The following is a 144,179-nucleotide window of genomic DNA, read 5'->3' on the forward strand; positions in this document are numbered from 1 at the left end:
AAATGTAACTAAAACCATGCAAAAGGGCGTATGATAATTTCATATGACAGTCGCTAGACAGGGGCGTCAGTGGGACAGGAGGGCAACCGCCTCCATCTCCACCCTGAATTTCAGATTCTGGGGATGCTGATTCAGTTTTAGAAATCTTTTTATAAGAAAAGTCCAACAGAACAAGTTTGAGGTCCTTACACCGAATAAATACGGAGAACATACAGATCATTAAAATTGGAAAGTTGCTTAGGTCCAATTTCCAGAATTTTAAGCAGATCCGAAACTCGAAAGTAGAGCCACCTTTGGAATCTTTGGGCCAAGAAATATACAAGAGAGCAATATAGGCCTATAGCTTTTTACGGCCAATGGAAATGAATTATAACTGGTCAAAATACGTATTTATTTGGTGTAAGGACTCCAATTTTTTTGTGTTGGACTTTGCTCAGCAAAAGGTTTTTAAATCTGCATTACTGCCCCCAAAATCTGAAATTCAGGGTAGGGGGCGGATGACGCCTAAGCGAACACCCCTCTCTAGTGGCAATAATATAAAATTCTAGATTGCATCTTGTCATGTAGTTTTTCTTCCTTCCATCTCGGATTCGTGGTTGTGAAAATATGACGTTTTCCGTCGGTGTATTCTTTTGGACACACCCTGTATTTATTTAACGTAATTATGCATCATTGATTATGACACTCGAAGCTTGACTTGTTAATCAATTCCACGCTGCAGCGTAAGTAATATGATGTTAATATCTTAAATTTATGAGCAAAGAGGAGGAAATTAGCCCTCCTCCCCCATTCATCAATGCCCTTGTCTAGCGGTTGACCTATGAAACTTTAGTTCACAGCTTTTCACGTGGTTTATGTTTTATTTATTTCGTTTTATGTTTTATTTATTTATTTATTAGCTACGAAGATACTATGTTTACTGAGCAAAAGTGAACCTTTCTGAAAATGGATTTGGATCCCTTGTGCTCTGAACGCCCCATATCTAAAAATATCTTATAAAAACTGGTTGGGGCCAAATTTATCCCGTAACCGAAGTTTGTTCGAAATGCATAAAATTAGTTTGTTTAGTTTGATTGGTTACAAGTCTTGCATAAATAGCACGGCTATATGAGAAAGGGCTTTTGGTTTAGAATGGGATCTAAACCACTAATTTTGAAATTTTACGCCGGATCGCAGTCGAAGTCTATACAGCAAATTCCGACGTCTCATGCCCTACTCTCAAAATTTAATGTCAAAAGACCGAAAATTGCGCCATGTAGCGTGGTGCATACATACAGATAGACGAACAAATTGAGATCAAATGGTCCCAGACACTGACGTTCGGCACTGATGTTACAATAAGTATCACGGTTTAATGGATAGTTACGCGGGCGACTGCCGTACATTGCGCTTTCTGGCCTGACCCCTTGATGTGTGTGTGTGGCATTTTTAAGCACTTCATTGTGGGATGCTAAAATTATAACTAGGAACAGATCATGCCAAGGTGTGAAGCTTTTAAGAAAATTTAAAACTGAGGTGGGGAAGAGGGACAAAATAAAATTTTCACAATATAATGAAAAAGATATTGTTGATAAAAAAAAAAAATTAATCTTACCTGAAGTTTCCAATTGCATCTTAACCACATCACTGACGTTAGAGTCATCAGAAGCAATTTTCGAATCAACACTTTTACCATTTGTTTGGGTTTCCAGTTTTTTCACAGCATTGCATTTTTCATAATGATTCTTCATTCTTTGAACTAAACCAACCATTTCTTCCTTACACGTTTTACAAAGAGTTACTTTTAAAAAGATTGCTCCAAATGATGTCCTTCTTCCCGTAAAAGTGATGTTAAACGATTCCAAGTTGTACGGAGACTGAGAACCAACATATATTGTATCAACGAATGCCTGCGATATTTTAATTTCAGAACCGCAATTTAGCAAATAACCTTTTGTTTGTTTTCTGAATACCACATAAAAATTTGTTTGCATAATCATTATTTTATTTATTTTTTAATATCAGTTCTACAAGTAGCCCAACCTTCGAGTACGACACTTTCTCGCAAGTTAACTGAGAAGCATTTAAACCAGGGATGCAAACAACCACTCGCCCGGGCGAGTGGTTCATGGGTGCGGGCGAGTATTTAATATCATACCGAAGGTAAATAAATAATTTATATTATGGAATGTGGGCTAGTACCTTTTTTCTTGTATTAGTAAAATTTTGTTGCTTATTTGCATCCCTGATTTAAACAATACAATATACATTAAAAATAAGGAGAAAAAGAGGCAAAATAAATTGTAGATCACCATATTGACTTGCTGTAGCCACGAGAAATCAAAACATTGACATGGAAAGAAAATTGTCTTCTGAATGGGAAGCACCTTTTGATAATTTTCTTTATCTGGTAGATTTTTTACAAAAATAAAATAAAATAAAAATATAAATATGTTGAAAACAATTCTTAAAAAATATACGTGTTTTAAACAAAATCAATTGTTTAAAACAAGTTTTAATCATTTGTTTTAAACATTTTGTTTTAAACAAAACAACCTTGTTTCCTGCTAGTATTCTTCAAATCAAACGTTTACATTAGGTGTTAGTAAGCACTTTAAGAACATTTTTGTAACTAATCCATTCAGTCTTATTTTATTAGAAATCAATGAGATTACCTCGTTCATCTCCATGGTCATTATTATTTGGTCGTGTATTTATATATCCAATTCCTCGACACTGACACAAAGAGCACAGAATTCCTGCTTTCCGACAACCGCACATACGATCACAGCCATTTTTTACAGTTATAGAATATTAAATGCACGGAGCGTGTTCCTTGGTCATTCTTGCTGATACAAGAATACCTCCTCATGTTTTCCATCCATATGCAGTCGCTCGCTTATAATTTTTATGCCACAATAGAACCTGATGATACGCTCTCAAGATATGATGTTTCGCAGCATCATTGGTGGGTGGCAATGATGTTTCGCAGCATCACTGGTGGGTGGTAATGTTGCTAATTGTATTTCATTTTGAATGGGGCAGAAACTTACTACATGGATGTATGAATTATACCGGAATTCATCCAATGAAGTTAATGTTGTAGGACAATCGTAGAGTGTTGGACAATAGTGAAATAACCGCCTCGTGTAAATAGCTAGAACTCATGAGGACATATTTCATCCGTCAACTACTGCATTTCTTGTATATGCAAACATAGAAGGCGATTAGGGGGGCAAAGGGGGGCAGTTGCCCCTCCAGTTTTCTGAAATGGCATATAGTTTCAACCAGGAAAATTTGTATATTAACATTGATATACAAATATTCAGATCATGTCTTTCCCCCCCCCCCACACACACACACTTTTAAAGTCCAATCGCCGCCACTGATGTGCATATTTGGCATACAAAAGATACCCGGCTGCATGGAAGTATGGTAACATTTCTCGTATGCAGTGAAGATGAAGATTCAGTCTCCAGTTCTTTCGGCACGAATGAAAAGACGCATAATTTCTACAAGCTGAAAGTACAGGGCAAATGACTTAAGGTACGGCTTTTTTCTGCAGCAGCGTCCATAATAACTTCAGATCATTTGCAATCTTGACTATATTTGAGTGTTGAACAACTACATCAGCATCGATATCTTCAGTCATTAGAGGAGTATAAACCTCTCGCAATTGACGAACAAACTCCTCAGTGGCGTCTAATTTATTATATATATGCACGAGCATCATCTGTGGAATAGAGTTACTAGCATACACACAAGACCAAAGTTATTCAATGCCACTACCTTTCATTATATATTCAACTGCTCCCATAACTGACATTAATCTGTGGAAAACCCCAAGTCTAACAACCATCAACGGTAATTCGCCAGAATTTCTACATGCTGCTACAATGTTACATGCTTTAGCTTACAAAGGTTGATCGAAGGTGACTAAACACGTTTTTTGGCTTGTTTCCTGCATATTCTTTGCTGGCAAATATAAGCGCCGAGTATATAGCATCCATGCTTGTTGACTGAAGATTGATGAGAGGTAGAATCACTACTTGAGATGTTTGGTAGTTACTGTTGCTGCTTGTGATCAGCTGCTTGAATTCATTTCAATTCGGGCAAGTTAGTGCATTCAACCATTTGAGTATCATCCGTACAGAAGGTGGGTTTGAGTATCTTCAATGATTAAATCTGAAAGGCCATTACCTTTGCGTGTGCATGTTAAAAGTGGTATCTTCCATTCATTCTTTGACAGGGTACGTTCTTTGAGTCGAGGTATTGTTCAATGATACGTGAGCGACTGAATGTGGATGGAAAACATTAGGAGGTATTCTTGTACCAGCAAGAATGACCAAGGTACACGCTCCGTCTAATGTCTTGCATTTAATATCCTATAACTGTAAAAATGGCTGTGATCGTATGTGCGGTTGTCAGAAAGCAGGAATTCTGTGCTCTAGTTTATATTAGTATCGAGGAATTGGATGTATGAATGCACAACCAAATGATGAAGACCATGAAGATGAACGAGATAACAATGATAATCTCATTGATTTCTAATACAATAAGACTGAATGGACTAGTTACAAAAATCTTCTACAAAAGTGCATACTAACGTCTAATGTAAACGTTTGACTTGAAGAATACTAATAGGAAAATTGCCTTCTAGTTATAAACAAGACATTTGAAAACAAAATTACATTCTAGTAACTATTGCAGTTGAGAGTGATTTTAAGTGTGTGAATTACGGTTTCCCCATGCAAAGGAGACTACCAATTTCTGCTACTTTCTAATACTGTTAATAAATTATTTTGGTGCTATATTTATGTGGTGTAAAACTATGTGTCATAAAAGCTTACTCCATTGGGAAAAATGTACGCAATTTTTAAAGTAAATTAATAATTATGATAGTGAAAACGATAGTGGAGTATTCTTAACATACGATAATTGTCAGTGTTGAAAATTTTAAACAATTTATATGAAAATCACGTTTTGTCCCGAAATTTTGGGTTTTGCGCTTGTTCCACAGATTGGGCTTGATTATTATAAGTGTTACCTCGTTCGAATTTACGTTTCTTAAGATTTCTAATTATAATAATTCTTGGTCCTATGTAATAAAAGAAGGTGACTAGAGCCATGAAGGAGAACATCATCTTATGAACTTTTGTACAGAGATATCAGAAAGTAATATTAGTTTTCTTTTTCTTCTCAGTTTTTATATCACCGATTTGTGTCATTGTTGGCTATATTTGAGATAAGTATCAAGGACATCTGTTGATGTTGTTTTGTTGATGTGCAATAACCGTCATTGCTGCAAACTTCTCATGATTTCTGAAAATATCCGTTTTAAAATAAAAAGCTGTTTTCTCCTTTCTTTTCTTCTAGAAATTTAACACAATTGGCATATTTGTTATTTATTTAGATTTCATGTCTTTCATGATTCATGGCTTTGTGATAATTAGAACGGTGACTACAGGAATAAATGTAGAGTGACGATTTCCATAAATTCCTTGTCGTCATCTAAGAAAGGCAGACATTTTTCAAAATTGCGGGAAAAGCTACAGATGGATTTTTAGGGGACTTTTAGTACGTTATTCCTGACACATACCTCTACTTCCATTCCAATTTTCAGCTTGTTACTAATTTTGTTCCTTTCTTGGCAGAAAAAATGTGCTATCTTTACTGGACTATCTTCGTTGGACTAACAGAGTATTAAATCGGTCCGACAAATTTTGTACAGAAGATATGGAGTAATTGCTGTGTTGAAACGAAGTCTATAATATAAGATGATTTTTGATCGTGGTCAAGTACGAAGTTCATTCCAGGTAGTAGATTTTGGTGACTTAATTTGTCAATAGTATGCTTCTGGTCCAGTTCTGTTTTTGTGTTTCCAAAGGGCAGTGCGCTTCGTGATAGTTTTCAATGTCAAGGGAAAACTTGAGAGGTGATAGTTTTATATTGGCTGAAAGACCAGTGTCATGATATTCTTTTGATAATTCGTCTACAAATTTGTTCGGTTTTATGCTAACATAACTAAGGACGTAGATAAAATCTATGATATGACCTATTTCAACTAATTTTCGATAATGGGATTTAATGTTTAATAAAGTCCAAATAGTTTTAATTGTCCAATGAGTAGAAGTGAGTGCTTGTAACACACTGTAGGAATCCGTGCATATACATACACGTCGCATATTGTTACGTTGAATGAGTAATAAGGCTTGTCGTATTTCAAAGGCTTCACTTTTAAATACTGTAATGGCAACTGGAAGTTTCAGTTATTGGATAAGTTGAGGTACAAAGATTGCTACTCCAACTAAGGTGTGTGCTGCCTGCATATTTGCGGATCCCAAACGTTTCAGCATATCCTCTGATCTGATTGGTCGATACAGATGCGATATCACAAGACATGATCTACATATAGCACAAAATAAACCGAAGTTGTTGTCAGCTCTGGTAGCCGAGTGGTCTAGCGTAACATGCTAGTAACAAAAATGTTTTTGGCGAGGGTTCGAATCCTGCCTACGGACAGTTTTTTTTACTACTTTTAAAAATGTTTATGACACTTCTTTCGTTAAAATAAGATTAAAAATAATAGTCAAAAAGTGATTTAACGATCATTGTTTTAAAATTTTCATTAAACTTCTTTCATTAAAATAAGTTTGCCCTTGTACTGTATAGATCCACAGCAAATGTAGTAGTAGTAGTAGTACGTTTGCCCTTGTACTATATAGATCCACAGCTAATGTAGTAGTAGTAGTAGGAACGGGTTAGAAGCCCCGCAGGGGTTGTTTGGATTATGTTCTCAACATTAAATTGGCAAGAATGCTGAAACGTTTGGGATCGGCAAAAATGCGTGCTGCCTTTCACAAATGTAAAACCTAACTACTATGATTGATTGTTTACTCACATAACAGTTTATTTTATAGCAATTCCTTTCCAAGTATATGCCTCATTTATATAACACTTTTTGCCCTATTTGTGACTATCTTTAACTATTTTACGAACAACAACATATGATTTCATTAATAAGTAATTTCACAGATTTAGTAAAAGATTATGCCCAGAAAAACGTATAGATCAATTCAAGGAAAAGGAAAATAACATTACCATATATATTTCGTGTTTGTGTATATTGCCCCGGCCAGATCGCTAATGTAAATTTCCTTCTGATAGACGCGATTCACACATGACGAGAGGTAGCGGATGTGATTTACACATGAAAACCCAGATGCGATGCTCAACTGATACCAGATCTGTATCGTGTCACGTAACACACAGTGTGCTGCTAGACGAAGCCTGACATGATGGGTTGGACGCCGTTATTGGTCATTACGAAATTACTGTGTAATCCCGTATCATATTTATCTGAAATCTTTAGTAACATCAAAACGAGAGACCTACGCCATTAGTATGCTCTTATAAAGTAGTAAGTTTTGTTACTGTCTTTTGTATCGGTACCAAACAAGCAAATAAAAGTTCAGCCTTTCGTTAGAAGCATCAAATTAAAGACTAATTCAGCGAAAATTATGTTGAAAAATCATCTACCGGCAACCCTTCAAAATCATCGCCAAACTATCTACGATATGTTTTCTCCTATATGTGTACCAGAAGTGACCGCTCTTCGCAAGGGAAGAATAATGTACAGTAAAGCCTCAATTATCCGGAATTAGTTTATTGATTGATTTTCAGTTTCGCGTTCCTTTCATCAGCGTGGCTATATGAGACATAGACCTACAGCTTAACGTGGAATCCGAATCACATGAGCTTCCGCCGGGAATCGAACCCTGGTCTCCCACGCCAAAGGCGCGTACGCTAACCGCTTAGCCACGAAGGAGCTCTATCCACGATATTGGGTGACAAGGGCATTACAGAGTTTTGATGATACACTGAATTAGATTTCTTACAGTAGAATGGTTGCCGATTCCGTAACGCATTCATTTTAACATTGAAGTTTAATAATTGTAAACACTCACTACATTTCAGAAGGGCATTTACAATTTTATACAAAAATAAATGAACTGTTATTTCTCTCCTTAATTCTAATGTATCACAAGTAAATTCACTAACTAAATTATTATTAGAAATATTTTCTTTATATGAAGGTATTTGATATTTCCTGTAATACATATGTCGCAAAAATTTAATTTGTATTCTTTCACTTTTCTTAATATAACAGTGATTTAAAAAAAAAAAAAGGATTCCATATCACGCTTGCGTACTCTAATCTTCTTCTTACATTGCTATTAAATAGCTTGAATGCAGTTTGAATATTATTTATATCTTTAGCATTTCGTAGCACAAAACCAAGTACTTTATAAGATTCATTAACTATTTTTTCAATGTGTAATTCGTATGTAAGTTTATTGTTTAGCCATACACCCAGATCTTTAGTAAAATTTACTCTGGTTAATGTTTCACAATTCATAACATATTCATGAGTGTATGGAATACATTGCCTTGAAAATGTACAGCCTAAGTATTTCTTTATATTAAAATTAAGTTTATTTTGCAGCGACCATATGTAACAACTATCTATATCTTGTTCTAGCTCAATGCAATCGAGTTGGTTAGTTATCTTCTTATAAATTTTAAGGTCGTCAGCAAATAAAAGACATGTTGAGAAGTTAATAACACGTGGTAAGTCATTTATAAATAATAGAAGAAACAATGGTCCCAAATTGGATCCCTGTGGTACACCTGAATTCACATTGAACATAAAAGAGTGTAATTGCATATATACTACAAACTGTTTCCGGTTGCTTTAGTAAGAAGAAATTAATTTTAGTAATACATAAGAAAAACCAAAATTAGACAACTTTTGAAGCAAAATGGCATGATCAATTTATCAAATGCTTTAGCAATATCAGTGTATATTGCGTCCACTGAGTAACCATGAGTAAATGTGACCAAGTTTGTAAGTACATCTTTTCAGATAAAAGCCATGTTAATAAGTTGATATATAAAATTTAACATGCTCAATAATTTTCTGGAATAAAATTTACTCAAATCTTTTCGAAGGAACAAATATAAGTGAAATCAGACGATAATTTTGTACTTCACATGGATTGCCCGACTTGAAAAAAGATACAATTTTACTAATTTTCCAAATATCTGGAAATATTTGAGATTCCAAGATGCTATTGTATATATATAAAACAGGAACACGAAGAACTTCCCCACATGCTTTAAATATATAAGTAGGTATTTCATCATAACCACTCACTTTACTTGATTTTTTTTTTTTTTTTTTTTTTTTTTTTTTACAGAGATCTCTTAATCTTTTACAGTGATAATAGAAATATTTAAACAATGTGTTGTTTCATGATAAGTCGGTTTAGAAATTGCATAAGAAGAGCAATCCGAAGAATAAACACTCTTAAAATAATCTGCAAAAGAATCCACAATTCACAAGTCATCTCCTTCTGTTTCCTGTTATCCCTCTTTTTATTATTTATGAAATTCCAAAATGTTTTTGGATTCTCAATTATATTATTCTCTGCCTTACTAATGTATAATTTGTAAGATCTACTTATCATACCTTTCAACTTTTTGCGTAATTCAACAAATTTGAAGAAATTAAAGCTGGAATAATTCCTTTTTCTTCTAAAATATTCTTTCTGTTTTGTAAGATTTATTATGTCGACTGTAAACCAACATGGATAAGATCTTCTTTTGTTTATTTTTCTTTGGGAACATTCTTATTAATTACAGCATCAAGTTTCTTATAAAAGTAATTTAGTGAATCATTCGGATTATCATATTAATATATCTGACCCCAATCCATTTTATGTAGATCCTTATACAAATTGTAAAAGTCAGCTTTACAATAGTTAAAGATAATAGTTGGACTAAACCTTGTTTGTAAATATTTAGATGTAATAGAGAATCCAATTAATAAAGGAAAATGGTGTAAGTCCTCAGTTACTAAAGGACAATTATTCCTAACAATATCAATATCTTTTAAGTTTGTTAATAATAAATCTAATGTTCTTCCATTATTATTCCTTATATTATTGTATGATTGAAGATTAAACAAAGACAAAAAGTTTGCAAGCGCCGCTTTTTACACTGGATAAAGCGGCACTCTATGGTTTAACCCGCCTCTTGATCATATCCTGGATCCGCCTTGTGTGTATATATATATTAGGGTGTCGCTTATTTTAGGTAATTTCGTATTGCGATACGCACACCACCCAAATGTATCCTATGTGACTGTAAACACGCATTAGTGAAATAGCAGCTCTCTATGAAAACGTTAACCCGTGTCGACTTGACAACAAAGTCATGAAATGACGTTTCTGCTTTATAATATAATTTAGAATTTCAAAGCATGATAACGGAGAAACTGAAAGAGACAGAGAAACGAAACTTTGCACGAAGAAACAAGAGAAAGAACGACATCTGCTCATGTACGGACGAACATCATTGGATGAACAGTGTTGCCAACCCAAGAGATTCATTTTTTTCATTTTCATGATTTTTCTATCTAAATAGCTTTATTATAGTATATTCTATAGTTAGATAAGAATTCCATGACCTAAATACCATATTTCGCTCTGAAATTCACCATCAAGATGGATGGAGCATATGTTTTACGAATTAAAGCTAACATGAAGAATGTAGTATTTGAGGGCAATTTTAGAGGTTATTTAACTTTATTTTAACTTTTGAGTTATCGACATCTTTTTTCTTCTCTAGATCATTTTAGTTTGTCACCCGTGTTTCATTTTTAAGAGCTTAGTACTCTATCTTCTAGCGCCAAAGTTAAACTTGCCCGTTTTTCTATTTATCCGTCAAAGCGTACGTTTTTCAATATATCCGTCAAACCGTACTTCCAAATTTCTGTTATACTGTAGTTGTGAAGTGATTTAGCAATAATTTTCCGGACACCACCTTGAATACCAATTTATACAAATAATCAAAAGCGGATTTAGAAAAGTACTTTAGGAGAAGTTTTTCTGATTGTTTTGTTTTCTAAAAAACTCCTAATTTTATTTGGGAGGTGCTTGAAGTTTATGAGTACAGGCATAACTAATATTTCGTTTCGTTTATATGTTTAGCAATAATCTTCCGGATACAACCTTAAAGATCATTTTATACTGAGAATCAGTGGCGGGTTTAGAAAAGTATTTTGGGAAGGGTTTTTCTTACTAATGTTTAGTTTTTCTAAACATTTGTAATTTTTATTTGACGGTAGCTTAAAGTTTATGAGTAAAGGCATAACTAATAGATATTTCGTTTGTTGCAGACATTCCGTAATTTTGGGGAACAGGCTTCAGTCCGAAAGACCGCCCCCCTAACCTTCGTAAAACTGTCACTGCTGGTAATTAGTAATAATAACGATTTAAAAACAATAAGAAAGGAAGTCGGCCAACTCACAGTATACGCACTATTTCTACTTCACAGATGGTATGAAGAAAAGCTTTGTGAGAATGGTCGAATGCTGGATTGAATCCCGGACTTTCCGATAGAAGCGCAAAAGCTAATCACTCACTCATGTTTGTTGTGCAGTTGTATTTAGCTTAACTTAAATATATTCCGTAGTCCTTTTTTTTTTGGTAAGGGGGGGGGAGTTCCGTAATGATATGTTGAATTCCTCTTGTTAAAAATTCAGAAAACCTGAGGATTGGGTAAACCATGATGGTGGTTATGTAAAGCAACTGTAGAATTTCAAGAATATACAGAACCAAAAGCTCTAGATGTGCTTAAGTGTATCATATAAATCTAAGTATTTCTCTTATGTTTTATTTTAATTTTATTTTGTTTCAAAAAGAGGGTATGGAATATTTTGAAGTAAAAATACTACATACAATTTTGCTAGTTATTTGTGTATTTTTCAAAAAGAAGTGTTTACTTTTAGGGTTGGCTGGTTTACCCCAACTTTTTTTTCTTTAATAACTGGTTTAAACCAAAAAATTAAAAAGAACGAAAAATGCGAATCGTGTGAACTTCATGGTAACGTTTCCAGATATCAAACCACCTGCAATAGTTTTATTTTCCTTTCACCTTTTAATCAAGGTGTCCCATGTTCAATTCTCGGTCGAACCACAATTCTTCTTTCATGCGTAAACCAAGTAGCGGTTCAGATGTCAGTTTAAGCGAGAGTCTTCTCCTTGATAACCTCAATATTTCGTAAGGATGTTAATCCTAAACATACGAAACGAAACCAAATTGTATATTCCTGCGTGCCTAAATGCCTGTTGTTTTATAAAAAAGCCAAGATTGCTTAAATATATTGATAGAAATTGGCAAAATTTATCGATTGCCTACGAAGCTTCCAACATTAGCTTGGATTGGACTTTCAATGATATCTACGCACTAAATTTGATACCTCAGTTTTAGCGTACTGATGATACGTTGACCTTTAAATTTTATATGCAAAGCAATAACAGGATTTTTCCGTTATTGTCTTATATTTCAAGTAATGACGGGATTTTCCCGATGGTTAGGGCGGGAGCTTCTCAATTTAAGAAATTTACTGACCGGACTTCTTTAAGCTTATGGGAGTTCTTCCGGCATAACCCCGCTGTTGCATAAAAACACCAAGGCGAAACAAACTTATTTCTGTTAATATGTAATACAAATACATAAAGCAAAGAATCTAAATTTTAAAAAAAACCTGGTTTAAACCAAAAAAGCCTGGTTTAAACATCCCTCCCAAAACGGGTTTTTGGCATTTTCAAAACAAACCATGGTTCATGCCAACTCTGCTTACTTTTGTATATAAGAGGTTAAAATATCCATTTTATATACATTGGTTAATCCTTTGGAATTCATAATGTAAATATATTGATGAAAAATCGTTTAAAATATCTTTTCGAAATTCATAGTTTATTTTCGAGGTTTTATATTATTATCAGCATCAACCACTAATTAAATGACTTTTTGTATTATAGAGAAGCGAAACAAAGTCTACTTTATCAATTTAAAGCAGAAATTTGAAAAAAGCCCAAAATTTCCCAAGCAAAAAAGCGAAGCAGAAAAAACTGAGGTTTTTTCCAAAAAAGCCGGGTTTTTTCCGAGCCCTTGCATCTCTCTATATATATAATGCATAAAGAATAAAAAAACTGTACATTATTAACAATATTATATAAATAAATATATATTACATACATAAAAATGAATGGAAGTTTCTATCTGATCGCATCAGGCAATAACCACTGAAAAAATTGAAATTAAACTTGGCACCATTATCAACCTTAGGTATCACAATGATCTTACTATATTAAGTTGGAAGCACTGTGGTTCAGTGGTAGAGTCCTTACCTCTAGTACGTGGATACCCTAGTTCGATCCCGGCCAAGTAAGTTTGTGGTGGATTATCGTGTCCGCAGGCTTTCTTGCGTTTCCTCGCACATCCTCATTCCTCCAATTCATCATAATTCACTTTCTTTAAGCATTTCTCTCCCTTAGTCTAATGGGCATAATCATAGTACCTTAAACTGAAGGATTTATTTTTACTTTAATTTTAATTTTATTAAATAGAATAAAATGCTTATCCTAAGGGGAGAGTGGCGGTCATTATTTATGTGAAAAATTTTGTGGATGTTAGGTCCAATCCTAAGCTGTCAGGTTCGCTGAGATTAATAGTGACAATTCCGATGTCCCTTAAGTTCAAATTCAGCCCCCATCGGAATGGGAGGAGTTAGGGAAAATGCGAGGGGCACGCGTAAAAAATAATCGAGAATAACCTATATTAATGTTCAATGCATTGTTTTCGGGGTAGCTGAAATTAATAGTGACACGCCCAATGCCATTCAAGTCCAAATTCTTAATCTATCGGTATAGAGGATAAAGAGTGGTGGTGTAAAGAGGGAGACATTACGGATTTTTATCATTACATTTTCATCATAATGCGTATTCCAAGGAAGAAAATAGAGTTTAAATGCATTCCAGCTAAATATTCTCCCCGTTTGAGGGTTTCAGCTAGTAAAAGTATATAGGACCTAGACTATTTGTAATTCTGGGTTATATCTCATTAATCACACTGTGCTTTGCCGTCTTGTAAGTGGCATAATGAAAAGCTTGATTAGGATATGTAGTGTCAGGTTTCATGTTAATAGGTGGCTGGGTCCTCGAATATTAGTTTTTAGATTTACAAACAAAAACTTGTTTTCCTCGATTTTCTCGAAACTTACGCATAACGGTTTATAGTAATTCTTATCATATTGTTCAGCTCAGTATGATCTATCAATTGGTAAATGTCACATCTTTCGACATTCCATTTTGTTATATGTTGGTAACAGGGACACATTCACGGAGAGTCCACCAGATCCAGACCCCCCAAAACTATATTTGCACTAGGGTTACCATATTTCAAAAATGCAAATCCGGAACGCTACTAAATTACGAGAAGCTTTGAAATGATTAAAATGAAAAGAAGAACGCCAAGTGTGAATACTAGTTTACTTTCTTCCATTACATAGAGTTGTTCAAGTATTACATCACATTTTTAGTCATTTCATTAGACCTTATCCCTAGTTTAGCAAACGTAAACACATGATTTACTCTCTCCCCCTCGTAAGCACGTTTCCTTAGAATTTGTTATGTTTCGTAGTTATCAGAGTTTGTTTCAGCTCATTCAAGGTATGATGTTTCCTTTCACACCTTATATATATAACGGTTAATTCATTGGAAACATGTTCTGGCGGCGTTTGTTATGTTATATTCTCTTGTAAGCAAACTAAAATATTCCCTTCTTTTCTTCTTCGCTGAAATCCGGGATATTTAATACTAACGAGAAATATTTTCGGGACGCCAGGACGCAGACCTCGATTCCGTGATGATACTGGATTTTCCGGGACGAATGGCAATACTAATTTGTACACTTTGCTAATAAAATTATACTTGTTTAACAGAGAAAATCATTGATGTAGTGTAGCAAGAAAATTTTATCTTACACTCCACCTGCACTCTTTCTCTTATAAAAACAATCTAGCTCTATCATTTTTTTAAAGTATTTTACAATTACTTATCGTTTCTTCGGATACAGAATAATCCCCTTCAATACTACATAGACGTAGTGGCTCCTACTATTGCATCTCCCCCAAAAGCTTAGACCCCTCCCAACAAAAACTTCTGTATTCGCGCCTGTGTAGAAACACTTTAGAATTCGACAATTTTCCTGAATATTATAATTTGCAACCTAACTTTCATGGTAGTGTGAAATTTCTAAATCTGGGAGTCAGGATCCCTAAAGGGGTCATGAGAGAAACATATAGTGGTGCCGAAAGGAAATGGAGCAGAATAATATAAAGATTATTTTGTATTGCTTACATTGATAGGCATATATTGTTACTATACTTATTGTCAAATAGATCTTAATACAAACGTTTACATAATAATCAAGAAAACTAGCTTATTTAATCAAAAATCATATCACAAATATAGTAACTGCATGTATATACGCCAGTGTAGCTAAACACGCCAAGTGTTAAGTGCTGGGACGTTTCCAGTGAAATCCACTAAAAATCCGCCTCCAATATGTGCCACGGTCTTGGACAAATCCGATTTGACGAATATTCCGGGAGACACCGCTGAAATCGCTACGCCGTGCAGTGTTGTTTGCTTCGGGAAGTTTCCTTGTAAGAACGTGCCGATTGTTTACAGTGTACGCTTTATTTGATGTCCGTCTAGGAACACTTTATTTTAGTGTAATTTCAGTATTTGTGATTTCATGGTTACTAAATCAATACCAAGCATGGCAGTGAAATACGCCAGGGCTTGTGCAGGACTGACTGCAAAAGACAAAGATGTTTTCATTTGTCCTACATGTTCCATGTAACATCGATGTAGTTTTTTAAGTCAAAGCAAAATGACACTGTTTGTTTATCTTCTTATGGCCTAAAACTTATCAGTTTAGAACTTCATTTCAACTTTGAAGATTATCGTTTTTACATTTGTTTTAATCTTGCACTTTGGTTATCTTCATCTTGCACTTTGGAGTTCGTGTAATACAGACAATGTAAGCAGTTGCAAGACTTATTACAGGTTTCCAGTAGTATCCTAAACTTGGCGTAATTACCTGCACGTGTTGGTAAATACGCCCCTTTGTAACACTTTTCTTTTACTGGGTACAAAGTAGAAGTGAGTCGCATCACTGCCACATTTTTCCTATACGCGGAAAAGGCTACTCTAGAATACAACGTATATGTCTTGTTCTTTGTGTTTCATGAAAAGTATGGTCATAAAAAATACAAAATCCTTAACATGGCGTATTTACCTGCATCTACCTTAGTGGTGGATCTAGAAGGTAAAGTTTGGGTGGGGCGAGTCAGAACCAAGATTATGGTAGGTATATCATGAGTTTACTATAAACTTTCAAAAATATTTTTATATAATGGCTAAAATTATTTTTGTCAGTCAAACAACTGTGGATCCCAGGTCGCCCGGCCTCAGGCTAGATCCACCAGTGATCACAAACCAAAAATTACTTACGAAAATCGCTAACAAGAGGATCTGATAAAAGGGGATCGTCATATGACATCCGATGAGAAAGCCTAAGTGTACTGAGTTTAATTTTTGGTTAGAAAAATAGAAAAATGCTCATTTACTTATAATTCTCATGTTGCAAAATTTATGTACTACACGACGCTCCCAGCTCTTCGACCTGTCGACTGCAAAATTGTTATAAGGGAAATGTTGTGCACGTATTATAGGGAAAAAGCGGGTAATGACACGCGGTTTTTTTTTAATTGCTCAGAACAGCAATGAGAAAGCACTATGGAATTTAATGAATAGTGCTGTACATACCTACATATGTTTACTATGAAGTAACTCGGAACTATTGCGGAATTACTCTCCGTTATAAGATAGGATACGGAAATTTGAAACCTTACGCTGCGTGCAATTACCCTGAAGTTGAGGATAATAGCGCGCAACAGTCGAGTTTTTAGTTAAATTCTTTCTTAAACTTCCATATGATGATATTCCCTAAACGTATTTGCTTTCTTTATGTTGCAGAAGAACCTTACGACACATTGCTGTTAGAATTTCTGAGTTTTGGTGCTTTCCCTTCTGCTTCACTGATGAAGGTTTTTGCCTAGGAATTGGAGAAATTGCTGTTAATGGGACTATTGCGGAGAAGTTTTCGGAATTGGTGACTTCCCTTGATGGTCCAGCGACTGACAGTTCAGAAACGTCACTAAATTTTTGTTTCGTCGAGTCCATTGCATCATGAGAAAGGCCTGCTTCCATATTCTCCTCAGTCTGACTACATCACTGGTCACTTGCAGCAAAATCAGCATCTTTAAACATTTCTGGTTTCATGGGGAACGTACCACACTTTTCAAAGCCTGATGAGGCATTTTTAATCATACGCACTCTTGTGTTCATGCGTGCTATTACCCCAAATCAGGCCATTTTGATTTTTTTGTTCTTGACTGGCATGCGTAAATATTATAACAAAATACAAACCCTATATTTATTCTAAATTGATTATTCATACATATTGACTACAAAAATAACGTACCCCAGAAGTAAGTTTGAACTTAACCACTAAAGAAAACTGGTGAAATTTTTGTAGAAAAGCAAAGATTTTTAATATATGGTCATAGTCCGCAAGTCTCTACGTTCTCTGCAGTAGAGACCTGCATGGGCCGGGCTTGGGCGGGCCGACTCCGTTATTTCTTTGGGCCGGGCTGGACTTGGGCGGGCCGACACTGATTTCTCTTCAGGTCGGGCCGGGCTGGGGCCGATTAATTGCAATTCTTTAATAATTATTGACTTTCGTTAAACGATAATTAGAATAAAGGCAAACGTTGAAGTGTGTCCGTGAAAAATGTTACAAAATGAAACTTTTAAAATTTATCGGGCCCGGGCCGGGCTTGGGCCAAGAATTTTAAAAATCTTATCGGGCCAAGCCGGGCTCGGGCCGAAAATCTCCAAAATTTTTCGGGCCCGGGCTGGATTGGGCTCGGGCCGAAAAATTCGGCCCGCGCAGGTCTCTACTCTGCAGCGCTTTCGCACTCAAGTGAGGTTCGTCGGGCACGTTGTTGGTAGGGTTGAGCACCATTCAGGCCTTCTTCTTTTTTTTTTTTTTTTTTTTTGTAAACAGGGGTACGTGCAATTATACAGAGCGTGCCATTACCCCGTTTTTCCCTACGTCAAGAATCCCCAAAATTAAAACGAAAAATGAAATGAAATCTTTCAGTTTAACGTCCTGTGATTACGCCCTTCAGGCTAAGGGAGATGGTGCTTAAGGCAAATGAATAATGATGTAAGAATTGGTGAAAGGAGAAAGTAGAAACAAACGGCAATACCCTGAGAAAACCCATGGACACAATGTTGTCTACCACAAACTTACGTGGTCGGGGATCGATCCAGGGACCCGATGCACAAGAAATAAGCGCTCTACCACTGAACCATTGTGCCCCCTAAATTAATATGAGTTATTACATCCAAGATAATCTTTGTTTTTTGTATTTCTACGTGCGACTTCTGTGTATAACTTCGCGGGATGATATTATAGATACCATTTCATAGAAATATTTTCTTGTACTGTAAATCCTCTCACAGTTAATATATGGAAATATACGAGTACACGATCAACTTATTACAGATTTCAGAACTTGAGGAAGCACTGTACTTTTGTTTTTAGTGTATTAAGTACGCCGCTTTCATGCTCATCATAATGTTCTTTGTTCTTCACTATTCGAGACTTTCCATGAATTCTTTTGTGCTTTTTGTTGCGTGTTGTTAACAAAATCTTGTAAATAGCACACGTGCACTCTTTGGTTACTTTTTTGTATCTGCTACATTTTTTCACGCACTTTAAGGATAATTTTTCCCACTTCCCAGAAATATTTTTATCAACTCTTTTCGGCTGAAACTACGACAAAAAATTTATTATTCAAGGTTAAAACATTCATACTAATCAAAACTTCTTAGTACATGCTCCTTTTTACTTATTGTTCGTCATACAGATGTAAATAAGTAATCTTTCAAATGCAAAAGCTATTGAAAAAGTTTTGCACAATGGGTTATAACTTTTTAAATAGTTGCACTTCTAAAAGAGTTGGTTTGATTTTCAGTTCAGCGTCCGTTTTCAGCAGCAACGCTGTATGAGACGTGGACCTACACCTTGCCGTGGAACCCCAATCACATGAGCATCCACCGGGAATCGAACCCGGGCCTCCCACGGCAAAGGCGCGTACGCTAACCGCTTAGCCACGAAGCTCAAGAGTCGCACTAGGATCATGACATTTATTGTGCGTGCACTTGTGTCCATTATCCTGAAGTTATGTAGCTAATTTTCTTCCTCTATTTACAGACACGCTCACAGAAGAAGGAAATATGCAACTAAACCCGTCAACGGCTGACCATTTAAATCCTGTACAAGTTCTATAATTACTCAGCCACTTCAATTCGGCACAAGTTGCTTCGTGTATATAGGGATGAGACATTGGACCAGGATTGCCAACTTTTCTTAAGAAAAAATCAAGACGGAACAATCGGTGTTGGAGCCCCCCCCCCCCTTTCAAACCGGGGCGACTACATGCACGGCGAGTCGTTGAAACAAATGTAAATAATCAGCTGGATAACATGAACCTGAATGAATGCTGCACCTTATTTTTTAAGTTCCCACCCAGTTTGTCGTGGGTCAATGAAAACTTGACCCACGACCCACTGACCCACCACTACCGTGACCCACCACCCACCGTTACCCACTGTGACCCACCACCCACCGTGACCCACCACCCATCATGAACCCTCTCATCCACTTTGACCTACTCTGACTCACCAAAATCCATCGTCATCAACTCTGAACACGATCCACGGCCTCTTCTGAACTGACTAAAGAATTTACACTTGTAATAAAACAAGACTGTAAAATCGTCACTAATCGGAGTTTGAATTTCTAGTCAATCGCTCAAGCACCACTCTGTTACAATAACAGTGGATCTGACCTTTACGACATAAAATGGTAAAGTGTTTGTCAGTGAGGAAATTGAAACAGTTCGAGGAGGGGGGAAATTAGTGTGTGCCTAAAATATACTTGTACTAAGAGAGTATTCTTGCAAGTGTTAATTTCTGAACACATTCCAAAAGAAACTTCTATTCGCAGGAAAATATCCCTGTACAACATGGAAAAGATTATGGTTTCTCAGTTCACAGTATTTTTCTCACAAAAAACTTGAAAAATCAGTTTTTTATAGTTTATAAAGGTGCTCGGGTACCCTACGTGAGAGCATCTCCATAAAGTATGCTCATAATTGTAATTTGTGTAATCACTAAAATACCACGTTAAATTTGTTACAAATATGCACAATTGCAATTATTATGAATATTTATTCAAAGTAGTTTACCTAAAGCAAAGAAGAGACTTACTAAAAAATAGGTACGAAGTTGAATAACACAAATAAGCCATTACTAATACAAGTGTACATTTTCTATAACTCGTAATTTTCCACCTTAAAACAAATCTGAAATCGGGTTTATTTCTTGTTGGTAACTTTTTCGTGGTAAATCATCCGCAGCGGAATGATGTCCATCCTTCAGCCAAGAAATAACTAGCTCGTCTACTTTGAGCTTGTCTAGCGGTGGGCCATTAACATTGATGAACAACAAGTTAGACAATGTTTGAGCACTTAGCCTATTTCTAATATCAGTCATCTGTAAATTCATAAGGGGAAATCCCCGTTCGCACTCTGTCGTGGAAATTGATAATACTTCTACCCGATTTCTGCAACTCCTCATCGACAATCTGCTTCTTAGACTTAAGTCTGATAACGATTTTTCTTAGTCAGTTTTGAAATACTCAGCAAGAAGTATAATCTCTCTATCACCATACAACATCTTTTCCATATCGACCATGTCAGTTGGCAATGTCGACTCATGGAGAACAGAAACTTCATCTACCACGCCCTCGATAGGGAATCTTGTGAATAAATTATCAATTAAAGCCTGATAAACTGATGATTTCTTATTTGTTTATAAATTTAATTTTTGTAATTACACATGAAGATTTGATGCCATTACCAAGTTCCCTCCCCCGTCTAGAAAGCGAAAGGGAACGAGGTTCCTGGAGTGTTCAGAGGTGAATGGGAATTTCCCTCCTTCTTCCCCTTCAATAACCGCACTGCTGTTTGCCATGTGCCAAATTACGATGAATTTCAATTAAATTATCATAATATAATTATTTCCTTGTTGAATTATCAATAATTTTCAATGGAAAAAAGGATGAAATTTGAAAGTTCCAAATCGAGGTAAGTAGACCAACGTAAAGACCTTTGTGTCAACCAATGTGTAAAATTTTCCATATAATTATGCGTACAATCCAAACTTAAAATTTCCGTGTAATTAAGCTTACAGTACAAATTTTATGCCTATTTTAGTCACAAGTTTTCGGGTTGATTGCCCTGTGCTGTAAGCGCTCCATATAATAAACATAAGCTTCAGCAATTATTATAGTAGAAAGCAATAGATATATGAAGCCAAGCACTGTATTTTTTTGTTTCTGATTTTTTTTCTTAAATAACATCGATCGTTTTCGATAATTTTTACAAACCAACTCAATACCAATTTTCCATATATAGGAAGTGTACCCTCCCTCCACACACACACATAAAGGAGAATTTAAAAAAATGCTAGGACACATTCTGTTTAGTTTTAGTAAAGAGTTAATACACTGAATTTCAGCTCCGTAAGTTTAACGGTTTGCGAGATATTCATTTTTTTTTCCGCAAAAATTCGGATCCTCTCTATCTCCTTAGGATATTATGCATTATAATAAAAGCAATATAACATCCCAGTTTGGATTAAGGCCTATCTATATACCAAAAATAATTTCATTTGACTTTGCAATTTGACCGTGATTATCAGGCATACATAGTTACATTCAATTTTTTATATAATAATTTATATATTACAGTGATTCAAAAATGTATTTTTTCCAGTAGTTAGCTCCTCTAAAAACTCACAGATCTCGAAAGCCAAGTAGTAGTAGAAGTCCTATTGCTATTATTAGAATTAAAAATATCAATATCCAAAAGTCCTGAAGTTCTTTTTTCACTTGGTTAGATATACTCACCTCAGGTAAGTAGACAGAAACAAGTGGAAAAGGAAGGGAAATGAAGGTCTTGAAAGTAAAACGAAGACAAATTTACCAGTCTTCAGAAGATACTCTCTACAATGCAGTGAGCAGAGAGGGTCGGTAGATCATACTGAGTCGGTGGGTCGCAGTGGGTCATGGTTTGTGGTGGTTCGCAGTGGGTCATGGTGGGTGGTGGTTCGCAGTGGGTCATGGTGGGCGGTGGGTCACAGTGGGTCATGGTGGGTGGTGGGTCGCAGTGGGTCACGGTGGGTGGTGGATCACAGTGGGTCACATGCTGTTAACCCACGACCCACTGACCCACTCAGAAAACTTGACCCACTTGACCCACTGACCCACCGACCCACTGACCCACTCCATCTCTGCACTAGGTATAAGCAATATATGCAACAAATTGAAACAGAAATAACTGCAGTTTATTTAATATAAACAAATTTTAAAGAGAAAATTATGTAGAGTTTGTTTTTTTAATCACAAATGAGGCCATAATATTTTTAAGGAATTACTGACAAAAAGTATTACTAGAATCGTCTTATTCTTTGGCTATCATCATACAACAAATTCAAACTGAAACAATTGTAATTTATTTAAAATAAACAACGTTTAAAAAGAAAACTATATACAATGTTTGTTTTTTATCACAAACAAATGGAATATACTATCATCATAATCGGCTGTATAATCAACTCAAAATAATTAAGAAATAACTATAAATTAAAGAGAGCTGCTAACTATTTTTCATAAGTTAAATTAGAACACAGATTTGTTAAATTGATTCTATACATAAAACTGTGCATTAAAAGAATAAGTTATTCCTTTGTAAAAAAAAAAATAATAAAAAAAAGCCCAGTAAAATGTTAACTTTCAAAATCAATAAATCGGGACAATATGCGTCCCGACGAGTGTTCAGTCGGGACACGGGACAAAAAAGTCAGAAATCGGTACAGTCCCGACAGAATCGGGACGGTTAGCAACAGGCCCGTAGCCAGCCCAAAAAAGTAGAGGGGGCCCGGTAGAAGTTAGGGGGGGGGCCGAGCCAACCATATTATAGTTCATCAAATAGTAACATCAGCGATTCCTCATATCTGCTCTTGAGTGTTTAAGTATTTTGCTTCTACTTAATTCTACTATCCCCTCTACACACACATACACATTAAGTTAACATTCTGTAATCTACATGAAAAAAACTGAATTTTATTAAATGGGTATTACTAACTACACGAATTAGAATTAAAATATAAATGTTTTAATAGTCCCACATGTAATACTAACATTAAGATCAAGAACGAAAGGTGATCTACTGTGAAATAAGGAAATTCAACTTTACTTAGGCAGTTGTTGAAGTTTAACTTGCGAAGTTGCCCTTCCGTTTTTATCAACAATTTGAAAATTTACCTAAAAGAATTTGATAATTTGATTGCTTGTGTGCTTGATAACATGTACGTAAAGCGTAATTTATGTGTAATACCTTTTGATAAGCGGTTATAAAGACGGGACTAATTCACAAGCAGAGGGAACTACTTGTCTCTAGGTTCAGGACGGTTGGATTGTAGATAATTTTCGAGTAAACATGCCTGTAAGTGTACAGGGTCTTTGCGCTGGATGTGAATTGACAGTACTAACATTTGTAAAACATGATGTTATCCGGGCAATCGGAGCCTCCCAGGCCCAGCAGCTTCATATATTTTTTCGAATTTCTCAATAACCATAAATATTTCGATGACATGAAATTCTGGATTCTTCTATCTTTAGACGAAGTTAAAGCCATGAACATATCGAATTGGTAAGGCTAATAGAGTTGGTAAGGCCCCAGTTGCCCGTCTACGTTACAAAAATATCTTGGCCTGACAAGAGTTAATCTTTTGAATATTCATGGCTTAATGAATGAAAAAACAAAGACCACCAACAATCGTTCACAAGTTTCTGCTTGAGATAGGAGAGCTCTGCAAACCTAAGTACATACTAAGGTAAGTGCGAAGTAGACATAACCTAACCTAAATAACCTAGTAGTGCGTTATCCCACCTTACTTCGGCTTCTCCCTTCGCTCGTTCTTCCCTCTCAACTCCGCACTTTCCATTAAGTACCCACAACCGTGCTCCTCGCGGCCCACCAGTCTCCCCTTTAGGTTAACAATGGATTTCCATATGTAATTGTGGTTCCTTCCCCGTACTCACACCCCCGAGGTAACGTAACAGAACAAAAAATGAGTAAAGTTTAAGTAGAAATTGATTATTGTAGATTTTATTATGGCTTTTGCTGAAAATTAGGTGGATGAGTAACTTTGAAGTAATTCCCTTGTTTACAATTACAGTTGTATTTTTTTTTTTTTTTTTTTAATATTTATACTAAGTTCTTGTTTAAAATCTTAAATTAAACTCGTTTTATATAAATGAACCACCGTTACATACTTTCCGTATGAAACAATATAGGCGGTCAGGATCTCACATACAAATGGACGTATGTAACATATAGCTGACGAAGGTAACATACATATATGTATGTACTGTTAGACATCAAACATCCTGCAACGACATGATGTAACACCTAAGGGCAGTGTCCATGTAGCATACGGATAACGTATGCTCCGTTCTGATTTTTGTAGTAAGCAAGAGGATTCCGTATATTTGTAGGATATACCAATGTCTGGAGAACGGATTTTTCTCAATGTAAGTAAAACGTTACACCCATCTAGTATCGAGTAAAGGCATCACTGCTTCTTTCATGTTAAATTACAACATTATTACGCGTACGCGACTATAAAATAGTTCCAATTTACAACGTTTTTATATGAAAACTAGCTACTTCCACGGGATCCCCCACCCCAAGTACAATACAAAACAATTTGCTACATAATTTCTCCTCTAAATCTTGCAAATTTTTACTAGTCCTGGCTCCACAACCCGGAGTTTAATCCTTAAACGTTAAATATGTTCACTTGCTCAGTTACTAATCTAATTAAGATAAAAATTTGAGCTTAACTTTATTCTTCTACGAGAACAAACATATGAAAGTCTTTGCAACCACTACTTTTTTGGTGAATGTTCCACCACAGTTCTTGTTTTACGTATCACACCACAATAATTTGGACCCTACTAGAATCAATCACCTTTAACGGGGCTCGGAGTAGGGATGTTCGATAAGGCTGAGGACCTATCGAACTTCGGGAGTGAAAATTTATCGAGTTGTCATCGGTTACTCGAAACTATTCGAGTATTTGAAATTATCGAAGTTTCGGGTATTATCGAAGTTTCGGGTATTATCGACATTTCGAGTATTATCGAAATTTCGGGTATTATCGATATTTCGAGTATTATCGAAGTTTCGGGTATTATCAAAAGTAGTGATGGACAGTTCTGTTCCTTCACCTCTCCAATGATTCCTTCTTGCAGCCAAACTAGTCAAACAACTTTTTTCATCTGATAAGTTATTGCAAAGTTGTATTTGTCGAAATCATATGTAAAATTATTTTTCTACCTGTTATTGACGCAATCGGCAAAATGACTATTAGTAGACTATTGGTGTCTTGGATTCCAATTCCATTCGGGTGATGCATGTTTTCTCTTCCTCTCTTCTATCTTCTGACAGACTGCTTAAACCTTGTACAGATCTGTGGGGAAAAAACTTTTCCTTCACTTCATTGCTAAGGAGAGAAGTTTTAAAATGAACACCCTGCATGTATGTAATACATATTATATACAACTGTGATAACCTCGAATACATTGTTTCTTCCAAACACTCCGATAATCCCGAACTTTTCAAAATATTCAAGCGACTCGACAAATGCGATCATATTGATATATTTCTGTATTTGCTGCTTTCAAACAATTCGAGACGCTCGAAGTTCTCTAATGTTTCTTACATTTCGAGTGCCTCGAACACTTCGAGTCTCTCGAACACTTCCAGAGCCCCGAACATTTCGGGAGTCTCGATCATTTCGGGAGTCTCGATCATTTCGAGAGTCTCGAACATTTCGAGAGTCTCAAACATTGTCGATAGTCTCGAAAGTTCGATAATTCGATAAAATTAAAATTCTTTATCGATGAAACGGTTTTGAAATTTTATCGAATTGTTATCGATTACTCGATTATCGGAACAGCCCTAGCTCGGAGCTCTTTATTCAATTCACAACTACTTGTTCCACAGTTAATCTGAGGTTTGCTGTTAACGAGGATTTTGCAATGCATGTATGTACTACAACTACACAATAGAATAACAATAACCTACCGCCGTTACTGCAATCGACAAAAGATAATTGATTTGTTCCTGCTCCTGTTTTTATGATTTGGCTTACAGCAAGCACTTCACACTTCGTCTCCTACCTTCCAGATCGTTATTACAACTGTGGCATGAAGTGTTATGAACATATTCCTTCTTTTAAAGGAGTTAATCAAATAGCTAAAATGGAAAAATTCTTGGAATAATCTCTTTTATATTGCATTTTATTCTTAGTGTTTACACATAGAATTAATCGAGTTTTTTTTGCAAGCCTTCCATGAAAATTTTAGGGGGGGGGCAAGAAAAATTTAGGGGGCCGGCCCCCTCTTTCCCCTTCCACCCCGTGGATACGGGCCTGGTTAGCAATCCTGCATTGGACCGCAGTAATATCCAGTAATGATTACCAAGGTTCCACAGTGGTGATTTCAGTCTGCCGAACGAACTCAGTACGGCGGAGGGGCCGCGGTGGCTCAGTGGTAGAGCGTTCACCTCTGGTGCTTGGGGTCTTGGGTTCAAACCCTGCTCCTGCCAAGTGAACTTTGTGGTGGACAAACACCGTGTGCGTGGGTTTTCTCGGTGTTCTCCCGTTTCCTCCCACTTTCTTCATTCCACCATTTCATTCATCTCTCATCATCACCGTCTCCTTTAGCCTAACCGGCATATCCGTGGGACGTAAAACTCAAAGATTTCATTTCATTTTTTCAGTACGGCAGACCATCAACTGCAGTGAACAGTTGCAAATGTATAACACACACATTGACAAATGTATAACCACACGACAACTTGTTGAAGCGACTGGATTATCTGTGAGAAGTATTCTAACATTAATAGTCTTTAGGTTACAGAAAACTTCGTGTCCGTTGGGAGCCATATCTGCTCACAAACGAATAAAAACAAATCCGCTTTGCCAATCACACACAGCAGAAAATCAGACGTATGAGAGGGGAAGTAATTCTTCAGCTCCCTTATAGTTCGAACCTGGCCCCATCCAGTTTCTTTCTGTTTGGACGTCTGAAGACCCACCTTCATAGTAGGCATTTTGCCAGTGACGAAGAACTCATTATGTGTGTGCAACAGCGGTGTTATAGGCGGCGTTCCAGGTTTTACCAAAGTGCATTCACGGCGTCGAAAGAACAATAAGCTAAATGTGTCACAGCGGATGAAAGATACATTGAGTAACATGTGTATTTACATAAAAGACACAAGTACAAGCACACAAAATTTCACCATCTAGTGCAAGTATTAACACTCGTTCTGCGAAGATACTACAGAAATAACGCTAATGTAGAAATAACGCTTTCGACGAAGATAGGGTCATTTTTGACCCATAAACCATTTTAATTGTTTTTTAAGGAAAACAATATTATTATTCCTAGATTTCCAATTAATTTAAAGCTTTAAGCTTACTATAAACTTTCAAAAATATTAATATCTTGAATTACTTTTTGTTACTTAAAACACTGCGGGTCTAGGCTCATCAGCTCAGCCTAGATCCGCCACTGTTGGTCTCCGTTTATTTATCAAAATATATATTACTACCCCCAGTTTGATATTTACCCTGACAGGCAGTTAAAATATCCTTCACGTAAACAGCAAAGACCGGGTTATTCAAGACCCAGACAAAGAATTGTTCATTTATGGTTAACAAATAAAGAATGTTAGGGTAATAGAAATGCTATTGCATGATACGTAGGTTAAAAGAAGCATTCCTTGGCCGATGACCGGAAAAAGGAAGAAGAAATAGGAAAAAATTTTAAATAAAACATTTATGGACCAAAAATGACCCTATCTCCGTTGGGCGAGTGTTAAAAAAATTTAGACCCATTGTGCAAAACTTTTTGAACGCCCTTTGTACATTGCAGATTACAACGAATTTAACTATTGCTTTCGTGATACTATATTCAGTTAACTTTAGTTTTTAATTTTTGAAGAGTTCTGTTCATCGAAACTCCTTCATATATTTAGACTGCCTGTCCGTGTGTTCGTGTCGAGCTTATTGAGAGGGATAATCCGTAGATTTCGACGGCAGGTGGTTCTTCTGGCGTTGCTCAAGCCACGGTAAGAGAACTGCAAATCCTACAAAACCCGTGTTAATGCAGATTTTCTGGACTGTGAAGTGTCCGTACACTAGATCAGGGCGGTAAAAGCAAGGACGAATGCCGTTCCCTCACTTCCAGAAAATATCAGATGATGTCCTTCCACTTATTAAAAAATTACAATGGGCAAAGATAGGCACGGGATACAGCGTGACGTCATGCGTCTCCCTTCCTTTTCACATCCACTTTTAGTCTTGAACCAGATAAAGTAGGTCTATATCAAAGTACATAACCAAGATTTTCTATATCCTGCACGTGCCGATGGAGGACACACATGATTTCCGCCCATTTGCATCTGTACGATTGGTCGTGGCTAAGCAACCAAACTGTACGTAGCCTGGTACAGAAACAAAAATCTGGTGTGATAAGAATCCTGCTAAATTACGCCTCTCGCGGAATTTTATAGACTAAAAGCCACCTTTCTTGTGTTCCAGTGTGTGAAACGAAAAGCTCAAGAACTACACAGAAAAATTCGTTATTCGGTCAGCGGTATATTGTACAAATATACTGAATCCATGTGTTTACTACGGAAATCTGTACATAGCATACTATATCCATATGATATATACGTAGTGCCCTTTCCCGCTTCGATGTTACATGATGCCGCTGCAAGACATCTGACGTCTAATATAGTTTTCCGTATATTATATACGTATACGCATGTTACATATACGTCAGCTATATGTTATATACGTCCATCTGTATGTGACATCATGACCGCCTATATACAGTTCTTTCTTTTATACGGAAAAGTGCGTTTATTCGGTAAACTTATACGGAAAGTGCGTATAAAAGATACGTTTTCAGTTATACGTTAGCTGCAAAATGTTACAGAGGGTTGTACTCTAAGTGCAAAAACTACAGGATTTACGCATGAAATCAACATTTTTCCTACGTCACATACGTTTTATTTTCTCAATATAAGTGATGAATCACTATCGATTTTGGTTTGTATATAGAAGGTCAAAACATTCGATTCGAATCAGTTTTTTAAGTAATATTCAAACCGGAAGTGGTAGAAATCAACCATTTCCTGTTTTTACGTTGATCACTATAGAGTACAATAGTAATTCGTAGCCAGAAGTAGTTTGCTTTAATCGGTTAGACATCCCAAGATACATCTCATATTCATACATAACTCTCTACTAAAACCAAAAGTAATAGAAATCTATAACTTCCGGTTGCGATATTAATCTACATAAAGAGAAAGCGACAAGACAGGCGATATTTGGAATTGAATTCAGTGTTCCAGGAATAGGAACCATATTTTCTCTTAATTCTATAATCAAATCGGAAGTATGGCCGCACTGGCTCAGTGGTATAGCGTTGGGGCCCTTGGTTCGATCCCAGCTCGTGCCAAGCGAGTTTTGTGGTAGACAAACACTATGTGTGTGGGTTTCCTCGAGGTTCTCCCGTTTCCTCCCACTTTCTTTATTTCACCATTTCACTCATCTTTCATCACAGTCTCATTTAGCCTAGTCAGCATAAACGTAGGACGTAAAACTTAAACATTTCATTTCTAACCGGAAGTGGTGTAAATCAATCACTTCTTGTTTTAACGTTGATCATTACAGAGTAAAAATGGTAAGAGATATTGAGAATTGGTTTTATGTAATCAATTAAGAGTTAACAAGACTATATTCAATGTCCTATCTCTATTCAAACCAGAAAGGGCTGAAAACTATTAGCATTCCCGGTTTCAATATCAATTGAGAAAATATTACTCCATAGAAAACAAACTCCTTTACGTGATGTACACGTGACGCTGCTACTTTATAAGAGAAGTAAGAGCGCACCTACGGAGGGTTCCACCGTGTCTGGACTCCCCCCCCAAAAAAAAATCCTAACAACATATACAGGTAATATACTCTAAAGTTAAATAAGATTCCATGACCTAAATGCCATATTTCGCTCTGAAATTCACCATCATGATGGATGGAGCACATGGTTTATGAATTGAAGTAAACAAAGTACGTAGTGTTTGAGGACAATTTTAGAACCTATTTAACTTTACTTTAACTTCTGAATTATCGACATTTTTTCTTCTCTGGATAATTTTTTCTTAGTCATCCGCGTTTCACTTCTTAGAGCTTAGTACTCTAGCTTCTTGCACATAATTAAACTTATGTTTTTCAATATATCTGTCAGAGCGTACTTCATTTCCGTTATACTGAAGCTGTGCAATGATTTAACAATAATCTTCCGGACGCAACCGTGAATACCATTTGATAGAAATAATCAGTATCGGATTTAGAAAAATATTTGGGAGGGGTTTTTCTGAATAATGTTTGTTTTTTCTAAAAATTCCTAATTTTTATTTAAGAGGAGCTTACGTTTATGAGTACAGACATAATAAATATTTCGTTTCGTTTGTATATTCATCTATAATCTTCCAGATACAACCTTGAAGACCATTTTATACTGATAATCAGTGGCGGATTTAGAAAAGTATTTTGGGATTGGCTTTTCTTATTAATGCTTAATTTTTCTAAAAATTCCTAATATTTTTATTTGAGGACAGTTTGAACTTTATGAGTAAAGGGAAAACTAATATTTAGTTTGTTTAGAAATTCCGTAATTTCGGGGTAGAGGCTTCAATCCGAAAAACATCTCCACCCTAACTCTCTTCGCAAATCCATCACTGCTGGTAATTAATAATAACAAAGATTTAAAAACGATTAGAAAGTAAGTCGGCCAGGACTCACAGTACACGCACTATCTCTACATTCACAGATGGAATTAAGAAAAACTTTTGTCAAAATGGTCGAATGCGGGGTTGAATCCCGGACTTCACGATAGAAGCGCGAAAGCTAACCACTCGCTCAAGTTTGTTGTGCAGTTGTGCTTAATTTAAATGTATTCTTTCTCTCTCTCTCTCTCTCGCTCTCTCTCTCTCTCTCTCTCTCTCTCTCTCTCTCTCGCTCTCTCTCTCTTTCTCTATGGCCACAAAAGTTATCCATTGGCTTTTGTCCTTATCCAATTCAATCCAGTTTCTACTCTGTATTCCTATCTCTGCTAGATCCATCTTAATATTGGCCTCCCATCTGGGCCTAGGTTCTTCTGATCGACGTTTCCCGATTGGATTTCCAGTTAAAACTTTCAAAGCATTTCTACTTTCTTCCATTCTGGCTACATGACCTGTCCACCTGAGCCTCCTAGACTTGATGACTCTAATGATGTTTGGTAAACCGTATAAATTATGTAGTTCCTCGTTATGAAGTTTCCGCCATTCCTCTTAAATCCAAATGTTATGTCTCAGAATTTTATTCTCAAATAATTTCAGTCTGCGTTCTTTCCTTAGTGTAAGCGACCATGTTTCACAACCATAAAGCATAACAGGCATGATTATCATTTTATATATTTTAAGCTTGAAATTCCTCGACAGAATTCGCGACGACAAAATATTTTGAACTGAATAATAACAAGAATTTCCTGATTTCAGTCGACATTTAATTTCTTTGTGGGTATGATTTTGGTCTGGTAATACTGATCCAGGATATTTGAAAGTATCCACTGTGTCGAAAGAAGTGATTGATATTTTAACGCATTCATAATTTGCCGTATTACGATCCTTGTGAACTTCCTTGTATTTAGATTTCTCTGCATTTACTCATGTCTCTGCAAGCGTTTAATGAGGCCTCTGCATTTAGTTCGATTGTTCTCCTATCAGATTTACATCGTCAGCATACACCATAACCTGGTGAATAACTTCAACTCTAGGCTCTGGTTCCTATCTTTGATTTTTCTTATAGCGTACTCCGGAACAAAGCTGAATAATAACGGCAATAACGCATATCCTTGTTTCAGGCCAATCTCGACGTGGAAGCTCGCATTTTTCTACTCGGACTTTACTCTGAGATTCATTTAAACACTTAATAAATCTAGCTTTTTCGGTATTCCAAATTCTGTAAGAATGTTGTACAATGTTTCCCTCCTAACCGAGTTGTAAGCCTTTCTAAAATCAATAAACAGTTGATGTACTGGGTAATATATTCCCATTTCTTTTCGAGTATTTGTCGAATGGTAAATATCTGGTCGATTTCGACTAAATCCACACTGATAACCTCCAATAACTTCATCTGCGTATGGGATCAATCTTATTAATAGAATGTTAAGAGAAATGCTTCGATAATTATTACAATCAATTTTGTCGTCTTTCTTGTGAATTGGAACAGTGACTGATTCTTCCACTCTTTTTGAATGTATTCCATAGTTTTCCTTTTTTGTATTAAAAAAATCGTAACGATATTTGAATTTTCTTGTTAAAAATTCAGAACCTTCAAGACTGGATAAACCATGATGGTGGTTATATATTCTACAGCCTAGGAAGTCATACGCTCAAATGAACCATCTATTACATATATGATCCATGAACAGAAAATTCGATACTTTCCCGATTCTGAACAAGCTTAAGGAACAGTCAGTGCATTACTGCATTTGGAGCTTTACCGATTTTACAGATCCGAAGCACCTGATAGGTGGTAACAGATTATTACGTATGTAATCAATCAGTGAAAAATTTGTTCGAAATATTCATACAATGTATATGAAAGTGAAAACTTAACTGAAAATTTTCAAGAATGAACAGAACCACCCGAAACGAAGCTCTTGATGTGCAGATTTCTATCATGTTTCTCTTTATTTTGCTTCAAAAAGAGGGTGTGTGATATTTTTAAGTAAAAATACTACATACAATTTTGCTAGTTATTTATGTATCATTTTTTTAAAGTACTTATTGTATATAAGAGGTTAAAATATTACTACTTATATTGGTTAATCCTTTGGAATTCATAATGTAAATGTTAAGAATTTAAAAAAAAAAATCTTTTTGAAATTCATCTGCATCAACCAGTAATTAAATGAGTTTTTTGTTGTAGAGAAGCGAAACAAAGTCTGCTTTATCAGTGTAAAGCAAAATTTTCAAAAAAGCCCCAAAATTTCCCAAGCAAAAAGCGAAGCAGAAAAAACCGAGTTTTTTTTAAAGCCGTTTTTTTCCGAGCCCTTGCATCTCTAGTTGCCAGACGTCCCGGTTTTCCAGGACAACCCGGTTTGCAATGAAAGAATTAACTGTCCCGAAAAATATTTTCGGAACTCCTGTTTGTTCCGGTTTCCGTTCTTCAAATTGAAAATAAAACTCATATACGTGCATTTGTTACAATATATATAAAGAGAGAATGCGTGAAACTGAAAAAGTCAAAATATTGGCCTAAGGGTGGATGATTTTAGCTACTCTAAACGTATTGTTTTAAGCTTCCATTCTGTTACATCAGACATTTCTTGTAAGACGTATCTGAAAGAGGTGTCGACTTGTAGTTTTAAATTTCCACTTTTGTTATTATTATTATTATTTTCAAGCAGGGCTTATAGTGACAAAATACATTGTTAGCTTCAGTATTTTTGATTTGGAAATCATACTAAATGTGCCTGTATATACATTACGACCTAGCGAAAAAGAGCTCAAAAGCTTCGCGAACATTACCTTAGGAAAGGGAAGGGAATTTAGAACACCTTAATATATAATAAAACCATAATTTTTGCCAGCAGAAATTTACACCAGTGTAAAAATATTGTGTAATAGCAAAACCCGTGTACTTGCGAAGGGGCATTTAAAGCTTTTGCTCACTATATTACTTTCGAAAATTAATCTAAAAGTCCGAAATATCTCTTACGTGTTTTATACATTTGATGTAAAGCATTTGCTTATTGTAAGAATTAACATGGGAGGTTACCTGAGTGCCTGTCACATTTAGATCCATGGTCTTTCATGTAAGTCTCATTTGAAATCCCACTTCAAGAATTAGAGAACTGAGTTGTCTGTGAGTAAGTGTGTCTAAAGATGGTATGCACGTATTCAATAATTTTGGATTTATATATTTTTCTTTTCTGATAAAATTTTCAGTAATTTTGAGATTAAATTCCGTAACAACTCACTCTATCACAAGATGTGTCACTTAAACACATAAAGGTATGTTGTGTCTTGTTTAATTTTGTTGCTGGATTTTTTTTTTCAAACTTTTGGAGACCCTGCGTAAATGTTTAACGACATTTATTTTTTGTTTGTCGTTCTAAATTTAGCGTAAATGTACCATTTTTCTTGTTAAATGCAAAATTTGTATTACTTTAAGATAATGTTTCCGATTCAAGTAACGTCGCAACAAGAAAAAAAAAAAAAGTATCTCTTCAATTATAAATGAGATTATGTTCTAATATGCACAATATTTAGAACTTGTTAAACATCACAAATCGGATGCCAGGCAGCTCTTCTTATGTTACCTTTTTCACATTCTTTGTGAATCTCTTGTGGTTCTTCATTTGTGTTAACTGTGTATAGAATGAACTGGAAAATTGTGAGCACTAACCTGGAAAGGACAGGTAATTAATTGATTCTGACCAAATAAATTGGAACCGTGGTCTTATATATAGCTTGAGATCGGTATCCCTGTTTTTCGTTTAAAAAATTTGGCAACCCTACGTAAACATATGTAATATAAGGAAGACTGTTAGATGTCGGACATCCTGTAGCGACACGATGTAACATTTAAGCGAAAAATGGAAGCACGTATGTAGCATATGGATAACAAATGGTCCGTACAGTTTTCCGTAGTAAACATATGAATACCCTATATTCGTACAATATACCTCTGTCCAGATAACGGCTTTTTTTCAGTGCACTTATCGTCTTTTCGGGACCAGAATAGTACCCGTTCAATCCTAGTGGATTGTAGTATTGGACCTTCCCAAGGGTCGATCAAAAATTTCTGGGTATGCTCCTATTGTTTTTCTCGATTTTCAAAAACTATGCATCAGGTCTTAGACTCACACATCTTTTTCTTCATTTCAGTAAGTTCTATCGATCGGTATATGTCTTATTTTGGACAAATCTCTCACCATTAAACCCTAACAATATTTCAGAATTTGAAAACCTACTTTCTAAAATTCATTTGTTGTTAATTGTTAGGCTATTATCAACGAACTTAAGAAGTTCGTTACTGAATTGTCTGTGTGTGTGTGTGTGTGTCTGTTACTTGCGAATTTTTCAAATTTGAGCCCTGCATTTGATAGAGCATCAAAAGTTATCTGAAAGAACTAATGGATCTTTTTTTTTTTTTTTTTGCGTCACACTTATCATTCCCAAGATATTGACCAAAAAATTCCGATTTCGGGAGATTTAAGGAACCATATCTCGGGAACCGTAAGTCATAAAGAGATGATATTTTCCGATTTTTTTTTTTTTTTTTAAATTTTGAGCCCTCCATTTTGAGCATATGTCTTCATAAAACAATATATCATATAACGTTTTAACAGAAGTCTTAAACAAAACATGTGGGAAAAATTTAGTATTCAAGGAAATTATAAATGGATAGATATATTACAAGAATTGTTTAATGAGTATAATAATAAAGTACATAGAAGAAAGAATGTACAAGTTAATAAGAAAATTAAATCTTTTAAGGTTCGTTCTGGCAATGCTCTTGGAGCATTCTCAACTGGTTTTATTTATAACTTAGAGAAAGAAGTGGAGAGTATAGCGAATAGCCTCCACATAACTTGTCATACGTGGAACACTTGATCATCAGAATATTAAGTAACAATAAAAACATTATCATGCAAATACAGTTAGAGCTTTTGAATGTAACGATGCGAATACTGAATTTCCGACCAAAAAAGAAAAAAAGCGCTACAATCGTATGAAGCAATCTTTGTGGAAATACTCTTTTGTCGTAGGTTTACTGTTTATCCTTTACGCACTTCTACCTTAGTTTCCAGTGCTGGGGACTAGATAAATGTGACCTTCAACCCGTGGAAGCGAAGTAGCAGCGAAGGTCCCGCCTTCACTGGGCGTCGCGGCGAGATGTGACCGAAGAAGCTTCCTAACGGTGACCCAGAGCCAGAGCACATGATGAGAGAATCACCTGTTGTGTTGTTACGGAAGGTTTACTCCACTCTTCGCAGAAAAGGGAAGACGGCGCATGCGTATTGCAGAGGTTCACCTACCATGGCTGAAGACTCGAGGATTTGGGATTTCAGTTGTGCCTATCGCGTGCTCCAAGTTGGTGAGTTGCGGTGTTGATGGTGTTCAGTGACAGCGGTCACCTGTCGTGTGTTGCATCTAGTGTGGAGGCAATGAACGCGGGAGGTGTCGCAGACAAGATGCTCCGGTCACGGCGACTTTACATGCCCAAAAGGTAAGCACTGAGAATTACTCCAGGTTTAGTTGAAAACAATCTGCAATTTCTTAAAATCAAAGATGTGTCCCCGATGTCTCCAGTAACAAGTGAGAAGTGTACTAAATGTCTTCAATAAATTAGCACTCCACTTCCAAAACTGCTTCCGGTTTCCAGCGGGAGAATTGAAATTCGAGTTTAACCAGACTTTTAATTTCCAGCCATTTACGTTAACGAAAGTTGCGTTGGTTAGACTAGATTTTGGTGTTCCTTTCAGTACCGTAGCTATTTTAGACAAGACCTACAGCTCAACGTGGAATTCAAATCACTTGAACTCCGGCCGGGAATCAAATCGAGATCTCCCGGCATGGACGCGTACGGTAACCAGTGGCGTAGAAGCTGCCCCCGCAACCCCCGCAGTGCGGGGGGCCCCGAGGTATAGGGGCCCCGAAGTCTTGCGACGAATAAAGATTTAAAGAAGTAGAACCTCAACCTTACTTCTATCGGCTTTACAACTAGGGCCCCTTCTCTATACTTTGGGGGGGGGGGCACTGACGGTAACCATATACCCAAGAGGGAACTTAACGAAAGTTGGATGATAGATAACCAGGACTGGAAACAAGAATTTTAGGAATGATGTCTCCTCCCCCCCCCCAAAAAAAAGGATCAAAAGATTGCGATCTTGGATAAGAATTTTAGGAATGATCCCCCCTCCCAAAAAATGTATCAAAAGATTGCTCTTGGCCAATAATTAGTTTTTGGATCAGGAGCCACAAAATTTTTGAACGGCCCCTAAATCGTGTATTTGTGTTTTCTACGGAATAAGCACATCATACTGATTTAACTGATAGTTTGGGTTTGGCTACACTGTATGTAGTTCTCCAGATATAAGGCCTACAAGAACGTTTTTGTGGGCCAATAATTAATGTTGGGATCAGGGGCCACAACATTTTTGAACGGCCCCTAAATCGAGTTTTCATATTTTCTATTGAATAAGTACGTCATACTGAGTTAACTGATAGTTTGAGTTTGACTACACTATATGTAGTTCTCAAGATATAAGGCCTACAGGAAAATTTTTGATTAAAATATATTGCATCTTTTGATCCAAAAAAAAAAAAAAAGAATTTTTAAAAATTATTTGACTAGAAATTGTTTTATTCGAGATGTGGCACGTTAGAAAGACAGTGAGGAACAAACAAAGTAGAATTATTGGAGAATATTAAAGAGGGCGGTTCTTCTCACACCTAAACTATTGAATCCTTCTAGAACTCACTCTATTTACATTCTCAACATGTACAGATTTCCTGTAATTGAAATATGTAGCAATTTCTTTTCCATTTGAAAGATTATATTACCAAAAACAAACTGTAACTTCTTAAAAGATGACATATAAAACATTGTTTTCATATGATCTTTGTCAGTGGTAGAACGCTCACCTTTGGTGCGTAAGGTCCATGGTTCGATCCTAGGTGGTATCAAGTACACTTTGTGGTGAACCAACACCATATGCGTGAGTTTTCTCACATTTTCTTCATTCCACTATTGTCATATGTCCAGTTTCTTTACCAAAAAGATGTGTTCCGGGGGCACACTTAATATTCGGAGGGGCACATACTATTTTCACACGGTACTATTCTATTTATTATTATATTATAGACATGTTATTTTCGTCCCCTTTGGGAGACACTCTCAGAACTCCGGGGAGCAGTGCCCTCCTTAAAAAAAAAAAAAAAAAGTATGATTGGAAGAAGCACTACGTATATCTCATTATCAGTGTCTTCCTTAGCCTAGGTGGCAGTAGTGGGACGTTAAATTAAAAAAATAAAGTAAAATCTTCGTAATAAATACTAGTAGTATAAAATAAGAATATTTATTTCCATCAATTTAACTTATCTATTAATATGTTCACTAATAAAATGTTCTTTATAATTTAATTATTACGGCATTATGATGAAATTGATGTTGAACATAAATGAAATGAAATATTTGTTTTACGTCCCACGTTTATGCCGGTTAGGCTAAAGGAGACGGTGATGATGAGTAATGAATGACATGGTGGAATGAAGAAAGTGGGAGGAAACGGGAGAACACCGGGAAAACCCACGCACACGGTGTTTGTTACCGGAAGAGACAGGACCGGGAATTAGGATTAGTAATAGCACGTAAATAAGTACTGTGTAACTATAGGTTGCAAGTAGTATGTGGGTAAAAGACTGTTTGTCACACTTAGGCAGGGACATACGCAGGGTCTTGGAGGTCAGCACTTCCGAAATCCCGAATTTTCTGTAAATTCAGTCTAATTTTAGGGGTGATATTACAAATTTTAATATAATTTACTCTCGTACTGAAATTGAGCCCCTCTTTAATAAATTTCTGAGTACTTCAATGCCCTTCGGAGATGTCAAATAACAACTGATATAATCTGCTAGTTAACAGTGAATTACAGATAAATAAACAATTTCTTCCAGTAAAATAACAATAATCAATTATTGTTGGAAACGAAGGGGATATCATTGGCCACAATAGTTTTTTTTTTTTTTTAACCTCAAAGTTCAAAAACAACATGAGAATTTATTTTTAAATATGTCAGTTTCATCTTGATATGATCTGTCGACTGATATACAAGGCCCGAAGAGGAGGGAAAAGTATCCTATCATAGTCCCGGAAAACCAATACACTCACCTTACGTTTCCTTCGTCGTAATCTGTTTCAAATTAATTCACACCTGTTTGTGAAAGCTCTCAAAACATTTCCCGATGAAGGGTTCCAGGCCTGTTTCTATCTTTAGAAAGGCTACCAAACTCAGTGCGTAGAAGCAGGAGTGAACTAGTTTTTTTTTTTTTTTTTTTTTTTTTTTGTATAATTCAGAAATACTGCTCTATAAGATATTTACACAATATTTCTTTATCTCGACCTGTTAACAATTCTCTAGTAGTTAGTATTAAATTACTATCATTGCATCCTTTTAGCACCGAGGTTATATGAAACGTTGATCTATACTTTAAGGTGCAATTTAAACCACCATAATGCGCTTAAAGTTTTTAAGGTTCTCTCAGCGGGAACTCAAATCCATAATCCTATGTGTCAAAGCTTCTAAGCCAACAACGAGATCTTTACCTGGTAGGTAGATATACTAAATATCTGTTGTAAGCAAATGTGACCACTCCCCTATTTTTTGTTTATTTTGATTTCTTCTTTTATACGTATTGACAATGTAATATATATTATGCTTCAGTAATATACCCAGAAATGTTCCGAAACCGGTTTACCGGTTTGGGTTCGATTTAAGATTCAAACCGAATTTGTCGGCTTATTTCAGGAATTGAACCGTAATTTGGTTTGGTTCAGTTTGAAAACAGACATTAGATTGAAACTTTTCAAAATATTTTTACATATTTTGGAAAGGTCCCGAAAGATATGTAATGTTTTCTTTTTAGGGTAAGTAATTGTAAATCTGCTGCTTCATTTTTGAACGAAAGTACAATTTCTCATGTTTTTCTCTTCATATTTTTGGGATAACACCTTAATAATCAATAGAAAATACGTAGAACCGTTTTTCGGGTTCGGTTAACCGTTTGAAACTGGTTCATATTACAAACCAAAACTGAGGTTTTTGAATCCTCGAACCGTCGAACTCTAAATATACCTTGGTATTTATCGCAGATATGAACTTTTAAGTAATATATTTATGATTATTATATGAATTAAAGAAACTGACAGTTGATTGGCACAGAAACGAAATAACACCACCTTCCGAGAAACCAATTCTTTTGGGATTGGTATACTCTACTTTTGTAAAAACACGTTTTTCTTATCTTTCCACCTTCTTTGAAGCATCCCGAAGCCTTGCAACTCACGGGAATATTATATAAGAGCGATATGTCCTGCTTATGTTAGATGCTCATGTAATAATTGGTAAGGTGACATGTAGAGTTCCATGTTTACTTAATAATATCGAAAAATTCATAGAGTGTGCTGTGGGGTTTGTGGACCAATGTTAGCTCTAGTATGAAAGATTCTTGGTTTGACTCCAGTTTGTTGTTTGTTTCTTCAGTTGTTTCATTTCTGCCCCCACTTATGGTCCACCAAGGGCTTAAACTATAAAGAGAGACACGATGGCTCACTGGAAGCCAGTGGCAAAAGCCAGAGAAAAGAAGAAGCACCGAATCTATTTTAGCTTTGAGTGAAGCATGTCGTGTTACAGGGTAAACAATTCCAAAAATGGATTCAATAGTTTCGTGCATGTTGGAAAAAATGAAGTGAAACCTTTCAGTTTTACGTCCCACAGTTATGGCGTGTAGGCTAAAGGAGGTAGTGATGATGAAAAAAAAATAATTGAAATGGTGGAATTACGAAAGTGGGAAGAAACGGGAGAACCCCGAGGAAACCCACGCACGCGGTGTTGGTTCACCACAAAGTTCACTTGGCGCGAGCTGGGATCCTACGAGGGACCCCACGCACCAGAGATGAACACTATGCCACTGATCCACTGCTCTTTAAGAAACTTGATCATCATTTCGACTTCATTTAACTTGATCAGTATGTTTCCATCCCTGGAGCTTTCATGCACTTCGATCTTCAAAAATCTTTCATTTTAACTTCCCACGATTATGCCCGTTAGGATAAGGGGGACGGATGATTTAGGCAAGTGAATGATGATGGAAGAATCGGTAGAATGAGAGTGTAGGAGAAAACTGGAGTATCCCGAGAAAACCCATGGATAGGATGTTGTCTGCTACAAACTTACTTGGTTTCAAGAAGAAGAAGAGACAGGCAGACATAAGCACTCTTCTATAGAAAGCAACCGTAGTCTTTTTCTGGACGCTCTGTCATAGGGAAAGAACTTCAAAAATTAATTTAAAGAATAAAAAAGAAGCTTTCATTAAATTTACATTACTTGATTTACCCTTCTTACCTATTAAAATACCACGTTGCTGCTTTAAATTTGACGTCACGTAGTGAACACATTTGCCGCTTCAGGCAGAACAACAACACTCTATAATAATCATTTTGCAGTCAGCTCAGCAACATGGTTCAAGTTCTGATTATCGCTACGCTTTTTTGTACGTACAAAATAACAGGCCAGGAGTCAACAGACTTTCATAAGCTCGATTCGTGTACGTTTCTCACTGGAAACTGCTTATCACGAGTTAACAAACCATTCTCTCCAGTAGAAATATATGGTGAACTAGACACAAAGTGACCATAACAATAGGAAATAAATTATCCATTAAAATGGATCTTCTATAAGTTCTTTATCTGCCACGATACCCATTGTTGTTTCCTTTGGATGTTTAAGGAAACATCTTTGAAACTAGTACATAGGCCTACACTTAAGTTGATTCAACAACAAAAGGGGAAATAATACAATAGAACCTACAAGGCGTAAATTATAACAGTATAGATCTTATGGAAGGCAGAGACTCTGATAGGATGAGTGACAGGAATACTTGAAGTTCAAATCAAGCCGCAGGCTTACATCTCAAGGCCCTTACTGCTAAAACTCCATTAAATATACAACAAAAGAAGTAAAATATGTGTACTATCGTGTGTATGCGTTACAGACATTTTAAATTTAATTCAACAGCTTCAAGCAAAAAAAAAAAAATCTTTGGATATCTTTTTAGTTTAATGTCTATACCCTTTAGGCTAAGGGAGACTGATAATTTAGGCAAGTGAATCATGATGGAATGAAAATGTGGGAGGAAACGGGAGTATCCAGAGAAAATCCACGAACACGATATTGTCCACCACAAATTTAACTTAGCTGGGGATCGAATTAGAAAGACAGAGCACAGCGCCGTAACATAGGTTTTTTTTCTGGGGCAGCAAGCATTAATACGCGTATTTGGGCCCCCTAGAAAAATTTGTTTTTTTCTATTTTTGGACCCCCTCTTTTCATCTTTATCTTACTCTTTACGAGCCCCTGGAGCCTGTGCGCCCACCCGCACGGCAAGATCTGCGGGACCCTTAGTTACGCCTCTGGGCCCGTTCCATACATGACTAATTAACGGGACAATATTGACAAATCTCAAAGCCATACGAATAAATATTATTTCTAGGACCCCCTAATAGTAGTATTTTTTTACTGAATTGAGCCCACGACTCATTTTTGTTTTATTTACCTTTTGTATCATGTTGTGTTTATGTAATGTAGTGAACCTATTTGATGCTTCATTTATAATTCCATGTTCATATCGTATATGGAGTAAGAACATTATGTCTTAAAATGCCCCCCCCCTCGAACGGCGGGCAGCTTCCCTGGAGAGGCAGTTGCCCCCCTGACCCCACAAGTTACGGTCCTGCCGCGCACCAAGCGCTTTACCAGTGAGCCACCTTGCCCCCCTCCCCAAAAAAAGCAGAAAAGATGGTGGGGAGCATAGTGTAAAGATTTTCGTAAAACAGGAGTGCTGCAAAGGGGTACTTTTTTTAAAAAAAATGTAAAATTGAACAATTTTTATAACTAAAAAATGTCCAATGATGACACACATACTAATCGTAGATCTCAATGAGCTGATCAAAATGATTGTAAATTCTGATGTGTAGTTTTCGAGAAAATTTTAAAAGATACATTTTTTACGGCACTAAACAGGGCCGGATCCAGGATTTCTGTAAGGGGATGCACCAATAACTACCACTACATTTGATTTATTTTTTTAAAGTTTTTAAATGCCTTTAGGCATCTGTGGTATGAATGAGGAATATTACTTTGTACACTGAAACCTTTTCCATCAATCTTCAGAAAATCGACTTAAATTATTGCTTTTGCAAAACTAAGCTTTCTTTCAAGCCTCAAACGCACACATGACAGCAAAAAGTTACGGAAAATGGTGCTTTTTCACTGCTAGGTTCTCATTTTAGATAGTGTATATTTACAATGAAGGGGGGTGCATGTGCTCCGGTGCACCCCACCTAAATCCGGCCCTTGCACAAAATGTGTCTTCATTACCAATAACATGTAATGGATAGTTCTTTTTTAGCTGAAACATATAGTTCATTTATTTATATATATGTAGAAAACGCTGTACCACTATCAACTAGGAGATTGTAATTATTATAATCTAATAACGGTGACACACGAACTACTTGTAATAAAAATACAAAAATTTCAAAATTCTCCCTTTTTTATAACTGAAAAGTATGGTAGCCTTACCCTAGCCAAAAATTATTGATTATTTTCAATATTCCCTAAGAGTACAAATTCATAAACACGGAAGACACAGAACTGTAACAGTTTGAACCAATTTCAATAGTCCAGTATAATAAATAATTGCGAAAATTCAATATGGTTAATACACAATAACTTTGCTTTTGGAAAAAGTTGATACTTTTAACACACCTATTTACCGAATTTCCAGAACCTGTGAAACCAATTACCAGAACAATCGTTAGTGAAGAAAAAAAATAACAATGGGAAACAATTCCCTCATGGCTACATATGGTTAGCGTTCTCACATTGAGTGTGAGAGACCTGTGTTCGATTTCTGGTGGAAGTTCATATAATGTGCATTCCACGTTAAGCTGTGGGACCATGTTTCATATAGTATCGGTGCTGAGAAAGGCGTTGAACCCGAATCGTTCAATCGAATTTAACAACTGGAAAGAAATATAAGTTAGTTGAATAGGATATTTTTTTTAAATAAGCCATTCCAGAATAATCCAGGTAGAACTGTGAGAAAAAGTATTAAAACATCCAAATTAGGCATTGAAATGAACTGAAATTTCTGGTTTAAAATCCCATGATTATGTGTTGAGGCTAAGGGAGACTATGATGTTGAGAATGACTGAAATGGTGAATGAAGAAGGTGGGAGAACCACGAGGAAACCCACGCACATGGTGATTTTGTTCATCCGAAGTTCAACGATCCAGGCTAAGGTTGTCACTGATGATTTCAGGCGATTTCCACCGGAGGGTGCGGGTGATTTCAACAATAGGAGGTTAAAGTAGTATTGCGATAGTATTCGTAATCCTTGTTGAAGACGATTGGAGATTTGCCCTGGGAGGAATTTTGCTTTTCCCTGAGCTACCTCCTGAAATCATCACTGTGGGTTGCCCACGAGATGAGAACAGACAGAAACCCGGGACCTCCGAATGCGAGACATGTACACTAAACCAGTGGTTCTGCAGTGTTGTGTTGCGACACACTGGTGTGTCACGCAGTCCCCTAAGGTGTTTCCCGAAATTTTAGAATTTAAAAATCATAAAGAATTTAATAATAATTAGTTAAAATCGAGGCAGACTGTACCAGTCAACACCTCCAGGGATAGCAATAATTGTCTATGCTATATAGAGTCATTATAAAAACTAACAGGTTTCACTATTATAATAGATGTTACCATTATTATTATTATTATTATTATTATTATTATTATTATTATTATTATTATTATTATTATTATTATTATTATTATTATTATTATTATTATTATTATTTATAATAAAAACATCAAGTGTGTCGTCAGTCAAAAAAGGTTGAGAACCACTGCACTAAACCACAATTCTAGAAATTGCTTCAGACCTCATATCATACATTTTGACTAACAATTGTATGTTTCCACGGAGGTAAATGTAGATAACATATAATTTAGATCAATGGAAAGAACGTAATATATGTTATTTGTCCCTACCAAAACAATTTGTTCAACAACCTGTGCGAAAAAAACCTATCGATGTACGAGAAGTTGAAGCATTTCAATTGACAAGGTGACAAGTGCTTTGAAGCGAATCAGGAGCAACGTAAACTTAACCAACGAAGAATGCAAAATAATGCTTCGTGATGGTTGGTGAAACACAAAAAGAAAAGCAGAAATAGCCAACAGAAGACAAAAAAGACGTGACTGCCGAGAGGAACAATAGGGTAAAAAAAAAAAACTTAAATAGCGGATTCTGGGCCAAAACGTGAATCACGAAGATGTGACCCAGAGCAAAAGATTTAGATGAAGGATTTGCCACAATGAGCAGATGCCCATCATTCCGATTTCTGTGCATATTAAACTGCATCTTTATTTCTTTTTCCACCGCGCTCTTTTTTTCTTCTTCTCGTGGCATTGAAAAGATAAAAACAATGTTGCCAGTTACGGCTTCTAGTATTAAAAGGATATAGAGCGTCGAATGAGGGTGATTAAAGAAGGGTTGGCATTGTAATTAAGCATCCAGCCGAAGGAGCTCAATGATCCGTGGGTTTCCGCTTCGCCACCGAAACCAATTCTTTTCGAGCGTTTTAATCAAGTCTTGTATATATTATCATATAATAAGTGAATTATTAATAGTGCATAAAGTTTTTCTTTTATTAACATGGAATAAAATGGACAATTAAAATAATATTTTTCAGTGCAAATATTTGGTACGCGGAAGGTGAGAAAATAGTCAAAGCATCTAAAATTAAGAATAACCTGAGGGCAAGGTTGTGTGAACTGAAAAAAAAACTTTCCCACAACAAGCTATAACATAACACCTAGCTGACCGCGATATGTGCATTTGTGATCTATCTGTTGTTTGCAAAAAAATTTAAAAAACAAAATATCTGGTGACGTTCTGGTGGACACATACACGGATTTTCCGAAACTAAACAAAAAAAAAAAAAACCTTTATATTTGTATACATAACAATAATATTTTTCAAAAAGCTATAATTTGAACATTTTAAGATTCAAAAATATAGTGCCAACTAGTTGTGACAAACAAGAACATTTACGAGTATAAAAAAAACAGATTTTATAAACCAAGTAATCATTCTTTTGGAATCATTCATTCGAAATCCACCTTTTCGAATTCACTTCGTTCCGTTCAGAGCTTCAACATGAAGTCTCTGAGTAGCTGTCGGTCAGAACATTAAGTATAAACTCAGAAAGAAAGTATCACTAATGTATGGTATAATATAACAAGTCAAAATTATTTATTAGCAATTTACATGTTTTTGTAGTTATTGTATGCTTCTTTTTTCAGTGCCGTAATATATTTGTGCATTTGACTTATAGCTATGTGTAATTGTTTCTTTTATTCTAAATATTAATTAATTACATTATGCATTCTTCTTATTATTTTTATTCAATCTCTTTTATTTAACTATCTAAATAAAATGTCATGGATCATTTGGGTAATGGTCTCCATGTAACAGGCAATACACTATAACTCTAATCCCACTATACTACCCCTTCCATTATTGTGCTATACTTTACCCTTTACAAGAATCAATTTTATATATATATATATCTTTTTATATATGTTAATATTAAAAAAAGACAGATTAATGTCACTTGGATCAAAGTAAGCGTCACTCTTGCTGAGTCTTCATTAACCAGGAACTGAATTCGCGAAGTTAGTAGACGAAATTATTATTATTATTATTATTATTATTATTATTATTATTATTATTATTATTATTATTATTATTATTATTATTATTATTATTATTATTATTTTCTGTTTGTTTGCTTTGACGGTAAAAAAACAAAACTCAAATCGCACTGATACAATTTAGCTAAGTTCAACGTAATAGACAACAACTTGGTCAGTATCTATTTCGAATTGGGTATCTATCATGAAATTTACTTGGATTTAAATGTGTCTCCTAAATACAGGGAGGGAACTCAAAGTTTATGCCAAAAATATAATATCTCATGATCTCCTCCAGTTAGGGAGAAGAAACTTGGTATACGAAGTGATACGTTAAGCACCGACAAACTGAAAGAGGTAACAGTAGACATTAAATTAAGCAAAAATATATAAATAAATACACGTCCAATGAACATTGGTTGAAAGCGACACCGTTTAATAATGAGAGGCGTTCAAAGAGCGGCGAAGGTGCTGATATAGTGCCGAAAATTCACGAAGGCAGAAAGATATTGCTGTCAGGTCAAAAAAATTACACAGAACGTCACACCCGATAATTGCAATGACACACAGATGCGAGTGGATCGGGCACAAATATACGGAAATCTCTACAGATGAGGGATAGTGTGTGGGTTATCTGTCTGTCTTAAGCGACCCCTATTGTGCAATGACCGCTCCACTGCGGTCTGTAAGTCATTGCGTTTATTGAGTGCGACTTTCTGTATGATTTTTTGATCTCACATTGATATATTTGTGCATTCGTGAGTATTCGGCACCACATCAGCGCCTTCTCTGCTTTTTGAAAGCCTCTTACGGTTAAACGGCGCCAAGGGCGCCAATATTGGGGCGAAGAGGGCCCGGTCCCCCGAAAGCTCATGTGGGCCCCCATGTTGTGTTTATAAATATACAATATTTTGCATAATTTGAATGCAATTTGTCTTAAAATCCTCATATATGTACCTTCTGTATCTGAATGCCCCCCCCCCCCAAAAAAAAATTACAAAGAAATCAGCGCCCTTGAACAGTGCCACTTTCGGCCTATGTTCATTAGACATTTCTTGCTTAATTTAATGAAAAATAAAATGAAATCTTTCAGTTTAACGTCCCACGTTACGCCTTTTTAGGCTAAGGGAGACGATGATTAAGTTAAGTAAATGATGATGGAAGAATTGGTGGAATGAGAAAGTGGAAGGAAACAGGAATACCTCGAGAAAACCCATGAAGACGATGTTGTCCACCACAAAGTTACTTGGCTGGGGATCGAATCAGGAACCCCACGGAATAGAGGTAAGGGCTCTACCACTGAGCCACCATGCCCCCTGCTTAATTTAATGTCTATTATTAGTTTCTCTTTCAGTTTGTTGGTGCATTAAACCTTCCACTCTTTATAGCTAAAAATTAAAAATGTGCCTACTTGTAATCTGACACAGTTCCAACATTTCCAAAAATTCTGTTTCTGAGGGGTCAATATTATAATTTGCACTTTTTGTATTCATAAAATGGCAAAAATAACGAAACAGTTGAACAGTTTAAAATTAAATTTTGAAATCCTTAGCACGTGGGTCGACCTGACTTTTATAATTACATTTTGATTGAAATCAAATGCCTATCCTAAACGGAAGAAGGTGGTTTATATTTTTCAGGAAGAATAATGGCTGCACCATTTGAAATGCAATTCGAAGCCTATTTAGCATTCGGATGCAGCTGTGATTGAGTTCGATTTACCGTAGAAAAGGAAAGGGGACTTAAATATACCTTTTAAATATTTTCTATAAATCAGTTCTTCTCGTGCAAACAACAGGCATTTCAGCTGGAATTCTTATATATGCTATATAGTTGTACGTATTTTTTTTTATAATTTACTGTTCTGTACCATTCATCCTATATAGGTACATTACCATCGAAAATTATCAGTAAGCAATTTGTCAGTGTTTTTCTTTCGTACATACCGATGCATTAGATTTATCCTGAACATCAGATTTCTAATTTTGCTACGAGCAATCTGAACCTCTTCAAGCAAATGGACTTTTCACGTATATAAACAAGACTGTATTTTGAAAAAAAGTACTGAGAAGTATTTTTAGGAAAAGAAAGAACTAACTTTTATTTAAAAAGAACTTAAAAACGCCATTTTATACCGTATAAACTAGAAAATTCCTCTGAATTCTGACCCTTCACACGCACCCTCCGTAAAGCTTTCGATAGAAAGGAATTCATATCGAAACAAAAGCGGGTGGGTAAACACCGTATTTACTCATTGTATCAGTGATGTAGCTAGCGTAACGTGATTACATGCTATTTTACACACTAGCTTTAAAACATTAAGGTGGGTGTACACTACGTAATCCGTGTACCCTCCATTTCATTCCTACTATTTATACAATAGTACTAACGATTTTTCAATAAGCAAGAAACAAAATATGGGTTTTAAATTTCCAAGATAAAAGGTAAGAGTTTTTCGTACTTTAATCAGTCAGAAATTGAAAAGAAAAGCAATATGTGTTTCAGTGTGTGTTTAAAAACTTCATTATGACTCAAGTGTCCCGCCTGAATTCTCTAGTATTTCTGAGCAAAGAAGTTTGTCTTTATCAAACTCTTCTTCGTGCGTACACGATTTTTTTTACTTTTGAAGTTCCTCCCCAGTAAAGTAAAGAATTTTTATTTATGCTAATTCCACACCAGACCCTGTACACAGTTTTGTTATTGCTGTCTTGTTTGACTTATAAGCCTTTGTTTACTAAGTTGTTTTTAAAACATATTATAATGTTCTTATTTTCGGAGTTTTGAAGGGCAGAGGTAATGCGTTATATATTTGAATAAATTATTAACTCATGCTTAACCAATTCTTGCACTGCGAGAAACGCCTTTTTAATATTTATGCTTCACATATCACCCGGAAATGTGTATGTAACTATTGTTACCTTTGTTTAGATAGCCCTAGATAAAACTATAGTTATTGTATAACAATGCGAATAAAACAAACATACACACTCATACATATGAAATGCACCCGAGCGTCGCCACGACGGTCCTTATTTTGCAGTCCTTTTCTCCTTTGAGTCACCTTCTTACTTCAGTTAACAGATCACACATTTATTATTCTCTGATTCAAAGTAAGGTTCGGCCCATATATGCCAAATTTCGTCTCTTCATGTCCAACGGTTTGAAGGAAGTGTTATGAACCATTATATTTGATTGCAAGAGCAAGTGGCAACTTTTGCTGGTATACTATTTCGAGGAAATTATGAGTTCTATGTATGTAAGAGGATGCCAGCATAAATGGCTCCCATTGGGATCAACTTATACACCCATCGTCCCAGGGAAAGGGTAATGGTACCCCTAAGCTTTGTTCTGACGAACTGATACCATTTACAGTTACTATCGACCATTCACACTAAGTCTAAGAATCCCTAGAACATATTTTTCTTTAGGACAATAAATTAAGTTAGAAGAGGTCTTAAAAATACCGCGTAATGCATAGACGTAGACAAAAATTGACTGTGCCAAGAAATGAAACTAACAGTATCACCATAAATTCATATATTCTTTCACACTCAATAACAATAATGGTTATTTTTTGCTGAAATTTAGCGTGCCGTTTCAGTGCTGACGCTATATGAAGCGTGGACCTATTGTTTAAGTTGGATTCCGAACCACCGTAATGTAATCAGTGCTCTCCTAGCGGGAATCGAGCCCGGGACCCTGTAAACCAAAGGTGTCCGCGTTAGCCACTGTCTCAGGGGGGGGGGGCTAACAACAAACTAGAGAAAAAATAGAAACATAGAAGGAAATGAAACAGCGTATCTATTCTTATACCAAATCTGTAAAATTGCCTATTAACATAGACTTGACATAAAATTGCTTATTTCGTAAATTAAGCAGGGTTATTGCCTAATTCATGTAATACTCAAATACTGTCCCTACGCCAATAAGAAAAAGCAAGTTGCTTGATGTTTCTGAAGACTTACTGCATTAAATTAACCACTATACAGTTTCACACCTAAGAATTTAATGGTATACACGCTGGTTTCCAAATTCATGTTCTATTCAAACCATGTGACTAGTTTACGAAGGAAGGAACTATTTCTGTTGTTAATTTTCGAAATTAGAAAGTGTATGATATCATTTGCATTAGCAGCACATAAACTTTGGGGGAAACTGACTGCCGGGGGGACTGTAGTATATGGAATACCCCCAGGAATGCAGTTGTCCTCCTTCGGGAAAAAAATTAAAGAAGTGTTAGTATATTGCATTATAAAGCATTTTTGACTTGAAAAGCAAAGTCTTTAAAATTTATGTTTTTTATTTTTACGTTTTGATACTTTTTTTTTAAGGAAAATGTGGTACTAAAAAGCAGTTTGCAGTTTGTTCGTTTGTTCAAACAATAAAGATCAACCATGTTTTAGAATGTTAGTTCAACTTCAATGATACCAAGTGTATGTCAAAAACAAAATAATGATAAAAGGTAGCATGAAGTAAATACTCTGAAACAATAAAGTTTTGAAAACAGGTTTTAGGACTACAAACCTACAACTAATTGTAAATCAGGCTGAACGATGTATAATTTTTTAAAAAATAGTTGAAAATTATATTTTTTAAGCTAGACTTAACTCATTTTGCTGCTCGCAATCCAAACAAAAATAGTTGCTACTTTAAGTTTACTCCATCTCCACCTTCATGGTGCTAAAACCTGAATGCCTGGAACACAAACTTTTCTACTATTTTTTTCATGTCCACTTTGTCTAACATTGTTTTGTGAAGGTATCAAACTGCTGCAGGTTGACCCTCTTTTGGGTCATAGTTCACCTAAGTTACTTCAAATATCGATGGGGAGGAAAATCGTTTCACAAATATTAGGGAGGACACGTCCCCGGTGGGATTGACGCCCGTGTCTGATACAAGATTAACATATTAATTTTATGAAATACACACCAAAGTTTAAACCAAACCATGTTTACAAAATTACTATCAAAGAGCAATCCTGAAATTATTGAAGTAAACTTAAATGCATAAAAATACATTGGCTAAGAATGCTTTCCCTTCACTTTCTTCCGAGATGACCTAACCTAACTATCCTAATCTTGTTTCCCGCATTATACAGAATCTGACTGTATACTGATTAATTGACTAGGGTTTAACTGTAAAGATAAGAAGATTAGATGGATCATCTTATAAGTGAAATCTGGGCGGCTTACTTTATGTTAAATATCCATTACGAAGTCCTGAAAATAAACAGCGAAACATAGTTCATACACATACTAGGAAATCAAGTTTGTAAGTAGAAATAATGTGTTAAATAGGTCTAAAACTGTCTTAGATTGTCCTGTAAGTATACAGAGTGTTTAGAAACAACATTAAAACACTTTGATAAATGATTCCTTGGATTCCTTGCAAAGAAACATGAAAAAGAAATAGACTCTGATGGTACACAAATATGTAATTTCGGAGCTATAGCGCATCCAAAATTGGTCGGAGCGATAAAATACAGAGTCACAACTCAAGAACGAAATGTCAGATCAAGTTCGAATAAAAGAACATAGTGTTTATTTTGAGCCTAGGTTATATTGAAGTCTCAGTGGATGTGGAACAAGGATGGTGGCAATTACTTTCGAAGCATAGAAGGAAATTCGTATGAAAGCTTCTGAAAAAAAGGTAGATCAGGAATTGAAAGCTACCACACATTATTAATACTTGTGTGCAAGGGCGCCCATGTTGGTTTCCAATAAGCGAGATTTCAAATATAGTTTCAAATTTTGCTATAACTAATGTAAAAATTCTATTGAGCTTTCGATATTCCCAAGTACGATTTTCTCTTAGGGGGGCAAGCGCCCCACCTTGCCCCATCTGATGGGCGCCCTTGCTTGCGTGAAGAAGGTTATATTTTTGACGAAGTATGTGCTTTTTTTTTTCACTGATATGGTATAGAAAACACACAAATTTCACAGACTACATACAAAGTTTATCATGCTTTCATTTAGGCTATTGGGGGAGGGAGATTTTCCCCTTCAATTTCGTGACTCTTGGCAGAAGTCTGCACACTCTGAATGCTCTTGTTTCTATTGTATATATCTGTTTGTATTTTTTTCATTCAATGCTGGGAGCCTCTTTTTTGGATCTTGGTTCACCTGTACCATATGCAGTATTACACCATGTAGCCTATAGACGACGCAGAGGCGGATCAAACTGGGTAGAAAGTAAAAACTGGGGGATCAGTCACAACCCAGCCTATCAGTGGCGAATCCAGGATATGATCAAGGGAGGGGCTAAAACATAATTTGCCGCTTTATCCCGTGTAAAGCAGGATTGAAGCCCATTTTATCCAGTATTTACCTGAGCGTCAAGGGGAGGAAGAAGTTATAGCCTCTGTAGCCCCTCTTGGATCCGCCACTGCAGCCTATGGTAGGTATATCACATTTACTATATATTTTCAAAAATATATAAATAATAGCTTAAATTATTCTTGTCACTCCGAAAACTGGGGACGCCTAGGCCCCCCAGCCCCAGGTTAGATCCGCCACTGGACCATGGTAAATTTGGCCATGGAAACTTTCTGTAGTGGCTCCTTCTCTTGATCCTCTAAGCACGTGCTTATTTTGCTCAATGGTTAGTCCAGCTATAAGGAGTATATGAAGACAAAGCTGGATTTTAAAACAGGTGTACATCTTACATAAATCACTACTGAACACGAATGTTTAGCTTCAGACGAGGAAAAAGTGTTAAGGCCTAATTTATGAACGATACAATATCTGTATCTAAGAATCCTCATTTTACAAAACTTGCGCATTAAGTGAATTAGATAAAATGAATTAAAGATGTAATATTCCTGTACAAAAAGTATTAATTTTCAAGATGAGTTTAAACCAGTAGTTTTAGTTTTGACCCGAATAAGGCTTTAAAAGAATGTGATGCACATAAATATGTATAAGTAAAATGCATATATGCATAAAACAATGAAATGAGGCGACTGCTATTCCATAAAATATGAGCATACGAGAAAATAGAGCGAAGGCAGCTTCTTTCGTCGTGTTTATAAGTTAAACCAGTTTCTAGTTTATGTGTTTACTTAAATTTTCACGCCGAATATTTATTTAAATTAAATCCTTTTCTAAAAGTGTTATGTCATGTATATTTTAATAAAAATCACCCACTGATCGTTCCTTTTTTAAAATAAAAAAACGAAGTTGTGTCCTTAGCCAAAGAGCAAGTTGGTAGGGTTCGTCCTTTTATCAGAAGTGAAATTTTAAAACACGTTCGTTTTTCCGGTACTATGGTTGGGTGCGAAGCAAAAAGGGGGGGAAAAAACCTCCCTACAGACAGAGATAGGTAGATTTAACAAACGTATTGTACGTAAGTATTATAAGAACCTCCTGGTCTTGATATAAATTATAACGAACATTGTGACAGCTTTTACCTTCCTCGTTATATCATTATATTTTTCATTCTTAATTTACAACTTGTAGTTTGATTCCTTAAAATATAAAATCTTACATCTTCATCAAATTATTTACATTTTGTATCAAAACATCCAATGTATTTCAATCAAAAAAAAAAAATTCTTGTAGGCCTTATATCTGGAGGACTATATATAGTGTAGCCAAACCCAAACTATCACTTAACTCAGTATGATGTGCTTATTCCGTAACAAATACGAAAACTCGATTTACGGACCGTTCAAAAATTTTGTGGCCACTGATACAAGAACTAATTCTTGGGTAAGATCGCAATCTTTTGATGCATTTTTTTTTTATAATTCTTAAAATTCTTATTCTTTTGTAAAAGCTTATTTATGGACGAAAAGGGATAGGTGCGGATGCCAAAATGTATGTGCTGAGGTCCATTTGGACCACTTGGATGTCAAGCAGCCTAAGTCCAAACAATGGGAAAATGGATTACTGCCTTCATTCAATTGTATAGATGGATCTTATATCAATTGTATAGTAAATTATAAAAACAAACTGCATAGTTACTGTTTCGGTTGCCAATGTAACAGAAATATGAATTGTTCAAGAGATGTTGAAAGTTCAAATTTCTCTCCTGCAAAATTTCAGTTTTTTGTTTTCAATCGCTTGATATCTAAACAGTCTGTCCGTGTATAAAATTTTATCAAATTCAATCCAGTCGTTTCGACTTAATGATGTAACATCCAAAGTTACATTTCTTTTTTATATAATAAATTAACAAATTAAAACTTTCAAATTTAAGTATGATTGAAAAGAAGAAACAGTCACGAAGATTGTGATTTAAATATAGAAAAAGAGTTCTTATCTCACATTTGACAAAAATGGCGGCTAAGTTGGTGAAATATTCGTAATTTCTTTTCTTAAAATACACATTTTAAAAGTACTTTATTTAGTTTTTTACGCTTGCTTTGGTGGATCTATTTATACTATAAAAGTCCTTTGTGGTAGAATCTTCTAAATTGAAAACTTAATAGGTAGGTAGCAGTTTCACCTCTACGTCACTTAAAAGAATTTGAGTTCTCTGGCATAATGTTTTGACAAGGTAATATTGAAACCTGACTTTGTAGTACATTTCAACTACTTCCGGTTTCAGTAGGGAGATTAAAGTGGAGATGGAATATCTTCTCTATATTTTGTACCGTGTAATTTGGCGTCCCGCAGTAAAATGCATTCCTCCAAAGCTGTAACTCGGGATGCTAAAAGTTTTCGTAAAATTTCGGGATGTACTACCTAATTCGGGACAGTGGCAACTCTACTGGGTATCATGTATCTTATGAAACATTTTCGATGCATAAATTCTTTATTTTTCCTCTTGTAGACTAACTCGTCAATGAACTTTTAAAACAGTACTATCACGTGAAATTTTTATTACCGAGTTATTACTGCGTACGGTATGATGTGAAACCAAACATTTGTTTCATGTGGTAACTTAGCTTTGATCCCACTGTAAATAATGCGAACCACCGTGAAGGCTCTTCACGCTCTGAGAACGTATTGTTTAATTCTTCTGACCTTGAACCACACCATTATGAGAATGCATAACACAAACCATGAATTGTCATCCAATTTCCTTTTCTACGATATTTTGTCAAGATACCAGAGGACGCTTCTGATGATCACGATTCTTGACATTTGACCGTAGTGTGACCATTAAAACGAGTAAAAAAAACATTTGTAAACATCCTTGAAACCGAATGCATTCTCATTGTATAAGTACCACTGACCGTGGCTTACATCTTACGCCATTCTATTTTGTGGTCGTCAGTGAATGACCTCTATTATACTTACTGCTAAAGTTTATTTACATAAACTACTGCATTCAGAGGAAGTGTACGCATGCCGTGACGTAATGGCTTGGGCATGCTCTGTTTAAAGAAGCACGCGCACCCACGAGTCGTCAAATCGTTTTCTTCTAAAAATTTTCATAATAAACGCTTATTGAAAGACAGAAAAAAAAATCACATCTCATTCAAAGTAGGTCATCCAACAAATAGGAAAGTTGCTGTTCTCGATTTTACATTGTATCGAGCTGTCTTTTTACTTATCGTGGTACTGTCTGGGAATTCTTGTTGTCAGGTTAATTATGGCCACTCTCCGTGTTCGTTTTTCCTTGTTTTATTACGGCTAAGAAAAACAGTCAGTATTTATTCTTTTACACTTTTTAAAACTGATTGTGTTTATTTTCTTATTTGCCAAGTTCCAGTTACCGTGTGAGAGTGTGTTTTACATTCGATAGAATTTACAATAAAACATTAGAAGGGATTTTGAAAGGAAGTCATCCAAACCATGTATCCAAATGGTTCATGGTCATAAAGCTTGTAAGCATTAGAACTAACCACTGGGCATCTCATGAGCGTGTGCTCATTTATGAAACTCAAGATGGATCGAACCCGAGAGTCAGGCTCGCTAGTTTACAGCAGGGTCGCACCCATAGGAAGGAGATTCGCCAGGCCTGGACCCTTCCAAAATTTCCTAACTCAATATACTATTGTACTCTTTCTCAATAACACTATAATTGTTTAACAGAGATGTGATTGATGTAGCATGAAAATTTGATCTTACACTTCATTTCTTTCTCTTATAAAAACATTTTAGTTCTATCATTTGTTTCTGAAAATATAGGTGGAAGTAGTTTACAATTACTTATCAGCTTTTCGGCTGCAGAATAATACTTCTTCAATACTATATACATATAGTGTTGTGTAGTATTGGATGCCCCCCTCCCCCTCCAAAGAAAAATTTCTGGGTGCGCGCCTGGTTTGGTCATACACAGAGAAAAATCCGTTCTCCGGACAGCGGTTTATTGTACAAATATAAGGTATCCTCTTGCTTACTATAGAAATCAGTACGGAGCATACGTTATCCGTATGCTACATAGGCACTGCCCTTAGGTGTTACATCATGCCGTTGCAGGATGTCTGACATATAACAGTTTTCCGTATATCACATGCGTATACTTATGTTACCTTCGTCAGCTATATGTTATATACGCCCATTTGTATGTGGGATCCTGACCGCCTATATTGTTTCATACAGAAAGTACGTATAGATGGAACATTTATACAGAAAGTATTATAAAACATGCGTTTTCAGTTATACGTCTGCTGTACGTTAAGTCCAAAAACTACAGGAATTGTGCATGTAACTTATCTTTTTAATTATGCCACCTACAATTTTTTTCTTAGTGTACTTGGGATGAATTACCCTCATTTTCGATTGGCCACGAGTAGAGATACAAATAATCCCTCTTTATGGTATAGGCTTTTTTTTTCCTAAAATAAATAATAAAAAGGGAAATTATTCTATTTTTGCTTCTTATGACATTCTTACTCCATTTTTGTCTCTATCTAGTGAATTGTATAATTAAGAAAGTGCATTCACAACATTCCGTACTTGTGAGTTCTATGTTCAGTTTGAGGCTGACTTTCTTGATTGGTTTCCAAATAGGCGTTGCATTGTTTCCCAGTAAGAGTAAGTTACGCAACCCACCATATCCAAGGTATCGTCTAACCATCTTTTAAGCGTCTAGAAGTTATACTTGTTGATATACGTATGTGTTTTACTGGTTGCCTAAAGACGAACTGGCAAGCAGAAGAAAGTAAAAAAAAAAGTCCGCTTACATCTAATTCTCTGTTCTAAAAAAAAAAACACTTCATCTTGAGCTTCAGACATTCTATTAGAATCTAAAATATGAGTTCAGTTTACAAAATTAAAGTCATTAACGCCCATTTTGTATGATGTTATTTTAACATGGTGGTAATACTTCTTTATTCACTCAATTCCTTGTTTCTTTGCAGTTATATCGTGTCCAAATGTTAGAATAACTTTCTTCCCCTTGAGTTTTAACGGTCGCAAGATAGATAGATAGATATAGGCAGTAGCGTAGCCAGGATTTTTGTTTGAGAGGGCCTTAGAGTTGGGGAGCGCAATTGCAAAGAAAGTGTTAGCGAACACAGCGTTGGCAAATACAGCTTGTCTAGGAACTGTTTAGTGATATATTTTGTTTTCAAATAGAGTACATGAGAGGCAATTACCTTTTCTTCTGTGAAAAAATTATCAACAAGAAAGTACCAAAATACATTGTTGGAACCCTTTGGGGGGCCCGGCCCCCCTGGGCCCACCCCTTTTCTACGCCACTGGATATAGATGTGAATATATACTTATTATCGTTGGTATCTGTCATTATTGGCTAATCACTTGCCCCAACTTAGAAACTTCCATGCTCCACGGTCTCCACTAAACTCTTTGTCTTTACATATAACTTTTTTTTTTGTTTTGATATCGTCCATTAATTGAATCGTTGAGTTCGAAAACCGATTACCTCCATCGAAGCTAATTTGAGAGCAGTGACAAACAAAACTAAATTAATCAATATGCATCTGACATATAGAGCTGCTTCCATTTTCCACCCGCTGAACTGATATTTGTCTACTTTCTAAAAATGAAAATAACCCTATATGTCAGATACATATTGATTACTTTAGTTTTGTTTGTCTCTCCTCTCAAATTAGCTTCAATGGAGGTGACTGGTTTTCGAACTCAACGATTCAATGGTAGTCTTCTTCGCCACCTCCTTCTCTTTTTTGCCACCATACCCTCCAGAACATCACTCATAACAGTTCTTTCTTAGCCAATGTCCCTACCAGTTTCTTTTCTTCTTAATAATACCTAAAATTGCTCTTTTTTCACCATTTTCTAACATCCTCTCGTTCGTTTCCCGTTCGACCCAGCTAATTCTCTCAATTCTTCTCCACACCCACATTTCGAAAGCTTCCAGTCGTTTTTAATCATTTTTGCGTAATGTCTATGTTTTTGTCCCATACAGTATAATACTCCACACAAAACATTTTATGAGTCTTTTCCTCAACTCTTTATTCAATGTCCCACAAAAATTCTATTCTTTTCCTCCTAAAGGCTTCTTTCGCCATTCCTATCCTTTGGTTTTGTTTCACGTTTACATTTCATATTATTACTAATAATACTACCCAGGTATCGAAAACTAGTTTTAATGGAGTTTTAGTTTATTCATAAATTTTAAATAATAAACTAGCTGAGCCTACGCTGTCTACTGAGCGGATCGTTCTGTTATGACCATGAAACTCCTTCCCACTGTGCATGTTTCTTTACTCACACAAATAAAGGATAGGAGACTCACGAAGAAAGTCCATTGCTATGTATAGGTATTGGAGTGAGTTTGTAGCAAATTTGTAGAAGTAATACGATATCAAGTGGGAATATTTTTTTTCTAATAAATCCATATCCGTCCGAGTTCGCCTCATTGCGTCTATTGAGGCCTTTCAAGTTGCCAGCATGCAATAGGTTTTACCATTCAGATTTAAGCAAAGCGCCTGCAATATCCATCAACCCGCCATACGTAACTTCTCTACTGGTTGCCTGACACCGTAGTTTAGACCTGCAACAACGTTAATCTTATGGGCTAAAAACGGCCGCTAAAATGTTGAATAGAACAATAACGCCATGGTTTTGAAAATTTGAATGAGAACTGGACAATCTATACAAAATTTGGAATCGTCCAGTGAAAATGACACGTTTCTAGCACTTGTGGTTTTCGAGATCTCATTGTCGAAAGGATTGGAGACAGATTGGTACCACGGAATCGACTACATTTTCAGAGGAGTTATTGCTAACATATTAAACTTTTTACTTTTCCTCCGTTGACCATTAATCTAACAGCTCTACAAACAACTCGTTGGAACTAGGAAACTTACTGCGTCTATTGCTTTGTACTTTTTCCTCCTTATCGAATTACTGTGTTTCTTTGATTCTTGATTTTTTTTTCAGGATTTTTTTCACTAAAACACAGTAATAACTTTTTTCATGTTGTAATGGCGAAAGAAAGCTGAAACCTACTGTTATGTCGTTACTAAATTGAAACTTTATAAAAAGTAAAAAATTTCCAGGCAAAAAAGTCGGGAAAGGAACTTCATTTTCTTTTTTTCTTCTTTCAGAAAAGCATTTTTTTCCCCGAGCCCTTGCATCGACCCACATATGCTCACTCTTAATGCCAAGAACTTGTCACAATGGCCGATTACGAGACTCCAGCTCTGTGGAACTGTCATACGGAACGAGAACGAAATAGACTGCGCCTGATGCCGAGTCTGTCGTTTCATAAAAGATCATTAAATTTACAATACCGTTAAAAGAGCATTTAATGTCTTGGTGAGAAAACTGACCGTTTCTCGAACATTACTCACCGTTAATCATGATGCTGAACAAGTCCTTAAAAGCTTATGCAACAGTTAATTAAGTAATCGTTATGATATGTAACGAATGTTGGTAAAACCGTCAGCATATGTAATATAGAGTATTTTTTAAATGGAACGTTGACTCCTGGAGCTCTCTTGTGACGATATAGTTAACGTCTACTTATTTGGCACAGAAGATCAGGTGTCGATTTCTATTGGAAGTATTTCATATTTACTAGAAATGTAAGTTTATAGGCAATACACAAATCGGCGGTACTCTGCAGCTACCCCGTATCTCAAAGACAAAACACAACTTTACAGAAGATAAAAGTTCGAAAAGGTTGGATATTAGTTGAAAGTCAGCGACTTTTCTGGTGAAGTCAATTACAATAACGAACTGACTTCTCCATCAGAAAAGAAGCTGACTTTTAACTAATCTCCAACTTTTTCAAACGTTTTTTTCTTCTCCTGTAAAATTGTGTGTGTGCATTTTTTACGAGGTAGCTGCAAAGTACCGTCTAAATGCAAGTTTTTTTTTTTTAAGTTGATAGTTCTTTTGGTTGGTAGCTCACAGTAGGATTTAAAAACGGTACGGTAGCTCAAAAGCTTTATATCATAAATTTGACGATCACTGCTGTAGACCTATGTCTCACATAGTCTCGGTGCTAAAAAGAGGTTAAACTTCACACCAACGAGCGCTGATCCCCGAAGTGACCATCAGCTTGTAACTGCAAGATGATGTGAAAATTTAATTGTAGCGTAAGATGTGAAACTAATCTTAGAGGTTCATGTCTCACGTCATACCTATTCTTTTCTCAGTAACTTCTTAACAAAATCACCAATGTGAGTAATTTTTAGTTTCTTATACAATCACGCACTCTTATACTTTAAGGAAGATAATACTGAATTTTGTTAACTCCGAAATTAGTGTAGCGTTCTTTTGAACACAAAAGCTATATAATATGAGACGAAACATGCTGCATAATGTGGAATCAGAACTGTATTCCGATATTTTCCAAGTCAAGTAATCCCATTGAAAATCATCAGAACATGTATTCGGAGATTTTCCAAGTCAAGTAATCGCATTGAAAATCATCAGAACATGTATTCGGAGATTTTCCAAGTCAAGTAATCCCATTGAAAATCATCAGCACATGTATTCGGAGATTTTCCAAGTCAAGTAATCGCATTGAAAATCATCAGAACATGTATTCGGAGATTTTCCAAATCAATTAATCCCATTGAAAATCATCAGAACATGTATTCGGAGATTTTCCAAGTCAAGTAATCCCATTGAAAATCATCAGAACATGTATTCGGAGATTTTTCAAGTCAAGTAATCCCATTGAAAATCATCAGAACATGTATTCGGAGATTTTCCAAGTCAAGTAATCCCATTGAAAATCATCAGAACATGTATTCGGAGATTTTCCAAGTCAAGTAATCCCATTGAAAATCATCAGAACATGTATTCGGAGATTTTCCAAGTATCCCATTGAAAATCAATCTTGGGATTACTCGCACAGAAAGCACTTGCTTTATTCATTTGACCATAAAGGGATCCTACAGTGTTAATTCTTAATTCTATGCCTATCCACAGTGAGAAATTCAAAACTTGTTACAAACAATACAGAAAAACATGATTGCTCATACTTATAATTTTAACAACTAAAATGATATGTGAGTTATAATTGTCTTCAGTAGTGTTAAGTACGTGTATTGCACGACTAATAGCAAATGCCACCACGTGTTAATGTGGACAATATTTTTCGTTCTTTCTTCTGGATCTTTCATATGGAATTTGTCCGAACTCGAATCATTTTGCCCGAAAACTTTCAATATTTCAACAGTCTAAGAACCTACACACCATTGTTGACAACATCTACAAAATGGTGCAGTTGGTTTTATGTGATCCCGGAACAAACGCTTATATAGAAGGCATCATTAGTCTAATAAATATGTATTGGACTGAACAAAAATGATGTCTTAATATGAAAACATTGAAAGCAGTGCTCATGGTGAAAACATATCATCACTCTTGCTCAAAATTTTATGATTACTTCATGCAAAACAAGGAGATCTTACAGGAAATTCATTCTTCTGAGAAATATATATAAACTGTAAGATGAATTAAGCATCTTTCATATTTGTATTATATTGGCAATGCACTTACTGTTAAATACTGTACTTTAATTCATTTGCATGTTCACTAACTAAATTCCTGTATTCCTAGCTGTTATCACTTAAATTACCCATTTTCTAAGATACACGTAACTGAAAACATTACTACAGCAAATACAACAAATAACCCGCTAAGTCTGATATCATGCCACACCATATTAAAGTATCCCGATTGTTCAATTTAAGAATCTGGAAAATCTGTTAAAGTTAACGTGTATTGTTTCCATATATCAGTCCAATTCTTTGTTAAATTTACACTGTGTTCTAAACTGTATATAATAAAAGGGACTAGACATCATGCTGTGACTAATACTGTCTGTATTTATAATCTATGCATGTACTAAAAATTCCGAAAAACTGCGTCTTATCAACCAAAGATTGAAAACCATATATATGCTACATCTTTGTGCCATGGTAATTCATTTGAAGCATTTAAAGTTTCTCATTGAAAGATTTGGAACAAGAAAATTTTTAATGGAACCTCGTATCTACATATTCTTCTACTTTGGATATTACAATATCCGAAATGAAAACGAAATATTTCAGTTTAACGTCCCACATTACGTCTGCTAGGCTAAGGAGACGATGATTAAGGCAAGTGAATGATCATAGAGAAATTGGTGGAATGAGCAAGTGGAAGGAAAGGAGAAAATTCACGGGCATAATGTTGTCCTCCACAAATTTACTTGGTCGGGGACCAAACCAGGGACCCCACGTACCAGAGGTAAGCGCTCTATGACTGACCCACCATACATTATTTGGAGTTTTGTGTTTTGTTCAACATCGAAGCCATACGAGACGTGGACCTACATAGGGATGGTATCGAGACGAGACGAGACGAGACTTTGTACAGTCTCGGTCTCGTCTCGGTTGATAAATAACGGTCTCAGTCTCGATCTCGTCTCGAGTAAAAAATAACCGCCTCGGTCTCGGTCTCGTCTCGGTCAACACATGCTTGTCTCGATCTCGGTCTCGGTCTCGAGTACCAAATCTCGGTCTCGTCTCGAAAGTCTCGAAAGTCTCGAAATAAATAGTGTGAAATTAAAATTGTGAAAGTATTATTATCGTACAGTCTGTATTTTCCGCTTATTTTTTCCTTTCATTTTGACTTAGAATTATGGTATGGTGTACCTCTTCATTGCTAATTTGCTAGTGCTAATGCTTTCCATGCGCGTATTCCAGGTTCAATGATCAGTGGATATATCACCCTAAAACCCTAATAGAACCCATATTTCACTTTCAGCAATAGACGTTGTCTCATATAGCCTCAGAACTGCCTATACAATTAAACTCTATTAAATTAACTCCACTAATTACTATACAGTAATTTATTTCCTTCCTTTGAATCAGAATTGTTCAATACCTCCTAACGGATAACGCAACACATAGCAGCACGAATGTATTTAATCGTACCAAAATTGAAACTTTACAATTTCTCATTTATTATTCAGTACATTCAGCTTTGACTGTCATTTTAAAAACAGAATATAACGTTCATTATCTTAACAAATAGGATAAATTATTACTACAATATACGTATTTTGTTTGGAATTGAGGAAATGCTTTATTACTATTTGTTCACATCTCCGTGTTTAATTGACACTTTATAACACGAACGTCCTGAACCTTGTGGTGGGAGCTACTACACTCATCTTTGCTATGTGAGGTCTCGAGTTGGATCACATAACAAGTTAGATTCAAAGTCCGATGTTTCGCATAGTTCACGTCTCATTTTAAGTGCATTCTGTTTCTTATAAAAAGGTCATAAGGTCGTAATACATTACGTAAGCACATATCCAGTGCCATAACATATGTAGATTAATCTTATTCCTGAGCTCTCAACGGTGCATGCAATCTTTATTCGAGAAAACTAATCTTGCGTTTATTACGTTGAAATTTTATATTGATTAAAAATTACTTGCGAAACAAGAACATACATACTATATAAGTATATAGGTAATTCGAGTTATCTGTCAACAAGCGGGAAAAAAAGAAAAAAGAAAAAGAATAAAAAATAAATAACAACAACAGTAACATCAATAGTATTAACAATGAGTGCACAAGTAATATTATTTGGGCAGCACGCGTTTTGCAGATATATATTGCAGATCCTAGGGGAGGACTATAGGGACTATAGCCCCCCTTAACGCTCAGGTATGCACTGGATAAAATGGGCTTCAATCCTACTTTCTTTACACTGGATAAAGCGGCAAACCATGGTTTAGCCCCTCCCTTGATCATATACTGGGTCCGTGGCTATATATATATATATATATATATATATATATATTTCCAGGATGGCCCATTTTAAACTTTCCACGGAGATATCTCGAAAACGGTTGAACATAAATGAGCCGAACAAAAACTCAAACAGGAAATGCCATGGGGCACACCGAATGGTTTTGTCGTGGCGCCTCCCGGAGCCGCCTTTCATGGAGTACCAGCGCCAAACTTTAAAATTTTAAATGAAAACATGGGGCGAGTAATACCTCGTTCCATAGATCTTTAAAAAGTAAAAAGTGTTGTAGCAAAAGATTTTTCACATCCGTCACCGTATTCAAGATGGCCGCCAAGACATGGTGCCTGAATCTGATAAAACGTCCAATACCACTAATATGAAAACAGTTGGAGATAAACGAACAGTCAGAAAGTGAAACAGGAAAGGCATGGGGCGCGTCTAATAATGTTGTCGCAGTGTTCCCTGGGCTGTCTTTCAAGGGGGCCAAACTTAGAAATTTTAAACCGAAATATCGGTCAAGTGATACGTCGTTGGATAAATCTTGAAACACTAAACAGTGTTGTAGCAAAAGATTTTTCATATGGGTCACCGTTTTCAAAACGGCCGCCAAGACATGGTGCCTGTATCAGATAAAACGTCCAGTACCACTAGAACCTTAATATGAAAATAGTTGGAGATAAATGAACAGAATAAAACACGTATAGGAAAGCACAAAGGGTATTTATTATTCCACGGCTCGAGTTTAATGCAACGAAGAAAAAGACTATTAAAGTATAATTGACATGATGCAAAAGAGGAAATGATAGAAAATTATCTTTCCGATCTCTGTCCGTAAGTAGGTGAAGCGGGAATGAATGGTAGAATCTCAAATGTGAACCTCACTTTTATTTGCAATAGATGTGGTTTGTCTGAAACACTTGTGTGCACAAATGACTGGTACTATAATGAATAAAAATAAAGTGAAATAAGGTGAATAAAAATAAGGTGAAATTCAAGTTTAACAACGTTTTACCCGCCCCTTCGCCCCTGATAATTTAACGCATTGAGTGCAAGATTTTTGGGACATATCTGCATCAGTATGTACTGTTTCGTTACTAAGGATCACAACTGAAATTACCGTTGAAAGTTATTCGGAATGTAACTGTGCACATCTCAGTGAAACTCATATTCTATCACATGCAAGAAGACATAGAAGGAAAAGAAGCGAACCAATATCATGCAGACGACTGTTGAACAAAACCAACGTTTGTAAACATTGTCCTAAAATTGCATTGTTTGACAAATTGGTTTCGCATTTCAGTTGATTCATTTTTGCATCAAACCATTGCCTGCAATGAAAATGGAAAGTACCATTTAACAAGAATTTTACATACTTTATCCCATTACAGAGACATTTATCTTTTATAAAAACACATTTCAAATAACTTTGTTTCGTAGATACAATTTGTAAAAACTAAGGCTCTCATTTGCAATTTCACCGATCCTTCCCGCTTCACTCACTTACGGAGTGAGGTTGGAGCGATAATTTTCTAGGAGTTAGATTTCTTTCTTTCCATTATGGCACTTTCACTCTAATCATCTTTTCGACTTTTACAACATTCTGGAGCTATAGAATGATAAATACCCTGTGTGATTTCCTATTCGAATATTTGTTCTGGTGTTTTCATATTAGTGATACTGGACGTTTTAGCTTATGCAGGCAGGGATTTATTTGTAGCCAGGGAATCCTGGGAATTTCCCCCCTTCTAAATCTTGGTTTCCCTGTCTCTAGGTTTAATTTAGTCTTCCCAGCCTGGGAAGGTATTTTCCACCTTTCTTACGCTATACAATCTGTTTTAAAGTACAATGATTCAACTTCATGTTTTAGTAACATTTTTTTTTTACTATTTTAGTATGTTTATTACCGCGAGCTATGCTAGTTTTGTTTATAGAATTGTTTCTAGAAGGAAAATCTTGCAGCTGATACCACTGCTTATCATTCTTCATCTGAGTAGCACAGTAATAATAATAATATTATAATAATAAACATTTTCAGTTATCAGTGAGCAGACACTGCAGGTAGCTTCTTCGTTGACAAGCACGTTAGAAAGAACATAAGGAAATTGATATTAGACTCTATTTTAATAAAAGAAAAGCTCCTGAGTATGAAAAGGCAAGTAACTCCGGTACACAAAGTAACAGGCTTTCGTCTGAAGGTAGTGCAACGTCGGAAACCGCATTAAAAAGTGAAAAAAAATATGAACTTGGGGACGCCTATCAAAACTAGTACCATAATTTCAAAGTTAGTAGGTTTAAAAATAACGTTGTCCCAACCCCACTTTAAAGTTGTTCTGCTATATGGAACACAATCTTGCATAAATATTCCCCCCTTCTACAAAATCCACAAATAAATCACTGGATGCAGGTACCATGTCTTGGTTGTCATTTTGCAAACGGTGACCCATATGAACAATTTTTTGCAACAGCACTCTTTAGTTTTTAAAGAAATGTTGAACGAGGTATCACTCACCCCATGTTTCCATTTACAGTTTTGAAGTTGACCCCTGGGCCCCCATGAAGGGTGGCCCTGGGAGTCTCCGCGACAATATCAATTGATGTGCCACATGACATTTTCTATTTGAGTTTTCGGTTCATTTATGTTCAACCGTTTTCATATTAGTGGTACTGCATGTTTTTCTGTATCTGATAGAGGCAACATGTCTTGGCAGCCATTTTGAATAGAGTGCCCGATATGAAAGATCTTTTGCCACAACGCTCTTTAGTTTTTCAAGGTCTATCGAACGAGGTACCACTCACCCCTTGCTTCCATTTAAAATTAAAGTTGGGCCCCGGGAACCCATGCAGGGCGGACCTGGGTGGCACCGCGACCACACACACACACACATATATATATATATATATATATATATACAGAGAGAGAGAGAATTCTATTTACATCAGCAGTGGATTTTGTTTCGGGAGAGGCTTGAGGAACGAGTAAGAAACATTTGCGTTGTGCGTGCAATGCAAAAAATTATCACAAATTTATTTCGGGAGGGGTTTGCACTCGATAACCATCCACTAAATACGCCACTGTACATCAGTCAACCGTTCTCATATTATCTAACACAGCAACGAAACAAATTCTGAGTGAAGGCAATTTTAGTATCTATCAATATCAATATTCGAGACGAGACCGAGACTTTCGAGACTCACCTAAGTCTCGTCTCGGTATCGTCTCGATTTATAGAGGTCTGTCTCGGTCTCGGTCTCGTCTCGGTATTTAAAAGTCCGTCTCGGTCTCGGTCTCGTCTCGGTATTTAAAAGTTCGTCTCGGTCTCGGTCTCGTCTCGATAATTCGAGACGAGACCGAGACGAGACCGAGACTAGTCTCGGTCTCGGTACCATCCCTAGACCTACAGCATAAAGTGGGATCCGAACCATATAAATTCCCACTGGGGATCAAACCCGAGTCTCCCCTCCACGTACGCTAACCATGTAACCACAAGGAGTTCCAGACATACCGGTAATTTTGTTCCAGGTCTCTATTCTTTACGTTCTGAAACAATTATTATATGTCTGTGACCGATGAAGAAACCTCACGAAATTAACTGTTGTTATTTCATGGAATTTATTACCACCTTAATGTGTTCACACGTCTCCCGATAAAAATCGATTCCGAGACCCTGTATATCACAAGTGTGTGAGTTACCCACTAGACTAGCGGGGAAGGCAACTCATGAAGGTAACGTCTAACCTGAATCACATTTCACATTCTCTTAAGATTATTGAGTTGGGTCAGACGGACATCCAGAAATGTTTGTTGACAAGAGTCGAATACTAGAATTGTCAGAGGGCCCGATATTACAAGATATTACGTCTACTTGAATCGGTTTTATTCTACACACGGAAAAACAATAAATAAGTGTTAAGTACTGCCACTTATATTCCCAGAAAATAGATCTAGCTGTTTTAATAGGAAAAGAAACAGTGCAGATGAAGAGTAAGACCAAATCTTTGTAGATACATCAATTCGTTAACTAAGCAAGTATAGTTTTCTTAATGAAGTATACACATGTATGTCGACTTACGAAGTTTACTGTTACTTGCGGAGCCAGTGGACCTCTCGCGTGGGTTGGGTGCCAGGAATTATGTGATGTTGGCGTTGGTGTAATAGAGAAAATACTCACCGCCTTCAAATCCAACTAGAATACAAAAATGAAGCCTCAATTAACAAGGAAGAGCGGACGCCAGTTTCTGAATAGCTCGACAAGAATTCTGTGAGTTCATACTGATCGACCGTTTCAAACTCTCATAAAGTTTGTTAAGTTATTTTTGTCTGCAGGTACTACACTATTAAATAACAGGATATTACAGGTAGATATATTATACTTATACGGTACGCTAACTTGTAAGTTCTTTCTTTTTCTGATGCAGCTGACCTGGGGTTAATAAATGCGCTAATGGCGGTCACGTAAAAAATAACAACATCCAACCGGTCACGAAGTTCAACTTAACTACTGACCCACGTTCCGTCCTACAAAGCCCATATAGTCTCGATTGGATGTCCCTTGAGTAGCAGCGACAAAGGTCAATGTTAAACCATAGATGATAAAAGAAGGGACATGATCTAGGTCTTTAAATTAAAACCTGATTCTTAGGATCATAACAACGTTTTGTGAGAACAACTTTAAGATCATTACTTAACAAGATAAAAAAAAAAAAAAAACTTGTTTTTATGATTTTACGTTTAGATTGAGATGAAATATTATGTGGAATAAGTGGAACAAACTGTGGGTGAGTGGGTCACTGAGGGATTTAACAGCTGGTAAAACAATGCCTCCCGTTTCCAGCACACAAGGAGAGCGTCCAATAGAATTTTTAATGAGAATCCAGAAGGAAATAAGGAAGTTATGAGTTTACTGGTCATGGAGAAAGGTCAGTTTCATAATAATAAGGTAATAATACGAAAGATAAAAACAGACCTACAAATTTACCCTGTTACCAAACAGTTCTATTGTTTTAGAATGAGTGCATCTAGTCGACCACGGTACAGAAGCTTAACTATTTAAATATGGGTTAGATGGATGGATTTTAATTTTGTCTGCGTCTCAGCAGAGAGGATATATAAAACGTGAACCTATAGCTTAACGTGCGATCCGAACCACATGAGCTCTTGCTGGGAATCGAACCCTGGACTCCAAGCGTCAAAGGCACGTACGTTAACTATGCAAGGTGGCCCAAAAGTAGGTATAAAATCCCGTATTGATCAGTCATGACATCTTATATCATTTACTTATTGTTATCAGTACAGGCATTGACTTAGTTTCTTCCTTATTTGTTCTTAATTTATTTTCACTTATACCTTAAGCTTGGAACAAACCGAAGCAAATAAATTCACTATATTAATAAATTAAAATGTCATACTTGATCAATGCTGATCTGTATACCTACTTTTGGGTCACCCTGTATAGCCAGGAGGAAGTTGAACTACAGTAAAACCACGATTATCCGCGAGCGGATGATCCTCAGTGGGGATTGCAGTTGAGCTCATTTATTTTTCATAAGTCGTCACTGCGGACTAACACTCTCAATGCAAATAAACACTGTTTGTTCTAAAAATACAAGGGTAAGTTGGATTGTAAAAATCAATATTTCCAACAATAATGCACTTTCGAACTGCATTCTACTCTGATAAGCAGAAATCGATTATTGTAAGGTATGAAAAACGGCAATTGGGAAGAGTGCTTTGCTATACTCTATACACGTGTATTTTTAAAGTTTTATTATTTTTTTGTAGAATAAAACAGATTTTATGCTAATTTGTGTGTGTGTGTGTGTGTGTTTACACTTATTTTTAATCATTTTACGGGTTATCCGCAATTTTCGCTATCCGCGGTGCCCTTGCCACCCAATTCCACAGATAATTGGGACTTAACTGTATTTAAAATGTGAAAACTATTTGGAAACACGCCTATTTAAAAATAAAAATGCTTACAAAAATGTCACCCTTCAGAAAAATAAATTCGAAGTAGGCCTATATAGTGACCTTTAGCTTCCAAATTGTACTATGCGTAACTATGGAAATTCATATTCACGATTCTGTCTGTCTGCCCTGCTCTGTGGTCCAATGGCCACTGCACATGCTTTTGGTGCGCGGAGTTCTCGGTTTGTTTCCTGGTGGGAGGCCATTTGGATGCAGGTAGCGTTTCCTGTTCCAATATTGTCCCCTAACCTAGCATAATCACTAGCTGGGAGATAGCATCTGGAAAACTCGTCTGAAGGCCAACAGTAAGAAAGAGTTAAACCCGAATACTACTAGATATAAACTATGACTCAGTGAATGTTGTCAAAGAAAACTATACAGAATATTAATAATGATAATATAATAAAAGTGGGCTGGATTAACAAACAGTGTAATATTGAGTACATTCCAGTGTTGTACAGTAAACTTTGCAGACGGCTGCAGGTGTTATTAAAGTTTTCGTTAATCTCCAGAAGTTAACAATTACGGTCATTTCTTCTCATAAATACAGCATTTAGTATTGAAGTGAACAAAGCGGAAAATGACAGTCAGAAATCACATTTTGTGAAACAAGCATATTGTCAAAAGGAGTCTCATTCAGTAAATTACATACATGTTTTTCCTTTGTTAACACAGATCCATACATAAGCGGAAATGTGATGAATTAGTTGACATTTATCAGAATATAAATATTTATAGAGATTCAATTGTGGACATCTGATATAAATATTGAAACAGGCAGGAAGCAAATGGAACACATTACTTAACTTACAATGTTGAGTGATGAATATTATTCATGTGTGTAAAAAATACCGTCACGCAAGGTGGTTCCGCTAGCTGATGTATACTCTTATATGCAATGGGTCTACCATTAACCTTTCTACAATACATAATTTCTTCCAAAGCAATACACTGAAATAAATACTTTATAAAGAGGCGTTACAAGCTACAATTGGGTTTTTACGGGATGTCACCAGAGGTGGATTCAGCCCGGGGCCAGGATGGCCGAGGCCCCAGTTTTTTGAGTGACAAAAATAAGACATTTTTCAAAGTTTATAGTAATTTCTGATATACCTATCATTATCTGGGGTCTGGTCACTCCCAACTTCTATCTTCTGGATCTGCCACTAGATGTCATATCAGCAAAATGAATTTATCAACTTCAGTAAATCCCCCAACAGGGATGCCCATAAGACTCTTTCCAAGGAGGAAAGAAGACCGATACACAATGTAGTTTCCAACTTACACACATCTTGATGCACTATGCACTAGAGTTATATAGCCAGAACATGAAGATAGGAGTGAGATGATGTGGGGGCTAAGATAAGTTCATCTTACATTCATAAATACATACAAATAACTACAAGTTTCAGGTAGAGATGAAGGTGGTATCAGGGGGCTGAGCTCCCCCTAGCATCTCTTAGTTCTGGGGCTAATGTTCGCATAATAGTTCTACTTTAAGTAAAACGATTATTTACAATTACTTAAATGTGTTTACAGTAGCATAGACAAACTCACATATCAAATAAAATATTACATGTATGTAATTATATCAAAAAATATATTACAACTTAAAACCGGCGTCCTGGAAGTCTGTGCTCTCCAAAATGTTCCATTTTGTTTAAATGCTACCCTAGTAGCAGGGATAACTTGCAAAGCGCTTGCTGTAAGCTTGAATTGTAAGTTGGCCAAGCTTGCATCCAGCTTGATTGGAAAACGTGCAAGCATGCCGCAAGCCTCATTCCAGTAACGAAGTTACATGGGGACAACCCTGTATTCAGTGTCCCATTCAAGCTTGATGCAAGCGTTTTTCAAGTCTAGTCAATAGCCAATGACGGCCAGTGATGCTATGAAGCTCTGCGAAGCGTCTAAAGCGTCGCTTGCAAGTACAACAAAAGGCAGATTGTATGAAAGCATGCATTTCAAGTGTAAGCGTAGAAAGCCAAAAGCCAAGTTCTTGCTACTAGGGTACAGTAAGTTTTTGAATGATGTTGTCTGCAAGTAATCAGTATTAACTGTCAATATGAAGTGAGAATAATTGTTTATTCAAAAATAATTCAATAATTATTTCTTGATTTTAAAAATAAATTTCATCAGCACAACAGCTTATACAAGTTATTCTATTTCAAAATTCCACGACAGGGCAATTGCACCTCTTGCTACACCCTGCGGTCAACCATGTCTCCCGTAATAACTTCTGTCGATCGAAATTAAGGCTAGCTAAATAGCTTTCTGAAATTAAAAAAGAAGAAGAAGAAGAAAATAGGTCAATTTTCGATATAAAATTTACAGGGTTTCCTGGACCTCTCTCATCAAATCGTCCTTAAGAAGCCCTATCACGGCGAAAATAAAATACACCTTATTTTACAGAAAATATATAATATTTTCAAATAGATAAAAGATAATCGAAAAGTGGAGTAAGCAAGAGCTCGCTAGACTATATATTATTTTACATGTGATACCATTATAATGACTCCTTTATCTGCTTTCAATTTCCAGCCATTTAGAAAATCGGCATTTATTTACGCGTTTTTAAATGGCTGCAAACGGAAAGCTACTAGGTGACTCGTGATAGCGGTACATCATGCAAAATAATATCGTCCAGAGCGCTCTTGTTCCACATTTCGACTATCTTTTCTCTATTTGAAGATATCACATAATTACTGTAAAATTAGCGTTATTTTAATTTCGCAGTGATTAGGCTTCTTAAGGCTGATTTTTCTCCGAACAAACTTTTCCGAAAACATAATGTTGTTCGTGTTTCACCAAGAAATCTTTCAGTAATAAATACACTATAACATTCTTTAGTTTAAGAAATTAGAGCGAGAAAATTTATTTCGGGGCGTCCATACCTTTTATTTAAACACATAAAGGCCAAGTCAAACAAATGGACTTCCTAACATAATTATTATTTCATTATGAACAGTTTATTGACACATTTACTACAACCTGTGATTCTAATTTTTCTCAGTGTCAAAATCCATGTTTCAATTGCAAATACTACTACTACTACTACTACTACTACTACTACTACTACTACTACTAATAATAATAATAATAATAATAATAATAATAATAATAATAATAATAATAATAATAATGTAATATATACGTAGTGTATGGATAGTTAGTTATTAATGCTTCCAGATTCTGAAACAGAAGACTTGGTTCGATTTTAATATGTAAAAGTCCAACCACCTTGAAAAACTTGCTGGAAGTACCCTTGAGTATCTGTGGATCAGTGATTCTCAATCTAATTCCTATCACGAGCCCCATTTTATCACATCCTCTTGCCAGCGCCCCCCCCCCACACTTATAATTTCTGGCTTGTAATAAGCTTGTAATAATAAGATAAGATTTTTAATATATCTATTGCAGAGATCTCACGATAATTATCTATTTCTATAATAGTAGAATCCATTTCTTGTACACAGTGGACAAAGTAACTTTCCCAAAAGCGAATGGATTAAAAAAAAAAAAGATTGGTCAGTTCTTCATATTACAAATATCGAACCCGATCCTTCAATACTGTTTCAAAATGGAGGCCGTTTGAAAATTTTAAAACTTGGTAACTCCCTTAATTTTGAGTCATATGATAAAAAAAATAAAGTGATTAGCTAATAGAATTATCGTGCGACAAGTCTTTGCTACTGGTTTTCTGTAACGAAGACTTGGACAAGTTCTGACTGAAGAGGAGAGAAGAATATCCTGGTCTGGTATTTGCTCCTATAAAAGTAATAATTCCATTTGCTACATCGTACCTGTGCAAAAGTGACTTTTCTTCCATGCTAAGCACTAAAACAAAGACAAGATATCGCTTATCAGTTGAAAATGGCTTTATGATGTGCGTCACGAAGATTGAACCGGACATTGTCGCACTAGTAAAATCACACCATACTCGGGTATCTCATTAGCTTTCAATTTTAATTGTATTTCAATATGAAGGTTTTGTTGCATTTGTATTTTTCTGGTATTTCAACAAGCAGTTCCCATTAGTTTCATATCGTACCTCTTTCATTTAAATTGAGTTTTGAACAACTCTGCACCTGTTGAACATGTTTATTAGACCTATTTTTTGTTGTTCTTAACAGTATGTATAAAAATAAAAATATGCCTATCAGAACAAAATTCAAAATACTATTTAAAAATATTTCCGATATTAGATTCTAATTATATTATCTCTTCCGCTCATCTTCGTGACTCTCATGAAATCGTCTGGCGACCCCCAGGTTGAGAAACCCTGCTATAGATGGATAATTTGAAAAATAGAAGAAAACGTTGGGAGTGAAAAGACGAAGCTGAATACCAAGAAATACGGATTAAACATTTCCAGGGTCTAACAAAAAAAAAAAAAAAAAAAATAGTCCCAGCGCCTGCCAACCAACAGGCAGAATACTTAACCCTGCACGTACACACTTATTTTCTTACTCACAAAGTACATACTGGGGTTTGTAGGACCCCAATCATATTTTTCTAAATTATAGAGTTTCTTTTTATTTAATGAACTCACATTTTTACACAATATCTATCAACAATGCTCCAACATTTTACTGAGAATAATATTTCTAATGCCATTCTTGTAGTTACTCTATTATTTTGAAAAAAAATGAGGCAAATTTATAAAATAATTCTCCCTTTAAAATACATACTGGGGTCTGTGGGACCCCAACAGCAGTAAATGTTATCACCTTTCTGACAATTATGAAACTAAACTTTGTGATGCTTTGTTGTAAGTAGGGTATCTTCCATATCATCTTCACTCTCCAATAATGCATGTCGTATAGATTCCAAATCCATTTTATCAAAATGTTTTTCAAAAAAAATCACTTATTTAAAGTACACACTGGGGTATGCTGGACCCCAATCAACGCAAGAGCGAAAATAACGTCTAATTCCAACAATGAGTCTCACTAAACTGGCTAGACTGCTATTACTCCGCACAGACAATGTTACAAACTTAATTTACATTGGTAGCCCAAACTGCAAAAATAAATAGAATTGTTATAGTATTAAAATGAATACCCAAGATCGCCTATCGTATTTAAATATTGCATTACATTTTCAGAATCTCTTGAGTTCCTTGCCCGATCCAACACGAAAACTTCGAGACCTAACAAATACTGCTTTTGCACCTACGACTTGATTCCAATCCATGTCAAGAACCGCTTGTCTTTGGTCTGTGTGCAGCACTTGAGAAAAATATTATTCACATCAGAAATACCATCAAACCATCAATGTTCCGATTTCATTTAATTCTTTGCATGCTATAGTTCTTGAGTCATATGTTTTCAGGACGCTCTCCAGGCATAACATTCACAAAGGTACAACCGCAATGACGTAAGGGCTTGTGTATAGTACGTACGTGGTCCTTCAACAACTTACAAATCCTCTTCATTTGTATCAGCTCGAGGCAAGTCACGTTAGCTTCAACAGTTGGTTTGTTGTTAATGTTTGGGGGCGGCTGTGGAAGAGTAGGTCACCGGACAGGAAGACGATCAATGGAAGTGTGTTGCATATTTCAAGATCAAAGTCTTACGAGTACTTGCTTCTCCTTCGGCAAACACTGCTCCTGGCAGATAACACAAACACCAAGCAACACATTAGTATGTTGCTGTGTGTAACTGTAAAATAAACTGGGAGTTTTCAAACAATCACGTTAAACAATGCTCAATCAGTATCCTGTTCTTAACTTTACAATAAAAGAAAACTACTACTAATTTGTATACTGAAAATATACTTTCTACGATAATGTCGCTCTTATCTAGGCAGACAATCAAAAGTATGATCACCTATTTCTACAGTTGAACTCCGTCCGACTTTTGCTGGACATGTTCTGCATTGTATGATTTTTCACCATATCCGGCAGGCATTTAATGCCTCTTACTTTGAAGAAAGAACGCAGACTAAAAGTATTTGAGAATAAAATCCAGAGGCGAATATTCGAATCGAAGAGGAACGGAGACGGGGAATAGCGTAACTTAATAACGAGGAACTGCATAATTTATACAATTTACCTAACATTGATAGCGTCATCAGGTCTAGGAGGCTCAGATGGGCAGGTCGTGTAGTCACAATGGAAGAAAAGTAGGGAACGCTTTCAAAATTTTAATTAGAAGCCCATTCAGAAAAAGACGACTAGGATGACCTAAGTGTAGATAGAAGGATAATATCTCTTAGAATAAAGATCTCTTAGAAATAGAAACACAAACTGGAAACTGAACCCAGCTGACTAGAATAAAAGTCGGTGGAGAAATTTTATGAATGCGGCATTTTTTTATTTTTTTATTTTTATTTATTTAACAATCTAACTCCAACAGGGACGATCATCCCCAATTATAGGAGCTTTTACTACAATTGAATTGCAATTTAACTTATAGTTAAGCAAAAAGAAAAAATACACATAATATACACAAAGAATTTTACAAAAGAATGTAAAAAATAATAATCATAAATATATAAATACAATTTTACATACACACATTTATATATTGTTTGATAAATAGTTTATATATAAATACTTCACCTTCACACATATAAACATACGTTCTACACTGTTTACATATTTACCTTTCATATACATTCAAAATTTGCAGCTATGTATTAGAATTAATTTATATTTTTAATGCGTTTTTCATAATGATATTGTACTTGTTAACATTGAAAGTGAAATCCAAATCATGATTTCTTACCATGTCATTGTAGTTGCTTAATATTCTGAACAGTGGTGAAGTTTTATAACGGTTCGTCTTAGATATTTTATTTACGAAAAAGTTCCGTGTTCTTAAGTTACATTGACCTGCATTAAAGTAAATCTGTTTTAAAATGTCCCTACTTTCAATGTTTCCATTCATAAGTTTATAAAGAAACATTTGTTCATGTAATCTGCGCCTTTTATGTAACGGGATAAACTGAAATTCCTGTAATATTTCATTATAAGAAATTCCCATTCTATACGATGAAAAATTATATTTCTTATAAAAAAGGAAACGTAAAAATTTTTTCTGAATATTTTCTATTTGTCTCTGATAAGAAGTATAATTCGGTGACCAAATTATAGACCCATACTCCAGTTTAGTTCTAACAAGATTATAATACAACAGTTTAATAGCCTCTAAATTTGTAAAGTTTCTTGTGTTTCTAATAACGAAACCTAGTTTTTTATATGCTTCTGCCATAATAATTTGAATATGATCATTAAACGACATCTTACTATCAAAAACAATACCAAGGTCTTTAACTTGATGTTTCTTTTCGAGTTCAACATTATTCAAAAAATACTTGTAGTTCTGTATGTTTTTATAAGTTCCAAACCTTACATAATGACATTTCTTTACATTTAGTTCTAAATAATTATCTTTACTCCATTCAAATATGGCATTTATATCTTCTTGTAAATTTTTCATATCACTTTCTTTTGAAGCTATTTTATATAATTTTATATCATCAGCATACATTGTACATGTAGAATATTTTATTTTTGCTGGAAGATCATTTACATATATAATAAATAATAGTGGTCCTAAATTTGACCCTTGCGGTACACCTGAATTCATATTATAATAGAATGATGAAGCTTGTCTATATGCAACATATTGTTTCCTTTCTGAGAGATACGAGGCAATTAAACGTAGGAAAGACCGATTAACTACCGATCAGACCGATTGAACATCCGGTTTTCATAGGCCATAGAGTTAGTTACACTGACAGATCTAGAAGGTAAAAACAGCGGGGGCAGTCAGAACCCAGACTATCATAGGTATATCATGAGTGTACTGGAAACTTTCAAAAATGTTTAAATAATAACTAAAATTATTTTTGTTACTCGAAACACTGGGGACCTAAGCCCCCCGGCCCCGGGCTAGAACCGCCACTGCGGCAGGCATTGATTTATTTATTGGTTGTCCAACATTTAATCAGATTTATATTTCTTTTGTATTTTGTCTTTTAATTAAAGTGAATTTAAAGAAGTGCTAATAATCAGTACATGGCAGACCTCCCTCTCTTTCCATTCTATCGTGTAGGAAACAACGATATTCAGAAAATAATTCTATCAAAGTCAAGGGGTGAATAATTAACCTTAGTTGAAAGATAAATCAATAATCAGAAAACATCCGCGTATCTTTCTTTGATATTTTGTTTCTTTCGTTGTTAAGAACATTTAATTTTACTTTTCTGTCATCATCATAGTCTGCCATTGCCGCAACTGAAAATCTTCCATGCTCCACGGTCTTTCGCTAACCTCTTCGTCTTCACGTACGATTTCTTTCTTTTGATATCGTCTATTAATTGTAGTCTCCTTCGCCCCCTCCCTCTCTTTCCTGCCACCATACCCTCTAGCACGTCCCTCATGATACAGTTCCTTTTTAAGCAATGCCCCAACCAGTTTCTCTTCTTCTTAATAATAATATATAAAATTATTTTCTCCCCTATTGTTCTAACAACTTCTCATTCGTCTTCTGCTCGACCCAGCTAATTGTCTCCATTCTTCTCCACACTCACATTTTAAAAACTTCCAGTAGTTTTTCATCATTTTTGCATAATGTCCAAATTTCTGACCCATACAGTACAATATTCCATACGAAGCATTTTATAACTCTTTTCCTCAACACTTTTATCAAGGTCCCACAAAATAGTATTTTCTTCCTCCTATCGGTTCCTTTTGCCATTTCTATCCTTGCTTTATTTCACGTTCACATTTCATATTATAACTAACAATACTACTCAGGTATCGAAAACTGTTCTATTTTCTCCCGTCCTACTTCTACATTTGACATCGACCGCTTCGTTCCAATCACCATGGCTTTTGTCTTTCTAACATTTATTTTCATCCCATATTCTTCACAGGCCTTCCTCAAGTTTTCTAACATCCTATTGTTTTTCTTTTGAGATTCTGCAACAAGCGCCATATCATCTGCAAATCGTATATATCTAATCATTTTACATCTTACTGAAATGCCGCCTTCACTATGTAGTCTGTTTTTCATTGTCTCTTCTAGATAGATGTTAAATAATGTTGGCAAGAGATAGCATCCCTGTCGAATTCCTCTTTCAATTGCAGTCTCCTCTGTCATTTCCTTTCTTATTCTATCACTAACTTGTTGGTTCATGTATAAGTTTCTTATGAGTCTTCGATCTTTCCATTCCAATCCAATTTCCCTTAGAACTTCCAACAGCAATTCCCAATTCACGGTAATTAGTATAGCGGTGGGAAATTTAAGAGCAAAATGGGAATTTCTGCCTTTCGAAATTGAGATCTTATAAGATTCCACGTTGACATCACTCAGTATGTGTAATAAAAACCACCTTAGATCAAAACACTGTCTTGAATTATGCTGTACTTTTTATTTCCTATAATTGAGATCAATTGACGATCGTTTGGTTCACGTATTTCTCCCAGGACATACTTAACACGTGAAACAACATTCATTTACATATATCAACGGAGAAACCTTTCGAAAAAAAACTTTAATGCACTTCTCCACTTACTGTCACAAATGAAAAGTGCATACTAGTTAACGACACTTAGCATGCACATAAATAAGGATCTGAAAGAGTGCGGAAGGAATTTGAGAAGAGTATATATTAACCGATACAAAGTGAAGGTATTCTTGACCACTCTTGACAATTAGATCACCTTTAATACTTGATTCAGAGAAAGTGAATGCAATCAATAATATTATTTCTCCGTTTTAACAACAGTTCGTGTTAATAATACACGGTATTGATCACGTTGAAAGTGAAGAAATTGAGTGTTTTCCGATCAAAGAAGTAACGTGCGTATCTTTTCCACAAAGCATAACAATTTTTACAAAATGTAATGACCAGTTGGAAGAAAGAAAGTGCACTTGCTATAACATTGGTTCAGTTATTTCCTCAGCTTTTACGCACCATTTTAGCAAATAAAATCAGGTTTCTTCCCTAACACGTACGACACATAACTTCGGTATTTTGTCTCTTAAATGATGGGTGCAGCTGGAAGAATAAAACTTTCTTTTCTCTCAGTGACAGTGAAAGTCAGTTTGTGGTCCAGATGTGAATTCTCGTAGGCTTTAAAAGGTGCGTCTCAACTCAACTCAAACCTTTCGCTCTGGAGATGGACCTTTCTCTTTGATCCGAAGTCAATGTATCAGGGAAGAAAAGAATGGGAAGATTTATGCCGCACGGAGAGAATTGCACGGAAAACCCACGGCAGACCACTCCAGTTTTTAATGCAGCACCTAAAATGTCTTTATCCGTTTTCCTTCAATAAGAGAAAATCCTAATCCCTTCCTACTGAGCATGAGAAATGGTTAAGCTAATTAGAAACTGGAAACAGCAGTCATACGATGATATATGAAGCATTTTAATGTGTAATGTATGGACTTACATGTATCATGAGATAAATAATAATAAAAGTTAACTTAGTTTACTGTGTCTACCTGATGCACTTTCTCCCCATCTTTCTTCACTTTTCACACGATCTATACTAGTGGCTTCCCAGTTCTTTATAAAGAATTCAAGATTTAAACACATGTACTTACCAATTAATTTGCAACTTTCACCTCTTTTTGTTATCTGTAATCCATTTTGTATGAGCTTTTGTTATACAGCTTAATTGAAGATTCCCTTATTTCTGTTATTATTATGCTCACATACGTACAGAGAGCATCCATAATTTTCACGTTTCATTTAACTTGTCATAAGAACTGCTTTTAATTAATTCTAGGTTAAGAGGAAAGAAATTATATATTTTTATCTTAGGTTCCCGTTTTATTTTTTAGAGAAATGTAGTAAATATAAATATTTTCTTACCAATGAGACAGTTTTACAATTATAAACTCTCAGTAAAAGTGAAAAAGATGATGATGATTTGGTATTTATTCAAAAGTGAAATCTCTCATTGTTTGTCTTTTAAAAAAAAATCTGAACATTTAATGAACCACAACAAAAATTCAATGAACTAGAAAGATGAATATATTCAGGAAGTACAACCACTGTATTGTGTTTGTCTAATGTTAGGAAGTATCTGAAGTTTGATGTATGTGTTTTGCACATTTGAAAAACTTTAATTAAAACTGTAAACTTTCTCTCGAGCTGAGTACAAACAACAGCTTAAAACAAATGATTAATTCAGAAATGTGGAATCATATTAAATTATATCGGAATATGTCTTATAATATTTAATGATAAAATATTTCATGACCTTAAAATGTCACCGTTTCTATTACAATGTCGATTAATTCGTGCCATGGAAAATGTACTGTATACATACAGAAACTTTGAGAAATAAAAAATATTACTCTATATACACATAAGGAAGAAGTGAATAAGTAAAAATATGATCAATAGTGCCACCTGTAATCATAACAAAATGAACTGATAAATTTAGTTTCTGAGAATAGCATGTTCATTCACAGCATTCATTCTGGGAAAACATGGCAAAATTCTTGTTGAAATACTTTCAATTATCGTTCTACTTATAAGGAGAAGACATGGAATGTTAAACCAAATAACTTCAGAAGTTTACTGTCAGTAGGTTGTATGTCCATTAATATGATAACATTTTATGGCTGACATGAAAACTTGCCTTTTTTGAAGCGAAAATCACTACATAGAAGCGTTCTTATTTATTAGTATAATAGGTTTGTTACAGCAGACTAGAACGGCACAAATATATATATATATATATATATATATATATATATTAATATTGTTATGTATCAGTAAAATTTGTATGAATAATGTTGATTGAAATGTTCTCTTTTGAAAGTAAGTTCCTAATAATTTGATAATTTTTCGAATATAATTGGACTTGAAAAACCGCAATAATTTACAGCTAAAATCAACAATCCGCTTTTGATGCGAAGAACTGTTTAAAAAAAAGCATCCCTTCCTCGCTTTCTGTCCTCTTTGCTACTCTTGCGGCTATCTCTTGTAACTCTGTGGCAACCCAGAGGTCAGACATTTCTACCCAAACAGATCTTCTTCCCGACAAAACTTCACAAGTTCAGCCCCCCAGTCTCATCGACTTGCGAACCTCCCAAAAACCCTATGTGTTTCTGTTGCTGTTGGTCTTCGGCGAATTCCAGCTCTTCGCCGCGGCCCAAAACTTAGCCAGCATATACGCCAACTGAATGGCACGGTCCTTTCCCCGAAAAGAACAAACTCTCCACTTGTCTGTAAGCCGCCCGCAGTTTCTATGAAATCTGACATTGTGGAAGACGACCTGATGGATACTGAATGAACTATTCTTGGCCCACGTGTAAAGATTCGCCTCAAACGTTGATTTCTGACCTCGTACTTTTTTACTATTGTTATATATTTTCTTTATTGTTACTATTATTAGTATTTATTGTTATGGTTATATATTTTCTCTATTGTTACTGTTATTAATACTTATTGTTTCTTATTTATACAGAGTGTCTCGCAAGTCCCCTGACATAGGTAAACAGTGTTATTATCAAAGTTACAACAAAATGTAAGAGGAGAAACCGTCTCCAAACATAATGTTTTCAATCTAAAGTGAAGGAATTTTTTAAATCGGACGAGCCGTTTGGACTGTACACTCTTTATGTGCCGAATGTTAAGTGAAAATGCAACGTTGCCATTTACCGGAAGGCGGACAAATTTTGTAAGAGAATGGTGAAGGGGGCTGGCCATCGACTTCATTCAGTTATGTTGTAGATCCAGGTAAATGGCAACGTTGCATTTTTATTTAACATTGGGCGCATAAAGAGTGTAAAGCCCAAACGGCTCGTCCGATTTTTTAAAAAAAAATCCTTCAGTTTAGTTTGAAAACATCATATTTGGAGACGATTTTTCCTCTTACATTTTGTTGTAACTCTGATAATAAAAGTGTTATTCTATGTCAGAGGACTTATGAGACACCCTATTGTTATTGCTATATATTTGTCATCTTCGTATATTTCGTATTATTTTATTTCTTCTTATAGATTTTTATTTCTCTTTTACAATAGTATTTTTGTTATATTTTGATATGTTGGTTTTTAAATTTTATTTACGCCAGTCCATGTTTGGGCAGTCGTGTTGATTGTGATAGAAACAGTCTCAATGCTCAGGTCCCCATTAAACCTCAATCAATGAATTAAGAAAGTAAATTCCCAGAAATAAAAATTAAAGCCAGAATCAGTGGCACTCAGCTCTCCTGGAGGCCAGTTAGTGGAATGGGAAATGGCCTATACTGTAAGGATTCATTTTGCATGATGGTCTGTGCATCCCCCAAAGGCACTGAATTGAATCCCCGGTCGTGGTTCATAGCTCATGTTAATATTAGTTCCTATCACTGTTGCATGAGGCAGAGGCGGATCCAGGGGGGGCGATCGCCCCCCCAGAAGGGGAAACTTTCTTATTTTATATATATAAATAAAACCCATCTCAAACTTTGGAGCCCTTAAAAGTAGCAGTATGACAACCCACCGCCCCCCCAGAAGTCGGTCCTGGATCCGCCCCTGGCATGAGGACGTTAAAATAAAAGTTTATTTTAAATTCTGAAGGCGATTGAATAACCTATGAAGGGAATATCGTGCAGTTCTGAAAACAATGATCAGTATGAACGCCCATAAGAAGAGTCAACTGTGGTTATCCGAATTCCTCCTTGCTCAGAAGAAAGCAAAACACGAATTTTGGGAATGATCAAAAACAAGAAAACGGATCAAAAATAGTTTGGCCAAGAATTTTAGGAACGATCCAAAAAATATTAAAAGACTTCGATCTTGTCCAATAATTAGTTTTTGGATCAGTACCACAAAATTTTTGAACGGCCCCTAAATCGAATTTTCGTATTTTCTACGGAATAAGCACATCATACTGAGTTAAGTGAGAGTTTGGGTTTGGCTACAATACAGAGTATGTAGTTCTCCAGATATAAGGCGTACGCAAGGGAATTTTTGAACAAAATACATTGGATCTTTTGATCCAATAATTAATAAACAATCGCATAAAAGAAACCTAGTCGCAATACAGCAACATTAGTCCATTATACAAACGCTTTTCTATTCATTAGAATTGAAAAAATAAGATAAAGAAGAGTTACCAGCGCTAAATTTGGTAAGCATATATCTTATGGTAAGCGGATGACACTACGTGTTAAGTTCTACTACAGAGTAGTATAATGTCCGTGGGACAACTAAGTACATGCACTTAAGGCATTGTAAGGCTTCTGGTTTCTACATGTAGCCAAGTTTCAATCAGCTGTTCCCTGTAGGATCTCTGATGTTTGATCATAGACCGATCAGACATGACCAATACATCAGGTGAATGCGTGAACGAAGGAATTATATAGTGTACATCGAGAAACTATTGAACGTTGTGTCACACACACACGATTTAGTTGAAAAATGGCCTTACTGTGGAGTTGCAGAAGAGAATGTCGGCAGAGGCACTATCGCTAATTCAACACTCTTCTGTGCATGAAATGGCCGGATCAATGAGACTGTAGTGTATTTCAAAATTACTACGGACGCTCAATACACAAGTTTCCCTAAGGTGTAAAAAATATGTTTTAAGGTGCATTTATAAACTATATACATACATGTGTAGATGGGTTCTCCTCACTTCTCTACATAATCTCCATTGAGATTTAGGCATTTGTTCCACCGATGCACTAACTTGTTCAAACCCTTTGCAAAAAAAAACTCAAGACTCTGGCTATTTGGGCTAGAACATTGACAGGGTGGATGAACTTGCTCAAGCAAACCGTCGAATTAAGGTATGCGAAGTTACAGAAAGGTTCTGTTGGAGCAGCCCATCAAATCCTTCACGAGAAACTGCAATACCGCAAAGTATGTATACGATGGGTTCCTCATCAACTGAATGGCGATAATCGACAGATGAGAACGGGTTGCAGTCTTGAAGGTTTAATGCGATACCAGCAAGATGACAATGTATTAATCATGCGCATTGCGACAGGGGCTGAGATATTTATCCATCATTATACTTCCGATAGACGATGAACGTTTCAAAACAGATGAAGAAGAGATGAAGAAAGTGCTAAATAGCCAGAACCCTGATTTTTTTTTTTCAAAAGGTTTGGAAGAAATGGTACAACGGTGGGACAAATGCCTGAATCTCAATGAGGATTATGTTGAGAAGTGAGGAAGAACCCACCTACACATGTATATACGATACATAGTTTACAAGTGTGTCTTATTATTATTATTATTTTTCAGCTTAGGGAAACATATTGAACGATCCACTCTCTGTACCCTATATTACACTGAGATAAAGTAAAGTGAATGACAACAAATGTTGCTCAAAGGGTGGAGTGAAACTTGGAAAGCCTCAAAGAAACCCATAAACTCTATGCTGTCCACTACAAACTACTCGTGTGACATGGCTGGAACTCTTCTTACAAATGGTGGAACCTCTGCTAGTGAATCACAAGTCACCTCTGCTAAAAGTAAAATGACAAAAGTGATGCAATATTATCCTCTAATTATTACTGAATTATTTTGTCTCTAGTAACAAGGCATGTGTAATAATATGATATAAAAATAATATGCGTTCATTATTATGGAGAGGAATAAGGGAGCGTGAGAGTAACAAGTTGAGAGTAACACCATGTTGTACAATTAAGAAAAAAAACAAAGAGAAAGAAGAAATGAAGAGAGAAGTTGAAGTGGGTCAACAACTAATGATGAACAATTTAGTTCTTCCGTTGGAAGTAGCTAAGAGGAATCTTCAACTAAAAACAAATAACAATAATAAGGCAATTGAACCATAATGAAAGTAAAGCAATTTAAACAGGCCAACCTCTTTTTTTATTATTATTATTTTCCTTTAATGTCCCGTCCCGTCCCTTTTGCAAGATTGGAAGTTAGTTTGTTGTTGAGAATAGAAAGTTTTTTTTTCTCATGAAATCTGTCGAATAGAATGGATATACGTACAGCTTATGGAGGAGTGAACATACAGCAAAAGTACTAGTACTTGAAGAGACTAAAAGACGGAAGCTTGTAGACAAAACACGTTTCTCAAATATTGTTCTATCGTTTGGAGAGGTTCGGTAAATACTAGTGACAAACTGTTTGAACAGTTACAGTCAATACTCCTTTCTCTCCTTTCCTGTTTAACATATTTCACTTAACTAGAAAGAACAAAACTGTGTACACTACATTAAGGAGTTGTCATTTAATAATGTGAATGTAACTGACAAAGTAGAAATGCTTAGGCAAAGTAATAAATAAAAAAAAAACTGTAACAAAAACCAGAGACTTAGTAGAATGTCACTCACTTTTCTTTAAATATTTCGGTGGAAAGTCTTTTACCATATTATTGTAAGGTAAAATAAAACAAACATACTAATACGGTTTCTTACTCAAATGAAATAGTTCAGTTTTACGTCCCACGATTATCCCGGCTAGGGTAAAGGAGAACTGACTGCAATGATGATGAGAACTGAATGCAATGGTGGAGTGAATAAAGCGGCAGGAAATGGGAGAACCCCGAGAAAATCCACCCACACGGTGTTTGTCCACCACAAAGCTGACTTAGCACAAGCTGGGATCGAACCAAGGACTCCATGCATCAGAGATGAACGCTCTACCACTAAGCCACCGCGGACACTCTATCCTCTCGAGTCGAAAATAAAAAATAGAAGGCTCCGTACTAGATTAGATCTGATGACAGACAGACATACACGTTATTTTAGATATTAGTACAGGCATAGGTATGTATCTATTAAATTATATTTTATCTAACATGTTAAGATACTTATATATACATTTAATAATATTGCTTAATGTATTTTAGAAATTTTGCTAAAAGCAGTTATAACCAGAAACTCTCCTTACACCACTGTATGATATAGGGTGGGGCAGGAAACTAGGAAAATTTTAACTGACGTGTAATGCACCAATCAACACAGGAAAGAATACATTTAATGATTCAAATACGTGAAGAGAGTATGCCATTAACGGTGACAGTTACGGCATTTACATGTCACTTTATTTCTTGAAAACGACATCGGAAAGATGTGTCCCATCTCGCCATATACATTATGATACTAGTATATTTTGGAAATTCGCTGGAAGGCTCAGTATATTACATCTTGAGGAATGCCTCTAAGTCCTTCTTTAACCCTCAGTTTCAGTCCAACAATGTTTGCAGTGTACTATACTCTTTGTTTCGTTCCCATAAATTCGTTACAGAGAGAAATCGTACACACTGAATTCAAGGGATCTCGGAGGCCATAGAATGTCTCCGTTCTTATTAAATGCTTTCACAGCGAACACATGTTTCGCACAACTTCAATGCTTCATTATTACTAAGTGGTAAAGTCTTTTCAATGTTACCTTATCGGTCCCAAACAAATGCCGGCCATACAGTGTTGCTAATTCTAGATTCAAAATTTTCCGTTTTCCTGCGCCACCCTGTATATTCATTCATCTCGTGTTCTTCATGATAAGTCTTAATACGGAGTGGAATTACAAACTAAACCATCTTTGCTTATCAACAGTCAAACTATCAAAATGACAGTAGAACCACGTACGATCTGTTAATGTCAATAATATTGTCACCGTTACAAAGGGTTACTCTTTAGCTATTATTACAAGGAGGCACAAAAAAAGACTGATTTGTTTTTGCCTTGGAATAATTCCTCACATATGTCTTGATCTTGATATTCGAGGGAAATTGCTTGTTTCGCTTGTGCGCAAACCATACAAATTTCCTGAATTTATTCTTTCACAAAAATCATTTGCCATCTTCCCACGAAAATATCAATCACAGACCGCACAACAGGGAGCACGTAAATCAACAAGCTGAACGAGTTAATAATTAGTATTTCATTATTATTGTTATTATTATTTTGAATGAACTGAATCTGACTGAACCACAGAATGTTCGTATGAATAATGAACAGGACGTCGTATGAGGTCACATGCATTGTAATGTAACCACTCTTTACACTTAGACAAATTATTGCGTATTTTTTAATGATAGCATATTTTTTCAAGTGAAACCACAATCTCTACCATCACTTTGATAACTGTGTTGTTCTGGTGATTTTCCTATTTCCATGTGACGCCGTTTCCGAATAAATTAGAGGGGGAACAATAGCCATAACTTTCAAGTGGCCAGCTCTGTGAAAGAGATAAATTACTTCTCAGCAGTCATCTTGGAAAAAATAAAACTAATAAGGAAATGAACTAACATCCTTACGATGATCTTGAAAAAGAAACGAATAATGACCATGAATGTAGTGTATTGCAGTTTATATTACTGTAGCCCAAAATTGCATGTTTCTTTTCAGTAAACCCTAGGAATTGAACCAAAATGTCTTACAGAATGATAGATTGTTATAAATAATCTCTTTAGCATTACTAAACGAACAAAGAACATACTGAAATCAATTTCTCTATACGAAGGATTGTTATAAGTTCAGGATACATTCATTACATCAAATAAAATCAAAAGACGATATAATTTAAAGAAAAAGGGTGGAAATGAGATAAATTCTGAAAGGATGAAAAAGAAACTGTCAACAACAAATGAATCTACAGAAATAGATTTGCAAATTCAGACACAAACTATTAATCCATTCTTTTAAATAGTCATGGTTAAGAATGGAGCCTAGGGCAAAGATTTGAAGTCACGACATTTCCTCATAATAGTCGATATGTATTTGCCGCATGAATCTGAAATATAATTATTTAGAACAACGAATATTACTTTGTATGTAAGTTTTCAAAACCCTAAGGTCAGATTATTGTCGAGGTAGATAGCATTCAGATTCTGAAGCATATATTCGAGAAGGAGTTCCTAGAGACCCTTAGGTTCCGACGTTGATAAAATTTTGTTACTACACATGTATGTTCCGGTGTGCATATTAGCTGTTGAATTCTCGTATCATTCATAAGAATAAGAATTATGAAAAATGTTTGAAACTTCCATTTGAAACTGTTTTTCTTCCCTTTAGAATGAATATTTCAACGAAAGTGAAATGATAATTACTAAGCTCAATAACTGGTCACTTAGTGTTCCAAAATTCATTTAAAATGGTTGTAAATTTTTCGTGATGATGAAACACACAGGTATAGTTGAATAGCCCGCACTTAAAACGACTGATTCTTTTACTGTGGTAATATATATATATATATATATATATATATAAAGCTTTTCCGAAAATTCCACTTCTAATTGGGGAAGGAGGCAATTTACATATATATATATATATATATATATATATATATATATATATATATATATATATATATATATATATATATATATATATGTAAATTGCCTCCTTCCCCAATTAGAAGTGGAATTTTCGGAAAAGCTTGATTCATGTCCAGTTACTTTTAATGTATGATTTATACACAGACTTTCACAATCTAACTAAAGAGGCTTCCGATATTCTCTATTTTTGGCATAATTTTTTTTAACCATTTTCTATTTTCTGAACTCTTCTCTTTCCTTAGGATGCGTATAAAAATTCTAAGTTGTCTACGATCTATTTTAAACTTCGTCCTCTTCGATAAATTTGCTTAAAAGTACGCCAAGTCAATGGTATGGATGCATGTATGAAGCAAATTAATTTTTTGTGTAAGATTTTGACTTGATTCAATTATGTTGTTTCTTCTACTTTACCTCTTGTTTCCAATGATTTTGCAAATAAAGTAGAAACTTAAAATGATCTGTTATCGGTATCTGACAGAAAGTATGACAGTCCTGCTAAGTATTGCGTATAAAACTATCACTTTTTATTTGAATTAAATAGTAGGAAGTTTAATTTATCATGGTTAGAAAGTATGCTTCCGCAAACTGATTATCAGCACGAAAGAGCTTCAATTATGAGCAAAAGCTACATTTGGCAATGTGGGTTGGGCTAAACGCTATCGCACACCATTATCTCCTCATCAGCTGATGAAGCTTGATCAACATATACAGTGTTAATAGTTTCATTTCCGCAAACTATTCATTACACTATAGATTGTGCTTTCGAGATCATCTTCGGTCAGTGATTAGTTACATCATAATGAAACAAAGACTCAAATTAATGAAAGATTATAAAAGGGATATGCCATCCCGACTTATGTAACAGAAGTAAATGCAGAAAACTAAATACATGGACGTTAGCCGGGATCGTAATACTGCAAATTGCACTAAAAAAAAATTGCAATTAAATTCCCAAACATCAATGTAAAGTCATTTACCCTTCCGTTTGTAAGTTGATATAGATTTCCTTAGATTAAATTACAAAATTTGCTGTTCTTTTCTCTCTTGTTTTTTATAAATTTACACTAAATATATAAGAAAGTATGATATTTTTATTGATTAAAATGTAATTTTACCCCATTTCATATTAGTAATTTTACTTTATAAGTGTAAATTGATTTACATAGAGGAGTGGCAAACAGATTGCCACCGTTTTTTGTAAATTTACCTATGAATTTTTTTTACAGTGTATGGAAGAGTCAAAATATGAAATAATACTTTCGACAAAGTACACACTTCCAAATATCTAGGATCAATGCTAATAGACCAAAATCATATCCACGAAGAAATTAAATGTCGACTGAAAGCAGAAAATTGGTGTTATTATTCAGTTCAAAATCTTTTGTCTAGCGAATTCTGTCCAACAATTTGAAGCTAAAAATATATAAAACGATAATCCTGCATGTTGTTCTGTATGGATACGAAACATGGTCGCTTACTCTGAGGGAGGAACACAGACTGAAAGTATTTGAGAATAGAATCCAGAGATGAATATTCAGACCTAAGAGGAACGGAAATGGGGAATAGCGAAAACTTCAAAACGAGGAACTGGATAACTTATACACTAGAAAAAAAAATCTGTAGTTTAAATTACCAAACATCAATATAAAATCATTTATCCTTCATTTTGTAAGTTGGTATACATTTCCTTAGATTAAATTACAAAATTTGCTTGGTTCTTTTACAAATTTATAGTAAATTTATAAGAGAATATCTTTTTATTGATAAAAGAATGTAATATTGCACCATTTTATATTAGTAATTTTAGTTTATCGGTGTAAATTAATTTACGTAGAGGCTTGGAAAACCGAGTGCCACCGTTTTTTTGTAAATTTCGTATTTACTGTGTATCGTTTACCAAACATTGTTAGCGTCATCAAGTCTAGGAGGTTCAGGTGGGCAGCTTAGGTAGCTAGAATGGAAGAAAGCAGGAACGCTTTCAAAGTCTTAACTGGAAATCCAATCGGAAAATGACCATTAGGAAGACATAGACGTAGATGGGAGAACAATATTATGATGGATCTCGCAGAAATAGGAATAAAAAGTAAAAACTGGATCCAGTTGGTTAAGGATAGAAGTCAGTGGAGAGTTTTCCTGAATGCAGCATTGAACCTCCGGGTTTCATAAGCCATAGAGTTAGTTAGAAGGATAAGAATAGTGTTGCGAGTGAGACAAGAAGTTTCCTGTGTTGAAAATGAGACTAGTACATTTTCTAATTACACTCAAATTCAAACATTATAATTCTTATCTCGTTCGTCGAAATTTCTCGACTCTAGTGGGTAACAATAATTCACCCAAATCTTAGATCCCAAACAGTGTTTTAGTGTTAGATGGTTCATAGTATAAAATTTAGAAATTGACAATAAAGTGATTATGCGAACACAATGAAGAGCATTTACCAACGTTTAAAGATACACAATATAGTCCAATAATAAATGTTTAAATGTTGTTATATTACATCCTTAATGAACCACTCATGAAACGAAAGAATTTTGATGACATCTAGACAAAATTAAGAAAAAATCAGGACATAAATTTTGCACATAAACTTACAAAATGAGACGAGACAAGTTTCAAGACAAGACGAAAATAGAAACGAGACGAGAAATAATGCTTCGAGAATCTTAAACGTGGCTATCTGTTTAACTTGACCGCTAATTTCTAGAACCTTGTATCTATGTTTATCCGTGCTTTATTCTGTAAGGTAACCAGGCAATCAGATTTAAGCATACTAAACTAAATCCCAGATACTTATATGTATAATTAACAACAAAAAATATAATTCGAAAACATACTTAACGTGATTAGAAAAAGTTAACATCAATAGCCTGTGAAAGTAGAAAGGAAGCTTTCATTGCACTAAGCAATTTCAACTGCAACTTGTTATTATCTCAAACAGTAGGAGTTGTACTTGTTTATAATATGATAAACCCATTTCTTCTGTTTTATATTTCCGTTGTTGTTCATGTTATATTAATTTTTCCTTAAGGATGTCATGTATGATGTGTTTCCCATTTATATTTCATCACGGAAATCCTGAAGCAAAGAATTATGTATCACGCTTTGAGACAGTTCAGTCTCAGGATGGTAAATAACAATTCTAGTAGATCATGAATGACGTGATGTGTTAGACGATTCTTTATTCTTAATCCTGACTTGATTTCCTTGTATAAAGCACGGAACATTTTCAAAAAAATTGATAAGAAAAATCAATCTCTATTATTTCTTAAGTAGTATTGTCAAACTGCGAGATATCTCAAGGATTCTTCCTTAAATAACAACTAGGAGTATTACAGTGACACGTAAAGGAGTTTGGTAAACTAAACTCCCTAACGAGCTAAATCTTACCAACACTAGCCTGTACACTAGACTCTCGGTAATCCGGCCATTTCTTACAAAGAGGGGTGCTGGATTAACGAAAGTGCCGGATTATTGAGAGTGTCTGAAATTGAATTTGACTAAAGTACTATACTTTATGACATAGTATAAGCTTGCATACATTATCACAGAAAAAATAGAGAAACTTGAGATTGTATATACATAGATTATCACTCACTACGAAACATGTTCCAAATGTTCAGTTGAAACAATGTTCGACAGCGGCATGCATTATCACGCATCCGTTTTACAAGCAACAATAAACGTAAGTCACAATAGTACAGTATGTTGGGTTCGATTCCCGGTGGGAACACTCGGTAGAAAAAGTAAAAAAGCTTTTTCAGATCAGCCATCCTGAGTGAGGTTTTCCTGACTTCTCCTTATTCACACCAGGCAAATGCCGGGATGGTACCTAACATATATGTTCTAGGCCACTTCCTTCCTTCTCTTTCCTCGGATAGTGTGATCGCCGAGGGACGTCATCCCTAATATGTGAAAGGCTAACGTGACCATAGGTGCCGAAGCCCCAAAAATCTAGTTCCTAAGTACTGGATTTATTTTTCCGCAGCTACAGTATAAATTAATACAATCGTTGATAGATTGCTGCAACGTTATGCGGCAGACGCCAGATGTTGGGGACAGGATTACTGAGAGGACGGATTACTGAAGGCCGGATTGACGAGAGTCTAGTGCAGTATTTTACCACAAATTAAATTAAGGCTAGTCTAAGAAAAATGAATACTTGAAAACAGAATATAGATTTATCAAATAGAAAGTCGTTTAGTTACATTTCAGCGTTGTATTCCACGAAGAGATAAGTATTTTGTATCCTGAACATTATAGAATACTAATCCGATAATCTCTACAGCATTGCGGGTAGTCTATCAAATAAATATGACATTCATAATTACTCCTATAGGAATACATCTTCTTCTTCTAAGACTTCTTCCCGGGATCAGCTTTTTTCCCACCTGTTTCTATTTTGTGTTATATGCACTGTGACACCACACTGCACCAGATTGTTCTTAACACAATCTACCTCAAGGATGTTATAAAATAGAGGATCTGCCCATATGTATCTTCATCATATGAATTCAATGAAGCCAAAAAACAACCGAGCATCGTCCGAGCCGGCACGTATGATTGGCTACTCTCGTTTCCGCCATGATTGTTGGCTCGAAACATTGCGATCTTAGTGGCGCGGAGTGGGTAGAGTAGGTGTGGCGAAGCTGTGAGGTATGGCTTCACGGTTTTGTTGTATGGGAAGATCCTCTATTTTATAACATCCTTGATCTACCTACTTCTTCTTTGGCCGGCATCGCGTTCGTTTCCCACTCACTTGTATAGCATCTACCGGTGAGCTACGTATTTCAAAGTTCTTCTTCTTACATGCCCAAACCATCTTAGTCTACTTTCTTGCAGTTTTTTTCCTTACTGGTTAAATCTTTTGTTCCCTGGATTCATTCGTAATTTTATCCTTCCGCGTCCCTTCATACATCCACTGCAACATCTTCATCTCCGCAACATGCAACTTCTGTTCCTCTCTCTTCTTCGTCGTCAGGGAACCAATTTTTGATTGCCCATGTCTTAGAATCAAATGGATGCACCACTTCCATCAACGAATTTGATTCCTAATGTTTGACCCTGTACATTCAGGCCAAAATTGGCGATCCATCAAGTAGTAATTAAGATCTGAATCTCCCGAACAAATATATGAACAGACAGAGTAAATACTAAAGCCTGTGACAAACATCTTGGCATTTCAGCTAAACGAATAAAACGCAAGCTCTGACGCAATGTTGCCGAATGCTAAGGGGTGTGGTTATGGCTAAACAGACGAACTACAGCGCGATCAGGTGGCAAAGGATGGACGTGAATGTGTACAAAATAAACGTGGCAATACCGCTGGCCTCTCATTTGCTAGCAGCATTTAAAGAGAACTTGAAGCGCCGCCTTCAAATGCCAAGATGTTTGTCACGCCGTTTAGTAGTTAATGGCAAACTAAACTCAACTCCTTAAAAATTAGTTTATGATCAAGAGTTTATTGTTAGCCAAAGTAATCAGTTATGAATCATTAAATCCAAACTAAATGCCATTGAAAGTAAATGTTGTCAGGAAACACTTATTAGAAAAGTTCTTTCTACGTCAGTTATCAACATACTAAAACGACAGTGGTATCCTTAGTTCGTGACAGAGTTGGCTGGTTTAAGTCAAGGTGGTTTAAACCAGCTGGTTTATTTTTTTAAAAAAAAAACTTGTTTAGACCAAAAAACAAAAAATGTTCGTAAAACTGTAAGTGTTCGTAAAATCATCATGAACACACATTTGTGGGTTATCACGTTTCACTCCCGTATATTATACGTATTATATTCGGACCAAATATTCCCCATTCATTACTCAGAGATTATACTACAAAAGCAACTTTGTTTATATAAGTTTATAAATGTTTCTTTTGTGATTTTTATATAGTTTATTATTATTGTTATGCAATTGCAAGCAAAGAAAAATTGTAAATATTGTTTTATTTTAATAGTGTTTATTATTGATAAAATACACCAAAATGCCGTACTTTGGAGGGGGGAGGCAACCCACACGAGAGGCATTTATTGAAATAAAAAATATCTTTGGTATCTATTTATGTCAGAGGCAAAGTAGGCTCAAATAATTCGTATCCTTATTCACTTTTTCTACTGATATACAACCTGGACTAATAAAAGTCGTAAGGAATTAACTTGAACAAAATTAGTTCTGTACTCTGCAGTATTTTGTAATTGTCCATATGTAATTCTGTATAATGGTTTCACTTGTGCAACTGTTTATCTTCTTGTCTTCCTGAAATGACTCTTGACAATTATACTAACAAGCATGTAAAGATCAGTACAACGTATTTTTATCAGGAGTCATTCGTGAGTGAGTCGGCAGACGTATATCACATTTGTGACCAATTAGTCCCGGTTTCGAGTTCAAATGGAGGACAATTTCTCTCGGATGTAAGCCGAGAAGCGGTTTGGATTCCGCTTTAAGCTTATGTGCCCCTTCCAGCATAATCTGGTTGTTGCATAATAACACCAAGGCGAAACAAACTTATTTTTGTCATATGTGATATAAATACATAGAGCAAATTATTTAAACCGAAAAAACATGGTTTATGCACAAAAAACGGGGTTTTTGTTAGTTTTGTTTTCAATAAAAACAATGGTTTTTGCCAACCCTAGTTCGTGATTCTAATATGAGAAAGCATGGTCTTACAATCAAACTTATCATATACTGTTATCTGTTCCTCTCTTAGGTAAGAGCTAACGGATAACAAATTCACTCAGTTACTAATCTGATTGTGCAAGTAGTGATACGGGTATACATTTCTACTACTAGTTATATTGTTTGATCAGCAATGATCTTTTTAATAATTATTCATATAATATTTAGATGGTAGGAGATGGCACAGTGCCTCATTGGAGGTGAGCAATGTCTGAAAGCACAATAAGTCAAAATGAGACAATAACTACCTCTCTCTTTCCCCACACATGCACACAAATATCTAACGACACTGATAAAGAAAAATAGTAAATCAGTCAACTTATAATTAAATTAATTATATATTACCTGAGATACACACGCCTAACTTTCCCGACCGTGTTTGAGTATAGGATTCAAAGTATCTTACATTGTACTGCATGTGTAGAATGTAAGACAATATGCAAATTCGTACATGGCTTCATTATACGTAATTAGTATAACGTCGTCATTCAAATTCACTCCGACAACGGACTGAATATATGAGGATACAATTCTAATTGACAACTGGGCACAATAACATACGTAGGTAGTTCAAGGGGCAACTGAAAGCAAGGAATTCGTGTTATTATTCAGTTCAAATTTTTTTGTTGTCACGAATTCTGTCGAGAAATTTGAAACTTAAAATATAAAAAACGAAAATCGCGCCTGTTGTGCTGTATGGTTGCGAAACACGGTCACTTACTCTGAGGGAAGAACGCAGACTAAAATTATCTCAGAATAAAATCCTGAGGTGAATATTCGAACCTAAGAGAAATGGGAATGGGAAATGGTGGAAACTTCATAACGAGGAACTGCGTAATTTATACCGTCTACCAAACATTGTGAGGGTCGTCAAGTCTACGAGACTCAGGTGGGCAGGTCATGTAGCCACAATGGAAGAACGCTTTCAAAGTTTTAAATGGAAGTTCAATCGGAAGACGACCATTAGGAAGACCTAAGTGCAAATCGGAGGATAACATTAAGTTGCATCGCGCAAAAATAGTGGTACAAAGTAGAAATTGGATCCAGTTGGCAAGGACAGAAGTCGGTGGAGAGCTTTTATGAGCATAGCATTGAACCTCTCGGGTTTCATAGCTCATAGAGTTAGTTAGTTGGTTAGTTAGTTAAAGGGGCAACGGTGAAAATAGGAAAAAAATTTTAATCTCATATTGTGGTAGGTCTAAGTATAAAATTAGAAAAAGCTAAAAGTGAATAGATTACGTCTTTCATTTCGGAATACAGCTAGTAGGTTAAAATTACATGAAAGGACAAAGAAAAGTGAAATTTGACCCAAACAAAAAAACTTTTATCACTAAATATGGTTTGGTGGGGACATAAACATCCTCGGGAGGGGTACTTCAGCTAGTTTCTTCGGAGCGGGATTAAAACATGATAGGGGGTAAAAATCTCATTCTGCCTTCCGAAACATTGATTAAGTATATTTCACCAGAACAAACTGTACTGTTATATTTGGGTTCGAGTCTTATATAATTATAGTATTAATTACAATTTATTTTATAAAACGTATCAGTGGTCTGTGAGAGGAATTCAAAAATAGCCTTCAAATTCTAAACAGTAAAATATTGGCAACACTTACCGATTTGAAGGAATCGCAGGAATTTTGTTTCTCAAACAATTTCATCTTTTCGATCAATTGAGCCATGTCCTCTGTTGTTCTCTTTGTGCTGAAAAAACAGAAATGAGATATTACTTATTTCATCTGAGATGTTGCAGATAGATACAGTTATTTGTATATTTATAGCCATAGACAAGCTGGTGGTCGCATTCATAGGGCAATTAAGAGTTAGGTTAGGTGCAATTAGGAATGGGAAAAATATGTTCTTAATCTAGAGTAATGAAACAATTATGTAATAAACCTTTGCTTATTTACTTTATTTTATTCTATTCTGAAGTCTCCAGTCTTAAAGACCTGATGTAAAACATTGCCTACGTGTATTGATAACATTTTCGGTCTGAGGTTTCAACCAGAGGTTTGAGGTCACGGCTCAGACGTTTGAGCACGAGAGGCTTGAGATCTTTCAGTTTAACGTCCCACGATTACACCCTTAGGGCCAAGGGAGACGATGATTAAGACAAGTGAATGATGATGGATGTATTGGTGGAATAAAATGTGGGAGGAAATGAAGTACATTGAGAAAACCCACGAGCAGGATGTTTTCTACCACAAGCTTCCTTGGAAGGGATCGAATCCGGGACCCCACGCACCAGAAGTAAGCTCTAAGCTCTATCACTGAACCATCGTGTCCGCAAATAGGGATGCGCAGGAGACGAGTCGAGGCAGGATTTTCCTGACAAAATTCGAGTCGAGACACGGCTCTTCCAATAGAAAGATATACATTTTTCGAGTCGAGACATTACTTTTACAACACATTTTCGAGACGAGACAGCCACAAATCTTGTCTCGTGCGCATCCCTATCCGCAAAGTTTAATACCTCCATTATACTCATAGAATGCTTATGTGTCCTAGTATAACGCGGATAGCAGTGTTAAGTGCTAATGTTCCGGTCCTTTTTGACTTCCTCTTTAACAAGTGGTTATGGCTTCAATTCTCACCAGAATATGTGTTATTCCGATTCCATGTTAATAGGTTTACATCTCATATAACCTCGCTGTTGAAAAGGTATAAATTCCAAAGCAACCAACGTATCTGTGTCTTGTAGCTCAATGTTTTCATCGTAATATGCCCCAATTGTATTAGACTCATTGTTCAAAAACAACGGTAAACTTAAACTACCTACCTGTTATCCTTTCTTTTTATTTCAATTTCAAAATTTTGATCTACTAATGATGCTGTACATTATCGTAGAAGGGGGCAGAAGTTGTTTTTATTATTTTTTAAATTGGAGGTTTTCATGAACGTATCCTTTACCAATTTGACTATATTTCATAAAAATCAGAGAATTATTACGAATTTTTTAAAGGAACATTTATTTTTAAACATCAGGAGTGGATAAATTTACCTCATTGTCGACTTCTTTCAACTCAGTGTAGTAAGAAGTGATAGAAAGCCTCGTAAAACATATACGTGTACTCATATTCTATCAAAATCGAATGATTTTTACAAAACTTCTCAAGAACGTATTTCCTCACTCATTCATTCTTGACTGTCTCTAAACTCAAGCATTGTGAAATATTCGAAAATGTCTGAAAAATATATGCTTATTCCACCAAGGGACGCGGTGGCTCAATGGTAGCCAGTGGCAATAGCCGAGTGATCTCGGGCGTTCGGCTTGGATCATAAGGCGCAATCCACTGGGGGTTCGAGTCCCTCTGAAGAGCATGGAGGGAAGTTTAATTGTCCTCGATATTTCCGTGTTTGTGTCTCTCTCGTGTTTGTATTACGTAGAATGTATGTGAGATGACCATGGAGACCAATATCCCGGTTGGGACGAACTTTTTAAAAGTGGTAGAGCGTCCACTTTTGGTACGTAGGGTCCCTGGTTCGATCTCAGCTCGCTCCAAGTAGACTTTATGGCAGACAATCACCGTGTGCATAGGTTTTCTCGGGGTTCTCCCGTTTCCTTTCACTTTCTTCATTCCACCATTTCTTTCAATTCTCATCATTACCTTCTCCTTTAGTCTAGCCGCATAATCATGGGATATAAAACAGAAAGATTTCTTTTCATTTTCATCTTTTTCCACCAAAATCGAACATTTGGTAGAACATACTACTTTTTTATTATTATTATTAAAATGATTGGAGTTAACCCATTCCCTTATTCTTCACTGATTTGCGCTCCATGTAGAGGGATCATTGGGAATCCTGAAAGTAATATGAATATATGCCATATTACTTGAATATCAAATACATTTTTTTTAAACGAAAACTATCGTGAAATATACGCTTTTTCTAAATGCAGGGAAGATTGGTCAATTCGCCTTTAAGCTCTTACCAGACTTTAACTCCAATTTAGGATGACTGAAAAGCGTAAAAAAATGTACGTTATTTTGCATTACAATCCACTAAGTTTGGTGAAAACTATCCAGTAAAATTATCTTATCATATTATCTCTTTTGGAGACTTGTCTCCTTTCCGCTGCTTATACTCGACCAATTTCAACCACGTTAATGAGAATTGTCGGGGTGCCCTAAAGAAAATATACACTGTACTTTATTGGACTCAAATAATTTTTACATGGTTTATACTGTAGAATTGTTTTATATGTATATGTGCAAACTTGCAACATGGGATAGATCTATCTGCTTTCCCACTCTTTTTCTTGAAGGATTGCAACCCCACAAGAGAGTTATTTCGAAAGGTTGCAGGACGAGCACATACCAAGTTCCATGAAAATCAGGTGTTTTACGAGAAAATCAGGTGTTTACCGACAGACGGACAGACACATAAATGCCGATCGAGTAGAATGGTGGTAGCTCGTTACGTTGGCTTCAATCACGGCACATTATGTTTCTGAAATTAACACAAATTTTCGCTCTTCTTGATGTGAAGAGCCGATACTGGGAACGGATGAAGCTCATGTCCATAATGAAGTGACTATTTCTTTACTGTTATTTTAGTTAATCACTATATACAGTCTTCTTAAACCTGACTTGAAAGGATTAACCAGTTGAGAATGCTCCAAGAGCATTGCAAGAACAAACTTAAAAAGAATTAATTTTTCTTATTAACATCTACAGGCTTTATATACCAATTGTTCTATGTAGTGAATTACTATACTCATTAAACAATTATTGTAATATATCTATCCATTCATAATTTTCTTGAATACTATTTTTTTCCCACAAGTTTTGTTTGTTCTGTTAAAACGTTCTACGATATGTTACTTTACGAAGACACATGCTCAAAATGGAGAGCTTAAAAATGAAAAATTCTCAAAATATCGTCTCTCTATGATTTACGATTCCCGAGATATGGCTCCTTAAATCTCCCGAAATCCGACCTTTTTGGCCAATATTTGGGGAAAGGTGGCCAGTTGGCCAGTGGCTACCGTGCACTATTTGGTACCAAAATGTTCACCATCCTGTTAGGTATTGATCGACACCAATATGACTTACGGTTTCCGAGATATGGGACCTTAAATCTTCCGAAATCGGAACTTTTTGGGCCAATATCTCGGGAACGGTAAGAGTGACGCGAAAAATTCCATCACTTCTTTCAGATAGGTTTTGATGCTTTATGGAGTGGAGAACTCAAAATTGAAAAAAATGGCAAATAACAGACAGACACACAGAGACATAGAAAACTCAGTAACGAACTTTCTAAGTTCGTTGAAAATTACGAAAGACGTTTGTTAGACAATTTATTGACTAAATCTGGCATTTGTGATGTTCACAAGATATGAAAGCCAAACGCTTAATTTAAAGGGACTACTCTACTGCTTATAAAGTCCTGTTTGGTTGTCCAGATTCGTTTCAAGTTACAATATTTACTCCTTTTCTTTTCAGCTGAAAGATGCTAGAAAGTGTGAATTCTACTTACTTTTAAAATCGTTAGGAAAGAACATGGTACATGAAAGAATAATAAAAAATGAAACTTGTCCAAACGCTCTATAAATTGTGAGAAAATTGCTGTTTCGACACATTCATGCACGAAAAGCGGATCAGAACAAGTGAAACCACAAATACTGCGAATGCTCTGCAAAACCAACGACACTCTTCCTCCGCAAAAATGTGAATTGTCTGATGTGTATCCGAGTGATGTAATTAGCCATTTTGAGCAATACAAGTTAACACCATTTTCGCTTCACATATAAGTAATTTGCCAATAAAGTTCTTCCTTCTTGGTAGGTTCAAGTACAATTGTAAATAGCAAAAGAGTGTTTATCCTGTATTTGTAATTCTCTAGAGTATAGATGGGGAAACAATTTTTCTTTTAAAGGCCAGATTGACAATGCCCATTTTCCATATATGATAGTTTTCAATAAACCTAATCTTTGTTGTTATTTTACAGTTATTAGTTTCATTAATAATTTACATAACACAACAACATATTTAACAAAGAAAGTAAATAAAATATCATTTACAGGATATGGTAAATTTTTCAAGAGCAATTTAAAATATGCTTCACTTACGAGTCCATTATAAATAATTATATGGATTCTGAAATCAGAAGATTTATTATCAGAGAAAAAATCCTCTTATATTGATTTAATTGGAATTGTTCTTAGCTATTTCTCTATATCATTGTTTATATTCATCCACCTACCGATTTCAATCTACCGGCATACATATTTCTCCATGATTTTTCAAGCCCCTAGAAATTTAACTTTACAAATACTCGTTAGTAATAACGTGTACGAAAGCTATACGTTCAATTTATATAAATACATTTTTAAAAAATAAAAATGAAGGTGACTATGTTTGTGACTTAATAACTCTTGAACCATCCGACCGATCTCGATCAAGTTTTCAACATACATGAGGTTCGAGCCTGGGATGGTTTTTATCACTTCACTTTGAAGGTGCAACTTGGGGAAGGGAGAAGGAGAGAATATTAAAATGATCGAAAATTATCTATATTAGTGTCGAGTCCATAGTTTTTGGGGTCGCTGCGATGAACAGCGACACTTCAATGCCGTTTAAATCCAAATTCAGTCCAGCAACTTGAAGGGGGTGAAGTGAAAGATATCTAAAAATGATCGAAAATGATCAGTATTAGTGTTAAATTCATAGTTTTCGGGGTAGCTGAGATGAACAGTGACACTTTCGATGCCATGTAAATCGAAATTCAGCCCACAATAGTCATATTTAATTTTTGTTCATAAAGATTACTTATTATTTTCTGATTTTTTATTATATTTTCTTTGTTTCTGTCGATTTGAGAGAGCTTCAGTAACAGTAAAAAGTGACTTACTAACGGAACATATTACTCATTTTTCTCGTTTTAACGCAGCGAATCGGGCAATTGAAGTTAGTCATATTTGTAATTATGAATTTGAGAAATGCGTTAGTTCATGAAGATTTTTCTTCCTTCACTCACAGGCACACTTGGTGATGTATTATGTACGTACTTTCAAATACGATAGTAACTAGCTAGGAACAGAGTTAGATTGAATCCGTCAAACTTTCGTGCAACCTTGTAACAAATTGCTCTTTCGATAGTGTAACAACTTACTGTTATAAGTAATCCATTTAGATGTCAAGTTTCTTAAACTGAGCCCAGATTAATTCAAGATCTTGAGGAGGAATGCACCACGTAGGACTGGGGTCATTGACTGGTTCCTCTTTCACCTCCTGTCAAGAGTTGAGAAGGAGTATAGTTGTGTGAGGTCAATTATCCATTGACTGCACCTCCTTACCTACTTCTTGGCTGGAGCAAGTTGTAATGGCCATCGGCTGAGCAGGTCGACCACCATGAATAAACCCGCTTCTCTCCTCTGCGTAGTGTTAATGGGGACTTTCTATCATTTACGTGTCTCTCAGATAACCTTATGCATCTCTGCGGGAGAAGCAAAACAACAGATATTGCATATACGTGTGTATCCATCGATTGCTAGAGAGTGCCCTAGTTCATCATCCGCGGTTGCAGAAGCAGACAGGGAGAGAGAGTCTGTATGAGTGTGTAACACAGGAACCGATTTGCATAGAGCCATAAAACGAAACGCGTCCATTGAACTCTCACTTGCGAAACCACACGAATTGTTCTACACATCGACCTCTGGAAACTCATTTCGAATGCAAACAACACTCTGCGTGTGTGTGTTATGACTCTTCTCTTTGGGTTTCCAGATAAAAATAAAAATTCTAACTGAAAATGTTTCACTTTTCATTTCCCGTGAAGTTCTTAGGACTTCCATATATGTACACTCATGTCCAAAATTATTGCCGCATGTCTATTATTATGTTTTTCAGTAATATAATTTGATAACGAATTCGCCCGATATTTCTTGTAATGTTGTATGTTTATATGTTGTTTGTTGTATGTTTATAATCGGCAAAGACATGTTTGTGAAAAATTTCATGTCAAAAGAGCAGTAAATAAGAACAATAAAACGAAAATAAAACTTGTCCATTTAGCAATATTTTGTTTTACTCATTGTAATTTTGGTATTTATAATTCTTTTCCTATGAAATTTACCACAAATATACATTTCCCGATTATACACATAGTATCAGTATTAAAAGTACCCTGCAAAATCATTATCAAATTATATTCTTACAAGAGGACAGTTATAGATATGCGACAACCATTTTGGACATGAGTGTACATTTCCATTTCTAAAATCAAATGAAATTTCTATCGTAACATTCCATGGGTATGTTCTTTAGGCTAAAAGAGATAATGAATAATTAATGAAAGAAAATTATTATGAAAGAAATTGTGGAGTAAGAATGTGGGAGGAAATGTGAGAACTGAAAATACCCACGGATGACACGATGTTATCCACCAACAACTCATATCGACTGATATTGAACAAATTTTCGTTCCTCTTGACAAATATTTTGCTTCTTTTACCTGAATGAAACACCAAATCGCTACAACTTCATAAAAAAAAACTTGTGATTCTCAAATTTCTTTGGTGATTTACTACTTTTCAGTTTCTTGTATTTTAACATAAAATTAGTGTGTTTGCCGTAATGTTGAAAACTTATCATGGACAGCCGCAAAGTAAAAACCTCATCTTCGGCATCTGGATAAATGATGTCAGTAAGTTACGAGTGACGTTATTAATTATTGCCAGTGTTTGTTCATTACTAACCAAATAGTCTTAGGGAATTATTTACTAGAAGCTGAAATTACTAACTGTCAATACGAAAGCGTATATAGACAAATGCAGTGGTCGAGGTAAGACGGTATGCGGTGGTATGCCATACCACCTCTGGTTTTTCAGTAATGAGGACATACCGTCTCTGTTTTTTCAGTGATCAAGACCATATTTAAATAGCCGGTATGCTGAGTCAAAATCGATATAAAACATACCGCCTCTGCTTTTCTTTTTCCACTTCGAACACTGGACAAATGTCGTTTTTAAACAAATTATATGACAAAATATTTGTATGTTACAGAAAAATGTTCTATTATACAAGTAACCACAATGAGTAACTTAACACAAGTATGTGATTTGAAAACATAACATCCTTACTTCTATCCTTACCTGAAGACAGCTGTCTTTTCATTAGGATCATAACTATGCGATGTTGCCGACTTCATAACTACGGTATCACTTTCCGTTATGGTATTTTTATGCGCAGTGGCAAAGATATGGAACATTGAATTTTCCAAGTGTGTCCAAAAATTAACAATATTATGTATTAAAATCGTATACTCACTGTATAGTGGATTACAGTATATCATCGGAAGAGCACTCATAACTGTATGAACGATCTGTGATTCAGTTACACATCATGTAAAGTTTAAGGCAGCAAACAAGTCTTTCGACGGTTTTGTTGATGTCTTTCCTTCCCTTCTAGTATCTTAAATCTCCTAATCTTTTAACATTATTTACTTATGCTAGGCAACTGTCTTCTATATGGCACGTTCAGCGCATAAGGGAATCAAGTCCAGTTTTGGTAATTTTGTACATATGTGTTTCATTTTTAAGATCTCTGTAACTGAAACTCCTTTCAGAGTATAAAATATTTATGTACAGATATTGTAAACAACTCTTCTAATGTAGAAAAGCAGTGTTCTACCCTTTGAGAGGTTTCATTCTCATTTGTTTAAAATAGGTATCAAGGTAGAAGGAGGGTATCCTGTAAAGAAAAGTTGGATAAGCACGGATTTCGTTTGAGTTGTCAACGAAATTAGTTAAGCTGAAGAGAAAGAATAGATGGAAACTTAAGATCAGGGATATTATGCATACAATTGAGTAAATATAACTCAATTAACTTAGGTTTCTCTCATTAGTTTCCCCTAGGGGATAAAAATAACAAAATTATCGATATTAGTTTCCAGTTGATAGTTTTCGGGGTTACTGAGATGAGTGGTAGCCTTCCTGATGCTAATCAAGTCCAAAATTAGCCCCATTGACATGGGATAATACAACAAGTGATAAATAAAATGTCCAAAATCGACGTTTATCTCTTGTTTGTAATCGCATCACAATAAAAGAAAAAGGCCTCTTTTCAGTCCCAATATTTTCTTCTATTTTTCAAATCATCGATCATTTGTGTTCTTCTTCTTCCTACTCCTCGCTTTCCTTCCATCTTTCCTTCTATGGCGGTATGAAGAAGACAATTTCTTCGCAAGATGTGTCCAATCATGCACGCTAAAAGCCTATGTTCTCTCCTATCCATTTTAAAATCTTCGTTTGTTATTCTTTCTGTCCATTTTATCTTCTCCATGTTCCTCCAACACCACATTTCGAAGCTAAATATTTCTTCTCTAACTTCCGTAATGTCCAAGTCTCTGAATCATACAGTCCAGTGCTCCATACATAGCACTTGACCAATTTCTCCCTTACTCCAATGTTAAGCCTGTTAGTTAAGAGTGATTTTTTCTTGTTGAATGCTTCTTTGTCTATAGCAATTCTTGACCTGATCCCTTTGATGCAGTAAGCATCTCTCGTCAAAATACTTCCCAGATACTTGAAATTATGACTTCTTCAAGCTCCCTTTGTTCTACTCTGACTCCTAAGGGAGTTTCCACAGGATATTCTCATGGCTTTCGATTTTTCGATAGATTTCTATTCCATATAGTTTTCCAGTGTCAATTATTTTGTCAATCATCTCCTGTAGTCCTTCTTCTGGTCTAGCTATAATAACCGTATCATCTTCATACCTGATCTTGTTAATGATCTGCCTTTCAATCTTCTGTTTCCGTCTCCAGCTTCCATGAATGCTTCCTTCATTAAAGATTAATGCTTTGTGTATAAGATTACAAAATCAGAATTGTTGTAAATCTGCGCAATAATCTATATCAGTGTTGTATTGTCTTCCTTGCTATCCACCAAGATAATTGCTGAAGTAAATATATTGAAAGGTATCTGAATAAACTTTACTTAGATACAGAACTTACAATGAAGTAATTAAGTTCCTTATCAGTAAGTTTAGTTGATTATATTTCCGAATTATTTAAGAACTCATATTTATTTCCCTTTCTTTCAGGACGAGCGAACTGGTGGCACTTGTAGCTCTCTCAACGACACTGTTTCTCTTCATCCACACGAGGGACCTTCACACACGACTTAAGGAAATGGAAGTGAGACTCCAACCAGAGGACATGCAGCAAACACTCTCCTCAAAGCAGCAGTCAGGTAGGTGTCGACTTATTATCTTCCGCATCATTGCATCATGTCTGATATATTAATTCCGTACAGAAATAGTCAAAATTATTGGTATCCAGTGGAGGTTAAATGTTTCAATTTAACGTCCCATGTTTATACCATTTAAACAAATGAATGGTGATGGAATAATTGGTGGAATGAAAAAGTGGGAGAAAGCAAGAGTACCCGAGAAACTCATGGACACGATGTTGTCCACCACAAACTTACTTGTCTGGGATCGAACCAGGAACCCCACGCACGAGAGGTAAGTCCCCTACCACTGAGCCATTGTGCTTCACAGTTAAACGTTCATTTTGTACTATACTCATTAAAGGACATTTGTCCTGCATAATAGTTATATACTGTACTTTTAACGATATACCCTGGTTCGATTCCCGGTGGGAGCTCATGTGGCTCGAATTCCATGTTAAACTGTAGGTCCAAATCTCATATAGCCTCAGTGCTGAACGGATTTCTAAACTCCAAATCAACTAACTTTTAACGATAAAAATTTTAAAAATAATGTAGGTAGAAAAACATGGGCAACTTATGACGAAATTTTTAACGTTTTCATGTTGTATGAAGTGGCAAATCCACGGGGAGAGCGTTGGAGCTACCTGCTCCCCAAGGACTATCTTATTTCCTAGGGATCACATTACATTCATTATACACATCTTATGTAAAAGCTAACTCTATGGCCTTTGGAATCCGGAGGTTTAATGCCGCGTTCACAAAAGCTCTCGTTTGACTTTTGTTCTTAGTCAACTGGATTCAGTTTCTACTTTATATTCCTATTTCTGCGAGATCCATCTTAATATTATCCTCCCATCTGCGCCTAGGTCTTCCTAATGGTCGTTTTGCGATTGGATTTCCACTTTAAAACTTTGAAAGCGTTCCTAAGCTACCAACAAGAATACGATAAATCATGTATATCATTTGTTATATTATGTGATTTTTGAAATGAATTTGTTTTTAGTTTAACATCCCTCAGTTATTTCATTTAGGTTAAGTGAGATGGATGATTAATGAAAGTGAAAGATTGTGTGTTCCCCTACCGGAAATCGAACCTGAGACCATGTGCACCAAAGGCAAACGCGCTAGCCACAAGTCCAACGGGAAGAGATATGTATGCAATATATTTACGAAAAATTTATTCTGCTTTGTTGGGGAAAAAATCATACTTCTTGCCTGCGTTCATCATCTAGGATCCTTCTGGATCCGTTAGTAATTTAGTGTAGAAAATACTGAGCATAATCATTTTCTGGGATGCAAATAAGAAAAGAAAGGAATAAAAACGAAAGATGATTGCCATTGCATTTAATTTTAAAATTACATAAACCCTTACAGGCATACACATCGGCATACGTCAAACTATGCTCGCAACATTTTCCATGACTTCACTTCCTCATTTTATTAAACTAAGCCATTAACAATTTACACATTAGTTGCACTAACGAGAGTAGTTCAAGTTATTACTCATGAAATTATTGCCTACAACATCATTTGTAAGCTTAGTTTTCTCTCCCTACAAGGACAGAAAACAATTTGCAAGTAGTGTATTAAAACAAAAGTGAAAAATTGCTCGGTGCGCTATTAAAGAAAGAAAAGAAAAAAAAACCAGACTTATGAAACCATAAATCTATAGGGTCTACATATAGAAATAAAAGTGACTATGTTTGTGACTTAACAACTCTTGAATCACCCGACCGATCTCTATCAAATTTTCAACATAGATGAGGTTCGAGCCTGGAATGGTTTTTATCATTTCATTTTGACAGTCCAACATAGGAGAGGGGAGGAGGAGGGGAGAAAGATAATGAATGATTGAAAATGACCGATATTAGTGTCGAACCCATAGTTTTCGGAGTTGCTGAGACAAACAGTAACATTTTCGATGCTGTTTAAATCCAAATTCATTCCCCATTAATACTCCCAAAGGGGGGGGGGAGGTAGGTGACATGTAAATATAATTAAAAATGCCCTATATTAGTGTCAAATTCATAGTTTTTAGAGTGTCTGAGTTGATTGGTAAAGTTTTGGCGCTCTTTATATCCAAAATGAAATGTATTCTCTCTGTGGGAAGAACGGGCAGTCTGTTAGTATATAAATATGTCCTGACCTTTAACATAAATTAGATTTACAGTTTTCAGATCGTTTTGCCTTCAAATATCACAGTGTTTTGTACCAATTTGTTCTCTATTATCGAAACAGCATTTTAAAAACCTCCAGAACTGTGCGTTTAACTAATAGCACGTAAGACGCCAAATTTCTAGTACAAAAATCGAACGGTTACATTATAATTTTTAAAGAGATTTAGTTGAGCGAATGTATATATATATATATATATATATATATATATATATATATATATATATATATATACTGTTGTTATTTATATAATTAGAAGACCTACGATATAATCATGGATTCTTTTCATGGCAATTGTAAAGAGTGAGCAAAAACCTTCTCACGCATTAGAATGTGATTCCCATCTGAAGAAAATGAGGTTGTGTACCGTACGAGTATTTGTAAAATCTTAAAATTTAAATGTATTCTAATCTTCAATAGAGGACAAATAGCTCTTGGCAAACCCAAAAGAGTAATTCTCTTAGTACTCACGTAAGACTACTCCTTACGCAAAAAATCCTTTGTAGATAACTCTGCTGAGAAAAACTCCAATGAAAGAGCTACGCACTTTGCTTCGAGGTTCCAGATTGAACACGCAAAGACAGTTCCCAGAAGATAAGTTCAGCGACCGTTTACGTAACACCAGAGGAAAATCTGTATTAGGAAGTCACCGTGGTAGTTCAGGTATTGAGATGTGTTTTAGCTTTCTATACAAATAGTAAATATTTATATAGGAATATTCTATTATCTTTGTTGTTGGGGTTCATAATTAGAACTGGAAAGGAGTTAAACAATATGACCACACTAACAAAAGTGTATTATACACAGAGAAAAATCCGTTCTCCGGACAGCGGTATATTGTACAAATATACGGTATCCTCTTGCTTACTATAGAAATCAGTACGGAGCATACTTATCCGTATGCTACATAGGCACTGCCCTTAGATGTTACATCATGCCGTTGCAGGATGTCTGACATCCAACAGTTTTCCGTATATCACATGCATATACTTATGTTACCTTCGTCAGCTATACGTTATATACGTCCAGTTGTATGTGAGATCCTGGTACGGTAAGTCCAGAAACTACAGGAATTACGTATGTAACCTACCTTTTTAAGTACGCCACCTACATTTTTTTCTCAGTGTACTTATGTCCGATCAAAACTGGAAAATGCTGCTGTGATCTGGAATCCATCGCAAGAGCAATACCGGAAAAAGCCCAATCTACATTTATCAAATATTTGGTATACAAGGGAACTGGAGTTTATCCCTCTTCTGAATACTACCTAACATTAATGGACAACTTCTGTATCCCTACATTTGAACAAAGATGAAACTTGAAAGATCTTATTTTTCTTCATAAAATAGTACAAAACGAATTTAATTGCACGGATCTCATATCAACATTAAATTTTCATGTCCCGACACTTAAAACTCGTGCTAATAACTCTGGTCAGTTTTATTGCAAAAAAACAAGGACCAACGTATTATTGAAATCACCAAACTGGAGAATATGCTCTTCTTATAACAAAATATCTATCAAACACAAAGAAATTGACATATGTTATATGGACTATATGTGTAAGAAAACTATTGTAAATTTATTTTATAATGCACCAACACTGTAATTGGGCTTATGTCTGTTGTGTTGATGACAAATAAATAAATAAATAACCAAGTAAAGTAGATACAAACGTGAAAATTGAATTTTCCTCGTTGAAGACTGATTCTGGTCGAAAGATCATTGTCTGCTGCATTCTCTTGGACTAAGCTGACTTCTTACAATCGATGTGACTGCATCGTTAACCGCTCTTTACCACTCCAGTAATGCGAAAGATATCTAATGCATATGTACGAATACTTCTACTTAACCAATTGATATGATATAAAGGTAATAAAGTGTGGAGAGACTTAAACGGGAGTTAACATTTATGATATAACTAGTTTTGTTTAAGTCGCAGTGCTGGTATCAGATAATGTAAACGAAATTCTGATTTTTTTAAAAAAAAAACAATCTCAATTGAAAATAATGAAAAAGTTTTAAAATTATAAGAAAATAAAGAAAAATTACAATAAGGTGAAATACAAAATGAAATGAACCTTTCAGTTTAACTTCATGCACCGAAGCTAAGGGTGACGGTGCTGATGATAGTAAATGAAATGGTGGAATGAAGAAAGTGGAAGGGAACAGGGAAACCCCAAGAAAGCAGACGCAGATAGTATTTGTCCACCACAAAGCCCACTTGGCGAAAGATGGGATCAAACTAGGGACTCCACGAATCAGAGGTGAGCGCTCTTCCCCTGAGCCACCGCTCCGGTAGGTTTTTTTTTAAATGTAAATGATAGGGCAATAGTGTAACAATGAAAAATTGAAATGAAATGAAATGAAATCTTTGAGTTTTACGTCCCACCCTTATGCCGGTTAGGCTAAAGGAGACGGTGATGATGAGTAATGAATGAAATAGTGGAATGAAGAAAGTGGGAGGAAACGGGAGAACCCCGAGAAAACCCACGCACGCGGTGTTTGTCCACCACAAAGTTCAGTTGGCGGGGGTGGGATCGAACCCGGGACCCCAAGCAGCAGAGGTGAACGCTCTACCACTGAGCCACCGCGGATGAAAAATTGAGTACAGTGTATGGCCTAATGGTTGTCTTTCACAATGTTGCTGCAACTTTTATGAATATTATAGTCAATGCATATGTGCAGCGCAGTGCATAATGATAAATTGGCTTTGGCCCAATGCAATGAACACTTTTATTATCAGTTATCTTAACTTGTGAATGCTTTATTATCAAGGTGAAATGTTAAAGACCCGTCTCGACCTAAGTGCCATGTTCAGAAATTAATTTCAAATGGTACGGTCGTCTTGTCGTGAAAAGACAACATGCAATGCCTATTTCATTTATACTGATTCATTTAATTCAACACCTTTAATTTAATACCATTACCATTATTATATTCTGTGCCGTTATAGTCTACGTCCCAAAAAATAATAAATTTGAAACAACTGAACACTAATAAAATATTTTGCTGTTAGTTCATACGTCATGTCAACATTATCGCCATAATAAGTATTCGTCTATAATTAATACGAACTGAGAAATTCTTGTTAAGAATGATGATTTCAGAGGGTTGTCTGGGTGGAAATTCTCCTCGAAACTAAAGATTCCCCTCCGTGCCATATCTTTGTTCAAGCTCATGTTAGTCACCAGCATATTCATTTATTCACAGTACTATTTTTCACCCCCTGTGTACTGAAAGTCCATCTTAGAGGAAATCTGGAATCACCATTGCCTGTTAATCTCTTCGATCTGAAGTTTTCGCCTTCTGAATTGACTTTTGTTCATATGCGTGTTCTTACTTCAAATTAGAAATTTGGTGCAGGTGACAAGACAGAAAATCCAAATATTTTACACATACTTCTAGAATATCTTGGCTTGCAAAAGTGCATTGTATACCTACGTAAATATTCTATTAACTCGATCTAGTTTGTTCCTGGCTTCAATCCGTTACTATCTTCACAGATAACAACGAGTTTAAGGTGCGGTATCTATGATATTCCCTAGCTTCTATGCAACTCATACAGCAACAAAGAATTGTTGGTTGCATATAAGAAAATCTTTAAATTTTACGTCTCACGATTATGCCGATTAGGCTGAAGGAGCATATGATATAAGAATATACAACTTTTCTTACTGCAAAAAGGTTATTAGATTTTAGTTTTGTGTGCTCTTTTTTACTGCCTTTATCAGAATTTATTTCGGAATAAGATAGGTCGCTTACTCTGAAGGAAAAAAGCAGACTGAAAGTATCTGAGAACAAGATTCTGAGACGAATATTCGGACTCAAGAGAAACAGGAATAGGGAATGCCGGAAACTTCATAAGGAGGAACTGCGTAATTTTGAGCATTGGGTGTCATAACGAGGAGCATTGTTAGGCCATCAAGTCTAGGAGGCTCAGGTGGGTAGGTCATGTATCCAGAATGAAAGAAAGTAGGAACGCTTTCAAAGTTTTTACTCTAAATTCAATCGGAAAACAACGATTAGGAAGACATAGGCGCAGATGGGAAGACAATATTACGATGAATCTCACAGAAATAGGAATACAAAATAGAAAATGAATCAAATTGGCTAAGGATAGAAGTCAATGCAGAACTTTTGTGGACGCGACATTGATCCTCCAGGTCTCATAGGCCATAGAGTTAGTTAGTTAAGTAGGTAGTAGGAAAAGTCGTGCTCTGTGTAACCACGGGCGTCTCTGGCGGAGGGGACAGGGGACGTGTCCACATCCAATATTTTGTTGAGGAGATGAAATTGACCAATACTGATTTATATAGAGGAAGTACAGAGAGGCACAACAAATGAATTTATATGGTTGTTAAATATTAGTTGGGCTGATTGAAATGGGTGAGTTAAGTGACTACATCACTGCTGCACTAAACCTAAGTGAAAGGATCTAAAACTCATTTCTTCAGTTCTAAACAATGTATGTGGTACGTACAAAAACCATAGGCTGGTGGGTGCTCCACTTTATTTTCATGCAAGTAAGTTTCCTTCCCTTACTTATCTTTGATTTATTTCGACTTCAAAGTTCTCTCTTTTAGAAACTTAACAAAAAGTAATTTTCATTATAATATTTATAAGTCAATGTAAAATGTAATCAGTGGAAGTTCCATATGCAGCTCAGGACTTTGGAACTCATCGGAAAGAAATGAACAACAAATAGTGGCAGAAATACGTCATGTTTAACCGATCGATTGTATTGGTAAAGGTAGTATAAGGATGCAGTTATCTCATAACTCAAGAAAATTACCACTTACTCATAAATTTGATGTAAAGTCAGTTAGTCTAGTAGCATTCTAGTGGACACTGTCACCCCCAATTTAAACTTGCCGCCTATGTGTGTAACGATCTCACATGACAGCCTGTACGCGGTGGCTCAGTGATAGAGGATTCATCTCCGGTGCTTGGGGTCCCTGGTTCGATCCCAGCTCTCGCCGTGTGAACTTTGTGGTTGACAAACACCGTGCTCGTGGGTTTTCTCAGGGTTCTCCCGTTTCCTCCCACTTTCTTCATTTCATTCATTTTTCATCATCACCGTCTCCTTTAGCCTAACCGGTACAATCGTGGGACGTAAAACTTAAAGATTTTTTTATGATAGACTGTATGCACACCTGCTGTATCAGATTGTTCTGAAGTTCTTGTGTGGGTCGTAGCTTTTAAGTCTTTCATAAGTCCGATGTAGAATAAGGACGCAAACTTAATTCAATCAAACCGCATTTTATGTCGAGAGAAACAAGTTACGTTATCAGATCTGTCTATAGGACTTAAAAAAGAAAAACAATTTTATTGTTACCGTCTTAATATACAGTAGATTACAAAGCGCACCGAACCGTGAACCCATCTTAGAGCTGGATGTGATCTTTCTGTAGTGTTGTGTTTTACGAACGTGATTTAAGTATTACATCACAATTAGCTTGTTTTCTTTTTTCTGCCAAAATCAACAAGAAATGTGTGGATTCCGTTTCTGCGTGTGTGACGGAAAGTGTGTCATTGCTCCCTTATTCTTTGAGTTCCACTCAGTGGCTCTTGCGTGGAGGAAGACGGAAGCACACAATGGACTCAACAGAGAAACCCACACTTCTCCAAAAGAAGCTTCTCCCTTTAATTGTTCTCACGTAATCACATCAAGTGTATGGCCTGTCTTTTAAGCTACACGTGCGCTACTTTTTTCAACAACATGTTAAATAGCTAGTTTGTTCCTTTTACACTTCTAATCCTAAGCTCGAATAGGGCTCGTAGTGTCTTAGAACAACAGGACGAAGCCCGAGCCCAGGTCGGGTCTTACATATGAGTCACTTAGTTACCTTCTGCACATACGAGGATCCAGGGGACTTCCAAGCGGGACAAGCACCAGTGCTGCAAAAGCTCGGTAATTGAAAACTGAGAATCTTTTACGCCCCCCAAGAGTCCATTCTGAATCCATCCTTGCTTCTGTGAGTGGTGGTCGGTTTCAACGTTTATCGTCATGGAACAAAAATGGTAATCGGTGGCGACAAACTATTTTCTGTAATCGATTCAGGTCTCAGGGGCACGTAACATCACAAGCTGAATCACTACCAAAACCAGAAGTGGGTGAAATTTACTTCTACTTCCAATTTCAATACTGATTTCCGTAGAGAAAAAAAAACGGTAAGAGATATTCAGATGCGGGTTTTTGTAGTTTATTCAGCGTCTCAAGAATATGTTCCATGTCCTCCGTTAATCCTCTATTCAAACCGGAAGTGGTTAAAATTGCCATTTCTGTTTTAAACACTTATCACTATAGAGCAAAAAAGCAGTAAGAGATATTGCGAAGCTGTTTTTGGAATCCATTCAGCTTCCCAAGAGTAGGTTACACCAGGGTATAGCTTTTTAAATATGAATTTAGCGTCCGAAGAACAGGTTCTATCTTTAGCTTATTAATATATTGTAACCAGTAGTTACAGATGTACTATCTCAAGTTTGAGCATTAAATTCCTATAGTCTGGAAGTTACTGTAGTTTCACAAAATGTAAAACGAAACTCACTTGTTCTAGTAATAATCGATTTCCTTATGGAGTTCTACGATTTTCTCGACGGCTGGATGTTTTGATTATTTTTACAGTGTGCAATATTGGCGTTTAATAACAAACCCGTCCAAAAGAGAAACATATTATTCAATAGATCTAATTGAGTTCAACGGAATAAAATTAGCGAATTTAAATCCTCATGCATAGTTTTTGAGAAAAGTCAATGTATGCTTAAAAATTGATATTTGAGAATAACAATAACATCTATTAAGGTGAAACTGATAGTGACGCATGCCAATATTAAGCTCTTTATTATGACACTAGCAAGACATTGTGTATAGTATGGTTAATGAAATGTAGCACAAAATTATGATTTAACTGTTAAACTTTCCTTTTTGTTTAAGTGGGAGTACTAAGTTAGGATACATACCAATCCTTAGCCTAAAGGGCATATACGTGGGACATTAAACTGCAAGATTTCATTTTCATTTCATTTTCTGATGCAGTCGGTAGCCTTTATTCTATTGGAATACGTTATTTATATCATGTACACACATAAAAATGAGCACATGTAACAGATTGTATCTATTGCTGTTTTACTTCGCGTAATAATAACATACATACTATTTGTACTGTAATAAATTACAAATTTAATATCCCTATAAAGCTTCCATCGATATCTATCATTTACGCTCATTTATTGTTATTTTATATAAAAAAAATAGTAGACCGGAGATATGTAACGAAAAGTATTTATGACTCATGTTAAATTGAAGGACTTAATCCATGCAAGTTGCATCCACTCCTGCTTCCTCCTAAAGTTCGCTTACATCATTATAAACACTATATTACGTTTGGAATATTCACATCTTAACGTGTCCACAAGAAATATTACTAGAGATATGAGATTCACAGCCATGATAAACATGTCCGAACATTGTAGTAAAGCGATACCATTTCAGTGTTATCACAGGTGGAGACCACACACTCAATTGATCAAATACATGCATGTGTTTACAAATGGAAAATGTCTTCGTGTGTATGATGCAATTTACTCCACTTAACCATAAATATAGACAGTGGCGGCGATTGCACGTTACAAGTACGGGAGCAAGGTATGATCTGAATATTTGCATAGCAATGTTAGTTTTACTGGTTGTTCTTAACACTTTGTTTGACGAAAGGTTGTATAACTAATAGGATACTGTCAGTTAAAATACCGTATATCATATTTCATATTTTATTAAGTAAATTGACAATATCAACACAAGTAGATACTAGCCCTTTGTACAGCTAACCACAAAAGTATCTCCCCCGTAAGTGCTCTAATTCAATTACTTGAGGTTCAGGTAATTTGCAGTTGTGAAAATGCCTGGACAGATACAACTCAACTTACACGTAATTTTCCTCGGCACTGACAGCAGTTGGTAACCCTGATCTAGGTGTTTATGCAGATAAAATTGTAAAGTAGGTGACTAACGAAACAGTTTTCCATTCTAAGATGAATCTCTGTGGTTCGGATCGTGTTTTCCAAAGAACACCATATATTAATCTGAGTATTGCTGTGTATGTAATGTATTATTTCTTTATATACTGTATGTTTAGACAAAAAAATACTGACCACACATGAATCAGGAAATGTTTGAAAGTAGACGAAAATATCAAATATAGAACAACTGCTGAGAATAAGTTTGTAAATTACTGTCTCCATTGACAGACCTTCTCCAATTCTCCTTATTCCTACATCTTTTTCTTCCTAGGGAAGAGAAGATCTTTGCTTGTCACACTGAGTATACATTGAAATTGAAACATTTGAAAAAGTTTCAGCCTGGCCGTGATTTAAACCCGGGTCCGCCGAATTGAAGTTCAATGAGATAACCACTCACTACCGCGGCACTTCATCTTCCACCCATGGAAGAATATACCCAAGATATTAATGTTTATGTGAGTGTCTTAATGACTTACTCGAGATTTCCTCGTTTAACTCAAAAACAAATTATATAGACGTTCCGGTCCCGATTTACCTTACATTTCTTCTTTACCATAACTTCTAATTTCCAAGGAAGAAATGACGACAGAAATCATTTTCACATTCTTTGAATTGTATCAACACGTGTAGAAAAAGACAGTTCTATGTTTATGTTCCATAACTACTAGTTTATTTTCTTATATTCATATGAGGAATTTGTGGCAAATTGAGCCGGTGGCACTAGCCGAGTGATCTCGGGCTTTCGGCTTCTGATCATGAGACGCATCCACTAGTGGTGCGAATTCTTCTGAAGAGCAAGGTCGGAATTTTAACTGTCCTCGGTGTTTTTGTGTTCGTGACCCTGTAGTGTTTGGAATACGTCGAAAGGACATGAGTGCCAGGGGCGAACAATACCCCGGTTGGGGTGATTTGTTTTTAAAAAATGTGAAAGCAGGAAACTCCCATTGCAGCTACCTGGGTTCTAATCCTGTCGTGACAATTATTATTTTTTCTGTGTGGGAAGGTAATGTTTATGTAATTGGTACTGTGTATTCTTTTTTTATTATTATTATTATTATTATTACCACAGAAGAAAAGAAAAAGTAACATAGTCGAAGCTATTTATAGGAACAGAAAAGATATACAGAATGTCAGATGTTTCTTAGGTTTACACATGAACTCAATAATATTATTACGTTTACGGATTTACAGATAGAATTATCATTTTATGACAACAAGAAATGGAATATAAATATCTGTTAGCTGATAACAGTAATGCATTATGTTTCGCCCTTCTTCTAGATAGAAAGGCGAGGTGACATCTTAAATAGAATCATTCTCGTGACTAGAGTTTTAAGTTCGATCACTATTTGCAATTTGTGAACAGCTAGGAACAACTCCTAGGAACTCATTTTTGGCCCATACTACAGCAGTAAGGATATGTTTAGCCCTTATGTACAGGCTGGTTCAACAGTAGGTATATAGTACCGTACTGATCAACTCATTGCTTTTTATATCATTTTCTATTGATATCCATCAGGTAGAATTAGTTTATTTGTTACTTGTTCTTAATATATTTTTACTTATATCTTAAGCTCGAAACAGCCGGAGCAAATAAACCTATAAGCTAGAATGTTATTCTTGATCAATGCAGGGATGTATACCTACTTTTGGGCCACCTTGTATTCATCAATTCTTGTCCAAACACGTCACGTTTCCAGACAGTACGAATCAAAGATGATACGGATTCCATAATTTTCTGTTGTTGGCATTTCACCTGTGAAGGAAGTCGTCTCAGCTCTGAGGCCCAGAGAAATTGAATGTTTTTCATGTTAGTATACATCAGAAGTATCAATATTGCAAATTATAAAAATTTCCTTAATTGCCTCGGCGGGAACCGAACCCGGGACCCGAACAATATGAAAGTAACCTTACGTCACTACTCTAAGACATCACTGGACTGGGAGAAGAAAAAACTATATGTGTTCTGTAATTACACACTTTTACGATTCCAATGTAATAATAGTGAAACTTTCTTATTTCATTCATAATAAAATAGTAAATTATTATGCAGAAATAATAGTCGAGAGAATTCGATTTTAAATTGGCAACTAAAAAGACACACAAACACGCATAGCGATGCAGCAGAAATTGGACTTTAGAGTGCTTCGAACCCTTGACAGACTTATTCACTTACTCTCTTATGACCATCAAAACATTTAGTGTACTTCCAGTAGATATAGAAAGGTGAAATGTAGTATCCAGACTTCGTGTATCGTGCAAGTAAACAAATAAAAATCAACAAAATTATATTTTCGTCTCCCAACCCTCCTACAATGGAGTGTGTTTATTATTCAACAAAAATACTTGAAATCCAATCTGAAAATTCATAAAATATAAAATATTTAGCTAAGTCTCGACTTTGGAATAATAATAATAATAATAATAATAATAATAATAATAATAATAATAATAATAATAATAATAATAATAATAATAATAATATAATAATAAAAAGAAGAAGAAGAAGAAAGGAATAACAGAATTACAACATCAATTACGTAAAGAATACCTTCCAATAAAGAAAAAAATAATTGTCACGACGGGATTCGAACCCGTGTTTCTGCCATACGAGTTTCATAATTTGCCAGTCTACCACAAATTCCTCATACAAAGAAAAAATAAACTAGAGTTACGGAAGATAAAAATAGAACTTTATTTTTCTACACATGCTGATGCAATTAAAAGAATGAGAAAATAATGTCTGCCGGCTTGCATTTTCGCAGATCCCAAGAGTTTCAGATATCCTCTGATCTTATTGGCCGATACAGATAGGACATCAAGAGTCATGACTTACATATAGCGGAAGGTAGTGTTTCGCAAGCTACTGTTTTACGCGCTATCCTAGCCAGCTGTTTTAAGTTGGTCACAAAGTTTATATCATGGGGGTCAAGGTGGAACAAAAGGATCCCTGCGGGGCTTCTAACCCATTCCTACTATAGTACTTATCTGCAGAAAAGTAAGTAAATCACATTTTGAGTATTATTCTCGTTTTATTTTCATAAAAAAGTGTTATGAAAATTTTTAAAAAAATAAAACAATTCCTTGGGCCGGGTTTCAACCCACACCAAAAGCGATTTCCGTTACTAGCACATAGCGCTAGCACGCTCGGCCAGGAGAACCGTCAGCAACCAGCGTTTGATTTCTGCAATATGAACGCTACGTGGCAAGAAATGGATAATGCCAACCAATCAGAACCGTGTATTTCGTTGATACTTCAGAGAGCATTACTCTTCAGAGCTAGTCCTCTTCAAACAGCTGCTAGGGTAGCGCGCGTATACTGAAACTCTTGGAATTGGCGTAAATACTACAGGCTTTTGTTTTTTTGGAAATTAGAAGTTACGATGAGGAAGAAAAGTAGTAATGTAAATCGGGAGCAGCTAAAAACGATGAGGTAACCTCAACTTGAAAAACGTTTCGTGATATTTTCCTCATTGACGAAGGTCTATATAACTTGTTTTGAGTTAAAGAAGGAAACCTCGAGTAAGTCATTGTGACACTCATAAGGAACGTTTCCTTATACGAGCATTCGTATTTTGTATAATCTTACATGCAATGACTTTAGCTAATACTTAAGATGAAAGATGAAGTGACGCGGTAGGTAAGTGTTTAGCGTATTGAACTTCAATTCGGCGGACCCGGGTTCAAATTCCGGTCAGGTTCTAACTTTTTCAAATGTTTCAATTTCAATTTCAATACCTATTCAGTGTGACAAGGAAGATCTCTCCTCCAGAAAAAAAAAGATGTTGGAATGAGGAGAATTGGAGAAGGTCTGTCAATGGAGGCAATCATTTACAAATTTATTTCCTACAGTTGTTCTAGATTTGATATTTTCAGCTACTTTTAAGCATTTTCTGATTCATGTGTGGTCAATATTTTTATTTGTTTAAACATACAGTATATAAAGAAATAATACTTTACAAATACAGCAATATTCAGATTAATGTAAGTGTTCTTTCGAAAACACGATCCGAACCATAGAGATTCGTCTTAGAATGGAGGGCTGTTTCGTTAGTCACCTACTTTACAATTTTTCCTGCATAAACACCTGGATCAGGACTACCAACTGCTGTCAGTGCCGAGAAAAGTTACGTGTAAGTTGGGTTGCATCTATACAGGCGTTCTCAGAGCCGCAAATGACCTGGACCCCAAGTAATGGAATTAGAGCACTTACGGGATAGATACTTTTGTGGTTCTCTGTACTCTTAAACAACAAAAGTGTAAGAAGAGATTTCATTCATTGCTCATAAACATCTTAAAGTTCTGTCTGGAAAAATGTGTGATCAGATTATTTAATAACAAATTTGCGAAACAAATAAATAAAAAGGATAATATTAATCACAGTAATGAACAATGACACTTGTTTTGTGAGAAGTTATATTGAAACTTGGGATTAATAAACAACTTATATTTTTAATTCCACACATGGCATTAAATGTATATTATTACTCTCAGAAAATGAAAGACAGTAAATACTATAAATATATGCTACAACGTTTAAAGAAATACGCAATTGTAATATTAATGGTTTTGATTTACAATTAAAACGCAATTCCTGTAGCTTTCTTAACTCTACGGGAAGACAAATAACCAATACGTATTCACGCAACGGCAAATGTTATAGGGCACCCTTTTTTCTATGAACCAGTAATACATACAAAAACTTTACATTTCCAAATGAAAGTATGTACATTAAGCGGTCACTTCAAAGAAGTGGTGGGAACTTCCCCCCTCTACCCCCCTAATTGCCGCTCCTGAATATAGATAGAAGACTTCCACAAGGACATACTTTGGCTCCACTGCTAAATTATATATTATATTGTTATAATACGCCCATAAGCTACAAATCAAACAAATCTTGGCCGATCAACCAGAATGAAATTCAATTAAAAACGGTTTATAAAGTACCGGTATTTATCTATACACTGAGGAAATTAGCTCAAATTAGTAACCGTAAAAACACGCATACTAACTAAAGATTTCTTAAGTTAATCCCAAGACTGCAAGTTTTGTTATTTTTCGATCATTCTACTTAACTGTTTGATAAAAGCAGAGAAATTAAAATATAGCTACAAGAAGACAGTGCCTTGCAAATTTTTATCGTGTATTGAGACATACATATTATATACAATGTAAATGTCTTATCCAATTCCAATCTTAAAATTGGCTCTTCTGCCCTTCAAAACGACATAAAGGATTGACAAAGTAGACAATGAATGTTGTCTTGTAAAGAGTTCAAAGTAATTAACCACTACAAATTAGGACTCCACACACCAGAGGTAAGCGCTCTACCATTAAGCCATCGTGTCCCCGACCAGCCAAATGATACCTGTCCGTGATATACTTGGTGAGCCTTGATTTTACAGGGCTAATTGTAAAACAATGCAAAAATTTAAGTTACATCTTGACAGTAATGTTGGTTATTGAGACAACTAGATATAACATATTTAAAAATTGATGTTCCTCACGTGGGATTAAAATGTAAACACTCGCCAGCGTAGTCACTTAATGTAACACGTCAATGACTTCAGAGATCTTTCCTTCCGAGTCCCGTTACAATAAAAACGCTTCCACCGCAATTGGATGACCCTGACCATGAGAATGAAACATTCATGAGTTGCAACGTGACTGCACGAAGGAGGCCAATGCAATGAAGAATGCCTTTCTATCTGACGGAGAGCTTCTCCCACGAACCTTCCGCATCGCGCTTTTTTACTCAGCACAGAGGACAAGTCGACAGTTCAAACGAAAGACTCTGCATTACTAATTGATAACAAAGTAAGTTTGATAGTTTTTTAATTACCAATTGTAAATAGCACGCTATGGAAATGCCGTTATAAGCATATAATTCCGATGAAGAAGCATTGTTGTCGTTTTTCTTATACTTAATTTATCCGTGAATGTAGCCTACGAAAAGATAAAAGTTCGACTCCCGACCCGGATCTACTCTCAAAACGCATACTCGAAGCTGTATCTGGAACTGGATTATTCGGGAACCTAATATCATAATTTGGAATTTAATTCTATTGGTTGATGGCTGATTAGATGTTTAGTGTCTCGTGTAACGCCGTGGCTACATGAGACGTAGACCTACAGCTTAATATGCGATTTGAATTATATGAGTTCCCACTAGGAACTGAATCCGAGTATCCCATGCCAAACGAGCATGCGGTAAGGATATAACCATGACGGAAATTTGAATCTTTGTATCAAGAAACAGACAGATGAAGATCCGAAGAAGCAAGATCTTAGGGTGACCAGGCGTACTAATTTTCGCAGTACAGTACTGTTTTTTAAAGAGCTGCCCTGCGTGTTGCGAAAACACCTAGAAAATCGAGAAATGTCCTTCTTGTTTAAAATGTCCTGCGAAATGTCCTGAGTTACAGTAACTCATTTGCAATATTTTAATGTTTCATTCTTTATTCACAAGATTTTGAATCACGTGCACTCTTTTCTTGAACCACTGTGTTTTATAACACTTCTCGAAAGATTAGGGTAGCAGAACAATCAACAATCCATTGTTTTGCAATGTTGTTATTACTGAGAAGGGCTTGTCAGATAGGAAAGATTTCTACTTCAAGTTACGTCAGTAATGCTAGCAAGATAAGTAGAAGTTCCCTCGTGCCGGTCTAAATTTTCCCTCATTCCTTAAAATAATCCTACGCTTCGAATTCGATTTTTAAAAAATCTTTAGCCTTACACGAAGTTTCACTGTACGTTCATAAAAATAAACCACTGTTTGTCATTCATCAAAACATTTGGAGTTGCGTTGAATTCTTTCAATACTTTTGTTCAGTTCTTTTCTTTGTAACGAAAATAAATGATTAACTTAAGGTTAACATTAAATGAAATAAGGACATGCGTATTGCTGACGCAGTAAACTATTATATACTATTATATTTGTGTACTACTTTTCGCTTGTCAGAATCTGGTAGTGGTCACCCTACAATATCTAGATGTCGAATCAAAAACAAACTATTATGATTTGAACAGGATATCCGAAACGGAAACTGGATCTGTATAACGGAATAGAGTGACTCAGTAGTAATGTAGTTGCCTCTACTGTGAAGGTCCCTGGATCAATTCCTGGCCGTGTGAGTTTGTGGTGTATAACATCGTGTCTATTAGTTTCCTTGTGGTTCTCCCGTTTCCTCTCACATTTTCATTCTACCTATTCTTCATTTCATTCTACCTGGATACGAAGGATTGATATACTAATTAGTAATTGAGAACGAAACAATCAGATCGGAGAATGAGTAATCTGAATCCATCAAACTTATGTCTGATTCTCAAAATACAGAATTGGCTATCTTTATTTAAAAACCTGCACAAGAAGTATAATGCCTCAGAACACACCTGAATCCGGCCGTACTTCCCATACACTTAGTTGGATAAAGAAGTATTTCAACACAACTCTGCCTATTATAGGCTAGTAAAGATTGCATTCCTTAGAATCGAGCCGAGAAATACACGTATTCAGCAAATATTTCGCTATGTTAACGGTATTGAGTCCTCCTATTTTTTTTACTCTATCGATTTATATAGGGATATTTTTCTGTGCCCCTTTAAATACCCTAGTTAAATGCTCCTTGCGTTTTCAAACTGAATTTTCATCATAGATATACATTGTATTGTTTAAATCAAATATGTGCTACAAAGTGCTAGAGGGTCATTAAGCATAACAGGAATTACGCAGAAAGGGAAGGAATCTCCAATTTATTGGAGTCTTCAAATTCCAGTATGAATACATACTATCCAAAACGAACAAAAGATAACTAACTAACTAACTCTATGGCCTATGAAATCCGAAGATTCAATGGCGCGTTCACAAAAGCTCTCCACTGACTTCTATCCTTAGCAAACTGCATCCAGTTTCTACTTTGTATTCGCGCCTAGGTCTTCCTAATGGTCGTTCTTTGATTGCTGTTCCAGTCAAGACTTTGAAAGAGTTTCTACTTTCTTCCATCTACATGACCTGCCCACCTAAGCCTCCTAGACTTGATGACTCTAACAATGTTTGGTATACATTATGTAGTTCCTCGTTATGAAGTTTCCGCCATTCCCCATTCCCGTTCCTCTTGGGTCCGAATATTCGTCTCAGGATCTTGTTCTCAAATACTTTCGGTCTACGTTCTTCCCTCAGAGTAAAGGACCATGTTTCACAACCATACAGAACATATACAGGAAATATAAATATGATGTAGAAAACATCACTACTCAGGGACAAAATAGCCCAACGGAAGTGTACGTAGATAAGATTTTTTCTCCTGTGACATACCTTTTGGGCTATTTTGGGAAAGTCATTTTGTCCCTGACTAGTGATGTTTTGTAGAACCTTTTGTACTTCTTTAGGTAGTATATAGTCACACTAGATTTTAGGTACGTACCTCTTTAGGTAATAAATAGTTGCACTGGATTTTAAAGACTCCAATTAATTGGGCGTCGTATTACAGGACCTAATTTTTCGCTGAGAATGGTACGTACTTTACTTCCTATGTTACTATGTAACAATAACGTAAATATACATAACTTTCTCTGTATGTAAATTCAGAGTAGCTTGGCACTTATGTCGGAGATTTTCAAGTGTCTCCAAGAGTGTTGTTGGTCGGTCTTCCGACGATCCATTGTTATATCATGAATATTCTTTTTTTTAGAAGAAAAAATGTTCCCTTTTTTTAGAAGAAAGAAAAAATGTTCCGCGTTCATCAGCCGTTGAAAAGTGAAACCAGATGCCCCACTGACCCTGGTTCCTGTGTTAGTTCTTCTTCAAACAAGTATAACACTTCGATAGAAATCCCCAAGGAGAAAAATTTTGTTTACGGAAGTAAAAATGTCAACTTCCGTAGAAAAAAGATCCTTCAACTGGAAGCCATATGTAGTGTAAGCATTGTTATAGAGGTGCTTCCTAGCTTTCCATCCGAGCTTTCATTCTAACTGAACGGAACTGTACGCATATTGTGCATTCAAGATCAACATATTGTTTGTTTATTTAAATCGAGCGTCCTTTCCCGCACAAAGGCAATATGAGACGGTGATCTAAGATAGAATCTGAACCATCGTAATGTATTCAATGCTCTTCCATCTAACATCAAAGGCGTTCGTGGCAGCCACTTTAACTACGAGAGGCTCAGTCAACAGAAGACTCGGTTTCGACTCCCAGCATGACTACAAGTGATTTGGATCCCATGTTAAACTCTTAAGTTAAGTTTCATATACACTCGATACTGAGAAGGCGCGTAACTAGAAGCCAGTAACAACGTAAATGGTTCGCCCATCACAAGAGTCAAGTGTCATAAAGATCTCGGAGTTACTTTTGACACAAAACTAACTTTTGCAGAACTATAAATACTATCACTAAGTAATCAATGCATCTTCTAGGACTCCTGTACAGATTAACAGAAATACGGAAAGGCAATAAATTCTCCCACAATGGAATATTGTTCACCTATCTGGACAATGTTAGCTCCTACAAACCTCGGCTAAACTCACCAGTTCTAAACTTCTTCCTGGCAATAGTACGTTTCAGAGTATCTCGTACGCTTGCTTAGCACCCATTGGAATTTTTTAACGGATGCTCAGCACCCATTGGATTTTTATCTCTTCCTTTGACCAATATTGCTAAACACATTTACAATAAAAAAAAATGTCAATGTTAGATTTTTGTTCAATACAAAGTTTAGGTGATTGTGGTAAAAAATAAATAAATACATAAATTATATTAAAATAAAAATCCTTATGCCTTTCATTTCATTACAGTAACCTGTTCTCTCCTGATGGTTGTTCATACCTATCAGAACTCCACTCTTAGTTTGAAAATTACCGGTCCATTGGATTTGTTAAAAAAAAGAAAAGAAAGAAGAAAAGAAAAGAAAAAGAATTAAGAGTACGAGACGTGATTTATCTTAGAAGTACCGAAGCGTAGGTACCCATTGAAAAAAAATTAAAAAGTCTCCGCCTATGACGCTCACTCATACATATAAATTTGTTTAGCTAAATGAGTGGTATACATCTCTTGTTTGAAACAGGGGAACTCTGAAAGCACCCCACACATACGGTGTTTGTCCACCACAAAGCCCACTTGGAGCGAGCTGGGGTCGAACCAGAGACCCCATGTACCAGAGCAAAACACTCTAACACTGAGACACCGCCGCCCCAACACAACTTCTAAAATAGTGAAAAAGTAATAAAAACTCGATACATTAAAACAAACTAATAAATATCAAAAAATAAAATCAAAAGAAAAACCGTGAAAAAGTTAAACGAAAAGAAACAAGGAGACAACTAAAAATATTAATAAAAATAAAACAGATCAAAACTAAAAAGGAAACAGCTCAGAAAGCATTGACTATTTTCACTAAAGTCCGCTATATCTGTAGTCCAACTCTGCTTAGTAGTAGAGCGCGTACTTTCTGTACACGAGATCCCGGGTTTGATACTGGGTGGGGAAGCCTCAGTGGTGGATCTAGAAGGTAAAAACGGGGGGGGGGCTGCCAGAATCCAGACCATAATAGGTATAGCTTACTATAAACTTTCAAAAATATTCAAATAATAGCTTAAGTTATTTTCGTCACGATGAAAACTGGGGGGCCTAGGTCCCCGGCCCCGAGCTAGACCCGTCACTGGAGAGCCTTCAAATTTCGGTCCATTACATTGTCTCGGATATTACTTTAAACTGTATGTCTACGTCTGATATAGCGTTAGAGCTAAAACTAATGGGAAGCTAAGGTTCAACCAAGAGTTACTCCCCCCTAAATCTGACAACACACGCAGTCCTGAACGTTGTTTGAGATCTGAGTATCTCTCACATTCGCCGATTGATTGTATCTATATTATTATTATTATTATTATTATTATTAGTAGTAGTAGTAATAGTAGTAGTAGTAGTAGTAAGTATTCTGCCTGTTGACAGGTACTGGGACTTTTTTCTTAATTTTAGGTTTGGGCCTGGAAATCTTTCTTCCACGTTTCTCGATCTTCATCTTCCTCTTTAATTTCCGATATTTTCTTCTATTTTTCAAATCATTGATCCGTTGTGTTCTTCTTCTTCCTATTCTTCGCTTTCCTTCCATCTTCCCTTCTATAGCGGTATGAAGAAGACAATTTATTCGTAAGATGTGTCCAATCCAAATGGCATTTCTACGAAGGATGCTGGCCCTCCTCTTCTATTCGTTTTAAAACATCTTCGTTTATTACTCTCTTTGTCCATTTTGTCTTCATCTTCCTCCAACACTACATTTCGAAGCTCTCTAAGTATTTCTTCTCTAACTTCCGTAATGTTCAAGCCTCTAAACCATACAGTCCAATACTCCATATATAACACTTTGACCAATTTCTTTCTTAGTCTAATATTTAGCTGCTAGTTAATAGTGATCTTTTTTTGTTGAATGCTTCTTTGCATATGGCAATCCTTGATCTGGTCAATTACCTGACTTGAAAGAAAATAAGTAGTGAGGCTGCTTAAAGAAACGAGTACTTTTTGAAAATGCTATCTTTTTTCGATTTCATAGACACTTGACACGAAGAACATGACCTTCTTTGCTTAGAGTTTGCATACGCTTTCACCACTGGAGATATATGAGATATAGGCCTACAATCTAATACAGGATTCAAACAATTGAATCTACAACTGAGAACTGAACCAAGATCTTTTATACCAAAGAAGGGAACTATGGTGAGAGCTGACTAGAAATGTTTAAAATTGCAATATCACGGTGTCGGAATGAATCAATAATACAAACTAGTAATCCGGAATCGTGTTTTAAATTAGGATCTATTCAATTTACAATTTACATTTACAACTATTATTGAGTTTAAATTTACTAATATAAATAACACGAGCTTTTGAAGGTCAAATTTAGCTTTTACTTTTTAAAATTAGTGGTAAAGCTAATTTTTACTTAAATTTGTTACTTTCTTAAAAATCGACAAGATTCAATTGGTCACGATTTGTTAGTATTGCATGGTGTTGTGTTAAGGACACTGCAGTAAAGTGAATGTACAAGATTTTTTTTTTTTTTTCAATATTTTTCAGAACATGTGCATCTATCATTAGTAACATCACTAATATAATCGCAAGGCCGTTTCCTTTGGCAAATCTTGTCAGTATCAGAGTTGCCAATATCAGTGGCTTGCTGTCAATATTTATGGTTTCCATGCGTGCTACTCAAAAAAACACGAATTCAACAGAATCCGGTCTTCAATATAAACATTTTACAGTTCTATGAGCTTTTAAATAATTTAGTTTAATTTGCATTAAGCATGTACTTGCATACACGGAAATAAAATCGTGATATCGTACGATTAGGGTAAGACATGTTTTATAGTATATACATAACACCCATTTTTTATACATCATTTCTAGCCTCATGGGAGATATACGATTTAAATTGTGATAGAAATAGTGTATATTTGTTTATACTGTTAAATTCAAGTAGTTTAATATTTTATCAAAATAATGATTCGAATATCTAGGATTTTGTTACAGGCAAAAGTTGAGCTTATCTCTCTCTCTCTCTCTCTCTCTCTCTCTCTCTCTCTCTCTCTCTCTCTCTCTCTCTCTCTCTTGTATCGCAAAGATGTCACGGAAGTAATGTCTTATCTTAGAAAGTGTACAGGGTCCGGCAAAAAGACCTCTCGTATTTTGCAGAGGGCGCTGTGTAAGTTGTGGTGGGGATAAGATGACGGAGAGGGTATCGATCGATAGTGGTATATCTACGTGACATTTTCAGTAGTCGCAATGGCGTGACGCAGTGAGCATCATACGTTTGTTGTGGAGAAGTATATTCGTAATGTAGGTTCTGTGATTACTACTTAGCTAGCATTTCGCATTCGGTTCGGACTTGGCTGACATGAATCTGTTCCGGATTACCAAAAAAAAAAAAAAACTATTCAAATTTGGGTATCAAACTTCAGAGCAAAAGGTTATGCCGTGAGAAAAAATTCGTCTGGCCGACCTGCTTAAGAGGCATCATCACTACGAAATTAAAATACCGCTAATTTTACAGTAATTATGTGATATCTTCAAATAGATAAAAGATAATCGAAAAGTGAAACAAGACCTCCCTAGACAATATGATTCTGCTTGAGATACCGTTATCATGACTCATTTATGTGCTTTCGATTTCCAGACATTTAGAAAATTGGCATTTATTTTCGCGTTTCTAAATAACTGCAAACGGAAAGCTAGTAGGTGACTCGTGATAACGGTACGTCATGCAAAATAACATCGTCTATGGAGGTCTTGATCCACTTTTCGATTATCTTTTATCTATTTGAAGATATCACATAATTACTGTAAAATTAGCGGCATTTTAATTTCGCAGTGATAGGGACTCTTAAACACTGAACGCTTTGGAGAGTGCTGGATGGACGCTCTCACACGCGCCAAACTTTCCGGCGTTGTTACGGTCCAAGGTCGGCCAGGCGATTTTTTTTTCGCAGTGCAGAACCTGTTGCTTTAAAGTTCGATACCCAAATTTAAATAGTTTTTGTATCCGGAACAGAATCATGTCGGCCAAGTCTGAATGCTCGGTGAGTAGTAATCAGAGAACCACCATTTCGAATATACTCTTCCACAACAAACGCACGATGCTCACCGTGCCCTGTCATTACGGCAACTGAAAGTGGCACGTACACTGCTATCAATTGATACCCCCTCCAACGCCGTATCCCCATCACAACTCACACAGCGCCCTTTTCCAAATAGACCTATGAGAGATCTTTTTTCCGGACCCTGTATTTGTTTGTATTGTAAGAGCTCTGTCTGATATCACTTCATGGCCAACTCTACAACTAATAATAATAATAATAAGTTTTTCGAATACTTATTTAGGAGTTTATGGTTAAGTGGTATAACATCTGGTACGAAAATCAATTCCTGGTTCAATCTTAGGTCAAACTTATATAGACCCTATATGTTATAGAGGTAACTTCCAACAAGTGTAGTAGGGATTAATTAGTCAGCTACCTTTTATACGTGGAATAATATATATAAGTAAACTGTCGGAAAACTGTCAATGTAATCTATAGTAACAGCTACTGAAATACCATGTAATAGTAGATAAACAATCACATACTGTTCCTCGCTCCTCTTAAACTCCCTGTTAGTATACACAAGATTCCTCGACAATTTTATTTATATTAACACCACCATGAAACATAAAAATGACTTAACTTGTTTTAATAGAGTCGTGTAAATAGACATTTCAATAAACGTTGCTCATTATGAATAGCTCAAAGTACAATGTGTCAACAATAACATGACAACTTCTAAGTTGCTACATCAAAAAATCATAACACTCTTTGCCCAACGCTACGATATTAACTTATATATTTAACCAACACTGAGGTGGACAAGAGCTTTCTCACTATGTTGCATTTCGCCTTTTCGTTTCCCCAATTCTTTGCATTTACGATTTTTTTAAAGCCTAAAGAGAAATGTGAAACTAAGATTTTAGTTCGTCTCATTTCCAATTATTACTATTACTATTGATTGATCAAATAATTGTCCGAATAAACACATGATTTTGCGAATGTTATCAGCAGAACTAGTGTCAGTTTTTATCGTTAATGAAGATTTTTACACATGAGTATGTGTGTTAATTCACGCGAGTTCTTTGCATGTTATGATTGTATGCCGATTATCATGTCATAAATTTTGTGGTTCTAGTGACATGTTAATCGCCACAAAATCACAATATAAATAGAAATCGCATCAATTAACGCATATACTCGTGTGTAAAAATCTTTATTTTAAAAACCTTGTGTTCTTATGTATACGTAACGACATTGTTTCTAGATATTCAATAAGAATATTGTAAGCCTATGAAGGAGGCTATCTCTCTTCGCTCTTGATTGTATACAGCAGCGTTTCCCAACCTTTTTCAACTTGCGGCACACTACGGGTGTTACTTGTATTCTCGCGGCACACTTATAGATATTATTATTTGTAAATATAAAACACAGTGGTATTTTTTCTGTGATTATTGATCTCCTCCTCCCAGAGAAGAAAGCTCTATCATTTGTTTTTCCTCGTGATAAATCATTATGCTTATTTTTCATTCTAATTTTAAAATAGAAAACAATTGCAATGAAATATTGGACTCAGGTTTTTAAAGATACGCTTTCTTTTCAAAAACTATCCAACCTTTTACTAAGAAGGAAGATCATTAAATAACGAACGAACAAATCTCTTTTACTTTTAAAACACAAGTGTAGGTAATTTGTCGAGAGGGTTGAATGATATTTTAAATTTTCAAGTTACGAAATAGTCTGCAACAATAAAGAAGCAGTAATAATTGTCATAACAATGATAACAAATACTTTTTTCAACATTAGAAATGCAGAACAGTAACCCGGTATGAAACTTAAAATTGTAGATTCATAGTAGAGGTTCATAGTAATATGAAATACAAATATACATTTTTCCCTACGTTTTGCAGTTTGATTGCTACAAAATTAATAATTTTGTTTCGATTCCTCGTGGCACACAAGCGGCCCATTCACAGCACACCAGTGTGCCGCGGCACACCGGTTGGGAAATGCTGGTATACAGGACAAGTTAAAATGATGAATCTGATTTTAGAAATGTATTCTGTGAAATCTCATGAACGTATGTTACTGTGAGACTTGTACTAAGAAAGGTAAACCGTCAAAGTTTCCTTCAAACATATCACAAGTGCGTAACGTTACATACAGTTTAACGTGGGACCGAACCCGAGTGGTTCCCAGCAAACAGAGGAAAGATATTTTTACTAAGAGACAGCTGTAAATTTTTAAACATTTTAGCTCTGTGATACTCAGTTAGCATTTTTCTAGACACTCTGCTGCGTGTAGACAGGTAAAAAATTACTTACTATTTATGGAGAATATATGACTATTGTTCTCATATCCAATCGTACTTATAAATTGACGTGTTTTAATTTAACGCTCCAAAGTTATATAGGGCTACTCTAGGCCAGTGGTTCTCAAATTTGTTGTTACTGCGACCCACATTAAATAATAAAAAATATTTTCTGGCTCACTTGCTTTTATTTTAAAAAAATGAAATGAAACCTTTGAGTTTTACGTTCCACGGTTATGCCAGCTAGGCTAAAGAAGACGGTGATGATGAGAGACGAATTAAATGGTGGAATGAAGAAAGTGCGAGGAAACGGGAGAACCCCGAGAAAATCCACGCACACGGTGTTTGTCCACCACAAAGTTTACTTGGCGGGACAGGGTATGAGCCCGGGACCCCACGCACCAGAGGTGAACGCTCTACCACTGAGCCACCGTGGCCCCCTACTTTTATTCAAATACACACTGACTTTCTTTCTCAGTAACTCATAAGAAGTCATATGAAATTGTACATGCGCAAAGAGGGTAAAAGTGTTCCCATAGAAAGGTAACACAGAGATAACACTACTCTCGACCCAATACCCTACCCTGTGAGCATTTTCACGGATCCCAAGAGCTTCAGATATCCTCTGATCTGATTGGCCGATACAGATACGACATCACGAGTCATGACATACATATACCACAATGTAAACGCCAGCTCCGGTCGGCACTCGTGGCCGAGTGAGCTAGCGCAACATGCTAGTAAGGAAACTCGTTTTCGGCGTGGGTTAAAACCCTGCCTAAAGGAAGTTTTTTATTATTTTTAAATTTTTTATAACACTTCTTTTGTTAAAATAATATTCAGGTCATTTAACGATTATTTTTTAAATTTTCATTAAACTTCTTTCATTAAAATAAGTTTGCCCTTGTACTATGCAGATGCAAAGTGATTTAACGATTATTTTTTAAAATTTCCATTAAACTTCTTTCATTAACATAAGTTTGGCCTTGTACTATATAGATCCATAGCAAAAGCAGCAGTAGTAGTTGTAGTAATAGTAGTGACGTCATCGGTACGTGCCCAATAAGAATGCTACTTTTGCCATGTTTTGGATGAACCTCTTGGGATCGGCGAAAATGTACCCTGTGACACATTTGGCTCATCCACTTTCTTCCCACCCTAACCCAGCATCTCTACCGATTACAACAGGCCCGGTGTCTGAGTAACCACTTACTCTTTACCTCATTAGCAAAGGCTTCGAATTTTCATTTTCTGCGTAGTACTTCACAACGTACGTTTCTGCATCAAAGTAATATTTTCATAAATAAAAAGAAAAGCTTCTTGGGACTCGCGAGCCATACTTTAAGAAACACTGCACTAGGCTAAATGAGACGGGTAATTACTGAAGATGAATGATTATGAAACAGTTTTCGAAATGACAATTTGGGAGAAAATGAAGAATCCGGGAGAATATGATGTCTGTTGTCTACCACAAATTCACACAACCTGGAGTTCATCGATGGACCACTCAGACCGGGGCACTTTTAGTTGTTTTTAACTATATGTGCTGGATAATCGTGTTTTGTTATTACTAGCTGAATCTGTGCTCTCTATACAGCGCATCATTCACATATAAGCATGAATCTCCTTCTCATTCCTCACATCTTTACATGGTGCCTTCCATTTCAACTCAGGCAAAAAAATATAAAATTGTACCATCACCATCTCGGATATTGTTGAAACTTTTTTTATAGCAACTAGACATGTTTTTAAGAGACCCATATTTTTTTGTTTTGTCGAAAAAAATTTTCCCGCCAAGTAATGGGCCATCAAAGACGGAGAGTACAATTTATGAATTGTAGAAGACATGGAAAATGGTCAACTTCGGAGCCTCACCATTCGGCTATGGAGACAGGTAGAGTTATAATTCTTGTTGTGGTATGTACATAGGGATATAAATAAACTATATTTTATTATAGTTTGGTTTGCGCATGCGTATCTTTTTGTACATAAATTAACAAATGAACGTCAATTTATCTGAAAAGTCGAAGTTTGCGAATTTTTTTCGAGCACTTCTAGTTCGAATTTTAAAATTCTGTTTTCACGGTTGGTAAGACCTGGTTACCCGCTTTCCGAAACAAATTTTGTATCGCTTCTGTGTGCAACCGTTTTGTCGCAAAACATTCGAGAAATTGTAAAATTTTCAAAAATCGCCATGTTTGGGCGCCATTTTCTCGAAAACACCATCTTTTAAAATTCTGAAATTTTGTCAGAAGGTTCAACTTTACATGAATAATAAACACACCAAACACCATTCTCGACCAATGCTTCATGAATTAACTGCAGCCTTTTAAAGTTAGCGAAGTTTCCTTAACTTTGATGTCACAGTTAGCAACACTGGGAACAATAAAAGTGCAATGATTTGATGATGTTTGTGGTTCACATTCATTAAATGAAGAATAAAAGGTTTTCTTGACTGTTTTTTATTATTATTTTGATCAAGAAGGCTCTCTGAAATAGTAAAATGACCCTCCCCCTACTCCTCCGTTTTCTTAAACCGAAATAATCTGAGGTGGAAATTACGATTACGAAACGCAGAAATTTCAAGTTGACTTACTTAAAATGGTCTTCGGAAACAAAATTTCACTGATTAATATTATTATTACTATTATTATTATTATTATTATTATTATTATTATTATTATTATTATTATTATTATTATTATTATTATTATTATTATTATTATTTACATGGACCAATCATTTGCTTGGTTGGTGTCTTCTTCGCTAATAGCATGTAACCATCCAGGTGCTCCAATAGGTGTTGGCTCACTCACAACTCGTCCAGGAGTGGATCTAGGGGGAAGAAATTTTATTTTATATATATAAATAAAACCGATCTCAGAGTTTGGAGCACTTAAAAGTAGCTCTAAGTAGCAGTATTACCCCCCTCCCCCTTCCAGAAGTCCGTCCTGGATCCGCCCCTGCGTAGCACATTGGCGATAGTCACAAATGCTGAAGGTCCATGTGGAAGCATAAACAGCACTTCAACTTCACGTAATTCATGATTTATTCATAATATTTCTGCTACGCACCACTGGTTATCATACATATAGGCCTATGTATGTAACAAAAGTTCCTTTTTGCAGATTTCTTAAATCTTCACTTTGAATTGCAGAAGTTCGATTTTGGGGGAAGCATGAAGTTAGTTCATGGTGACCCGTTACTGCCATAAAAACTTCGCCATTTTCCGAAAGCCAAAGATGATTTCGTTGAATACCAGTTACCGGTCGCATACTTTCCCTTTTTTTCTTCCGGAAGTCGTCGAATCGAGTTCCAGGCAACAAAACGAGAGTAATAACCGGAGTTTGTACTTGCACTATACTCACGAATTCTTCTGCGGTTTTAGTGGCGGCGCGGTGGCTGAGTGGTAGAGCGTTCACCTCCGGTACTTGGGGTCCCTGATTCGATCCCAGCTCGCGCCGTGTGGACCTTGTGGTGGACAAACACCGTGCTCGTGGGTTTTCTCGGGGTTATCCCGTTTCCCCCCACTTTCTATATTCCACCATTTCATTCATTTCTCATAATTACCGTCTTCTTTAGCCTAACCGGCATAAGCGTGGGACGTAAAACTTAAAGATTTCATTTCATTTTTTTTCTTCTGCGGTTTTAATACTGTGTATCTGTTTTGCTTAAGGTTATGCCGCGTTGCCACATTCTTTACACCCACCCCCCCTCAATACCGTCGCAGAGACCCTTGCATGGCCGGTTTCACTGCAAAACCACTGCTTTAACGGACCTGTCTGCATCTCGAACATCTGACAGCGATTTTTAAAGTGGGATGCAGCACCACCAGAAATCACTGACACGGTTTGGGAAATTGTAGACACTTTTTTTTTCTCGTATTCAAACCTTTTTCTATAAAATATATTTTTGCTTTTCTTCGAGTATTTTTAGAATCTTGTCTGTGGCTATGAGTAAATGAGCCGAATCGTGTGTTTTATCGTCGTTTATTACAACAAAACTGTCAGTTGTTTCATATTCCGGTGAAAACTCTGAATTTCACTTTGCAGAATAACAGTCCAGTTTTCAGCAAAGTCCACATGAAGTAAAATATAATTTGTATCTTGAAATTTTATACGGTGCTTTTCGGTAGCAATTAATTCTCTTTGGATTTTCTTGATGTAGTCATGAATTAGAATTCTTACAGTTAAATCCGCAATGTACGATACGAAAACAGGAAGTGTCAGTATTTTTAACGAGATTATTGTTTTCCCATATGGCATACGTAACACTCATTTTCATCAGGATCAATGATTAAAGACTCCACACTTATTCGTTCCACTCCAGGACATTCACCACATTCTTGAAGAAGACAGTTGTCATTTTCTACGGATCATACTATTAAAGGAAATAGGTCACTCATGACAGCTTCAATACAGGCTGAACCTTGGATTTGTAGCAACGCAGTAGCAGCTAACCTAGAATTTGCAGAATACACACACACACATACACACTTCCCTCGCAGGTTGCGGACTGACCCACTTTAGTCGAATACTGTAAAATTCCGAGTGACCCATTCTTATGTTGGGATTGTTTTGTTTAAAAAGTCACTAAATTTCTTTGGTACGCGTAAGAAAACGTTTCGATTTTTTTTTTTTTTTTTAACTTTTTGCCCTTTTTCGATCACTGTAATGACATCGCACTTAATTGAGACTTTGTTTGGAGCATTCCAAATCATCACTGAGGCAATAATTCAGACTTTTTGTAGATCATCAGAACTTATTGGATGGCCATTTCAAGTAAACTTAAAATTTGTGTGTTTCGTAATCGTAATTTCCACCTCAGATTATTTCGGTTTAAGAAAACGGAGGAGTAGGGGGAGGGTCATTTTACTATTTCAGAGAGCCTTCTTGATCAAAATAATAATAAAAAACAGTCAAGAAAACCTTTTATTCTTCATTTAATGAATGTGAACCACAAACATCATCAAATCATTGCACTTTTATTGTTCCCAGTGTTGCTAACTGTGACATCAAAGTTAAGGAAACTTCGCTAACTTTAAAAGGCTGCAGTTAATTCATGAAGCATTGGTCGAGAATGGTGTTTGGTGTGTTTATTATTCATGTAAAGTTGAACCATCTGACAAAATTTCAGAATTTTAAAAGATGGTGTTTTCGAGAAAATGGCGCCCAAACATGGCGATTTTTGAAAATTTTACAATTTCTCGAATTTTTTGCGACAAAACGGTTGCACACAGAAGCGATACAAAATTTGTTTCGGAAAGCGGGTAACCAGGTCTTACCAACCGTGAAAACAGAATTTTAAAATTCGAACTAGAAGTGCTCGAAAAAAATTCGCAAACTTCGACTTTTCAGATAAATTGACGTTCATTTGTTAATTTATGTACAAAAAGATACGCATGCGCAAACCAAACTATAATAAAATATAGTTTATTTATATCCCTATGTACATACCACAACAAGAATTATAACTCTACCTGTCTCCATAGCCGAATGGTAAGGCTCCGAAGTTGACCATTTTCCATGTCTTCTACAATTCATAAATTGTACTGCCCGTCTTTGATGGCCCATTACTTGGCATGAAAATTTTTTTCGACAAAACAAAAAAATATGGGTCTCTTAAAAACATGTCTAGTTGCTATAAAAAAAGTTTCAACAATATCTGAGATGGTGATGGTACATGCTCTGCCTGAATTGAAATGGAAGGCACCACATGTTCCTTTACAGACACAAGTAAAAGATGTCTTGATAAAAATCAGCAAGGGGTACCATAAAGAGGACAGAATCGATTATTTTTTTTAATATCTCGCACCGTTTGGAAGGTTTGAGCCTGCTTCCGGTTGGAATTTCTGATTCGTACATAATCAGTGTTTTCTTTCTTCTTGCATGCAGTATGTAATAAGCAAATACATTACATACACGATTAATTATGACGTCAATGATATATGGTGTTCATTGGACAAAACATTCCAAACAAATAGTCTAAAGATTCATTTTAGACAGGAAAAATGGTTATTCTTCGTTTTTATTATCATTTAGACATGTAACAAACGCCGGGGAGATATACTAACCCCGTATATAAATGTGTGTTGTTGGAATGTATAACTCGTAGGATATGATGGTTTACTTTTTTTTAGAATTCAACACTTCCAGTGTGCCCATAAAAATGGAATAAAAAATAACGGTTATTTTTTTTAAAAAATATTCAATAGAACCGAACAAACTACATAAAATTTGCATTCGGTCAGTGGAAATGGCATCCTTCTAGAGCCAATGGTTCCCGAGAACTCATTGTCGAAAGGATTGGCCACAATCATATAAACTTTTCTTAACCACATATATACCTAGCATTTTAATAGATAATAATAGTAATTATTATTAGTAGTAGTAGTAGTATGGAAAAGTAGGTTTACTTTTAAAAAATAACATTCTAATTTTGATTCTTTAGAGTTTATCATTGTTCTTATTAACTTTAATAAGTAGTGTTTTCTATAACAGTTATTGAAGCATCAATATTTTCTTCCTCTTTTTCTTTTCTCTACCATGTGTGTAATGATAATCATCCCAAGCTTCGGCGCATGCATATTACAGTCGTTTAGCAATTTACGCAAATTTTGTAGGTGAAGAACATTCTTTCGCTAATCTCGCGCAAAAATATACCATCGGAACGAAACAAGGGCATGGATGGATCCGCAATTAGGAAAACAGCTGAAGTAATCTGACCAAGAAGTTGTAACGCGTCGTTGCGACCTTGAGCGTGATCACGTGCGTTCCATCATTTTCGCGCCTTCCATGCTATCACGCGGCTTTCTTTAGAACAACCGCTGTTATTAAATATATAAGTGACCTCCATTAGGACTATATAGTATTTATTTATTTTCTATGCGTGAATTAGTAAGTGGAATTTATCTTTCCCATGACGTCACCTGTAATTTATAAGTATAAAATTTACTTACTCCCTGTTCATTAAACAAATTTATTTCAGTGGTAATGAGCTGTTTTATATACATACTAGCAGTACCCGTTCTTCGAACTGGAATAATAATGTTTAGTACATATTAAACTGAAAATTTAAATATTCTAAAAAAAAAAAATGCTCCCTTTATTCCTTTTAGAAACTGAATGTTCGAAGCTACTGAAACTAATGTTCACTCATTTTTTATTAATTTCATTTGATATTGAGTTTAGCTCCCCTTTTAGCAGCAAGGCTATATAAGACGTGGACCTACTGACTAACGTGGAATCCGAATTACGTTATCTCCCGCCAGGAATCGAACCCATGTCTTCCATGCCAAAGGTGCCTACGCTAACCGCTTAGTTACGAGAAAACCCCTCACCAGAGACGGATCTAGAAAATAAAAACTGGGGACCAGTCAGAACCCACACTATGATACATATATCATAAGTTTATTATAAACTTTGAAAAATATATAAATAATACTTTAAATTATTTTTGTTATTCAAAAACCTGGGAGGGCCTAGGCACCCCAGGCCCTTGGGTGGATCCGCCACTGTACCTACTCAATTTTAATATTTAAATTTCATTTCAATAAAGAACAGGAAATTTTAATATTATTCACATCTTACAGTTTAGGAGCGAAATTTTCAATAAATAAATAAATAAATAAATAAAAATAAAACGTTTTCTCTCAGTTTTAATGAGTTTGTACACCAAAGTTTACACCTTCAACCTAAGCCAATAATCATATTGTTTCTTTCTTATTTAAAAAAAAATTAAAAAATAGGAAATTTTAGTATTAATGATATATTTCAGGAGTGGAATTTACGAAAACGCTAATTATATTCCTTTGTTTTTAATTAAGAGTTGTTCATATACCGAATTTCGCACCTCTACGTTAAGCAAATTCTCAGATTAGACTTTTTCTTTAAAACAGCAGAAATTTGACTATTATAGAAATTGTCACATTTTCCCCTTTAGTAGCAGAATTTTCGAAAATGTTGAAGCAAGTGCTCAGTTATTTTTAATTAGGACGTTATATGCTGAGTTTTACCTTTCTGACTTTATAAATTCGTGACATACTTATTTCTTGGCAAAACGTTTGATATGTATTTAAAAGAAACATTTTATCCCTTGTTTCTACGACAAAAGGAGCTTTCTGTCCAAATTTCGTGTTTGTGGATGTAGTATGGACTGGCCAGTGATGAGTGAATTACTTTAATTCTTAACAGTTCATTACCGATACGGATTATAATGGTCTATTCATGTTTAAATGTGTATACTTCTAATAATAAAGGCACGTTCAAAATCAAACATAGGGAAGTTTTTTTTTTTTTTTTTCAATTTTAGTACGGTTCAAATATGAATACAGGTAAACTCCTAAAAATGAAACAATATACTTCAAATTTGAACCGGTTGTTGTTAATCTCAACTTTCAATTCTTCCTTAAATGTGTACTTGGATTCCTTGTGCAATTTGTATATAAAGGATGCCGCCTTCTACGTGTGGTCACTAGTGCCATAAATAAGTAATAGTCCGCGGGACGGAGAACTTGTGGAAAACACCCCCGATAACTAAATGGCCAACCAGAATCCTCATTTCCAGCGTTCGACAGCCGCTCGTCAAGTCAGCGTGGACTATTTAGTAACCAGAGTTCCAAATGCTGTCCTTTCAGTCAGTGATTAGAAGATTGCTGTTCAATATAGTTTTTTATACATATATATTATACTCGATTGTAGCAATATGTGGAGGCCTGATATCTGTTTCACATTAGCGAGAGTATTAGGAGAGAGACAAAGACACAGCAGGTGCTGCGACATTGCAACCCCATAAATACGGTCAAAAGAGCGGGGGGGGAGGAAGAGATAGGCCTACTGTTGTAAAATCCAGCAGGTAAGTTCAAAGAATTTACCGAACTGCCCATGTATAGAAGAAATCGACTATAGCTACGAATGAGGTGTTAAGAAACTTTACCTATAGTAGGCCAATTCATAAAACAAACTATTCCATCATTTACGTGGCTTTTAAAAATAAAGTTATATAGCCTACGGCAATTAAAGTTTACAAGAAATTATCCAATTAGGTATACAAGCAAAGTATAGGAATAAGTTTGAGCTTATTCTAATTATACGACTGTAAGAGGATATCTTAATCAATTTTTTTTTTTTTTTTTTTTTGTAATTCTGAGAATAATGAAAATACGTAAGAATACCAATTGCACTACACTGAGAAAAAATGTTATCCGGAATTCATATGTTTATTACGGAAATCTGTACGGAGCATAATTATCCATATGCTGCATACGCACTGCCTTTTTCCCGCTTAGATGTTATATCATGCCGCTGTAGGGTGTCTGACATCTAACAATGTTCCTTATATTACATACATATACGTATGTTACGTACGTCAGCTATATGTTATATACGTCCATCTGTAGGGTCTACTTGAAATCCTGACCGCCTGTATACAGTTCTTTCTTTCCTACGGAAAGTACTTTGGACTGAACACTTATACACTTATTATAAAACATACGTTTCCACTTATACATTTGGTGGAGGATGTTACATAGGGTTGCATGTCAAGTCCAAAAACTATAGGATTTACCCATGTAACCAACGTTTTTAAGTACGCGTCATACGTTTAATTTTTTCTGGCACACTTTATCAGCTCTAAATATCAATAACTAGTTCATACTTTTTGACCTTCAGCACCATAGTTAGTTTTGTCTCAATCGCCACAGTTTTTGCATTTTTAACTTCTTGTTTTTTGTTTTGTTCCAAGTTTCTTCGTATGTATGTAAGTTTTTATATTTATTTATCTCCGTGAAACACGTAAGACTTTGTGAATTTGATAGAATTTGTATTTGATGACTGTTTTCATAATCTCAGAGGTGATACTGCATAACGCGCTAGCATATTCGGTAAGACGTTTATCTTTCAACCGGATGATGCAGGCTAGAACCCCGTTAAAAGATTTTTTTTCTCGTTCTACTGTCGTTTGAATGCTTCTTATTTTCAACGAACTTAAAAAGTTCGTTACTGAATTCTCTATGTCTCAGTGTGTGTCTGTCTGTTATTTGCAACTTTTTTTCAATTTTGAGCCCTCCATTCGATACAACATCAAAAACTACCTGAGAAAGTGATGGTTATTTTTCGCGTCACTCTTACCGTTTCCGAGCATAAGTTATA

The 144,179-nt window shown here is 35.7% G+C and overlaps 1 protein-coding gene across 1 annotated transcript; it reads left to right on the plus strand.

Moving 5' to 3' along the window:
• Positions 1-36,261: 36,261 nt before the first annotated feature.
• On the plus strand, positions 36,262-107,972 carry LOC145676608 (uronyl 2-sulfotransferase homolog pip-like; the record flags this gene model as incomplete). Its single annotated transcript, XM_081747445.1, has 2 exons — positions 36,262-36,521; positions 107,824-107,972. Coding segments are annotated over exons 1-2 (265 nt in total), but the record flags the coding sequence as incomplete, so codon positions are not given.
• Positions 107,973-144,179: the final 36,207 nt, after the last annotated feature.

This window comes from Thermobia domestica, unplaced genomic scaffold (genome assembly GCF_964235325.1).
Source record: "Thermobia domestica unplaced genomic scaffold, izTheDome1.hap1.1 HAP1_SCAFFOLD_242, whole genome shotgun sequence".
NCBI lineage: Eukaryota > Metazoa > Arthropoda > Insecta > Zygentoma > Lepismatidae > Thermobia > Thermobia domestica.